At 43.3% G+C, this 108,103-nt stretch overlaps 5 protein-coding genes, 2 long non-coding RNA genes, 12 other non-coding genes and 1 pseudogene across 25 annotated transcripts; 16 read left to right on the forward strand and 4 right to left on the reverse strand.

Annotated features, from left to right (window-relative positions):
• Window positions 1-227: 227 nt before the first annotated feature.
• On the forward strand, window positions 228-8,511 carry BTN3A3 (butyrophilin subfamily 3 member A3). Its single transcript, XM_055570842.1, is given in 11 exon segments — window positions 228-665; window positions 900-1,076; window positions 1,079-1,197; window positions 1,199-1,244; window positions 2,662-2,943; window positions 3,939-4,139; window positions 4,327-4,347; window positions 4,431-4,457; window positions 4,839-4,865; window positions 5,341-5,367; window positions 7,590-8,511. Coding segments are annotated over 11 exon segments (1,716 nt in total). The 5' UTR covers window positions 228-580; the 3' UTR covers window positions 8,294-8,511.
• Window positions 8,512-12,986: 4,475 nt separating this feature from the next.
• Window positions 12,987-25,042, forward strand: LOC129645548 (butyrophilin subfamily 2 member A2-like). 2 transcript variants are annotated; one of them, XM_055570840.1, is made up of 8 exons: window positions 12,987-13,201; window positions 13,661-13,788; window positions 14,574-14,921; window positions 17,907-18,188; window positions 19,465-19,686; window positions 20,088-20,108; window positions 20,208-20,234; window positions 22,287-25,042. In XM_055570840.1, exons 2-8 carry the CDS (start codon window positions 13,698-13,700, stop codon window positions 22,901-22,903), a joined length of 1,608 nt encoding a protein of 535 aa, XP_055426815.1. In that variant the 5' UTR covers window positions 12,987-13,201; window positions 13,661-13,697; the 3' UTR covers window positions 22,904-25,042. The 2 variants fall into 2 exon arrangements, with proteins under 2 accessions (XP_055426815.1, XP_055426816.1); XM_055570841.1 differs by having other exon boundaries at window positions 19,465-19,632.
• Window positions 25,043-34,320: 9,278 nt separating this feature from the next.
• Window positions 34,321-55,777, reverse strand: LOC129645623 (uncharacterized). Of its 2 annotated transcripts, XR_008711455.1 has the most exons (4): window positions 54,450-55,777; window positions 52,541-52,600; window positions 49,411-49,522; window positions 34,321-34,450 (listed from the first exon to the last, which is right to left on the reverse strand). It is a non-coding gene; the product is annotated as an uncharacterized LOC129645623 (long non-coding RNA). The 2 variants fall into 2 exon arrangements; XR_008711456.1 differs by lacking the exons at window positions 34,321-34,450; window positions 49,411-49,522 and adding an exon at window positions 52,249-52,377 and having other exon boundaries at window positions 54,445-55,777.
• Window positions 38,587-43,775, forward strand: BTN1A1 (butyrophilin subfamily 1 member A1). Its single transcript, XM_055570843.1, has 7 exons — window positions 38,587-38,665; window positions 39,045-39,392; window positions 40,762-41,043; window positions 41,883-42,032; window positions 42,544-42,564; window positions 42,671-42,697; window positions 43,102-43,775. Exons 1-7 carry the CDS (start codon window positions 38,587-38,589, stop codon window positions 43,773-43,775), a joined length of 1,581 nt encoding a protein of 526 aa, XP_055426818.1.
• Window positions 47,290-47,372, forward strand: TRNAL-CAG (transfer RNA leucine (anticodon CAG)). Its single transcript has one exon. It is a non-coding gene; the product is annotated as a tRNA-Leu (tRNA).
• Window positions 51,976-52,049, reverse strand: TRNAT-AGU (transfer RNA threonine (anticodon AGU)). Its single transcript has one exon. It is a non-coding gene; the product is annotated as a tRNA-Thr (tRNA).
• TRNAR-ACG (transfer RNA arginine (anticodon ACG)) lies at window positions 55,626-55,698 on the forward strand. Its single transcript has one exon. It is a non-coding gene; the product is annotated as a tRNA-Arg (tRNA).
• Window positions 55,778-56,504: 727 nt separating the features above from the next.
• On the forward strand, window positions 56,505-56,577 carry TRNAV-CAC (transfer RNA valine (anticodon CAC)). Its single transcript has one exon. It is a non-coding gene; the product is annotated as a tRNA-Val (tRNA).
• On the forward strand, window positions 56,558-64,345 carry HMGN4 (high mobility group nucleosomal binding domain 4). 2 transcript variants are annotated; one of them, XM_055570913.1, is made up of 2 exons: window positions 56,558-56,957; window positions 62,598-64,345. In XM_055570913.1, the coding sequence occupies exon 2, from the start codon at window positions 62,665-62,667 to the stop codon at window positions 62,935-62,937; it is 273 nt and encodes a 90-aa protein (XP_055426888.1). In that variant the 5' UTR covers window positions 56,558-56,957; window positions 62,598-62,664; the 3' UTR covers window positions 62,938-64,345. The 2 variants fall into 2 exon arrangements, with proteins under 2 accessions (XP_055426888.1, XP_055426889.1); XM_055570914.1 differs by lacking the exon at window positions 56,558-56,957 and adding an exon at window positions 57,156-57,179.
• Window positions 64,346-72,930: 8,585 nt separating this feature from the next.
• On the reverse strand, window positions 72,931-73,003 carry TRNAK-UUU (transfer RNA lysine (anticodon UUU)). Its single transcript has one exon. It is a non-coding gene; the product is annotated as a tRNA-Lys (tRNA).
• Window positions 73,004-73,827: 824 nt separating this feature from the next.
• On the forward strand, window positions 73,828-73,899 carry TRNAA-CGC (transfer RNA alanine (anticodon CGC)). Its single transcript has one exon. It is a non-coding gene; the product is annotated as a tRNA-Ala (tRNA).
• Window positions 73,900-74,374: 475 nt separating this feature from the next.
• On the forward strand, window positions 74,375-74,448 carry TRNAI-AAU (transfer RNA isoleucine (anticodon AAU)). The gene has a single exon. It is a non-coding gene; the product is annotated as a tRNA-Ile (tRNA).
• Window positions 74,449-75,565: 1,117 nt separating this feature from the next.
• Window positions 75,566-75,637, forward strand: TRNAP-AGG (transfer RNA proline (anticodon AGG)). Its single transcript has one exon. It is a non-coding gene; the product is annotated as a tRNA-Pro (tRNA).
• Window positions 75,638-76,883: 1,246 nt separating this feature from the next.
• TRNAK-CUU (transfer RNA lysine (anticodon CUU)) lies at window positions 76,884-76,956 on the forward strand. The gene has a single exon. It is a non-coding gene; the product is annotated as a tRNA-Lys (tRNA).
• A 1,961-nt stretch (window positions 76,957-78,917) lies between these two features.
• LOC129645615 (uncharacterized) lies at window positions 78,918-82,441 on the reverse strand. Its single transcript, XR_008711442.1, has 2 exons — window positions 81,950-82,441; window positions 78,918-79,696 (listed from the first exon to the last, which is right to left on the reverse strand). It is a non-coding gene; the product is annotated as an uncharacterized LOC129645615 (long non-coding RNA).
• A 4,924-nt stretch (window positions 82,442-87,365) lies between these two features.
• On the forward strand, window positions 87,366-87,455 carry TRNAY-GUA (transfer RNA tyrosine (anticodon GUA)). The gene is given in 2 exon segments: window positions 87,366-87,402; window positions 87,420-87,455. It is a non-coding gene; the product is annotated as a tRNA-Tyr (tRNA).
• Window positions 87,456-88,317: 862 nt separating this feature from the next.
• Window positions 88,318-89,785, forward strand: LOC129645553 (heterogeneous nuclear ribonucleoprotein A3-like; annotated as a pseudogene).
• Window positions 89,786-94,966: 5,181 nt separating this feature from the next.
• Window positions 94,967-95,056, forward strand: TRNAY-GUA (transfer RNA tyrosine (anticodon GUA)). Its single transcript is given in 2 exon segments — window positions 94,967-95,003; window positions 95,021-95,056. It is a non-coding gene; the product is annotated as a tRNA-Tyr (tRNA).
• Window positions 95,057-95,373: 317 nt separating this feature from the next.
• TRNAY-GUA (transfer RNA tyrosine (anticodon GUA)) lies at window positions 95,374-95,463 on the forward strand. Its single transcript is given in 2 exon segments — window positions 95,374-95,410; window positions 95,428-95,463. It is a non-coding gene; the product is annotated as a tRNA-Tyr (tRNA).
• A 555-nt stretch (window positions 95,464-96,018) lies between these two features.
• LOC129645560 (uncharacterized) lies at window positions 96,019-101,128 on the forward strand. 4 transcript variants are annotated; one of them, XR_008711435.1, is made up of 3 exons: window positions 98,227-98,415; window positions 98,606-98,803; window positions 99,161-101,128. XR_008711435.1 is itself a non-coding variant. In XM_055570854.1 (2 exons), exon 2 carries the CDS (start codon window positions 99,421-99,423, stop codon window positions 100,234-100,236), a length of 816 nt encoding a protein of 271 aa, XP_055426829.1. In that variant the 5' UTR covers window positions 96,019-98,415; window positions 99,046-99,420; the 3' UTR covers window positions 100,237-101,128. The 4 variants fall into 4 exon arrangements, 2 of the variants coding, with proteins under 2 accessions (XP_055426829.1, XP_055426828.1); XM_055570854.1 differs by lacking the exon at window positions 98,606-98,803 and having other exon boundaries at window positions 96,019-98,415; window positions 99,046-101,128; XR_008711436.1 differs by lacking the exon at window positions 98,227-98,415 and having other exon boundaries at window positions 98,422-98,803; window positions 99,046-99,171.
• The last annotated feature ends 6,975 nt before the right edge of the window (window positions 101,129-108,103 follow it).

Below are 108,103 nucleotides of genomic sequence, written 5' to 3' on the forward strand. Positions count from 1 at the left end.
GTAGGAAGGACAGTGTGCCTGGAGATGAAGTGAAGCATGCAGCTCCAGGAGGGCCATGCCAGCCATTGGAAGGACTTCAGCATCTACTCAGAATGAAATGGGAGCCCACAGAAGGTGCTGAACAGAGGAGTGACAGGATGTGACTCCAGGAATGTTCTGGATGTTATATTGAGACTGTAGGAAACACAAGCGGAATTGGAGGATCCAGAAAGGAGAGTCCTATATTAATCAGGGTGTGATGGTGGAGGCTTGGACCTGACATAGCTGGGGAAGTGTGGGCGAGTGTAGAGATTCTGAACATACTCAGTAGAGCCAAGGATGTCTTGATGGGTTAGGGTTACTGACTGTACACTTAACATACATATTTTTACGGGAGGTTTTCCATGTGGGAACTCAAAAGTGAAGAGACTCCCAAGCAGACATTTTGGCAGAGGAGGATCATGAGTCCTTACACTACTTATCCTGTGTTTCTCCCTGAGTCGGCCCTGGGGAGGCAGAGGTTCCTACACAGAATTCTCCATCTTCTTCCAGGTGGTATTTCTGCCTGACTCTTTCTGCTATCTCTCTGTTTGCAGCACTGATGAAAATGGCTTGGTCCCTAGACTTCCTTCCATTTCACCTCCTCATCTGCCTCATCTCTGACCAACTGCTCACTCCTTGCTCAGGTAGGGAACAATGCTGCTGTTTTGTATTGGAAGCAGATAATTACCTGTTTGCACCCAGTCAGAACCTTTGATCCCCTCATTCCTGGAAGTCCTGTTGCAAACTGAAGGCTCACATGCCATTAAGACAAATGTCCTTCTGTCAGGATCCTATTCCTCTCTAGGCTTTTCTAAGCCTGAGACAACCCCTTCCCATCATGTCCTCATGGAATTCCCCACCCCCACTTTTCTGACCAGCTCAGTTTGCTGTGATTGGACCCCCTGGCCACATCCTTGTTATGGTGGGTGAAGACGCCAAGCTGCCCTGTCACCTGTCCCCAAAGATGAGCGTGGAGACCATGGAACTGAAGTGGGTGCGATCCAGCCTCAGGCAGGTTGTTTTCATGTATGCTCATGGCGAGGAAGTGGAAGACAGAAGGCAGAGTACCAAGGGAGAACTGAGATTTTAAGAGATGGCATCACTGCAGGGAAAGCTGGTCTCCGAATACACAACGTTAGAGCCTCTGACAGTGGAAACTACCTGTGCTATTTTCTAAGATGGCAACTTCTGTGAGAAAGCCTTATTGGAGCTGAAGCTTGCAGGTGAGCCTTCAGGTTCTGTTCTGAATGTATTCCTCTTGGGACCTAGGAGCAGACGCAGAGTTTCTGCTCCAAATCCACCTCTCAAAGCTCTTGGCTGATCATCAGGAACTGCCTCCTCTGTCTTCTGACTTTGTTTCTCTGAGACCCTCAGGAAAGAAGCAGGTCTTCCTCCAGGAAGATCCCCCTCCTCTACGCTATCTTGTCAAGTAAAGAGCTCCCTCCTGCCAACTGCCAGGGTCTAAGCTAGGAATTGGAAGGTCAGGATGGGAAGGATAGGAAAACATCTCTTTGGAGATGGCGCATGGGTGTCTGGGTTCAGTTGCCTTCCAGGTGGCTCCTGGGGGCCCCTCCAGGTACTCGCCGCCATGAGCCCTGGGAGGCTGACCTGTATGGGCAGCATCTGTGCTGTCACTGTTCTCCAAACCACACCCCCTCAGAGCACACCTGCAATTGGACCATTTGACTTCAATCCTTGTCACAGGAGGAGCAGTGCATGCCCTGTGGGAGCATAGGGGTCTCAGGAAGAGGGTGATAGAGGAGACTTGGTATAGACTCTGGGCTTCTGTTAGGAGATTTAGGGCAAGCTTTATGGAAATGGGCTTTGCTCTGGATGGGATGCTGTCAGAGAGGAGGAGGTATATTTCTGTGGGTGGATAACTTCATAAATCTTATCCAGGAGGAAGACTAGAGTGAGGCTAATCTGGGACTGGTAAAGGAGTGGCGTCACTCAGCCAGGATAGGGGAATGTTTGGTCAAGGTTATGTTTGGGACAGTGCTCGTATTTTTCTCTATCTTCAAACATGATTGTTATTGGTCTTGTGTCTTCACCTGTCATAGTGACAAAGGGCCCTTTGATGCTGATATTCCATGAAATTGCTTGTGTTCCACAGGAGAACACCAAGACTAGACTCATATTCCATGTCAAGCATTGCATATCTCTTTCTCAGGGCATATCTCTTTCTCAGGACGTATCTCTTTCTCCTGCCATGTGGCTTCTGGCTGGGTTTGGTCCATGGGGAGCCATAGCAGAAGGTAGAAGGAGGAAGAGAGAGGGGTCAGGGTACTTATGCCCCTGGCTTATTCACTACAGGGCCACCTCTAGCTGGCTACATGCCCTTCCAGGAGATGACAGCTCCTCTTATGAAAGCTCTCCCTACATGACTCTCCCACTTTAAGTCTTCAAAACAGCTCCCTCTTCACTCTCCTTTGGGTTTAGGGGTGGGTGGTAACACTCCATTGTTCCTGGCCCTGGAGTACTACTCTATTCCACGTAGTTTTCTCCTCATTATGACCACCCTTTTGCAAACAGTTTCTTAGAAAACTCGAGTTTAATTATCTGAGTGTGCCATACAATTCCTGTTGAGACCCTCACCACAGGACACTCCCAAGAACTGAGGCTCATTCATCCTTTCCACAGCACTGGGCTCTGACCTTCACATTCAAGTGATGGGCCATGAGAATGGAGAGATCCACCAGGGGTGCAAGTCCACCAGCTGGTATCCCCAGCCCCAGATTCAGTGGAGAGATGCCGAGGGCCGGAACGTGCCAGCTGTGACAGCACCTCCGGCTGCAGATGGAGCGGGCCTGTACGCAGTCACATCATCTCTAATCGTGAAAGGCGGCTCTGGGGAAGGGGTGTCCTGTATCACCAGAAATCCCCTCCTCAACCAGGAAAAGACAGCCCGGATTTCCATTGCAAGTGAGTACCCTGCTTAGGTGCAGGTGTACTGTGAGGAGCCATGGCTGTTGGAAGAAGAAGGATGTGAACACCTGGAACTAATATAATATAAGGAAGTCAATTATACTTCAGTTTAAAAAAAGTCCTTAAAAGAGACATATGTAAATTTTAATCTATAGAAAATTAGACAAAATGACAATGTAAACATTAACCAATTGAAATCTAGTATAGCCATATTAAAAAAGAGAAAAGTATAGAAACAAAAAAAATTTAATAAATTTTAAAAAAAGAAGAGAAACGAAAGGGGGATGTGTGCTTCTCTGTGGTATACAGTGAAAGTGAGTCACTGAGCTAAGTTCCAGAACCTTTAATGGAACTAGGTTTTTTTTTTTGTTTTCTCCTGTTTATGTCACAAGTATTTACTGAGCATTTCCTATGTGCCAGGAATGGTGACAGGCAATGGGAACTGGAGAGAAGTGGCGAAGATCGGATCCTTAAGCAAAGACGAATGACAAAGTTGGGGGCAGGTGGGTCCATGTACAACTCATAATTTAGAGTAAATGCTAATCCCATTAAAATATAGTACAAACCAGTAGAAAAAAGAGCAAAGGATGAATTATTAGTTCACAGAAAAGGAATAACACATGAAAGAGTGTCCAGCCTCACTCACTAGAGAAATGTGTATTAAAACTTGTGTGAGTGGACAGGAGACTCGGATAATATTTTATGTGCTTTTATTTGATAGTGGAACCATGTGGATGTAACCTATTATAAATTTTTAGAAGAAAAAAACTTGATTATGATGCTTACATAACAGATTTACATGTGAGAGACAGACATTTCAAGACAAGTTCTGGTATTATGTTATTATTGTATCTATAAAACCTTTGCGGGGCTTCCCAAAGTCTTACCTAAAGGTCTCTGAGAACTTAGGAAGAGAAAGATTTTAACATCAGGAGATGAATGCCATGAACCCTGTCCTGAGGGTGAGAAGCTAAGACTGGATCCCATTGCAGACCCCTTCTTCAGCAGGGCCCAGCGCTGGATCGCTGCCTTTGCAGGGACCCTGAGGGTCTGTCTGCTGCTTCTCGCTGGAGCTGGTTACTTCCTGTGGCTACAGAGGAAGGAAAAAGAGACTCTATTCATGGAGAAAGAAAGAGCGAAAAAGGAAAAAGAAACAGCTTGGGCAGAAAAGGAGCAAGAACAAAGAATAAAAGGTATCTGACCTGGAGAGGGAGTCTAAGGCCCATGCTTTGCAAGAGGGAGCTGGATCACCTCACCCCATCCCCACCTCTCGCACCCAACCCAGCACTTGGTCATCTTTAAGATTTATCTTCTAGAGGTCCTCCTCCTTCCACCCCAATAACAGTACTTTTTTTTTTTTTTCCCCTGCTTCTTTTCCAGAGATGCTCCAGTATGAGCTCGGTAAGTTCTGATTCCCCCAGGGACCTATGCTCATCTTCCTATGACTTACAACTTAATGACTCACCATTTTTCTTCCATTTCAGAGTGGAGAAAGGTCCAGTACATAACTTGTAAGTGGCTCTGACATTTTCTCTGAATTCACATATAAGACTGTCTCTGCCCATATATTTTCCAGCCGGTTCCTCAGCCCCTAACTCTGCCCTGGGATAAAGGAATGTTCTGGATCCTTTTTCCCAGGAGAAGAAATATGGGTGACTGGAGAGGGGGAAGTATTTGGTAGGGAGAATAGAGAGTGTTTTCTTTTTTAATAGAGAAAGGGGCCTTCAATCTCCTTCCCTAAAGAAGAAAGGGGAGGTGAGAGTTGAACAGGTAGAGGCAGAAGGTAGGAAGGGTGGAGTGGTCAAAAAGAAGGTGAGATGAGGCAAAAGTAAAAAGAAAGGACTCAGAAATGACAGAGTTCAGGTAATGTCTCTACCTTTCTTCCGTTGTAGGTGGGGAGAAGTCTCAAACCTATCCAGGTGAGTGACCTGGATGTTCTCTGAGTTTCCTGGCACAGGTAGATAAACATTTAAACCTTTTCCCTGCTGTGTGACCCACTGGCATTTGCAGTAGGAATATTCAGATCTAACCCAGAGGCTCATTTTCTGTGGGGACTACCATCCCTGCTTTTCTACAGTCTCAGAGAGGACCTTCAGATATAGTGTCTGGGCAGTTTAACCACTCCCTGCCCTGCAGACACACACACACACATACATACCCACCCCACCCCCGCCCCCACACACACACAGCCTAGTATAGCCTGGCCATGTCACCTGCAGCCCCAGCAATAGAGTGAAGAAAATCCACCATTTTTGAGAGGTTTTATATCTGATTTACCCAAGCTGTAGATGAAGGAAGAGACTGAAGAAAGGGACACAGAAAAGGCTCAGTGAGAATGGGTGAGGGAAAGATCAGAATTAATGAGCATTCCTTTTTGTGTCTCCTTTCTTTCAGAGCGGAAGAAGGCCCTCTTCCAAGCTGGTGAGTGAATCACTGTACATCCCCCAGGACGAACACCCGAGGGACCATATTCCCTTTTTCTTTTCCACGTCTTGAGATTCTGGGACAGCAAGTTCCTGTGACTGGGAGAGTTCTGATTGGAGATCTCAGTCTCCAGCAGCCTTCCACTGAGTGCCCAGAGAACTGGTAAGAATTGGTCTCCTGGGCTTCCACAGATCTTTATGGGAAGGAAGAGGCATCAGCGGTGGAGGTGAGGGGAAGGACAGGCAGGGTGAAATAATATTGCAGCGAGAGTGCAGATGAATGTGACCAAGGAGAGAAAGCAATGCTCAAAGGCCATGTCCTTTCCCAAGGTCCATATGCCACCTCTTGCCACTGTGTGTCCTCAAGTTATTTGATGCTTTGAGCTTCAGTCTCCTTGCTTGTAGACGATGACTGTAGTTCCTATTTATGTGAGAGTTGAGGTAAAGACTAAATGAGTTAATGAACGTGTACTTGGTCAAAAAGCCAGCAAAAAAGAGACAGTATATTCAAAATGGGTGGTTGAAGAGGGCTTAAAGAATAAACTATTTACAAAGGGAAGAAAGAGAGCAAAGGGAAACCAACAAAGGACTATTCAGTCCCCAAGGGTTCACAACAGTTGGGTGCTGTCACCATGCTGGGCCTGAAGAGATGGGCAGGAGAGTGTTCAGCCCACAGGAAGCTGTAGCTCACAGAGAGGGCAGCCTGAGATGAGTCATCCCCTTGGTCAAGCATCACTCCCTGAAGCTGGCAGGGAAGAAGTGGAGGAGGAAATAAATGCCATGCCTCTCTTCTTGCTCCTTCCAATCTTCAGCTAGTGCCTCCCACTGACCAAACCCAACAGGTAACCAGAGGCAAGGGAGCCCAGTGTCACTGTCCAAAGAGGACAGATTCCGGGGTCCAGAAAAGGGTTGAAGAACATGGAGAGTGGGCCTGGGAGCACATGAAGCCCTCAACATAATGCCCCTTAGCACAGAAAAGGACTGGCAGCTATTAAAACATCAGGGACTTCCTCTATGCCTGGCCCTAAACCAAATACACAATGTGTGTTATCTTCTACCCTAAAGATTAGTATTTTTTAGCCCCATTTTTCAGATAAGAAAATTGAGGCTTAAAATATTATACAGCTTGGGTCAATGGAAAAAAGAGAAAAGACATTCACTTCATGAGTGGTAGCACAAGGATTGAAATTTAAACCCATATGCCTATGGAGCACGAGCTTCCCAGGTGGCACTAGTAGTAAAGAACCCACCTGCTAATACAGGAGATGTAAGAGATGAGGGTTTGATCCCTGAGTCAGGAAGATCCCCAGCAAGAGGGTATGGAAAACCACTCCAGTATTCTTACCTGGAGAATCCCATGGACAGGGGAGCCTGGCAGGTACAGTCCACTGGGTTACAAGGAGTTGGACACTACTGAAGGTCCGTCTAGTCAAGACTATGGTTGTTCCTGTGGTCATGTATGGATGTGAGAGTTGGACTGTGAAGAAGGCTGAGCACCAAAGAATTGATGCTTTTGAACTGTGGTGTTGGAGAAGACTCTTGAGAGTCCCTTGGACTGCAAGGAGATCCAACCAGTCCATTCTGAAGGAGATCAGCCCTGGATATTCTTTGGAAGGAATGATGCTAAAGCTGTAACTCCAGTACTTTGGCCACCTCATGCGAAGAGTTGACTCATTGGAAAAGACTCTGATGCTGGGAGGGATTGGAGGCAGGAGGAAAAGGGGACGACAGAGGATGAGATGGCTGGATGGCATCACTGACTTGATGGACATGAGTCTGAGTGAACTCCGGGAGATGGTGATGGACAGGGAGGCCTGGCGTGCTGCGATTCATGGGGTCGCAAAGAGTTGGACACGACTGAACGACTGAACTGAACTGAACTGAACTGAAACGACTTAGCAAGCATCTATGCCTATGAAATACAGGTGGGCAGAGTCACTTCAGGGAGAGAAACGGGAAAAACGTAGCTGGAAGGAGCCAGCTCTAGATGTTGGTTAAGCAGACCCTGATGCTCATCACTTTCCCCTTTCCTACTGAACACTAGCCCCTTAGGGCTTTCCTCTGGTGTTGCTGAGAGGGTCACATTCAGGGCAGTCTATGGGCACCCAGCCCTGGACTTGGGCTTCCTCAACCAGACCCAGGGCTTAAGGGCTGAGGCTCTGAGATCTAGGGACAATGGTTCACCCATGATCCCGCCCCCCCCCCCCAGAATTTCTGCAGAGGATGTGATTTTGGATCTCAACACAGTTAACCCCATCCTGCTCGTGTCTGATGACCAGAGGAGCCTGCAACGGGCAGAGGAACGCTGAAATCTGCCAGACAACCCCGAGTGATTTGATTGGTACTACTGTGTGCTTGGCTGCAAGAGCTTCACGTCAGGGAGACATTACTGGGAGGTGGAGGTGGACAGGAAAGAGTGGCATGTGGGAGTGTACAGGTAGGACGTGAAGAGAAAATGCTGGATTAAAATGAGCCGGGAGAATGACTTCTGGACTATAGGGCTGTCTGATGAGAATGACTACCAGACTCTCACTGAGCCCCGGACCAAACTGACTGTTGCCAGCCCTCCTGAAAAAGTGGGGGTTTTCCTGGACTATGAGACTGGTGAAGTCTCCTTCTACAACACTGTGGATGCATCTCATATCTACACCTTCCCGCACACCTCCCACTCCAGGCCTCTGTGGCCTGTTTTCAGGATTTTGACCTTGGAACCCACTGCCTTGACCATTTGCCCAGTGTCAACAAGAGCAGGGAGTCCTGGTGTTCCTGGCCTAGTACCTGACCTTTCCCTGGAAATCCCAGTGGTCCTAGGCTCAGCTGAAGAGAATGGAGAGCCTCAGGCTGAAGTCACGTCCTTGCTTCTCCCTGCCCAGCCTGCAGCTGAGGGTCTCTTCCCTAACAGCAGCAACAAATCACAACCATAAAATGTTAAAGGCACACACAGTGTGAAGCACTCTACTAATATTAATACAGTTATTTATTCCATATGGACAGTTGAGTTTGATACTGCTTTATTGTCTCACTTCCTAGAAGTCACTCAGCTAGTAAATGATGGCTGGGCATTGAATAATAAAACAGTTACAGATGATTTACAATGTACTGGGTGTTGTGCTAAAAGCTTTAAATGTTTCACTCCTCATAGCAACCCTATGTCACAGCCTCATTTCAAGAGTGTGGAAACTGAGGCAGGGCCAAGTTAAGCAAGTTATATAATTCATCAAAGAGTCAGTGCTGTTGGGGCTCCTGTCCCCCACCCACCCACCCTCTACCCCTAGCTTTTTTCCCAGCCCCATTGCCTCTGAGAGGGAGGGACCATGTGCAGCCCTGAGCATTTCTTCCCAGGGCACCCCAGGTTAAGGATCACTGCAGGTGCCTATGGAAGCCACACCCAACTTGGTTCCTTCAGGGTTGATTGTCACAGCTATAGGTCCAGCACTTCATTGGGTTGGCTCAGCAGGGTGACTTGGTCCAGAGAATGAATACACAGAAGTGCAAAAGGACTAAAGGCCAAAGTCTTAACTACTAAAGAGCATGTGTGCCCTGCTTCTCTCCTCCCCCTGTCAATGTGATGTGCAATCCTGGAGCCAGAACCAATCCTCCTATGTTCAAGATGTCTAGAAACCCTAACTTAATACCTAAAGATTGTCTGTAGAACAAGAATTTGGGAGGAATGAAACCAGATGAACTGTTCAGTTCAGTTCAGTTCAGTCGCTCAGTCGTGTCCGACTCTTTGTGACCCCATGAATCGCAGCACGCCAGGCCTCCCTGTCCATCACCATCTCCCGGAGTTCACTCAAATTCACGCCCATCAAGTCGGTGATGCCATCCAGTGATCTCATCCTCTGTCGTCCCCTCTTCCTCCTGCCTCCAATCCCTCCCAGCATCAGAGTCTTTTCCATGAGTCAAATCTTTGCATGAGGTGGCCAAAGTACTGGAGTTTCAGCTTTAGCATCATTCCTTCCAAAGAATATCCAGGGCTGATCTCCTTTAGAATGGACTGGTTGGATCTCCTTGCAATCCAAGGAACTCTCAAGAGTCTTCTCCAACACCACAGTTCAAAAGCATCAATTCTTCGGCACTCAGCTTTCTTCACAATCCAAATCTCACATCCATACATGACCACTGGAAAAACCATAGCCTTGACTAAACGAACCTTTGTTGGCAAAGTAATGTCTCTGCTTTTCAATATGCTATCTAAGTTGGTCATAACTTCTCTCCCAAGGAGTAAGTGTCTTTTAATTTCATGGCTGCAGTCACCATCTGCAGTGATTTTGGAGCCCAAAAAAATAAAGTCTGCCACTGTTTCCACTGTTTCCCCATCTATTTCCCATGAAGTAATGGGACCAGATGCCATGATCTTAGTTTTCTGGATGTTGAGCTTTAAGCCAACTTTTTCACTCTCCTGTTTCACTCTCATCAAGAGTCTTTTTAGTTCTTCTTCACTTTCTGCCATAAGGGTGGTGTCATCTACATATCTGAGGTTATTGATATTTCTCCCAGCAATCTTGATTCCAGCTTGTGCTTGTTCCAGCCCAGTGTTTCTCATGATGTACTCTGCATATAAGTTAAATAAGCAGGGTGAACTGTAATGGTATTTTTAATCACACAGCAGAGTCCATTTCTAGCAAAGGGATATTTCCACGCCTGATCAGTTATTGATATTAATGGATGTTCCTTTCAGCTGACGGGTACCAGGCAGAAATTACTCTTCATCATCATCACTATTTTGTTCACCAATGTATCCCCTCTATCTGACATGTGGTTGTCAAGTTATATTTGTTAAATAAATGTGTTAATAATCCTCACTCTTTAACTGAATCTTTTCTAGGTTTTAAGCCCCTACAGTTTACTCACCACAAGTTTTACAATTCATCTCATAATATTTTCACAAAATTCTCCTTGTATTAGTTTTCTATTGTTGCTGTAATAAATTGCCACAAATTTTGTGACCTAAAACAAAAATAAATTTATTATCTCATATTTTTGTAGGCCAGAAGACCATCATGGGTCTCATTGGGCTAAAATCAAGGTGACTGCAGACTGTATGCCTTTCTGGAGGCGCTAGCAAAGAATCTGTTTCCTTGCTCATTCAAATTGTTGGCAGAATTTAGTTTCTTGCAGTTGTAAGACTGAGGTGGTCATTTCTTGCTGGCTGTCAGCCTAGGGCTCTTTCCTGCTTCTGGAGGCTCCCACATTCCCTACCTCCTGGACCTCTTCCTCCATCTTCAAAGAAGTAATGGCAGATTGAATCCCTCTCCATCTTGGAATCCACCCTGGGTCTTCTTCCACTGAATCTCTTTGACTCTCCTGCTTCTTCCCATTTTTAAAGAATTTATGTAATTAGATTGTGTCCATCCAGATAATCCAAGATAATCTTCCTATGAATCCAGGATAATCTCTCTACTTTAAGATCCGTAACTTTAATTCCAACCTGTAAGGTCTCTTTGCCAACAAAGGTCCGTCTAGTCAAGGCTATGGTTTTTCCAGTGGTCATGTATAGATGTGAGAGTTGGTTTGTGAAGAAAGCTGAGCGCCGAAGAATTGATGCTTTTGAACTGTGGTGTTGGAGAAGGCTCTTGAGAGTCCCTTGGACTGCAAGGAGATCCAACCAGTCCATTCTAAAGAAGATCAGCCCTGGGTGTTCTTTGGAAGGAATGATGCTAAAGCTGAAACTCCAATACTTTGGCCACCTCACGCAAAGAGTTGACTTATGGAAAAGACTCTGATGCTGGGAGGGATTGGAGGCAGGAGGAAGAAGGGACGACAGAGGATGAGATCACTGGATGGCATCACCGACTTGATGGGCGTGAATTTGAGTGAACTCCGGGAGATGGTGATGGACAGGGAGGCCTGGCGTGCTGCAATTCATGGGGTCACAAAGAGTTGGACACAACTGAGCAACTGAACTGAAGGTCTCTTTTTGCCATGTAATGTGTCATAATCAGAGGCTATTAAGATTATGGTGTGAACTCTTCAGCCTAGCACACATAGCCATGGCCTCGCTCACTCTTAAGGAGGCCTCTGTTCTGTATATGCTAAGGGCCTCCATGATTGGAGATTCATTCCTGTGACTCTCAACGAGAGTGACTCTTTTTGGAAATTTAATCTGTAGTTCTTCATTCAATTACTAAACTCAGGTATATATGTAAGTATCCCTTTGCAGAAAAGATGATTTTCCCTGTTGATGATATCTGGTGAAATTTCTACTGATCTCATCTCTTAGGTCAGTTCAGTTCAGTTCAGTCACTCAGTCGTGTCCGACTCTTTGCGACTCCATGAATTGCAGCATGCCAGGCCTCCCTGTCCATCACCAACTCCTGGAGTTCACTCAGACTCACGTCCATCAAGTCAGTGATGCCATCCAGCCATCTCATCCTCTGTCATCCCCTTCTCCTCCTGTCCCCAATCCCTCCCAGCATCAGAGTCTTTTCCAATGAGTCAACTCTTTGCATGAGGTGGCCAACGTACTGGAGTTTCAGCTTTAGCATCATTCCTTCCAAAGAAACCCCAGGGCTGATCTCCTTCAGAATGGACTGGTTGGATCTCCTTGCAGTCCAAGGGACTCTCAAGAGTCTTCTCCAACACTTCTTTTGAATTGATGTTCAAAAGCATCAATTCTTTGGTGCTCAGCCTTCTTCACAGTCCAACTCTCACATCCATACATGACCACAGGAAAAACCATAGCCTTGACTAGACGTACCTTTGTTGGCAAAGTAATGTCTCTGCTTTTGAATATGCTATCTAGGTGGGTCATAACTTTCCTTCCAAGGAGTAAGCGTCTTTTAATTTCATGGCTGCAGTCACCATTGGTTCCCCAAAAGCTGACTCTGAGTCAAGGACTTTGTGTCAGGTTGTCTGTTTGAGATGTAATCCCAAGAAACTGCAAGTTTGAAAATAAATAAGAAGAGAAAGCCAACTAAAAGAAAAATGACATAAAGGCGACATTAATCAGTTGGTGGTCATGTGGCAACGGGGCTCCATCCCATCTATCCAGCACTGCTGTTAAGTCACTTCAGTCGTGTCCAACTCTGCGTGACCCCATAGACGTCAGCCCGGCAGGCTCTCCTGCCCCTGGGATTCTCCAGGCAAGAAAACTGGAGTGGGTTGCCATTTCCTTCTCCAATGCATGAAAGTGAAAAAGTGAAAGTGAAGTTGCTCAGTCCTGTCCTACTCTTAGCGACCCCATGGACTGCAGCCCACCAGGCTTCTCCATCCATGGGGTTTTCCAGGCAAGAGTACTGGAGTGGGGTGCCATTGCCTTCTCTGATCCAGCACTAAGAAATATGTGAAATTGAGATGTGCTATGCTGACATCATCACCTGCCCACACCCCAACCACTAAACACACACACATACATACACACATAAATGGGGAGGGCTCTCCTGGTGATTACAAGCAACGCCAAAATCCTTGGGGAAGTATCAAGGCTTCAAAAGAAAAAGAAAAGTATCACGCTTCTGAAAAAAAAGAAAAAGAAATTATTAAAAGGCTCTGCACAGCTGTAAGATTTCAATTCCTGTACTGTTTCTGTGTGTTCTGCCCAGTAACTAGTGAGAAAGCAAACTCAGGGATGCCATTGGCTGGCTGACCCACAACCGGCTCTGAATCATTCATTGAAAATATTGTGACTTTGTGATCACCAGGTGGACCGGGCCCCGGGGCCCGCAAGCCGCACGCCGCCACTAACAGGAGGTGAAGAAAAGTTTTTTTCTCCGCTTTCCGAAGGGTGGTGAATATGCCCCTGGGCGGGTTTAGGGGGAAGAGGGACAGCCAGAAAATCATTATTTGAGCGGAGGGAGGAGAAAAGAAAACGCAGACGTTCATTCTAGAAGGTAAGAAGGGGAGGGGATGTGCGACCGTTCGGGGTGAGGCAAAGGGTGGGAGGCGGTAGATGGGAGGAACAAAACCCAATAAGGGGAAAGGCGAGGACCCGGGGAAGGGAGGCTTCCGGAGGCGAGGGTGGACTTATCTTGGCGTCTAGCCTGAATCGCTGGGAGAAAAGGGAGGGAGAGTTTGGAAGAGTATCAGGTGACGTCTGAAGAAACTCAACTCTGGCTGGAAAAGTGAGCCGAGGAGAGGGGAAAACTGCCTTCCAGATCGCTGTATTGTTGACATTCCATGCAGTGTTTAAAGGATCCATCTATCGGGAAATACCTAAACCGGGAGTCGAAGGGGGCGGCCCAAGAGAGAAGCTGGGGCGCTGATGATACCAACATGGGTTACAGGAAAGTATGACCTAGATCAGAACTATGGTGCCAAGTCTCCTTGGCTGATTCTCCACGTCTCTCTAGGTCTCCCGTCGCTGCCTCTCCGGGTGACTCCTCTTGGATGCTTATGGAGCCAGTTGCTTCTCTGTATTTTTCCCTGCCAGGCTTCCTTCTCTTCTTCCACCTCCTCAGCTCGTTTGCACCGGTCTCAGGTAGGGGGGTACGCCACTGACTCCTATCAACTTCTCAGAAAGGAAAACCAACACTTAAGTCTGCAAAGGGTAAAGAAGGGCTGCAGTTGTGCTCACTCACCCTTTCATTCTGCACACAGTCATCACATGGATCACAGCATCAGATGGATCCCAGGCGCACTCCAGTAGCAATCCAGTGAGAGCCAGAAAGCCAAGCTGTATATGTAACTTAAAAATCCTTAGTAGCTGCATGTTAAAAAGGAAAAGGAAACCAACCGATGAAACAGACTTTCATAAAACATTTTAACTTCAAATAACCAAAGTATTATTATTTAAAATTTTAATTAATGTAAAATATGAACATAATGTAAATTATGAAATTTATTCTAAATTTTCAAAATTGTGTGTCTTTTACATTACAGCACATGTCAATCGGGACTAGCTAGTGGCGATCACACTGGACAGCTAGAGTTTATATCCTGTACCGCAGGCACCGCACTGGTTTGGGAAACAGAAGAAAACCCCTGTGAGCTCAGGGTGCATGAGGGGTGATCAGCGTAGGCTTCTCAATGTGTTGTTCATGAAGCATTAGCACCCCCCGCTAGACAGCCCTACTAGGTGTTTTTTGTTTTGTTTTGTTTTTTACTACCGACCAGCCATATCCCTTCGCCCCCAGAATCCTCAGCCCAGGAAGCCCCTAAGGCCTTAGAGAGAACATGTCTGTCCCCTGGAACACCCAGTTCCTTTGCTGTCTCAGAGAGTTGATGGCTGCTGCCCTTGTCTGAGTCTACCGCTTTGTGTAACAGTCCAGTTTACTGTCCTGGGACCAGCTTATCCAATCCTGGCCGTGGTGGGAGAAGACGCCACGTTACGCTGCCACCTGTCACCTGAGAAAAACGCTGAGGATATGGAGGTGCGGTGGTTTCGGACGCAGTTTTCCCCTGCTGTGTTCGTGTACAAGGGCAGGAGGGAGAGAACAGACGAGCAGATGGAGCAATACCGCGGAAGAACAACTTTTGTGAGCGAAGCCATCAGCGAGGGGAGCGTGGGGCTGATCATACACAACGTCACCACCCACGAAAACGGCATCTACTGCTGTTATTTTCAAGAAGGCAGATCTTACGATGAGGCCATCATGCACCTGACAGTGACAGGTGCGTGCTTTCGTTTTGTGAGGTTGCTTTTTCACAGTCTGACTCTTGGGGAAAGTTTTTCTCCTCACTCCAGGCCCGCTGCAGATCAGGGGAGTTTGTGCCTAGAATTCCCAGTAAACAGGGAGGGTGGCTTTTCCCTCCTCAAGGACTCACTGAATGGGTTTGCTCTGCTACTGTGGGTATCGGCTCTTGAGACACACACAGCTGTCATCTTGAGCAAGGGCGAATGCTTAGTCCCTACAGATTATCCTTATGCCTACTTCTGAGAAATCTCTAAGCATATTTCTCAGTAACATGTTTTAGAATTAGACATTTTTATTGTTAAATAGAATTTGTTGTTGTTTAGTCCCTGTGTTGTGTCCAACTCCTTGTGACCCCATGAACTGTATCCTGCCAGGCTTCTCTGTCCATGGGATTTCCAAGGCAAGAATACTGGAGTGGGTTGTGATTTCCTTCTCCAGGGGACCTTCCCAACCCAGGGATCAAACCTGCGTCTCCTGAATTGCAGATAGATTCTTTATCACTGAACCACCTGGGAAGGCCCATTAAACAGTACTCGTGCAGAAAAACTAGTAGAACATTAATGTACAGATTACTGAATTATTATGAGCTTCAACCACTCCTCATATCAACAGATAGGATGCTGCCTTCTACTGACAGTGTCAGTTTGCTTGGGCTGCCATGACAAAAGGCCACGGACTCTGTGGCTTAAATAACAGAAATGTGTTTGCTCGTAGTTCTGGAGGTTGTTAAGTCCAAGATCAAGCTGTCAGCAGGTTTGGTTTCTCCTGCAGCCTCTCTCCTTGGCCTGCAGGTGGCTACCCTGGTCTTCCGTCTGGGTCCTAATGTGGCCTTTGCTCTATGGGTGTGCATTTCTTGTATCTCTGTGTGTCCTAATCTCTTTTTATAAGGACTCCAGCAGATTGGATCAGGGCCCACCCTAACAGCCTCACATTGACTTAATTACATCTTTAAAAGCCCTGTCTCCAAATACAGTCACGTTCTAAGGGACTGGAGATTAGGGATTCAGCATAAAAATTTTGCAGGGACAAAGTTCAATCCATAACATGCCGTTTCTCAAAATCCCCAGCTGAGACAGGTTCCTAGGAGTAAAATGAGAAATAATGAGAAAACATTTAAATATTTTGAGAATATTAAATATTTAATATTAAAAATATAATGAGAAATATTTATTTTCATCCTTAATAGATACTACACATTTGTTTTGCAAAGTGTTTGTACCAATATACACTCTCACCGATCATATAGGATGCTCCACACCTTTTTCATTAAGTCCAAAGAGAAGTTTTTCACATGTGACTTCAATCTATTTTTTTTCCTTTCTAGTAAGTTATTTTCCATGACTGTGAGGATCAAACACCATTCTTGACGCTTTTCACTTCCTCTCCCTTCCCTGCTTTTTTCCTTGGGACATATCACCATCTTACAGAGTATGCATTTTACTTATTTATCCAGATTATTGTGTCTCTTCCACTAAAATGTAGTTTTCATAAAGGGTTGTTTTCTCTTTTGTTCTTGCTGTATTCACATCTTTAGAACTGAACCTGGAGCATAACAGATGCTCAGTAAATATTATCGACGGAATAAATGAATCTGCTCCGTAAAGCTGTAAGTGGTCATCACATCATACCTGAGCTATCTCTATTCTAAGCCTGAGATCTATTTTATTTTTCACCTTTCCCCATGAGCCTCTTACCAGTCCATGCTTTTAATCATCTTTGACATGTGCTTTAGTCAGGATTGTTGAGTTTATGCTCTGGTCTAAGCAGCCCTCAAATCCTAGTAGGAAAAAAAAAAAATCCTAGTAGGTTAAATCAACAAAAATCTATTTCTGACACAGGAAGTATATCCTTCATGAGTCCCGTGGGGCTCTACTTCATACAGACCTGCCTGGAACTTTATGGTTCACCTTGGCAGAGGGAAAGAGAGCTTGGCAAATTATGGTAAACATGAACCTGGCCTGGCCGATCCCACTCTGAATTGAGTCATACAATTTTTTGTTTGTTTTACTGTTTTTTTGGTTTGGTTAATTGGCTGGCTGGTTTTGTCCTTAGACCTGTTGTCTCATACTTGCCTTTACTGAATCCCCCTGAAATGTTTTGTAGGATTTCAGAGTTTCCATGCCAGCCTTTCAATCCGCAACTAGTTGTTTTTTTTCTTTTCCATCTTGAAAAGATCAAATTGAGGAAGAATCAGTAAGACTTAAGTGAGGTTTAATTTTGTCTTTGGTATAATTTGTGGAAGGTAAATATCTCTGAATTGGGGCGTAAGGCCTGGCTCTGCACGCTAGCTCTGTCAATTCTCCTAAAAACCAACACCTCCTTTTGATTATCAGATAGCTGTGGCGATGTGAAGCCCTAAACCAGGAGAAGGGAGACAGTGCCTTGAAGTCAAAAAGTTTCTTAAAATTCTGCCAGCCTGGCAGGTTTCTGTCCTTATTATATTGCACTTAAAACTTCAAGAAGCCAGAGCTGCCGAGAAGTCCTCTCAGGGCAGAAAGTGAAAGCCTAGACCTGTTTGTTTCTGATCAGAGTGGACACACCCATCCAGAAGTGAGAAAATTAAAATCTCTAGCTGAATGAATCAGTCAACAAACATTTATTAGGAGGCAGATAGATGCTTGCTCCTGTGATGGAGTCCGTAGGGAGAGCCCAAAGAAGAGTGCAATGTAAGCATTTCCCCTCTTAGAGATCTCACTTTTTTTTTTCAACATGTTGGCCTCCTGGTATTCTCCAAAATCAAGGTTTTCTTCCTTCCTTTTCTCCTTACTGTCTTCTTCCTTCCTTCTTCCATCCCTCCCTCTTTCTCCCTTCACAGAAGAGAGTGCATGGAATGTGCCTAATAGTTTTTTCTGGACATCAGCCTCTTGCTTTCTTGCCTCTTCGTCACTAAGAGCTGCTTTCCTAAGACACTTTGGCTAAGACACCATTACCTCTGTTACAGAGCCCTGGTCTCTCTCCCCAGGCCTGGGCTCTAAACCCGTTATTGAAATGAAGAGCCCCGAGGATGGAGGCATCCGGCTGGAGTGTACCTCTGCAGGGTGGTACCCAAAGCCCCAGGCTGTGTGGAGGGGCCCTCATGGTGAGACCATGCTCCCCCTGGAAGAGGCTTACACTGTGAGTGCAGATGGGCTCTTCCTGGTCACCATGGCTGTGATCATCAGGGACCATTCGGTGAGGAACATGTCCTGCTCTGTCAGCAACACCCTGCTCGACCAGGAGAAGGAAACTGTGATTTTCATTCCAGGTTAGTTCCCTGCTCTCTGGAGGCTCATTTCTTTCTTTCTTTCTTTTTTTTCTTCCTGGAGGCTCAATTCATGGAGGCAGGATGCTCAGCAGACAGATTGGAGCCCAGCAGGGGGATGGGGAGGTAGGGCCATGGGGTAGAAGGATCCTGAGCCCTGAAGAGCTGGAAGCTACAGCTGAGCTGAGGCCTCTCCTTGTCATAAGAGGAAAATCAAATTGTCTCAAAACACAGGGGTAGAAAGCCTCCTTAAGGGTAAATCTGATAGTTGTTTGATCATGGTTCTTATCCTGCAGCAATTTGCAAACATTTAGAACAGTCCTAAAACAATGGACGGTGGTGTGGGTGGGTGTTGTCTGCTGAAGCCCTCCCTTCCTCCCCATGATATTTCCCAAGGGACAGTGCTGAAGAAAGTCTGTCTATAGACATTCATAAATGCATTAAAGAAGTACTAAACAAGTATCTCATATGCTCAAGGTACTGTTCTCGAAATCAAAGATAAATCAGTGAACAAAATACAAGAAGATGCCTGCCCTCGTGGGTCTCACATTCTAAAACAGCAGAGGACAATAAGTGAAATCATTAATTAAAACAAGGAGTGAAGTAATTAAACTGTGGACTGTATCAGATAGTGATAAGTATTGTAGAAAAATATTATATTTAAACTCCTGAGGCAGTTTATCTGGCAGTTTTCAAAGACCCCTTAAGATGCAGATATGATTGGAATGAATTGAGGCCAGGGAGAGTTGGAGGAGACGAATCCAGAGAGGCCATGGGTCTGGATCGTATGGGGCAGTGTAGGCCACAAATGAACTTTGGCTTTTAATCTCAGTAAGATAGGAAACATTGTAAGGTTTTGAACAAAGAAATAACATGATCTCACTTAGGCTGCTGTGCTGAGGACAGACAGCAGAAGGGCAGAAGGTATGGACAGAAGCAGGGAGGAGGGTATTGTAATGTTCCAGGCAAGAAGGGATGGTGGCTTATATCACACGGTGTCTGTGCTGATTCTATATGGCTGGTTAGCTTTTAGTCAGCCTTGTCCCACCCATGGTGACTCAAGGTGTTACTTGCTTTTTTGTCTGCTGAGCCCCCGATCCTGGCAATCACTGTGGGGTAAGCCAGTGCAAAGTCGAAGTTTCTTTCCCTAGCTGGGGTTTCTCAGAGAGAAGCTGGTGGAGCAGGGACCTGAGAGAGCTCTTCAGATCTGTGCCCTGAGGGGCTCTCATTCTGGAGCTCCTTTTTCTCACTAAATAGGATTTTGGGGCTCCCTTTTCAGAATCCTTTATTCCCAGAACATCTCCCTGGATGGTGGCCCTGGCGGTCATCCTGCCCTCTCTGCTTCTCCTCATTGCTGGGAGCATCTATCTCATCAAGAAACTCCATCTGGGAAAAAAGATTCTGTCCATGCAAAAAGAGGCTGAAAATGAAGAGAAAGAAATTGCACGTAAGGAACTGGGGAAAGAACATGTGGAAAAAGAGAAAGAATGCCAAACAAAAGGTAAAAGAGTAGGAGGACAGTTCACTGTCACGCAACTCGGCCAGCTAAAAGCCTGGGAAACAGAGAGGGCATGAATAAAAGCAGCAGCAAAGGGCTTGGAACTCTCACATCCTAGTAATGAATCCCTCAGACCTGACTTTCTTCCACTCTGCAAATGCTGCATCCATTCACCTGGCTACGTGTAGCCCTATGTTGTTGGACAAAAGCAAATCTAAATAAGTACTGATAGTATCTAGCCACCTGATCATATATCATTTCTGGTATCTTGACAGTTCCCTAGGCAGTGTGGGAGGAGGGTGGTGGTATTCACAGAAAAGATCAACTTTTCATTATTTAAGACAAACTCAGACTTTCTTAGTTCTTCTCTTAAAGACATTCATTTGTTTCTATTTCCTTTTCAGAGCAACTTCATGAAGAATTGCGTAAGTTTAACATTTCTTAAACTATTCCCTGCATGATTTGTATTCTCCTCTCTTAGCCATTATCTCATGAAGCTCATCTCTCTGCCTGTCCCATTGCAGGATGGAGAAGAAGCCTCTTACATGCGGGTGAGCGCCTCTAACATTCCCTGAGATCCTGAGCTTTCTCCCCACCAGGCAGCCAACACGACACATTAGAGGAGCAAGGGGGCCCAAGGCTGGCTGGGGAAGCAGGAGCCTGGCTTAGTGCACTAGCAGGATCCCACCCAGTGCTGGATTCTACCTCTGCTGTCAGAGACACTCCACAGGTCTTAACCAATTCTATAGTTACTTCTGGCCATCCTTTCTTTTTCAGAATAATTTCATCCATGATCCGGAGAAGGCAATGGCACTCCACTCCAGTACCCTTGCCTGGACAATCCCATGGACAGAGGAGCCTGGTGGGCTCCAGTCCATGGGGTCGCTATGAGTCAGACACGACTGAGCGACTTCACTTTCACTTTTCACTTTCATGCACAGGAGAAGGAAATGGCAACCCACTCCAGTGTTCTTGCCTGGAGAATTCCAGGGACAGGGGAGCCTAGTGGGCTGCCGTCTATGGGGTTGCACAGAGTCGGACACGACTGAAGCAACTTAGCAGCAGCAGCAGCATCCATGATCACCAAAGGTCTACCATACATAGTGAGTGAGGGAAGTCACTCAGTTGTGTCTGACTCTTTGTGATCCCATGGGCATAGCCTGCCAGGCTCCTCTGTCCATGGAATTTTCCAGGCAAGAATACTGGAGTGCGTTGCCATTTCCTACTCCAGGGGATCTTCCCGACCCAGAGATCGAACCCGGGTCTCCTGCGATGCGGGCAGATTCTTTACTGTCTGGGCCACCAGAGAAGCATAAACACTCAGGCTGCCAAAACCCAGGAAACCACACATAGTAGAGCCCCCACAAAGTTACATTTTAGTAGCCGTTGTTCTTTGAGTCCTGATTAATTTGAAAGAAGACGATACTGGCTTAGCTGTCTTTAAAGTGGGAGATGGTATATAGACTACACAGTGGAAGAGCCGTGTGTGGGAAAGGCAATGAAGTTCCCAGGCCTGGCTCAGGGGTGTATAGAGGCCAGAAATGCCTTCCTGCTCCAAGAGAGCACTGATATTCTGCGTATAGGGGAGGGGATGTGGGCAAGAGGGAAAGTACAGGGTGCAATGACCTGGTCCTAGTAAGCACCTTTGAGTTTTATGATTTGTCACCTTCTGCTCAAGAGCATCAAAGAATCCAGCCTTTGCTGGATCCCACAGCACTCAGACGTTTCCTCTTTCAAATTTCAAAATTATCACCGTTAGACATATAAATTTGGAGAAAGAAGAAAATCATTTTAACACAGTTGTTTTGTATTAGATGTAGACTTGACTAATAGTAACTGCCAAAAAGTAACTGCAGAGATGGCTGCAGAATGTCAGGGGTCTGAACCATTTCTTATATCCGGACAAGTCATAACTGTAGTCATCACACTCATGTTATTAAAGCAAAATGGATGGATCTCGTTTTCCCTACCTTTTGCCATACTTACCCCTCAGGCAGCAGGATGACTTTGGGGGACATTATCTTCCTTTTTTTAGCTTCTGAAGGGTGCTCTTGTTAGTCATTTAAATCAGTTGTCAGCAGGTTAAACCAGTAGGACACAGAGGACCATGTAGGGACCCTTTATCACCCTTATCTGTATAGGGAAAAATCGGCCTTACTTGCTTAATTGAGGGAGGGGAAGAGGATGGATTCTCTTTGCTAGTTTAAGCCAAGTGGGAAACTTTATTCTAACTTGATCCCCAGAGATCATATATCTTGAATAGAAAAGCTGACAGATCCGAGAACTTTGAGAGAAAGTGGGAGCCATTCATTTCAGCTCATTGGCTGAACTTTCTGTATTTCTTAGAGCCCCAGTCCTCCTCTACCCGTGGCAGCGCTCCTGCCACTCAAGAGAGAGAAGTGCAGACTCAGTAATTCAATTCTATCTGTGAGCTGCCTGGGATCTGGGATCAAGGGGCTTTCATGGAAAAGACTGTTTCCCAGGGGATTCTCCCCATGCTTTCTGGGATCTCTCAGGGGCCAGGAGTCAGGTCCTGGTCTCAGGATCTCAGGATCTCACAGTCTTGTGAGATCCCAGGCCTAACCCTGAGATTTCCTCTGCAGCTGATGTGGTCCTGGACCCAGACACTGCTCATCCTGAGCTCTTCCTGTCAGAGGACCGGAGAAGTGTGAGAAGGGGCCCTTCCAGGCAGAGCGTGCCTGACAACCCGGAGAGATTCGACTGTCGGCCTTGTGTCCTGGGCCTGGAGAGCTACTCCTTAGGGAGACATTACTGGGAGGTGGAAGTCAAAAACGTGATGGTGTGGGCTGTGGGGGTTTGTAGAGACAATGTTGAGAGGAAAGGGGAGGCCCTCCTGGTTCCTCAGAACGGCTTCTGGACCCTGGATATGTTTGAGAACCAATACCGCGCCCTCTCCTCCCCAGAGAAGATTCTCCCCCTGAAAGAGCGCCTTCACCGGGTGGGCGTCTTCCTGGACTATGAAGCTGGAGATGTGTCCTTCTATAACATGAAGGACAGGTCACACGTCTACACATGTCCCCGTTCACGCTTCTCTGGGCCCCTGAGGCCCTTCTTCAGGCTGGGGTCCGATGACAGCCCCCTCTGTATCTGTCCATCGTTTAGAGGGGCCCAGGGGGTCACAGTGCCTGAGGGGGGCCTGGTCCTTCACAGAACAGAGACCCACCACAACCACCAATTCCCTGGTCTCAGAGCCAGGTAGGGAAACCCAGGCCACCTCTACTACAGCACCGCCTGGAGGAATACTACCCTCCTTCCTTCTGGTCACAGGAGAATCTCCCCTGGGGTTCCCCTGGACATGTCTTCAAGCCCCAGAGCATGTGTCTCCCTCATTAGGCTATTGCTTTAGTAACTTGTTGCATGTAACCATGGGGCAGGGGCCAATCTCAGGAACACTAAGTGCTGCCACATGGCTCCCAACCAACAAGTAAGTGTAAGAAAGTGACAGGCAGAGAACCAGCTGCTTTAACATCAGATGATGCATTCAGCCCGAGACTGGAATTGACATCAGATACTGTGGATCTGGGGATTCCCTAATAGCTCAGTTGGTAAAGAATCCACCTGCAATCTGCTGGAGAAGGGATAGGCTACCCACTCCAGTATTCTTTGGCTTCCCTTGTGGATCAGCTGGTAAAGAATCCACCTGCAATGCGGGAGACCTGGGTTTGATCCTGGGGTTGGGAAAATCCCCTGGAGAAGGGAAAGGCTCCCCACTCCAGTATTCTGGCCTGGAGAATTCCGTGGACTGTAAAGTCCATGGGGTCACAAAGAATCGGACACAGCTGAGCGACTTGCACTTGCACTTTCACTGTGGATCTGGGGCAAGGACAACGGGACATACTGGGGTGTAAGAGGGGCAGGGAGCCAGAAATGGAGGTCAGAGATGGAGGAAGTAAGACAGAAGGTCCATTTCTAACCCACCCCCAGGATTTCCAGAGCATGCAATAAAGCTCCACAGGCCTAGATTCAGGATGATCTAGGATGAAGGAGGATGAAGGACAAGGATGCATTTGGGCCTGGCCTGGCCTGGCTCAGGTGTCCCTACAATAAACAAGGCATCAGTACTTTGTTATTGGTTGTGGCCTAAGGTTTAAGGTCCCAGATGAGCAGATAAGCATTGGACCAAGTGGATCTCAAAGTTCAGGTTCAGTGAGGAGAGCAGTGCTTTCCAACTTTTTGGCCTCAGGATGCATTTAGACACGTAAAAATTATTGAGGACAGAAAAGTGCTTTTGCTCATTTGGGTTATATCTATCAATATGTGTGACATTAGAGATTAAACTGAGAAATTTTTTAATGTATTTATTAACTTATATTAAAAAAGGAACAAGGTTAATATGAAAAACATGTTTCAGGAATGATCACTATCTGCCGGGAGCTGGCATATTGCATACTGAGTGCATATTGCATATTGAGTGCAGCACTTTCCACAGCATCATCTTTCAGGATCTGGAATAGCTCAACTGGAAGTCTATCACTTCCAGTTGGCCAGGAGCCAGCGTGAGGAGCTCCACCCATGGCAAAGGTCATGAGGAAGGAGGCTCGGCATACGCAAAGGCGGGATCAAGCCTCAGGAGTCCCCCTGGAAATTCTCGAGCATCTACCCCCAAAACCAGAGTCTGCCTACTTTCTGCTTTGTGCTCTCACCTACACCTCTGACTTTACGGGGAGCTGTCCCCCACTACCTCTCTCTGAAAAAAGAGTTAGCTTACAGCTCCAGTTAATAATTCCTGGGTGTGACAGTGTTTAACCTACAAACTCCTTTGGAAATCCTCTAGCCTGCCTGAATAGGTTTTTCCGGCCACATGTGATTGTTCAGAGCCTCCCAACTGTAAGAGGCAGGAGATGTTCTAAACTGTCTAAACACAGATTCCTTTGAGTAGTTAAAAGATTGATTGGAAATTGTATTGGTGAAGGGTTTTTCACTTATTGGGCCAATGTTTGCTGCTAAGTCTCCATACTCCTTACCTACTGTGTCCTTGGCAGTGTATTGACTGATATAATGGGTGTATAGAAATGTAAGTAGTAGCCTCAATGTTTGTAACCTTGGACCCTTGAGTTAATTCTTTTCTTGATTGAGCCCACCTCACCTTTGCCTTAGGAATGCAGCTTTGTCCAATGCTTTTTTGGAGGCTGGTGCCTGACTTTGGAATAATCACCTTCAGAGAAAAATAAGTTTCTTAAGATGTTAACAGGCCTCCTGGCCAGAAGATGATGTAAATCACCTGAACTTTTGCATATTATAAGCCTGGCTTCGATTAGAACCAGGAACTGCTGTCCTTGCATGACTCCACCTCTTCCCCCATTATCCTCTATGCATAACTTAAGGTATAAAAACTACTTTGGAAAATAAAGTGCGGGCCTTGTTCACCGAAACTTGGTCTCCCCATGTCGTTCTTTCTCTTATCTTCTGGCTGAATTATTCAGCCTCTTTTCTTCACTGAATTTTCCTACTGAGCTATCCTTATTTCAGCCTCTTTTCTCCACTGAATTTTCCTACTGAGCTATCCTCATTCTATTACTCTTTACACCTCTAATTAATATCTAATTGAAGCTATTGTATCCTGATCCTCGCCGATGCCGTCCCGGCTTCGAATACCCTGGATCAGCCGGGGCTGGACCCTGGCAACTATCTGTTGTTTTCAATGTAAAATAAAGTTTATTGAGAAGTGTGGTATTTTTTAATGTTTTTGAAAATCTAATGTCTGGCTCCTAGAAGGTAGCTAGATCCTCACCATCTGCCTCTGTATTCAGTGCTGGAATCACAGGTCATGGAGGCTCTAGAAAGCATTATCTACACTACTGAGAGAATGAGAGGAAAAATGACAAATAATATCTTATTATTATTATGGAACAATATTAACTTTGTAGACTCAAAATGTAACAGAGATTGCCCCCCCCCCCCAAAAAAAAAGTCTGTAAAACATCCTTTGAGAAGCAGGATAAAGGATCCTGGAATTGAGTCAGGTATTTAAAATTATGGCATAAATGGTAGTATTGGACTTTATGTAATTCGGCCATCCAGTTGTAAAACTTGGCTGAAAAGTTTAAAAGATAGTTAAAAAGTTCAAAATTGTATTACTGCAGTTCCTACAGTAAACAAGGTGTCACGATGGACACGTTCTAGAAAATATCTGAAACACTGAATTTGGTGATTTGTTGAGATGGAAAACTGGTTTATTAATGTGCATGTGTTTTATTTTTGGTGCTGTTGACATGATAACATTTGAGCAGTTTTAACTAAAAGCACCAGACCGCGAGTCAGGAAACAAGTGCTACTAAATACCTGCCTGTATTAATCTTAGAAAAATTACAGCTTTTCAGTGTTTTGGATTCCATAAAATAAGACTTTGCGTGGGTTTGCATATCTTTTATTATAGTTTGTAAAACACTTTTATTTATTCAGTATCCTTGCTTTCTCATAAGAAATATACTAATCCCCATTTCACAGTGAAATAGTGTGGTCTAGCAAGTTAAAGTGATTTTTGTTGTTATTTAAGGAAAATAGAGTTTTCATTCTTACTTTTTTAAAAAATTGTCTCATCTTTCAGGCAGCTTCTAAACATAAAATTTAGATGTTTTAAGTATTTATTGAAACTAAGCATGAACCCAGTGCTCTGCTAATCACTGTATAAAATAGCATAGAATTCAGCTCCCAGCTTCCTTTACTCAATCTTTCATTCATATATTTATTTATTCATTCATTCTCAAGAAATTTATCACCTTTAATGTATTGATCTTGTGCAGTCTGTTGTGCCATGAAAGAAATAAACAGGATGATATTATAGAGAGGAATGGGTGGGAGCTAAGGAGGGCTACTTTAGGTAGAAAATTAGATGGTAAAGTTAAGGAGGGCTTCCTGGAGGAAGTGATGGGTCTTCTGAGACTTGAGGACTAAGAAAGATTCCCAAGCGGCAGGACTCTTGTGCCTACAAGCCCCAAAGCAGAAGTAAACTAACTAGTTAAAGGACATAACCCCCTACTGTCAGAGCAAAGACTGAGAATGGGACCAACAAGTAGAAAGAAGACAGACTCTCTGGGGCCTCATAGCAAAGTGCTGAGAATCAAACTGAAGCAGAATCTTACGGAAAACCAAAGCTCAAGTGAACAGAAAATGTCTGGAGTCACCCGAGTGTTATTATTTCCTCTTCCTAAAAGGATTACTTTTTTTTTCTTTTGGCCACACTGCACAGGTTGCAAAGCACAGAGTCCTAACCTCTGGACCACCAGGGAGGTCCCAGATTACTAATTCTTAACAGCATGGGGAATTAAATTTTCCAGAATTTCCTTCTTTCTGGATTTGGGGCCTGGGAGGGAGGTGGAGTAGAGTATGAAGAAAAGGGGAATGGCCTCCAGGGACTTTTCCCCTTCGTTGAGTGTCACGAGTCGGGCCCGTATAATGATTCCAGCACCCTCAGGGGCTGAGAGCCACAGTGTCTGTGACTCCCATCTGCCCTCTTGGCTCTGACTGAGACTTGGATTCAATCCCAAAATGTCAGGTGACTCCAGACATTTTCTGTTCAACTTCAAAGAATTCTGAATCAAGACCTTCTAGTGGAAGTTTTTCAGATTTTTGGCATCTTAGTTTAATTAAAGAGAGACTTTGAAAAAAATTAATACTGGATTAATAGTTGATTAACAATGCTGTGACAGTTTCAGGTGTACAGCAAAGTGACTCCATTATACATATCAAAGAGGGACTTTAATCTTTTACCTCGGATGGACTGGGAGTTATCATCAGTGATTATTGGGTAATAGTTTCTTCAGTGGTTAATCTTATTCCCCTTTGATCCCCGTGTTGGAGAGAGTGGGCTGGGCCAAGGAGGGAGGTGTGGTGGGGAGATTGGAAGTTAGGTCTTCTTGGCACATCCTACCATTATTGGAAGTTTTCTCAGCTTCAGGGAAAGTGAAACTTACGTATCTCTGGACTCATGGAGAGCTTTCCTTAATCACATAACTATTTACACAGGCTCGACGGGAAACAGCCAGGCACATTGCTGCCAGGCTGGTTCACAGGATCATTCTTTTTTTCCCCAGTCTCCCTGATGCTTGGCTCTAAATCAACCCTTTCATACCATAAAATGCAAGGTACATGTATAATTATCCCAGACCTTTTAATTACAGTTACTATTAATGATCAAGCTTAGAGGACTTTGATATTAGCGACATAAGTAATCTGACACAGATAAGGTATATGTACAATTATCAGTAAATAAGCTAACATTTATAATCCAAGCAGTCTCTTGGGATTATGAATCAGCACACATGCAGCTTATTTTTACATCCATCTAACAATCATTGACTGTTGGCCATGAGCCAACCACTGTCTAGGCTTTGATGAAAAATAACAGTAATCAAGACAGGTGTCATGCATGGAGTACTGTCAACCAGGGAGCACACCCAAGTTTCAATGGCCATACTTTCTACTGAGCTTTCATTATGTAGCCTTGACTGATCGAATCATGGACCACATAGTGATTGAACTCCTTCTCCAGCCCCTCTCTCTTCCTGAGTCAAGCTGACCACAAAAAGCTCAAATCCTCAATCCCCTTGGCACATGATTGGACTTTATGTTTTGCTGACTCACCATCTCATTAGAATAAACTATCAGGTTCAGTCCAGTGAGCTCACCAGGAATAATACAACACTCTTAATACTCAGGAAATTCCAAGGGTTTAGTTTATTTCCCAGGAGACTAGACAAAGGCCAGACCCCTCACTATACAGTTTGAAAAACAATATCAAGGGGAAAGGACTAGGGTGCAGTTGGATTTGGGCTACTACCAGAATAGAAAGATCAGAGCGCCAAAGGATGGTAGGGAAAAGTGTGGACAGGCCAGAGAAATAGGGAGAGCAAATGCAGTGTGGACTCTTGAGGTAGCAAAAGGAGTTTGTGTTTTCTTTTAACTATAATTGGAAACTATTATTGTAAACAAGGAAGTAACAGAACAATTTCTGGTAATTCCCTGGTGGCCCAGTGGTTAGGTTTCTGCATTTTCACTGCTGAGGATGAGTTCAATTCGAGGTGGGCAAAATAAGATAATGCAGGGTGAGGCAAAAAAAAAAAGAAAGAATTTCCTTTTAAAAGAGAAAAATAGAAAACTTTGAAGATGTTATACTAATGAACTTGATGTTAGAGAAATGGGTAGCCTCTAGAAGCTAGTGTTGGGCACACTATTCCAAAACATAGCACCTTGGCATATAGAATATCTTAAAGCTCAACATTCAGAAAACGAAGATCATGGCATCCGGTCCCATCACTTCATGGGAAATAGATGGGGAAACAGTGGCAGACTTTATTTTTTGGGGCTCCAAAATCACTGCAGATGGTGACTGCAGCCATGAAATTAAAAGATGCTTACTCCTTCGAAGGAAAGTTATGACCAACCTAGATAGCATATTGAAAAGCAGAGACATTACTTTGCCAACAAAGGTCCATCTAGTCAAGGCTATGGTTTTTCCAGTAGTCATGTATGGATGTGAGAGTTGGACTATAAAGAAAGCTAAGCATCAAAGAATTGATGCTTTTGAACTGTGGTGTTGGAGAAGACTCCCTTGGACTGCAAGGACATCCAACCAGTCCATTCTGAAGGAGATCAGCCCTGGGATTTCTTTGGAAGGAATGATGCTAAAGCTGAAACTCCAGTACTTTGGCCACTCATGCAAAGAGTTGACTCATTGGAAAAGACTCTGATGGTGGGAGGGATTGGGGGCAGGAGGAGAAGGGGACGACAGAGGATGAGATGGCTGGATGGCATCACTGACTCAATGGACATGAGTCTGGGTGAACTCCGGGAGTTGGTGATAGACAGGGAGGCCTGGCATGCTTCGATTCATGGGGTCGCAAATAGTCGGACACGACTGAGCGACTGAACTGACCTGAACTAAAGATAAAGGAGTCTAAGAAAATTGCAGGAGAAAGGCATCTGCCTCTCACCCTTTTTTCCCTGAAAGCAGAAATATAAATCCCACATATGAAAGGTAACTTCCCTGTACCAGGTAGCAAGAAGATATCTTTATCACCAAGGGGAAGGCTATATAAACAAACCTGTTATTTCTTCACAATTTACTTCACAATTTACCTTTACCCTGAGCCCCTTTGCCTCATCAATTCCTCACAAATTTGTTTCTTTGCCTAAAATGGATTGAAACTTCCTGCTAGGACCACTTCTTCAGGTCTTCAATCTCTTGTGAGGTCTCTCAAGTAACACATGTAAAAAATTCAATAAATTTGTATGCTTTTCTCCTGTTAATTTGTCTTTGTCAGTTTAATTTTCACAACCAGAGATCCTAAGAGAGTTGATTTTTATTTTTTATTAAAAATTTTTTTATTGATGTGTATTTGCTGTACAATATTACATAAGTTATAGGTGTACAATATAGTAAGTCACAATTTGTAAAGGTTGTAGTCTATTTAGTTATTGTAAACTACCATATCTTTGTAGTTTATCTTACACCTAATAGTATTCCCCTACCCCTGTATTGCCCCTCCTTGAAGGTTGTTTTTTAATATGATACCACTGCACTTCTAGGAACAAGTTTCTAACTGGGTACTTGTTGCTAAGTAACGAATCACCCTAAAAGTTACTGGCTTAAAATAACACTCAGTTGTTATTATTCCTATGTCGAGGTGTCAGCTGAGTGTGGCTAATCTAGTCCTCAACTCAGCTGGGCTTTTCTGCTTCAAGCTGCAGTGGCTAAGTAGCTCAGCTTCTCATGACAAGTCTATGAGTTGGCTGGGGCAACTATTCCACTTGTCTCCTATCCTAAGACTAAATGACTGATCAAAGCAGTTTCTTCTTATGACAGTCAGTTCCTTATGGTGTTCAAGAGTGAATGGTGGGGACTTCCCTGGAGGTCCAGTGGTTAAGACTCTGCACTGTCAACGCAGTTCAATCCTTGGTTGGGGAACTAAGATTACACATGCCGTGGCCAAAAAATAAAAGAAAAAAAAAGGTGAATGGAAACAGGCAAGGCATCTCAAGAGGTCTTGGAATAGAAATATTGTCAATTTCTACATGCCACTGGTTAAAGCAAATCACGTGGCCAAATGCAAAGTTACGAGGTGGGGAAATATACTTTGCCATGATGAGACCATATCAAAGATGAGGATTCTGGGAGGATTGAAGGACTGGGGTTAGTAATTCAATCTTTCACACCATTGTTCAAGATCCACCAAATTTCTATGTCTTACTCAAAACCTTCTAGTAGTATTTCCATCCCTAGCACTCCTCCTATCTCTAGACATGTGCTGGGATTTCATACCCTTTTGGATAACTTCCACTCAAAGGTCATCCTAGTCTAGAAATTTAGGAATATGATTCTAGATTTTTCAAAGTTGAAAGGGACTCTAAAGGTTATAATGCCCCCAATATGTTTAGATCTGAAGGAAAATGCAGACTCCAATTGAGGAAGAAAGAAAGAAACAAGCCTAGCAGCGGCTATAGTGTTCTTCACTTAAACATCTCACAGACACCAACATCAGACAAGACTATTCTGTGCTTGTGATGGAGAGAGGCAAAAACAAATCCACTCTACGATCTTATCAGCACAGGAAAAAACAAAACAAGAACACAAAGCAAGCCACAAAATTGACCATACACTTCCCTCTCTTGGCTAACTGCAGTAATTACTACATCTTTACCAATTGCAATTTATTTAATTTTGGCCCCACTGCCAGGCTTGTGGGATCCTGGTTTGCCAACCAGGGATGAAACCTGGGCGCCTGCAATGGAAGCTCAGAGTCCTAATCACTAGACCACCAGGAAATTCCCACCAACTGCAATTTTAGCCCACTCTGTTCTTTACTTTCTAATAAAAATTATTGGAATATTCACTCCTACAACAGCCCACTGCTTTCTGACAGCATTCATCCAGAACAAACCCTTCTTTCTTTGAACCTCACCCAAATCACCCAACACAGTCCTAAATCCTGTAATATTTAGTGCGCCTGCTGTCACTGATGCACTCCTCCCCTCCCAGCCCCACATGGTGTGTGGAATCCACACTACTGTAACAAGTACCAACAAATCCAATTTCATTCAACTACAGGTGGGCTTTGGCTGCTGGCCTTCAACATGGTCACAGGCAAGCCAGACCCCACTATCAGCCTCCAGCACTCACTCCCATCCACATGAAATTTGGCCCCAGACTTTCAGTTCCTCAGATACAGCAAAATCTCTCAGTATCTAAAGCCAAGAGGAACTTCCCACAGATTTCTCAGAACAAAAATTGAAACAAAAAGTATTCTTTGTTCATGATGTATCTATAATTTTTCAGTAATCAAGTATTCACAGAAGGGAACAGTCACTCCATTGTGCATTTCATGCTCACATTCCATCCTCCTTCCTACATCTTTAACTCAAATCTTAATGGGTAATTTTCCAAAGAAACTCATACAAGAACTTGGAGAATTCTGGTGTTTCCTCCATTGTTCTATAAACAAGGCTTTGTATTTCTCCCCCTCCCCCTACCAGCTCTCTTTTCATAAGAGAGTAGCATGGAAGGCCTTGTATTTCTTATAAAACCTCTCTGTGAAAACCTCAAAGAAAAATCAGACCAATAATGAACTCATGATTGTTGGCTGGTTGCTTAGTCGCTAAGTCGTGTCCAACTCTCTACAACTCTATGGACTGTAGCCCACCAGGCTTCTCTGTCCATGGGATTTCCCAGGCAAGAATACTGGAGTGAGTTGCCATTTCCTTCTCTAGGGGATCTTCCCGAACCAGCAATTGAACCCATGCCTCCTGTATCAGCAGGTGGATGTGGATCCTTTGCTGCTGAGCCACAAGGAAAGCCTTGATGAATTCATAGCCTGCTTCTAACATTCTTTCATGTTTTCTATAGCCTGTCCTCCAGAGGGTGAATGGAGCCCTTTTTTGGAGGACCTCATCCCACCAAGTAACAGAAAGAGAGGGTCAGTGGGGGGGATTCTGGGAACTACTCAGAGTGGCTCATGTAACCCCAACTCCTTCCTTTTATCCTTTTATTTATCCCTTGCACAATCCAACCTCACTTTATTGGCTCCCATATATTCCCTTCCTGAGTCTCTTTGTTCTAGGAACTCTCTGTTTCAAAAGTATTTCCAGGAATATGACTCAGAGATGTCACCCCTCAACCAGTCCTCAGACTCTTGCTGCAGAGGGACACATTTAACCTTACTCCACCCCCAGGAATGCTGCCCTTCTACACAAAAATCCATCACATCTTCCTCGGGCTTCTTCAGTTCCTTTCTACTCACCCTTTACATACACAAATCAGTTGAACTATAATGCACATAATTTTTTTCTTCTAGTTTTATTGAGATCTAATTCACGTAGAGCACTGTATATGTTTTAGGTGTACAGCATAATGATTTGACTTAAATACATCAGGAAATGATCACCAAGATAAATTTAGTGAACATCCATCATCTCATACAAATACAAAATAAACGAAAAAGGGAAAAAGGTTTCTTTCCTTGTGGTGAAAACTGTTAAGACTGACTTTATTTACAACTTTCATATGCAACATACAGCAGTATTAATTATATTTATCATGTTGTACATTATATCCCTAGTGCTTATTTATCTTAAAACTGGAAGTTTGTACCTTTTGATCACCTTCATTCAATTCCCCCTTCGCCCTACCCCTCCACTTCCGGTAACCACAAATCTATCTCTTTTTCTATGAGTTGGTTCATTTGTTTGTTTTGAAGCATAACTGACCTACAACCTAACAAGCATGTTAGTCCATGCTGCATAGCATAGTGATTCAATATTTCTGTACATTACAAAGTGATCACTGCACAATGCACATGAACTTAATACAGGCTTAATAAATGGGGGAATTGTGTCAGCATCATAATGTCAACATATCACTAGATCACATCTAATTATTACCAGCATGCCAATAGTGTGTGCCCTGAGAAAAAGCGGCTGGCCACAAAGTTCATGACAAGCCACAGGATATGGTGCTATGCATCATGTGCCTGTGTTCCCCCAGCCCTCTGTCTTAGCTCAGTTTAGCCACATGCGAAAGACATAAGCCCAAGACCCTGAGCCAGAACCATCACACAGGGCATCTCCACAATTCGCGCAGAGCCAGCAGCTGCCTCTCCACCTGTAGCATCCATGTAAAGAACAGGATACAGCGCCTGTGGACCAGCAGCAGCCAGCATGGAGAAATCTGGTCCCTGTCCAGATCTAAATCAGAATCTGTTTTTAATAACACCCTCCAGTGAAGCATATGCTCACTTAAGTTAGAGAAGCACTGCTTTGGGAGGGATGGGAATGGGGAGGGGTTGTAATAGCATTAATAAATCATGTGAGATGTTTGACTATGCAAACTGTACTTAGAGGCTGTTAAAGGGGTGGGGAGAATCTGTGATGGGAACACAGAAAACCAAACAAAGGAAATAAGATCAATCATTTAACTCCCTCCCTTCCCCATCTCCCTCAAACACACACAAAAGAAGTTGTACAGGAAAATAAAAGTAATTACATACAAAACTTGGTTTCATAAAAATATAGTCACATAACCATGGTATAGGAAACATTGAACAAAAATGGCATACTTCTATTGGTGATATAAAAGAATGGTGTTAGTCAGGGTTCTCCAGAGAAACAGGACCAATAGGATATATATTTAAGAAGGTTTATTAAGAAGGATAAGCTCATGTAATTATAAAAGCAAAGAAGTCCCACAATCTTCCCTTTGTAACCTGGAGATCCAGAAAAGCTGGTGGTGTAGTTCTGGTCCAAACATGCAGACCTGAGAAGCAGGGGAGACAGTGATGTAAGTCCAGGCAGAATCCAAATGCCAGAGAACCAGAAGTGCCAACATCTGAGGGCAGGACATGGAAGTTTCAGACCAGACAAAGAACAAATTCGCCCTTTCTGCATCTTTTTGTTCTATTCAGGCCCTCAAAGGACTGGATGATACCCACCTGCATTAGTGAGGGCAATTTCCTCACTTACTAATGCAAATACTTATCTCTTCTGGCAACATCCTCACAAACACAGCCAAAAATAACATTTTACCAGTTACCTGGTAGTCCTTAGCCCAATCAAGCTGACACATGAAATCAACCATCACAAGAACTAAATCATCCCTGACCATACTAGAGCATCAAAAAGTAATATCTAAAAATTAATTCATCAAGAAATAGCAACATAAATTGTTCCTCTTGAGAATACTTAGATAAATACCAGATAAAGCAACAAAGCATTTGAAGAGGCTATTTCTAGGGAATGAGAACACATAGGGTGAGACTGGTGCTATTCTTATAAGCTCTTTATACTATTTTTTTTTTTTTAAAGCTTTATATGGACGACCTTGACAGAATAGAAACTGACTGTTTTTTTGTTTGTTTGTTTGTTTTTTTAATGCTAGTGGTTACCTCAGTAAAATGCAGTTGGAGGTCAAGTAAGACAAGGGTGAGAGTAATCATTGGCTCTGACTAGTTTATAATACCGGGAAATTTGAATGGCATGTGATGAAAAGTGGAGTGGGGTGGGGAGAAGCCCTTATATTTTTGCATTCAATTTGGTCTTATACAGAGCACATCACATTCTTCAGCCCAAATGATTTCATGTCTAAAAAAAAAGTTTATGCGTCTAGTCTCCAGAACAGCAGGAAATTGCTCATAGCAGCCCCACATCACAAAGGTACCCCACAAACAATGGGAGTCATGACAGGTGGGGGCATCTAGAATCTCTGTTCACTGATGGAGCCTGGAAAATTCAGAGATCCTGTCCAGTGCTGTTGGTTTCTGTCGAAATGACTCAGATATTATCCAACCAGAACCTTGGCTGCCACATAATAGTTTGAGTTCTATGTACCATTTGCTGTCTATTTCCTGGCTCCTTTCCTTCAGTCTAGCTCTCTTAGGTGAAAATAAAAGTTCTTCCCCCTCCCCTCTTCCCAAATTATCATTAGATATTTTGACAATGCAGAGCAAGGGAGAGAAGTCTAATCAGAATGAATTAAGGAGAAGAAACTCATTATCAGTGATATTTGTGAAAGTTAAGCACAAACGAAAGCTGAAAATGAGGCAGATACATCTCAAACTAGGAAAGCCAAGGACTGGTTGGTGTGATTTAAGCTGCAAATTCTACTTCCGTCTATGTGCTGATAAGAGGTCAGAGAGTATGAACTCAAAGAGCTCAGTTTAGGAGAGGAAGAGAGACTTGAAAACAAAAGACAAAAATAAATGCATGTGTGTCTCAGAGTAGACTTCAGGTCCCGTTCCTGACAGCAAAGAGGGACCAGGAAGTTGTCCATGTCACAGGATAAATCTGGCGCATCTTCCTGGAGAGTCGATTTCAGTTGGAGGGGGTAAAGTCTAGTCAGGGTCACATTTCTTTTGAAATTTCACATTTAATGCAGTAAAATGTTTTAATTTACCTTAAATGTTATAGATAAGACTGAAGACTTTAGAAGTGTTTCTCACGTGAGTTAGCCAGTGCTGGGAGACTAGGGAGAAAAGGCAAAGAGAAAGGAAGCAGGAAGGCCACTAGATCTTACAGCATTTTCTTGACCAGATTAAGGTGCTTGAACTGGATGCTGGGGTCATTAAGCAGTCATGTAGACATTTTTAAGCAAAAAGTGACAAGATCAGATTTGTATTTGAGAAAATTCATTCTCCTGGCAGTTGGGCATATCCACTGAAGCAAATATCTTTTTCTTTTATCTTTTTTAAGCACTTCTCTTTTGTTGGTCTTGATCACAGTCTCAATTAAAAGGCAAAGAACAAAGGAGTGGTGAAGGGTTTTTGCCACAAATATAATACAGAGCTGATGTTTTCAATTTTTAAAAAATTCACACATACTGATTTTTTTAAAAAAGCACCAGACTCTGTCAAAAAAGGCACTTACTTGAAAAGTTTACTTCCAGAATATATTAAAATATATAAATATGAAAAATGACCAACCTAACTATCATATAAATGCATAATAAAGTAATAATTTGGTCAGTTTCATCCAGCCCATTAGTGATGATAAGGAAGAATAGATCTCAGTGCTGGTGAAAAGGACATTTCCACTAATGGTGTGATTGGATTGACATTTCAGGAAGAAGCTTTGACAATATGTTCATACCCTTTGGCCTAATGACGGTATTTCTGGGAATTCAGCAGAAAGTGTATCAGTAAGTTAACAAAAATGTGGACAAAGACTTGTGTATAAACTGCACTATTTATAATAGGCAAAAACCCCAAGATGTGCCATGATCTCAGGAATTATAGGAACCTTCAATATGGTATAATATAGCTATTAACAATGCTTCAAATTACATAAAAGCGTTAGTCGCTCAGTCATGTCTGACTCTTTGTGAACCAATGGACTGTAGCCTGCCAGGCTCCTCTGTCCATGTGATTCTCCAGGCAAGAATACTAGAGTGGGTAGCCATTCCCTTTTCCAAGGGATCTTCCCAACCCAGGGAATGAACCCTGATCTCTTGCATTGCAAGCAAATTCTTTATGGTCTGAGCCACCAGGGAAGCCCAAATTATATAAAAGTATATCAAATTATATAAATCATCAGTTCTATTACTGGAGGCTATCATTACTTGCTGACATTATGAGTGATTTCTACCTTAAAAAATACATATCTTTAAAATGTTTTCTATAACAGTAAGGGGTTTAACCCAAAACAGAGAGTTGTAGGCCTCATAAATTGCTTTTGGGAGGTAGCTTTGCAGAGAGGCAACTCTGGGCCCTGAAAACTGAATCATACCCATGCATTCTCAGCCTATCTTTAGTGTTCTGCTCATATAAATAATAATAGAATAACAACTTCCCCTCTTCTAAATCCCTATTATATGCTAAGCACATAACATGCTTAATCTCATTTAACCCTTGCACCACTACTCCAAAGAAGGTATTATTAACAATATTTCCATTTTAGAGATGTAACAAGTGAGGCTTGGAGATGGCCCAAGGCTTTGCCTCTTATTTTAGTGTTTTCTTAAATCCTCTTTCTTTTTTGCTCTGTCCCCTTCTGTAAACAGGTCATCAATGCATAGCATAATTTCTAAGTTGAAGACCACAAATCCACAGACCCTTCTCCTCTCTGGAACTTTTTTTTCCCCCAAAGTAAATACATCAGGGATGAGGAGGGAATGTGTTGGGGTGGAAGGGTGGGGGGAGGCAGGCTTTCCTGAGAGTACTTCCCCCTTCCTTCTCCTTTAACTTTTGCCAATGGGGCCACAACCAGCTTTCTCATTTGGTAGCAGAAGCTTGTTGGTGCCTTTTCCTCCAACATCAGAGGTCAGTATCTGGGACTGTTCTCACCCCTGAGAGAGCCAGCAGCCAGAGTCATTTTCTCTTTCCCGGGCTCCTTCCTCCCTAGTCCCAGGTCCTCTACTCTTCAAGCCCTTTAGCTCTCTTCAGCTCCCCTTTCCTGTTCTGTCTCCTCCAGCTTTTCTTCTTTCCTGCTCCTGCTTATTTCCCTGGTCTCCATCTCTGCCTCCATCACTGTATCTTTATTATCATTGCTAAAAGCAGATGTCAAATTATTGTATTTGAAAGAAGAGATTTTTTTTGACACAGTAGTTTCAAGACTTGTCTATTCATAATACATGAAACCCGTTAATGGGTACTATGCATCACAATTGCCTTCTCCTAAGACTCTCTTGGGGGTTTAGGGCCCATTTTCTGTTTTGTACAGACAAGATTGACTAACCTTGGATGTGTGCTGACGGCCGGGACTGAAAATCTACACTTGGCAGAAGGCAAGGAGGAAGCTTAAGGTGCAAATGATGCTTTCCAAGCTGAAAAGAATTGCTGGGAGGGCACAGGAGCACGGTGTCTCAACAACTCCTAGTTATTGCCTATTCTTTCATCTCTCCTAGGCTGAAGTTCCCGACAAACGAGCCCACCAGCATCTTGCTGCCCAGAAAGGTTGGAGATGACAGTCTTTCCAAACTCCTGCCTCCCGGGGTGTCTGCTCATTTTCATTCTCCTCCAGCTACCCAAGCTGGATTCTGGTAGGTCCGGAAACCATCAGACTTGTTCCCCAAAACCCTTTTAGGCTGGAAGGGGTTGGCAGGCCTACACTAGGAAATAAGTAGGAAGAGGGTTTGAGCTGAGTAGAGAAGGAGCTGAGAATTATCTTTCTGGGTGGAACTTTGTTTCAATGATGTCCCGCCTTTTTCTCTCAATTATAGGATAATTTCTAGCCTACAAGCTTGAAATTTCTCAGTAATTGTAAGCAATCCCATTTGGTTGTCCTTAGCGATTTCCCCAAGGGCCCAGATGGATTCCCTGGAGCTGTAGTGGGAAAGTGCCCTTCAGTGGGATCCTCATCTGTATCAGTCCTCGACTCCCACCTCCACATTCCGTCCGACCCTCTTGGTGTTCTGGCAGCTCCCTTTGACGTGATCGGACCCCCGGAGCCCATCCTGGCGGTGGTGGGTGAAGATGCAGAGCTGCCCTGTCGTCTCTCCCCCAACGTGAGCGCCGAGGGCATGGAGCTGCGCTGGTTCCGGGAGAAGGTCTCGCCTGCGGTGTTCGTGAGCCGCGAAGGGCGAGAGCAGGAGGGCGAGGAGATAGCTGAATACCGGGGAAGAGTGTCGCTGGTGGAGGACCACATCGCCGAGGGCAGGGTCGCTGTGAGGATACAGGAGGTCAAAGCCTCTGATGATGGGGAGTACCGATGCTTTTTCAGGCAGGACGAAAACTACGAAGAGGCCATCGTGCATCTGAAGGTGGCTGGTGAGTGGACGGGTTTTGACTTTCTCCGGTGACTCCATGCGAGATAATATTTTCCTGTGGCTGTTACTTTGGAAACCATCAAACCTGTTCCCCAAATCCCTTTCAGGCTGGAAGGGATTGGCAGGACTAGAGTAGGAGATAAGTAGGAAGAGGGTTTGAGCTGAGTAGACAGGGAGCAGCGAATGATCTTTCTCCTTGGAACTTTGTTTCCATGATGTCCTGCTTTTTTCTCTCAATTATAGGATAATCATTTCCCCATGTTAATAATTAAATAAGTGTAAGATGTAATGACTGTATAACATTCTCTTCTATTAGTGCATCATAATTTGCTTGGTCAAAGCCCAGAATTGAGCATTTAAGTTGTCACCATTTATAGTAAGGCTATAGTGAGCAATCCCAGTGCTTACTTTGTGGATTAGTACCCAAAGACTGATTTTGTGAGATTGTAGAGCATGGTGGCTTGTTAAGGGTCTTGACCTACCTAGAAAAGTTTTGGTTTTGTTTCTGTTTTTGCTTCAAGCCAGAATTCAGAGTGAAACTATAAGGAAATGGTACACACTGAGGAACAAAGTATATTTTGAGGTCTGCCTTTCCCACCTGGCACCAAGCAAATTTCTTTCTGAGCTACATTTCCTACTGTAAAACTGGGGGAGCACCTGCCGAGCAAGATTTTGCAAGAATGAGATTTAAAAAAAAAAAAAAATCAATATAGGAATTCCCTGGTGGTTCAGCGCTTCCAATGCAGGGGCATTGATCAGGGAACTATGATCCCCCTCATGCTTGGAATCTGAGAAACTGCTGTGTCAATTCTAAAAGCATTATATACTTGTAGAATATTGCTGTGCAATATATATTTCTTTTTATGCATATATTCAAATAAAGATGAAGTTTGAAAAATACATGGCTGAAATGTGGGTCCCTGTTTCATAACAGGATGTCCCACATGGTAGTATCATATATAACTCAACTTTCCTTTTTAAGGAAGTGTCTTAAAGACTGGTTAAAGTGTCTTAAAGACTGTCTTAAAGCCCTAGAGATTTGAGAGCATAAAGCTGTCAATGTTACCTTTTATGAATGATAGACACCTTTGAGAATCTGCTGAAAATGATGGCCCTTTTCGTGAAAAGAATACACATTCTCACATATATACACAACTTGGAATATGACTTTAAGCCAATAGTTGTTTCATCTCTGATAAGATGTCTTCTTTTATGGATACCTCAGTTCCTTTGTGTAGTAAAACATGGAGATGGGTCCCTCTCATTCCCAATTCCTCTGGGCTTCTCTTTCTCAAACTATATAGCCCTATGGTTATAAGGCTCCCAGAAGAGTGTCCACTAAAGGAGTAAGGCACCTTCTTTCTCCACAGCTCTGGGCTCTGATCCTCACATCAGTATGAAAGTTCAAGAGAGTGGAGAGATCCAGCTGGAGTGTACCTCAGTGGGATGGTACCCAGAGCCCCAAGTACAGTGGCGAACTCACAGGGGAGAAGAGTTTCCATCCATGTCAGAGTCCAGGAATCCTGATGAAGAAGGTTTATTTACTGTGAGAGCTTCAGTGATCATCAGGGACACTTCTATGAAGAATGTGTCCTGCTGCATCCGGAACCTCCTTCTTGGCCAGGAGAAAGAAGTAGAGGTTTCCATACCAGGTCAGTAAAACAGGTGCTGGGTTCCTTTTTGACACAGTTTCAAGGCAACATCACATGGGACATCTGCCCAGCTACAACCTCCTGGCAGACTTGTCTATTTTTCTCATCTTAAACTTTCCCCACCTAAACTCCTGCCCGCTGAGCCCCACCAACTTCACTAGAGATTCTGAAGGCATAAGTTTTATACCTAGATCTCACAGACATTCCAGATTTTCCATCTTAGAAGATATATCTTAGATAGGGAAGTCTTCCAGATTTTCTTAGGAGATATATCTTGGAAAAGCTTTGTCTCTGAAGGGTGTGGTCTTCCTGATTCAGAGCCTTCTGGATCTAGCTAAATCAGTTCTCTTTCCACCCTTACCTCCCCCTCCTCCCTATCCCATGCTAGAGCTCCAAGTTTCCAGAGTCTTCACACTCTACCTCTGGTTCAGCAAGGAACTTTTCCTTATTCTTGGGTCATTGAATACCCTTCTGTTGCACATAGAAGTGATATTTCCCCTTCCTTATTTACTTCCCTCATCCCCTTGGCTCCCATCCTGCATTGATGGCTAAGGAGAAATTTCCATGATAACATGAATCGGTCCATTATATTCTTTATTCCACAGGTCCTGTCCCCAAATGACTCTTCTTCATCTTCATTCCTCTCTTTCTCTGCTCTCTCTTACCTAAGACCAAAATTTATCTGAAAACCTCAGAGTGGTATTGGAGGGACTCTTTTGCCATGGGAGGAATGTGAGAGGTCCAGGTCATCCTCTCTCTAGCCCCCTTTGGAATCAAGAGAGGAGCTAGATTTGCTCTGAGTTTCTCAACAAATGTCCTTCTTGGGGATTTTGTTCTAGCCTCCTTATTCCCAAGGCTGACTCCCTGGATGGTGGCTGTGACTGTCATCTTGGTGGTCCTAGGACTTCTCACAATTGGGTCCATATTTTTTACTTGGAGACTATACACGGAAAGATCCAGACAGAGGAGGAATGAATTCAGCTCTAAAGGTAAGTCATAGAATCCCAGTCTACCTGTCAGGAGTGCTTCCACATGAGTTTGAACCCAGGTCCTTTAGGATGACTGCCAATGGGAGTCAAACTGCCAATCAATTATCTACTTGATTCTAGAATTCTAAAAATCAGAAGGGATTATAAAGCTCCTGAATTCAGTGGCACCCAATATGAAGAATAACAGAGTTTGGGTATAAGATGAGTCAAAAGCAATTCTAATTGAGATAATAGACCTGATGTTTATTCATTGTTAACCTTCAGACTCTATCCTTACTTTTAACTTGGTTTCTCAGTAATGATTAAATTTCTGATACCAAGTGAGTAGGAACTTCCTGCATATTTCTTAGAAAACAAAACAAAATCCTTGTTCTTCATTTGTTGATAATGCCTCAATAATCAGGTAGTCATGAATTAAATAGTTTCTCCTTTATATGTTTCTCACACTGTTTTGTTCCCTCCCTCACACCCAGGCTAGAAGGTCATTAAGGTATTTCTGTTTGTTTTCCAGAGAAACTCCTGGAAGAGCTCAGTAAGTTCTATGTCCTTTGTCTTTTTTCATCCACCGAGTTGTCTCTCTCTTACTATAAAACATGTCAATAACACTCTTTCCCTCTCCTCACCCTCTCTCACTACAGAATGGAAAAAGGCTACATTGCATGCAGGTCAGTGACTTTGAATATCTTAAGGGCTTTGAGGTGCTACCCTGCAGGTATTGAAAGTCCTCCAATACTTGGAAATAAAAACCACTAATATATAGAGGGGAAAGATGATGGCAAATCGCCTCAACATTATCCTTGAGGCACATAAAGGGCCCTTGGAAGATGGCTAGAAGGCAAGCCCCCTCTGACAGGGTCCCATGGGGTACTGGGGACAGTCAGTTGATACATCACCCTATGGCTGTGGATGGAAGAGGGGAAAAGAGACAGCTGAGCAGGCCAAGCAGTTCCCTTCCTGAGGAGATCTGTCAACTGCTAGAGCAGGTCTCCACTTCTTCAGAGAAGAAAGGATGGTTCTTTCAACCTGTGACATTCACTGATAATCAGACTCACTTTCTCTCTGTCTCTAGTGGATGTGACTCTGGATCCAGATACTGCCCACCCCCACCTCTTTCTGTATGAAGATTCAAAATCTGTCCGACTGGAAGATTCACGTCAGAAACTTCCTGAGAAACCAGAGAGATTTGACTCCTGGCCCTGTGTGATGGGTCGTGAGGCCTTCACCTCGGGGAGACATTACTGGGAGGTGGAGGTGGGAGACAGGACAGACTGGGCAATTGGGGTGTGTAGGGAGAATGTGATGAAGAAAGGATTTGACCCCATGACACCCGAGAATGGGTTCTGGGCTGTGGAGCTCTATGGAAATGGGTACTGGGCTCTCACACCACTGCGGACCCCTCTCCCACTGGCTGGACCCCCCCGCCGGGTTGGGGTCTTCCTTGACTATGAATCAGGAGACATCTTCTTCTACAACATGACTGATGGATCCCATATCTATACTTTCTCCAAGGCCTCTTTCTCTGGCCCCCTCCGGCCCTTCTTCTGCTTGTGGTCCTGTGGTAAAAAGCCCCTGACTATCTGCCCAATCGCTGATGGGCTTGAGGGAGTCATGGTAGTTGCTGATGCCAAGAACATTTCAAAGGAGATCCCACTGTCCCCCATGGGGGAGGACTCTGCCTCCGGGGATATAGAAACCCTCCATTCTAAACTAATCCCTCTCCAGCCCAGCCAAGGGGTGCCTTAAGAAATACTCCAGCTCAGCTCTTTCCCTCTACTCTAACCCCCTCTTCCACCACTCCCAGGGCTTCATCTGCCAGCTTTACTCAGCCCCTGTTTCTTCCTGTTGGGTAGGGATTAATTAATCTTGAGAAGGTTGTGTTGCTGCTGATAGAGTGTGAGGAATAGGCCCTTCCTAATCTGTTTCTGTAACAATAGTCAAGGGGCAGGGAGGTGACTCAGACTGCTTCTTGTGGTCTCCCATCCCAGAGGCCAAATCCTCTAGGGAGGGAATTGCAGTTTGGGGATCAAGATGGAGTTAGGTCGGCATGGAGTTATGACAGAAACATCTTGGTGTCCAGGATAGGGGTATATAGAGGAACAGGTTTTAAGTAAGCAGAAAACCCAAAGGGTTCTGGGAAGGGAAAACCGGTGGCTGAAATCCCATAAAGGAACTTGGAGGGCACATCAGGATAGAGGAAAATGAGGTGAACTCAGGCAGTGATAAACATCTGACTTGTCCCTAGAGCTTTAGGGCCCGTATCTCAGATTTTCTAAGTCATTCCTACAGGGTGGATCTGAGCAGTTGGTAAGAGGAGTAAAGAAGGTGAGGAGGTCAGATAGAATGAAAGAGGAGAGAATGTTAAACAAAATGCAAAGGGCTCTTTCCAACCTCACTTTGTTGATCCCATAAGTTGCTGGTTCTCTTCTTTCTTTTATCTAGAATCTCTTCACTTTAGAGGCATTTTCAGGCATCATCTTTCAGTGATATCACCACTTCATTGGCCATTGTCTCATGGCCAATGGCCACGTCTCACCAACATATGGTTTAAAACTGCTCAACCACACCTATAATTAGCTTTAACCACCATCCACTTCCATACTGAGCCACGAATCACTCTCTCTCCACCCAGTTTCCCTACGTGCTACTTCTCCTCAGGGTCCCCTGAAAGCTGCGTCATTGTGCTCAGCACAGCTAGATTGATTGCACTTGTTTGTATTTGCATTTTCCTGTATATGTTTGTCTTGTCCAGGCTCCCACCTTCCATTTCCATTGGGTTTTCCAGGGTCAATGTTGCCCATGGTCTTAACCTAATAAATAAGTCTGTCTGATTGTTGAAAACAGCTTCTGCACCTCCCTTTCTTTATCCAACAAATGGAACTGACACAAAAACAGAGACAAGAAACCTGCATGGGAACTCAGTGGGTCAAAGCACTGTGGTTCTGTTTATCCAAGACCCATCCCCAGATCTGATGGCAGTAGGCTCACCAGGGCAGGCAGCACAGGGCCTCCTGTCCCAAGAAGAGCCAGCTACTTACAAAAAGGCCACAGTGCCAGTGGCTACCCACCCGTAGCCTCTGGAGGAAATATTTGGTGATGCCTCATAATTGGATAAACAAACAAACTTGGGTGATCCTCCTTTCCTTGCCCCTTCCTCAAGCTGTATTCAGCCTACCCTACATTGGGCTCCTGAGAGAAGACCACCATTTACCTCTGCTTTCAAAGTATTCATTTATGTTCAAATTGTACTTTTAGAAAGTAAAAGATTTTTTTTTAAAGTCCAAGCTTCTTTAAAAAATACTTGAGAATCTTAAGTAGTTGTTTTGCCAGTTTAATGTACTATGCGTATCCTGAAATGTATATATAAAATCTTACCCTAAATAAATGGGGCTGCCACCAGAACCCCTCTCTGAGAGTAGAAAGAGAATTAGTCAGAGGTTTCAATTAGCTCTGCGACTGCCCTCACCTTCCTATTTCCTCATGATCTTCAAGGAAAATGGTTACCAAACACAGTATTGAGCTGGCAGTAGATTCTGAACTTATGTGATAAGCCTTGCAGCTCCCTTTCCACCGCAGTTCCCTTTCCATCTGGCACCAGATACCAGTGCCTGAAGGAGGAAATTAACAGTCTTGGTATCTCTGGCTTTATTTTCAAATCTTCCGAAAGAGAAGAAAGGTGGCCTTGCTGATGCTTCGTCAAAGCCTGTCTTAATGACCTGAAGCAGAATCAGTGATACTATGGTTTCAGAAGGTCCAGAAAGGCCTCTCCCACCAGTGCAAATAATTAACTGCAGTATTTCCAAGGCCTGACTTCCTTTTTAAACCAGAAACTAAAACCTTTCACCCACAGCTAAAGACCAGCCTTAAAAATGCAAATGCTCCTGAAATAATAGTAACAGGACTTCATTTCACATACCAAAAGCTAACTCTGGTCATCACATGTTTGAAAGGGTCTGCCTCTCTTTAAAAGAGACTCAGACATTCACATTAAGAGAAAAATAACTGTGCAACTCCTATCATCACTAATCAACAACAGCTTTTCCGTGCCATCTCTCTGCATATCCCTATTCATCTGCTCCTTCTGCCTCCAAAGAACACTCAGGTCTCCTCAAATCGCCCTCTGGAAAACTCCGAATCGACTCTCAACTATACGCGCCTTTACTCTTGCCACTCACTTTAAAATTTAAAATAGAAATAGTCTTTTTCCTTGAATACATATGAAAGTTAATTTTAAAAAGTAAAAATGATCCCAAATCTCACTCAAATATAACCGATTAAAGCATCTCTGCCTGCAGTGCGGGAGACCTGGGTTCAATCCCTGGGTTGGAAAGATCCCCTAGAGAAGGAAATGGCAACCCACTCCAGTATTCTTGCCTGGAAAATCCCATGGACAGAGGAGCCTGGTGGGCTACAGTCCACGGGGTAGCAAAGAGTCGGACACGACTGAGCGACTTCACTTTCACTTTCACTTCTCCTTTAAAAAATAAAAAGAATCTGTATTGTTTAGTTCAAAGGACATAAACTAAATACTTTTTGAGGAGTGTTTCAAACTAGTTGGAAAGTCTTTGAGGTACAGCTTTGCTGGGCATAAACACAGATGTACGAAAACCTTACGAATTAAGGGACGATAGAGTGACATACTTGTAGAAAGAGAAAGGCAGAACTGGTTTTAGTTTGATGGCTCCTTTTTGAGCGCAGCATAACATCCATTCAGAAAAGTCCACAAATCCTCAGGTACAGCTAGAAAATTCAGATCAAGAAGCAAGACACTGGGACCCCCTCCCATGGGTCTCGAGGGTCTAGCGGACAGAAAGGAAAGGAGGGAGGACTTAATGAGCACCCGAGGGCTGGGCCCCAGCAAGCACCAGACTGAATAGCGTTAAGACTTCCCAGGAGCAGGTGTCAGTTTAAGTAAGGCAATTTCAGCAATATGGGTGCCATTATACAAACAATAATTCTGTCGAGAGCGGAAAGAAATTTCCCTTACTCTTGGCTACCCAGCCGAGCGCCGCCCAGCCGGCTGCAGCCTGTAATCGAATCTGCGTTCATTGAGAAGACACTGCCTAGCGGCCCCCGCAACCCGACACTTGACTCCGCGTTTCCACTCGGGGTCGGTGTCAGGGCCGTACGTAAACTGGTGGTTGCCTTTTTTAATTGAAAAATTTCCGCATTCTCAGAAAAAGAGAAAAAGGGGAAAAAAGGGGACTTATCGTTCATGTAGACACTGAAATAAAATTTGAGGGCAATTATTCCACAGCAGGTCAGGATGGCCGAGCGGTCTAAGGCGCTGCGTTCAGGTCGCAGTCTCCCCTGGAGGCGTGGGTTCGAATCCCACTCCTGACATTGCCTACGTTTTTGAATCAGTCTAACGGTTGTGTGTATCATCAGCTTTCCCCCACGTTTCCCCTGTGGTTTAATCTGTTTTTCCTCTTTTCCTAAATAAATTATTCAAAATAAAAAAAATTTTAAATATTAAAGAAAAGAAATCAGCCAAGTTCTAAAATGAAAGCACTCTGTACCCAGAAGAGTACCCACAAGTTAAGATCTAGTCCTTTTAATCCTCTTTCCCTGTCTCTAGCTGTCTGTCCCTCTCTCTCCTTTACATTCAAGGAGTTGAATAAAAGTTACTCCTTTCACTGAGGTCTACATGGCCATTCTTTTGTTTTATTTATTTATAGATTCCCTTTTAATTGCCTTTCTTCAATTTTATTTCTCATGTCCCACTCCCCCTTAAGAAATCATCGGAAAGATCATCCTTTTCTTTCTTGCTGTGTGTTTTTGTAGAACACATTTTTGGTTTCTCTATATACATTTTTAATTTACGTAAATGCCGCTGTGTCATATATCTCATTCTATTTTTACTTTGTCCCTTTTGGCCACAGTTTTTTTAGCAGATGTTGTGCATACACCTAGACCATATCTAGAACAATTACTTTCAATTACTGCGGGGAAGACCAGGGTTTGATCCTTTAGTGGGAAGGATCTGACCCCATAGAGATCCTCAGCAGCCCAGCTAGAGGCCCTATACTCAATCCATAACTTTTAAATTCAAGTTCTACCCATACTGCTTTGGTAACTTATGATCTTCTAAAAAGAAAGTATGAAACAGTTGAGCTGTATCAGCTGTCAAGTCAAGTCCACCTGTGGTTTTCATGATGCCATAAATACATGCCTACCTGCCTACGGTCGTCTCCAGACAAAGAAGAATTTCAGGATCTGCACACTCTGTTCTCTTACTGCTTCCACTTCCCCAAACTGAGCATCCTCGTCCTCACCACACCCTGTCCCCTTTGCCTGGAGCACCTCTTCTACTTCTCTGTTTGAGAAGGTAACAGGCAGGAAGGCCGGGGGTCTCCAAAAGGAGGAAATAGGCTGCAAGTGTCAATTTTTTTTTCTATTAAAATTCTGTGCTGCCTTGACAACACTGGTTCCACCTGAACTTAACTTTTCTCAAACCTTGAGTTAACCAATGTGTTTTTCTTATGGAAATGTTTTTCTTAAGCTATGTTAATGAAACTATGTATTTGCTTTGGAATTTACCTTTCTTTAAAGTGGTTCCACCTCAGACTAACTTTTTTTTTTCTTTTCCCAAACCTTGGGCTGATAATAGCTCAACAAACCAGTATTCATATCAATTGTTTTATGGCTGCGGGATGACACACCTCGTGCCATCCTATCTCAAAAATGCATATTGTGGGAGAGGGGCCTGGTGAAACTCGGTCAGCCCTGAGGTGTCTCTCTTATCTTATTAATAGCTTTCTAACAGACCTAAAGCATGCCGCTATAGACTAGCAGGGTACTCTTTCTGCCCCCTTCTGATGTCTATGTCAGAAGCTTTCTCTACCTCTTTTATACTTTAATAAAGCTTTATTACACAAAAGCTCTGCGCAATTAAGCCTCATCACTGGCTCCAGATTGAATTCCTCTCCTCTGGAGGCCAAGAATCCCAACGTCTTTCACGGCTCAACAACAACCTTTCATCTCCAGCCCACTTTCTTGTCTGGATCTCGCCTACATCTCCTCCATGCTCAGTCTGGCTATCACTCCTTCCAGGAAGTCTTCCCCCACCGTCTATCTCCACTCAGTCTGAGCTGAGTATCAAAGTGTGGTCTACTGTACCCTCCACTCCAATGGGGTTATAGCTCACTATACTGTAATTGCCATTGAACTGTTTGATTCACCCTTCCATCAGCCTCTTTAGGACAAAACTCATGACCGAAGTAAGACTAGCATGGTGCCTGCCACATGATAAGCACTGGGTAGATAAACAAGTATTTAACTGTAAACCATTTTCACTTGTATATGTAAATCACTTTCACAATGGATACATGGAGAGTTAGGAAGATTTTTAGACTTTAGGAGAGATCATTAAATTCTTCACCTGGAATATTCCATAGCTTCCATAGCCAGTAACAGTATCTCAATGGTACAGATCAGGCAATCTATTGAGGGCCACTTGGCTGGAAGCATCCTCGTAAAGGTATTCCTGGAGCCTGATGGAGCAGAAGGGTGAAGGTTAAGGTAGATTTGGTAACAGAATTAAGGAGTGATCTAGTGTTGACATCTCTACAATGACCCAGCTGGCCTTACCATTTGAGGTCTGTAATCTGGGCCTGGGAAAAAGGCTTTGTTGTGCAGAATATAGAAGCATATGAAAAAGACAGTCTGTCTCTTGATGAAATAAAATTTGTATATTAAAGTAGGACAGAAAAATTAAACATAAAATTCTTCTTGTGTGTTTGTTTGGACCTCCTCCCTCCTTAATGTGCAGTGTGCACATTAACCAGAGCACCTCAAAGATAGAAGTGACTGCTCCACCATAAAGATCATTTTTTCCCTCTTTCCTTTTCTTAAAAGAATAGCATTCTTTACCAATTTTGTAGGGAGTATGGTAACTGTATGCTTGCTTTGTATGTGCTTCTATGGACTAGGTGTAACCTTGGTGAACTTCACATAAAATATCAGCATGTCATGTTGATGTACTATCTTGTTGATGTACTATCCTTTGTCTCGAAAATGCAAATGACTGTTCCTTCAACTTCTAACAAGTAGAACAGTTGTCAGAGTTTTCTGAGGATCTGTCTCCTGGTTACAATCCTCAGTTTAGCTCAAATAAAATTCCCTTTTTTTCCTTCTTAAGTTGATTATTTATTGAATTTTCATTGACACTTCCATTGCTCTGCGATGTCTATAAGGAAAAGTGGGGAATTAAGCTGCAGAGTGAGTGGAGAAAGTCTCCATAGAAGTAGAATTGTTTTCTGAACTGTTTTTCGAAGTGTTGGGACATTTTGTTTCTGCAGATAGAACAGAAGATCATATTTCAACTGTTGACCATCTACACAAAATCATGTGCTCTGAAGGTAAAAGTCAGGTTGGTAAGACTTTCTGGGCCAGTTGGTAGAGGGGTTGGTCTTGGGAGATGAGCAAGTGGGTAACAGTTACAATGAACTTTGTTTCCCTGACCTTGAGTTTCTATATAAAGGGGCCAAATTATGAGCAAAACTCTAGACTTCTTTTCCACTTCTCATATTTCCTTCCTCTCTCTTATAGAGTTTGGAAGAAGGCACCCTAGACCCTCCTGGACTGCTTCTTCAAGTCAGCCTGGATGCTAACAGCTTCAGGTGAGTCTGTTCTAGTGGGATGTCCACCCTGTGGGTATACAATCAAAAGGATGCTTCTCCTGATAACTTCTTTCTGAAATCACTGTGAGGAGTATGTTCCTCTTTGATTTTCCTTTCCAAAAAAACTCTGAGCACAAGTCCACCTTTTAAAATAGCCATTTACAACTCATGTTATATGGTTGGATTTTAGTGGTTGGTATGAATTGAGATGCTGCAGCATTCTCTAAGGTTAAAGAAAAATAAGATCATGGCATCTGGTCTCATCACTTCTTGGCAAATAGAAGGGGGGAAAGTGGAAGGAGTGACATATTTTATTTTCTTGGGCTCCAAAATCACTGCAGATGGTGACTACAGTCATGAAATTAAAAGACACTTGTTCCTTGGAAGGAAGGCTATGACAAACCTAGACAGTGTATTAAAAAGCAGAGACATCACTTCACTGACAATGGTTCATAAGGTCAAAACTATAATTTTTTCAGTAATCAAGTACAGACTTGATAGTTGGACCATGAAGAAGGCTCAGCGCAAAAGAATTGATTCTTTCAAATGGTGGTGCTGGAGAAGACTCTTGAGAGTCCCTTGGACAGCAGAGATCAAACCAGTCAGTCCTAAAGGAAATCAACCATGAATATTCATTGGAAGTACTGCTGCTGAAGCTGAAGCTTCAATACTTTGGCCACCTGATGCCAAGAGCCAACTTACTGGAAAAGACCCTGATGCTGGGAAAGACTGAAGGCAAAAGGAGGGGACGGCAGAGGATGAGATGGTTACATAGCATCACTAACCCAATGGACATGAATTTGAGCAAATTTGAGATAGTGAAAGACAGAAAAGCCCGGCGGGCGACAGCCCATGGACTCGAGTCGAGTCAGACACGACTTACCGACTGAAAAACAACAAGCCTTCTTAATACATTTATCAATCATTCCAGAGGCTGATCTTGATTAAAATATTGCCTGTAGGTTGTGAAAGTAGATTATGAAATCCCAATTATTTGAGATTTCACCAGGGAAAAGAATAGAATGACTAGAGATTATTATGCCGCTTGTAGTTTAAATCTGGTTCCTTTGCCTTAGGCTTTCCCTGTCTCCTTTGGTACTTGCTGAAAAAAATATTACATGAAAACTTAAGAAAGGTAGAAATTTTCCTGAAAGAAAAACAAATTTATCTTGGTCTCTTCTTTTTCTTTTTTTGTAAACAATAAAACCGTCCCCACTCTCAGGTACACATTAAGCACTTTCGTGAAACCCCATAGGGAAAATTTACACTTTAAGTTGATTGAGTTTTTCATCTCTCCGTATCTTTTGCGGGCAGAAAACCACAAAAGGCCCCGCTGGGATTCGAACCCAGGATCTCCTGTTTACTAGACAGGCGCTTTAACCAGCTAAGCCACGGAGCCAACACGCTTGCCAGCTTCCAAATCAACAGAGAAAAGGAATGATCTTGGCTTTCCCCCGCCCCCTGTATGTATTTCCTTGTATTGACGCTCGGGCGAGCTCCCCGGACGATCTCTCAAATCCTAAAGATGAACCCCTGCTTCTCCCCCAAAGACCTAAAAGACCGCGCTGCCATAGGAAAACTGAGACGCTCCGTGCAGGAGTGAGGTAAGGGAAACTCGGGAGCGAGCCTGAAGCTCTGGGCTGCGCCAGAGAAGTCTCCGGAAACTGCCAGGAAGGGCAAGAGTTCAGCAGCTCAGGCTTCCTTGGGTGAAGTATGACCTGGGACCCCTGGAGGAAAGGAAATTAGCCACATTTACACGAGAATACCCCTCCGAGTCGTGTAACACATTTGCACCAGAACCCTTTCTGCACCAAGAACTAGTCCCTGCAGAAAGAACGCCCTGTGTTCTTTATTTCATGGATTTTAATTAAAATTCGAGCTCTTCCTTACCCCATTTCTTTCCGTAAAATTGGCTCCCACCTGCCTGCTTCTTGCTTGACTACGTCGTATCTTTAAAAAATTCAAGATTTCATTATTAAAACCTAGTCTTGAAAAGAGATAAAGGAGCAATCTCCTCTCCTCTGCAGCTAGAGGAAGAGAAGCTTTCTTGTTCGATAACTTACCCAAAGGATCTACTTGATAAAACTGTTAAATTGAGAGCATCCACAAGAAGTACTATATTTTCATAGGTGCTTGTGTATTTGTAACTGTTCCAAATTCATTCTATTCTATGAAATAGATATGTCCTTAGACAAAGGACTTTAATGGAACTAGCAAGAGTTTTACAAATTGTTGTCATAGCTGTGAAAGTAACTTCCCAAATGAAACCTGTAATTATAATGGGCTGCGTGTTTGAAATCTGTGACCATTCTGAAAATGTTGAAATTAACATGCCGGTATTTTTAAACTGTATCAATGATGAAGGGTATCTCTGTCTCACTCTAAACCAGCCATTGGCATTAATCTCTGCCTGCAAACATGATGTGAGGGAGAGGTTAAAAAGCCCTGACTCTGCTAGATTTCTTTTTCATAAAACAATTGAGTCTATGAACTTGACGCACGGTCTGATTGATTCCATGAAATAAGTAAGCACTGATTTCTTTAATAATATAAGATTAACCATCGTTTTATCAATGTGCTTGGACCCAGAAAGAAAGTGAAGTTGCTCAGTCATGTCCGACTCTTTGCGACCCCATGGAAGTCTACTAGGCAGTAACAGTCTACCAGGCTCCTCAGCCCATGGAATTTTCCAAGATAATCATAAACAGCACAGTCACACCTAACATGACTGTCCAAGCTGGAGTGGACATTTAGAAAGACAGCAGAGCCAGTAATATTGGGTTTGGGTTTTTCCTTTGGCACGTGTTCAAAATTTGCACAGAAATTCTGAGAAGTCAAAGGAGTTTTTAACAAGCCAGAGACAAGTCTTGGGAGAAAATGTGAGACTAAGAGCAATCATTTTCAGAAATGTGGATGTGATCTGCAAAGACCATGGACAGGCCCCTGACATTGGCTCTGTTCCACACAACTGAAATTGGAGAAGGTGTAGATCTCTGTGTCATAGACTTCTGAGAGTGGAAATAGCTGGCAGTGCTACTATTTCCCAAATACTTGGGAGAGAACTGGAAGAATAGTGCACTGTGACCCAGGGAGGAGGAGACTCCACCACAGGGATGATTGATTTTACATGTCAACTTGGCTAGTCTACAGAGCCCAGTTATTCAATTAAACACTAATGTACATGTTGCAGTTCTTTAAACACTAATGTACATCATGTATGGATGTGAGAGTCGGAAAGGGAAGCCTTTCCGACTGACATACTGCAATTCATGGGATTGCAAAGAGTTGGACATGAATGAGCAAATGAACTGTACTGTACATGTTGCTATGAAGGTATTTTATAAATGTGGTTAACATCTACAATTAGTTGACTATAAGTAAAAGAGATTATCCTCAGTAATGTGCATGGCCCTTATCTAACAAGTTGAAAGACTTAAGAGCAAAATGGAGGTTTTCCTAAGGAAGAAGAAACTGTCTCAAGACTAAGCTCCTGGCTGAGATTTTTCTAGACTGCCATCCAGCAATACAGATTTCAGACTTATCAGTCACCACAATCACATAAGCCAATTTCTAGAAATGCATGTATATTTTCCTACTGGTTATGTTTTTTCTGGACTCTCTGTTTCTCTTTTTCTAGCTGGGACAAGCCCTGAAGAAAAGACTGGAAACTGGAACCCTTAGAAAAGACCCAGCAGAAGATCTCTAAAAACAAAATGAAAGCAGGCCTCAGCTCATGTCAGAACACCAGAGAAATCTGAGGAAGTCAAAAAAAGAAGAGAAAAAAAAGAAAACACCTTACAAAATCTTCAAAACGAAGGGAGGTCTTTGCAGATATTATGTGGAGCAGAGGGATCCTAGGCATGGAGGGAGGCCTTTTTGTCCCCCATTTCTTGTAAGTAAGACCCCAGCCTCCATGACCCTGAGTTCCAAAGAGCAGATTCGAACAGCGTTAATCAAAGGAGGGGCAGCCGGGAGACCACCTGAAGCAAGATTAAAGGGACCAGAGAGGCTCATCAGAATTAGGAAACCGGATCACACCCTAATCTTGTCAGCAACCCCACCCTTTTGAAACTTGGCAGAAGAAGAATGCTAGACTGTTACTGCCTTGATCTTTATCATACACCTCTGCCTGACTGTGTAACTTCTCCCTAGTCACCACGGAAGGAGGGGCGGGGCACAGTTCTTGAGGTCCTAGCCTACTGTGTTCCCCCTTTGCCTGGCAAAGAAGTGAAGCCACTCTTTCCTTCTCCTCCATGACTGCCTCCGTATTTCTGTTCAGCATGGGTGCACAGAGAGCCAAGATTTTGGCATTATAAAGGCTTCCAGTTTCCTAGGGAGTAACAGCCAAAGTCCAAACAAGGGGGTACAAGGCCCGAGGTTATCTCCCCGAGGTCTCCTACCCCTCTCTGCCCAGCACTGGCCTCCTCGACATTGCTGAAACGCCCCAAGCACGCTCCCACCTCCAGGATTTTGCCCTGGAGATTTCCACAGTTCCAGATGGCTCTTTTCCTAGATACCCGTATTTATCTTCATCCCTTTGCCTGATGGACTTTTAAATTCTTTTTCCCGTTTCTCTTTTTACCTCTAAGTGCTTATCACGGTTATTTCATTTGTTGGGTGTTTTAATACCGTCTTAGCTACGTTCATGCAATCTTCTTGAGGTGAAAGATCACAACTTGTTTCCTTCAGTCGTCTTTCCAGTGTCTTGAATGGTAATATTGGTTGAATGAATGAATGAATGGAGAGGTGATTTGGGGACAGAGCGGGTGCAGGGGTCGGTACAGACATCCTGAGAAAGGAGGAAGACTCTGGGGCGCCTGCAAACGAAATGGCCGCCAGAGAGTTCACGCTCTGCAGTCTGAACTAGCCAAGAAAACGCGGCGTTCAGGCCCAGGAGCAGACTCCAAAAAGTGGACGTGTGCCGCCGTCTAGTTTCTGATGAAGGCAGGTTCGCCTCCCAGCCACCCACGTGCGAGGGCCAGTGGCGCAATGGATAACGCGTCTGACTACGGATCAGAAGATTCCAGGTTCGACTCCTGGCTGGCTCGTAGTGCGCATCCTCACTTTTCCTTCCTTACCTCTGCTGACCACTGAGGAACTGAGTGGAGTTAGAAAATCCACTGCAAAAAAAAAAAGAAAAGAAAATCCACTGCAAGGTGAAGTTTCAAGTTCCTCTGCCTGTAAGTCTCAGGAACGAGAAGGAACCGCTTTTGACCACAACTGGGGTCAAAACTCCTTTGCAGAGCAAGTTCCGCGTCCGACCATGCGGTGGCGCTAGCAAAAGCCGAACAGAGAACTGTGCCTGGGCTCGGTGACACGCCCAGCCCAGCCAGTCCATTTTGACTGAAAGATTGGTTTAAGGTAACCTAGTAAGGCAAGAAGGAAATGGCAACCCACTCCAATGTTCTTGCCTGGAGAATCCCAGGGATGGGGGAGCCTGGTGGGCTGCCGTCTATGGGGTCACACAGAGTCAGACATGACTGAAGTGACTTAGCAGCAGCAGCAGCAGTAAGGCAAGAGAAAGAAATTAAAATCCAAAAGTTCAGATTGAAAAGTAATAGTGAGGGGGGTGGGGAGAAAAATAAGAGTGAAGGGGTTGAAGTCTCTTTTTCTCCCCCATCCGGTCATTTCCAGAATAAGAATGTATTAAGAATTTGGCTTCAGATCTGTATGCTGCAAGGGCTTTGTTTGCATATCTAATTGGCCTCTTATTTGGGAGAGAAGTAGAAGAACCACTCGCGTATTAACAACGCACAATTGCAAGGATAAAGATGAGAAATCGGAAGAGGAGGAGGAAATGGGAGGAGTTTGTTTTTAGCAGAAAGGATCTGCGGAGAGAGCTTATTTCTAAGACGTTTCCGTAGTGTAGTGGTTATCACGTTCGCCTCACACGCGAAAGGTCCCCGGTTCGAAACCGGGCGGAAACAAGTATTTTCTTTGGCGAACCTGGCTCGCCTTTATAATTTAAGGTAGTCAAAAATCTTGACACCTCCTTTTCTTATTTCTCTCGCCCCAGGCCGTGGTGCCGAGGCCACGCTGCTCAGGGTGGATCGGGAGCCGCCGGAAGCGGACGCACGCTTTGCGCGGGGGAGAGCCGGCCGGTCCCCGGCTCGGCGAGGCTGCTCGAAGCCCGCAGCCCCGGAAGCGCATCCTTGCCTTGACTTGCCTTCCTGTTCCCGGCAGCGCCCAGCTCCGGGCGTCTTTTCGCCAGCCTGCGGTCCGTGACGGCCTTGCCTCAGCCCCGGGCACCGGCGCTGCAGGCCGGCAGCTGGGAGTCCCGCGCCCCTCGGACGGCCGCGAGACTCGGGTGAGTACCCGGGGAGCCTGAGCCTGCGTCTCCGGGAAAACCGGGGTAATCCCGCTGCCCTCCATAGATTGGCGACCCTTCTGCAATCTGGCCGTTGTCGTGATTAGGTGACCCCGGGCCCCCGACAGCCCCACCTTGCCTTCCACTCTCCAGAACAGCTGCCGTGGCTCTCCTGGGCTTCGAGTGTGAATCTTTGGGAAAAGCGGAATCCGGGAGGTGAAGGTTAGAGAGATCTCAGGCCCTTCAGGGATGAGAAGTCCCTTCACGGAGACGCTAGGGCAGAAAAAAAGGGAGGCGAGGAGGGGATTTAAAAACCTTGGGCCAGCAGGGCTGTGGGCTGGGCTGCCCTGGCCTGGACTCTTTCTCACCGCCCTTCCCCAGCTTACGAGGCCTCACCACTGAAAACCCCCTCCTAAAGGAGACACCGAAGGGCTGAGTCTGCCTCCACTTTGGCCTTTCCCTGTCAACAAGAAAAAAGACCCCAAAGTTAAGAAATGGGCCAGCTGTGGATATTCTGTATTGCTTTGAAGCTTGAGAAGTCACTGGCAGCACTTGTTTAAAACCAGGATTTGTGGCCTGGCTTCTTAACTCTGTTTGTGACATGACCTGCTTCCATGTTAAGTGAATCAATCAAACGCTTTTCTGGGAAAGAAGTCTTGCTATAATACCAAACAGCCTTGGGTATATCCTCAGGATCTTCTTCTTAGATGAATTAATATTATTGTTGTTACTGTTTCTAACAGTTAGCCAAACCTAGTCTCTCAGATCACATTGCTCCAGGTTCCCTCAAATGACTAATATGAATGTGATGTTGTTATGGCCTTAAGACAAGAAAGGACAATCCTTATCTAATGAACTGTTGTGAACTGTTTTTTGTTTTGTTTTGTTTTGTTTTTTCCCTTCCTTCCGTTTTTTAACAGGCAATGTGTATAGGCATCCCTTCCCCAGCCCTGCTACTCCTCCATTTTCATACCTTCTCTGGAAGACCCATGCTTTTATCATCTTGTAATAGTTTCGCTTGTTAACAAGACAGTAAGTTTGGCAAGTGCTCAATACAAACTTATCTAAGACATTTTCACTTAAAATCCCCTCTATACTACTCAGAAATGCAGGTGAGTTAATGTGGTGCCTTGAGAGGAACAAGGGCTTCAGGGGCCCAGAAGGTGATGAGGATTCATCCTCTCCATCTTTCCCTGGTGCCGAGGAGCAGGAGTCCTTTAGCAGGGAAGCTGAGTGTGCCCCAAGCCAACGTGCTGCAGATGGGTCACAGTTTGTCTGGAAGCTTATGGCTCTCTCATTCTGTTCAAATCAGGTGTGTTCTGACAAGACGCAGACGTAGCCCTACCCTTTTAAACACTCTGCCCTTTCTTACCTTCACCTACTAACCCTCCCTTCCTCCCCCAGTCTCTCTCTTAACCTCATATGGAAGCTCAGTCTACCCACCTTGGAATGTGGAGAACAAATAGGCCTTGGAGAGTGACACTGTGTGACCTCTTGCTCCTGTAGTGTACTGCACGTTGAATAGGATCTTTTATTTATTTATACTATATTCTTTATTGTCTCCTTCCTAAGCTTGGTGTTGTAACCATTTTCCAGGTCTTCCCTCCAACGCCAAGGCACTATCTTGCTATAAGTAAGAGGCGGAGAGAAGAGGGTGGCTTTCTAACTTTGGGATGTGATTGAAACCAGAACCCAAGTTAGAACAAACTTCCTAGAACCCAGTTCAGTAACAATCAAAGAAGCAAAAGGCTGCTGCTAAAATGTGCCTTTGCTGGGGATGGTGTGGGGTGCGTATGGGATGAGGTGGGATTTGGTCCTCGGATAGTAGAGACAGGCTCATGATGAAAGAGAAAAAAAAAGCATGGAAAAAAGATTTTGAGAGCTGGGCAAAACATCAGAATTAATCTAATACAAGATATATCATAAATCACTGAGGCCTTTACACTCTTTCCTCCTGTACTTGTTTGTTAGGACTGCCATAACAAAACATCACAGACTGAATATCTTGAACCACAGATATTTATTTTCTCACAGTCCTGGAAGCTGGAAGTCCAAGATCAAGGTGGTGGCAGGTTCAGCTTTTTCTGAGACCTCTCTCTTTGACTTGCAGATGGCATCTTCTTGCTGTATCCTCACGTGATCCTCTCTGTTTGTATTATCTGTGTCCTAATATCCAATATGACAGCCATTGGATTAAGACCCACCCATATAAATTCATTTTACTTGTTCATCTCTTTAAAGGCCCCATCTCCCAATACAGTCACAATCTGAGGTACTGAGGGTTAAGACTTCAACCTATGAATTTGGTTTTGGGGGTGGACAAATTCAGCCCACTTCTGGGGACAGAGATTGATGTATTTTATATGTTATTGACACAGTTTGGGGAATTCCCAGAAGTTAACTTTGCAGAAGATTTTAATACACCTGCATCTCCTCATCTTACTAACCATTTGTATATTTTTATTGCAGAAGAAAAACATCATTTGCTTTTTATTTCTCTATTAGTCTTTTTTTTTTAAAGCTGTTTCTGTCAGTATATTTAAACATCATAGGTCTTTCTCTAATATAAAAAAAAAACACACAAATCTTCATAGCTAAGAAAAGGATTTTAAATAAAGGATATTCCCTCCCCCCTTAAGGCTACTAAGAGAGATACCTTTCCACATCATAAAACAAGCAATTTGGTTAAATGAAGGGTTAAATTGAGATTTTTTTCAAGAATTTCACTCCAGTTCTTTACAATATGAATTCCAATGATTCAGAACTTTCACAAACTTGTTCTATTGTCTGTTAATAAAATTTTGCCATAAGAAGTGTTATTTTAACAAAAGGGAATTGTTAGATTCCTAAAGCTTTTAAAATTGTTGCCATGTCTTGGGGAAAAAACCTCAGTTTCTGTCTTGATAATTTCTTGCCTTGTTGATACCATTGAAAGTCCTATCTCTGTATTCCCAAAAGTTATATTACTTTAAAAATTTATCTGCCACACTTGAAGCTAAAATCATATTGTACATCAACTATATTTCAGTTAAAATTTTTTTAAGTAAAAAAAAAATCTTAGAAAAGATTTATCTGCCAATTAATAATTTTTATTTTCATTCACATGCATGTTGGAATATTTATAGTCCTGTGACTTACATATTTTATCACCTAGCAAATTCTTTCTTTCTTTTTTAATTCTTAAAATGTTTTTGTTTAACTTTACCTGGTAGACTTTATTTCTTTAGAACAGTTTTAGGTTTAGCAGAAAGAGAGTGCCCATATATTTCTTCTCTCTCTACCTCCATTATTAACAACTTGCATTGGTGTGGTATGTTTGTTACAATGGATGAGCCAATATTTATACATTATATTAACTAATTATTATAATTATTGTTTACATTAAGGTTCATGCTTTGTATGTACTTCTGTGGGTTTTCTCTGATGTATAATGTCATTATCCAACATTACAGTTAGTAGCATGCGGAATAGTTTCATTGCCCTAAAAAAATTCCCTGTACTCTACCTCAAGTAATTTATTTTATATTAATATATGCGGCGAGAGCCTTTTCCTCCCCAACCTCCTTGGCCTTCATGAAAATGACATAATGTTTATCCTGCCAGCTTTTTCATTATTTGTGCATTTATCTCCTATATTTGTAAGGTCAGTCACCTGTTCTCCTAATAAACTTCCTAAGTGTGAGTTTCAAGGATGTAATCCATATTCATATACTCAGATCCAGAATCCAGCTTGTGGCCTGTTTTTCTTGAATTTATCTTTGTTGTCACTTGCTGTGTTTGGGCCTTTGACATGTGGTGATCCTGGTTCCTCTGCTTGGGATGGATTTCAAGGTATCTAACATGAAGACTGAGCCTAGGAAAGACTGTGAGCATTCCCAGGACAGGACATGGGCTAAGAAACAAACTGGAGTGAGATGGAAGGAGAATGACTTGCCATACCTCATGGACCATATCCTGCCAGGCTCCTCTGTCCTGGAATTTCCCAGGCAATGATACTGGAGTGGGTTGCCATTTCCTTCTCCAGGGGATCTTCCTGACCCAGAGATCGAACTGGCATCTCCTTCATTGTAAGCAGATCTTTACCACTGAGCCTCTTTATTTTAATTCATTTCTCTCTCTGTTCCACAAGAAGGAAGGAAAACTACAAAATTTCCAGAAATTCTAGTCATAGTGAAAAAATAGTAATTTGATGTTTTAGCACCATTTACAGGTGGTCACTTGCCTTTGTTAGCCAAGAAATATAGAAATCAAATCTAAGTTTGCTCAAAAAAAAATCTGAGTTTACTCAAAGTCCAAGTTTGCCCACTCTGTCTAGATGGTGAGATCCAGCAAAAGTACCAAACAAAACTCTGGAGCAATTTACATAAAAGATAATATTTTTTTTCTTAAAATAAAATATTATGGAGTAAGGCAGAGCATAGGGTTACAGAATTCCCCAGGTAACATTTTCAGGGATGGGACATAAGGATGAGTAGCTAATCTTGGCCTAAAGCTTTAAAAAATTTCCATAGTGTTTGAATACCAGCCATGGTCCCAAGTCCTAATTATCAAGACTCAAATCATTTCTATTCTGTAAGACCTTGAATCTGTGCTCTGGGCTACCCACCTTTTTTAAGTGGCTTTTATTCTTGAGCAGACACATAAAATTACTCTCTGTAACATATAGAGAATAATGGTGTATTACTCATGTTTCATTCCCCACCCTCTTCTAGTTTAAGGGAAAGAACTCCCCACCCCCTCTTATTTCTGGATGAACACCATCCTTTTCTCAGCTCCCTTTGAGGTGACTACTGTTTTGATTTTTATATGTATCCCTTGCTCTTTTCAGTTTTACTGCATAAAAAAAGTCATTTAGTTTTACACTTAGAAATGGATCTATACTGTAGATCCATTTTGCAACTCTGTTTTTTTGCCCAACATTGTGTTCTTGAGCTTCATCTGTGTTTTTGCATGTAGCTGTAGTCTATTCATTTCTACTGCTGAATAGTATTCCCTTGTTCAGATACTACCAAAATTTATTTATTCTATTGAAGGACACTGGGTGCTTTCTAGGTTCTTTAAATTACAGAATTGCTATAAACATTCTTGTAGGGTTCTCCTATGCACACCTCCAAGAATTCCTCCAAGTAAACACCTAGAGGTGAAATTGCTTTAAATAATACCACACACTAATTTACACACATATGAACACACACCCTAGAAGTGTATGCATTTTAATTGTTCCACATCTGCTGAGCCCTTAATATTGTCAGACAGTTTACCAATTTGATGGATATGAAATGTTATATCCTTTGATTTTTGTATTCACTCCCATATTACTAATGAAGTTGACCTTTTTATTTGCTTATTCACCATTCATGCTTTTTCTAAGAAGTACTTATTAATACTTTTGCCCATTGTTTTTAAATTTTCCTTTCATCCTTTTCTCATGGATCTGTAGGAATTCTTTACATAGTCTGGACTCTAATCCTTTGTCAGTTATATGTATTATGAAGATCTTTCCCCAGCTTGTAACTTAACTTTTTTACACATCTTTTTGCTATATAAATTACAAATTTTAATATAGTTAAACGTGAATTTTAATGTAGTTAAATTTGTCAGTCTTTTTCTTTATGACTTACACTTTTTGTGTCTTGTCAGAGAAATCTTTCTAGGAACAGTGAGAAAGACAGAAGAACCCCGTGGGCTGCCGAGCGCTGCTGCCACCATGCCCAAGAGAAAGGCAAAAGGAGATGCTAAAGGTGACAAAGGGAAGGTGAAGGATGAGCCACAGAGGAGATCAGCACGGTTGTCTGCTAAACCTGCCCTTCCAAAACCGGAGCCCAGGCCAAAAAAGGCCCCTGCAAAGAAGGGAGAGAAGCTGGCCAAAGGGAGAAAGGGGAAAGCAGAAGTCAGCAAGGATGGGAACAACCCTGCGAAAAACCGAGATGCCTCTACAGTCCAGTCACAGAAAGCAGAAGGCACTGGGGATGCCAAATGAAGTGTACCTTTTTGATAGCTCTGTACTTCTAGTGACTCTACTGTTTGAAATACTATTTTTAAATCAAATTTTATAAAAATGTAGATTTTTTTTTTTAAGTTATGTTGTTAGCACACGAGATACTTCATTGTTGTCTTGTGTGGAAAGGGCAAATAACCACTGGTAGAATGTTTCAGAAGCTAGATTGAAATGGGGGGAAATAGAAGTATCTGTCCTCGTATTTGAAGATTATTTTTGGTTCCCGGAAGAGATTCTCTAACATTCACGCATGTCAGCCACTATGGCTCAGAAGCCTTACTGTGTGGAGAAAAAATACTTCATGTCTTCTCCTTTCTTGATGTCATCAGCACATTCTTGACTTCCTGAAACCAGGAGTCATGATATGGCCTTGACACCCCTAGAATCAGCTGCATCAGGTAACAATACTCAGGCTTTCTGGTGATGACATCAAGATGGTGTTGCTCAGAAGAACCAGGATTCCTGTTTGTAGTTTGTGGATCATCTCATTAATAATCCTGGAGTTTTTGGTTCCTTTCCTCCATGTCAGAGTTGACCTGTGAAAATCTCTTCAATGCCTCATGTAAAATAATCACCCTTTTTGAAAATTTTTCCTGTTGATTGCAGCAACAGACTTTGTCTTTGGACTTTTTGGAGAGGGGAGTTTGAAAGTTGTAAGATGCTATGGAATGTCACCCATGTCCTGCTGGAAATAACTATTTTTGGAAAGTCTCTTATAAAGCTGGATACAAGTTAGCTTCATGGTAGGGGAGTGATCATTTCCTAATCAAAAGTCATAAAGCTACTCTTTACTGCCTTTAAAAAGTTTTATAGTTTGCTTTTCACATTTGTCTTTAGTCCTCTCAGAACTGATTTTTACAAAAACATGAGATAGTAATTCAGTATGTTTTTTTCCATATGGTAAGTGGTTGTTCCAACACCATTTTCTGAAAAGTTCATTCTTTCCCCAATGATCTATAACACTGACTCTTTTCATAAATCAACTTTCTTTGTGTGGAGGGGTGGGGGAGTCTGTTGATGGTTTCTGTTCTGACTCACTGGTCAATTTGTCTAACCTTGTGGCAGTACTGTACAATCCTGAGTACTACCACTTTAGAAAAAGGTCTTGATATCTTAGGACAATTCCACCTCCACCTTCAACATCAACAAACTTTTCTTCCTTGGAGTATCTTGGCTATTCTTAGCCAATTACTTTTCTATACAACTTCTAGAATTAGATTGACAAGTTCCAAATCAAACAGATGAAAAGTTGAAATTTTTATTGGATTTGTATTGAATTTATAAATTAATTATAATGTTGAGTCTTCCAATTCATGAACATGGTATAATTTTCCATTATTTAGGCTTTTAAAATATCTTTCAATAAAGTTTTATTATTTTCTCCATTAAATGTTTTCTTTTGTTAATATTTCTTAGAGACAGTACACGGATGCTACCTTTATACAATATATTTTTAGTTACTACATTTTCTGTTTTCAGCTGAAGTTGATTCATCGTCCTTTCTAAATTCATTCTTATATCTGTATACTCTTTTGGGCTTTCTACATAGATAACCATACATTCTTTTTGTTTTGTTTCTTTACAGTCGTTAAGTCTTTCCTTTTTCTAGTTTTAGGCATTGTTCAAGTGCTGGGAGTACAGCAGTGAACAAAACAAAGTCTCTGCTTTCACCAGGCTGATATTCTAGTGGGGGAGGGTGTAGAAAATACACAAATTTATGTGATGGAGTGCTTTAAATAAACAAGTGTTCAGTTCAGTTCAGTTCAGTCGTGTCCAACTCTTTGCGACCCCATGAATCGCAGCACACCAGGCCTCCCTGTCCATCACCAACTCCCGGAGTTCACCCAAACTCATGTGCATCGAGTCAGTGATGCTATTCAGCCATCTCATCCTCTGTCGTCCCCTTCTCTTCCTGTCCCCAATCCCTCCCAGCATCAGGGTCTTTTCCAGTAAGTCAACTCTTCGCATGAGGTGGCCAAAGTATTGGAATTTCAGCCTCAGCATCAGTCCTTTCAGTGAACACCTAGGACTGATGTCCTTTAGGATGGACTGGTTGGATCTTCTTGCAGTCCAAGGGACTCGAAAGAGTCTTGTCCAGCACCACAGTTCAAAGGCATCAATTTTTCGGTGCTCAGCTTTCTTTACAGTCCAGCTCTCACATCTATACATGACCAGTGGAAAAACCATAGCCTTGACTAGACGGACCTTTGTGGGCCAAGTAATATCTCTCCTTTTTAATATGCTATCTAGGTTGGTCATAACTTTCCTTCTGAGGAGCAAGCGTCTTAATTTCACGGCTGCAATCACCATCTGCAGTGATTTTGGAGCTCAAAAAAATAAAGTCTGACACTGTTTCCCCATCTATTTGCCATGAAGTGATGGGACCAGATGCCATGATCTCAGTTTTCTGAATGTTGAGCTTTAAGCCAACTTTTTCACTGTCTTTCACTTTCATCAAGAGTAAGTGGGTGCTATTTAGATAGGGTGGTTGGAGAAATCCTCTCTGATCAGATGACATTTGAGCAGAGCTTCTAATGAAGTAAAGGAATAAGAGATGTGTCTCCGAGGGGAAAGCATTCCAGCAGGGGGAATATCAAATGCAGAGATGAGATGAAAATGTGTTTGGTGTGCCAAGGAAGAACAAGGAGGCAGAAGTGACTGAACTGGAGTGAGGGTGGATAAGAGTGATAGTTGATACGATTGCAGAGATAGTGCGAGGCCAGAAAATGGAAGACTCTCCACATTGTCATTTTTCTCTGAAAATGATGGAATGCCATTAAATTTCTGAATAGGGAATCTACACAATCTAAGTTATCTCTGTTTGTGTGTGTGTGTGTGTATGTGTGTGTGTGTGACTGATGCATGGGCAGTAGGGTGTAAGGAGTTGAAGGAGGAAACCAGTTAGATGGCTGTCCCAACTGAATTGCTGGAAATTCTACTCTATCATGCTGTATTACTATCCTGTCTCTGTTCAACTATTCCCACCCCATTTTATTTGGTATATTACAAATATGTGTGTTTTCTCTTTGCCAAACCACAGAACAGTATCAAAGATCAATATTCCCTGTTGTCAAGAATCCAAAATCAAACTCAAGAAAGTCATCACTGTGTGTTTGTTGTGATAATCCCACAGAAGGAAGGCCCTGACCCTTGTTGCCAGAGCATGAAAGAGTACACTTTCTGAGGCATTTTGACACCTAAGCAGTGAGATGAAAACAGAAGTTAGTCAACAGTAATAAGATATTTCTCATTAAGTGCTTATTGTTTTCTAGACACTGTTCTGCTCAGTGATTTACATGTATAATTTTATTTCCATGACTGTATGAGTTGAATCATATTACTATCCTCATTTTAGTATTTAGTGAGACTGAGGCAAACAGAAATTAAATAATTTTCCCTGAGGTCATACAGTAAATAAAATCCAGATTAAGACCCAGGTGTATAACTCCAGGATCTAGAAGGCTTCTCTTTGTTAAGATCACTGGTAACCCAACCTCAAAGGTAATCCATCCAAAAGAATAATTTGGTGTTTCTGATTAAGGAATTTCCCCAGATACCATCAGGAAAAAAATCAATTGTTAAGTAACAATATTCTACAAGCTAAACAGCTGTAATTTCCAGTGAAGAAGATTAGTAATGCAAGGACAATTTGAAAGGGGGAAAGTGGTTATAGGAATTTAGAATTTTAGTGTATCTCTAGCAACATAAAGCTAGAAGGGATACTATTTCTGTACAAGGAGGAGAATTTTTTAGACAAATATTTCTGGAGAAGAGCAAATTTGGAAATTACAAAGTAGCCTTTAAACCTCTCTTGCCCACACTCCTGATCCACTTAGCATTTACATTCTTATCTGTAAATTCATAAATTAACATCCTGGTTTATTAATACTTCGAGAATTTGGGTGTCTGACACGAAACAGACTGAGGATCCAGCGTTTTCAATAATAAAATTTCTGACCTCAAAACTGAGGCATTGGTCCTGGAAGAGTTGGAAAGAAGAGGGAGGGAAACTTACTTTCCGGGTCTGCTCTTGTTCTCTCAACACAGTCATAGTGCTCCTTGGAAAATGTACGTCATTCCTCTCCAGGCCCCGCTGCGCCTTCCACCCAGGGTCATACAAGCATGGTACTTTAACTGCCCCAAGACGAGGACACGAACCCTGATGTCCTCGCCTCTTCACCTCTTCTTGAGGCCGCAAAGCGCTGGGACACACCTCTAAGCAAACCTAGGCCGCTCGGAGGTCCCCGCTGCTCGGTCGCCTCGCTCAGACCCCGCTGGAGTGCATCCTGATTCCCCAGGCGGATGGGGGAGGCCAAAACCGTGAAGTTTTTGCCCCTGGATTGCTCCTTACACTCTTCGCAGACCTTCGGGCTTCCGGTCCCGAGCTTCAACCTCGAGTTCCCTTCAGTGAAGTCTGGGCCAAGGGCATTGCCAGCACTAGGAAGTCGCCGCTGGTGCAGGGCTTTCAAGGTGCCTGGGAGCCCTCAGGCCTCCTGCTGAAACCAACGAAGCCCTTCTCAAATTACATTTTTAAAAGCATTGAAATAGGATAACAAAGAAAAGCAGTTATACTACAGAAAAAGCTATCAAACAAAATAATTTGCGGTATATCAATGTGTACTTTTTCGGTTCAGTTCAGTTCAGTCGCTCAGTCGTGTCCAACTCTTTGTGACCCTATGGACTGCAGCACGCCAGGCTTCCCTGTCCATCCCTAATTCCCGGAGCTTGCTCAAACTCATGTCCATCGAGTCGGTGATGCCATCCAACCATCTCATCCTCTGTCATCCCCTTCTCCTCCCGCCTTCAGTCATTCCCAGCATCAGGGTCTTTTCTAACCAGTCAGTTCTTCGCATCAGGTGGCCAAAGTATTGGAACTTCAGCTTCAGCATCAGTCCTTCCAATGAATATTCAGACTGATTTCTTTTAGGATTGACTGGTTGGATCTCCTTGTTCAAAACCATCAATTCTTCGGCCATCAGCTTCCTTTGTAGTCCAACTCTCACATCCATACAAGACTACTGGAAAAACCATAGATTTGACTAGACAAATCTTTGTTGGCAAAGTAATGTCTCTGCTTTTTAATACGCTGTCTGGGTTGGTCATAGCTTTTCTTCCAAGGAACAAGCGTCTTTTAATTTCATGGCTGTGGTCATCATCTGCAGTGATTTTGGAGCCCAAGAAAATAAAAAGTCTGTCACTGTTTCCACTGTTTCCCTATTTGCCATGAATTGATGGGACCAGATGCCATGATCTTCATTTTTTTTGAATGTTGAGTTTTAAGCAGCTTTTTCACTCTCCTCTTTCACTTTCATCAAGAGGCTCTTCAGTTTCTCTTCACTTTCTGCCATAAGGGTGGTGTCATCTGCATATCTGAGGTTATTGATATTTCTCCCAGCAATCTTGAGTCCAGCTATTAAATATTAAACATCAAGACCCATCTTATGACTACTGTAATTTTGAAACAGTTAAGTATGACATATCTGTAACATACTTTGTATCTCAAGTATGGGATATGGAAATGTAACAGTTCTTCTGCTCTACAGTTCTGACTGTAATTCATTGCCTACATTCATCCATGAAGGATATGCAAAATTTCAGTTAGAGGTTAGGGGTTTTAAAGATGTAATTTTTTTTTCCCTATCCAAGTTCACCAGTCCCCAAGTTAAGAAACCCAGCAAAAATGCTTAACACGGTACCTGGCACATTGAAAGTCCCATCACACATGTAGATATTAGTACTTTTATTATTACTTTTGTCACATCTGTTCAAATTTCTTTTAGGTGACCATGATGAAGTATATGAAATCTTGAAACAGCACCAAGATAAATGTTCAAGCCACTAATTTAGTCATTAAAATTTTTTTTGAGGTATAACAGACATACAGTATGGTATTTGTTTTAGATGTACAACGTAATGATTCACTATTTGTATACATTGTGAAATGATCACTACAATAAGCTTAGTTAGCATCCATCACCTAACAGTTACAATTTTTTTTTCTTATGACACTTTTGAGATTTACTTTCTCAGCAACTTTCAAATATATAAGGCAGTGTTATTAACTAAATTGATTTTATTTAATAATATATTCCCTTCTCCAGGAGATCTTCCCAACCCAGGCATGGAACCCATGTCTTCCACATTGCAGGTGGATTCTTTACTGCTGAGCAACTGGGAAAATCAATAACTAAATATATAACATACTTAGCTATATATATATATATATTCATTTAGATATGAGTGCTAAAAAGTGCTGTTTGCACACTCTAACCGAATGTGGTATAAAGGAAAGGAAAACTTGAATTTGGTGCTTGTAAGGAATGTAGGGTTGGCAAAGTGAAAAGAAAGAGAAGACAATATGCTTTTAAGGATTAAATTTCTTGATTTATCCAGCAATATTTTTAGAGCTTTGATTATGTGCCAAGGCTAAAAGACAGACCTAAGGGCCTTGCCTTCACCAGAGAATGATGGTATTCAGCTTCCAGAGACAGAGAAAAAGCTCACCTATCTGAAAAGAAGAGTAGAAAAAAAGCAAAAGTGAAAAGTTCCAAAGTTTGATTCCTTAGTTTCTAAACCATTCATCTTTGCAAGGAAAAACTCAAAGGCTGCTTTGCACAAAGGATTTAGCTCTAAGCATGACCTTTGGTGAAAAGACCTAGAGAGTGCCCATGTCTTTACACAACCCTGCAGCCACAAGTTGAGACTAGATGAAGCATAAGAGTAAAGAAACAGGTTGGAGAGAAATTCAGTTAGTGCCTACACATGAACAAGCTTGGTTCTGAGAGCGTATTTGTTAAGTCTAGTTTGTTAAGTCCAACAAAGTTAGCCTAGGTACCCAGCTAATACAAACAGCTACATAGTACTGTACTGTAATAGGTTTATAACACTTTTCACACAAAAAATAAAACATTTTTAATCTTATAGTACAGTACCTTAACCAGTGGAACTACCTCAAGGTACCTAGGCTTTATGAGCGGAGGATGCATGTTTTGACTGGTAAAGCAAATGATTAGAATTACTTTTTTTTAATATATTTTTAAATTGAAGTCTCCATGGCTGAGCGATAAAGAATCTGCCTGCAGTGTGAGAAATGCTCATCTGATCCCTGGGCTGGGAAGATCCCCTGGAGAAGGGAATGTCAACCCACCTCAATATTCTTGCCTGGAAAATACCACGGACAGAGAAGCCTGATGGGTTACAGTCCGTAGGATCACAAAGAGTCAGATGTGACTGAACACACACACATATCGTTAATTTACAATAGTATAGAAGTTTCAGGTATACAACATGCTGCTGCTGCTGCTGCTGCTAAGTCGCTTCAGTCTGTCCGACTCTATGTGACCCCATAGACGGCAGCCCACCAGGCTCCCCCGTCCCTGGGATTCTCCAGGCAAGAACACTGGAGTGGGTTGCCATTGCCTTCTCCAATGCATGAAAGTGAAAAGTGAAAGTGAAGTTGCTCAGTCGTGTCCGACTTAGCGACCCCATGGACTGCAGCCTACCAGGCTCCTCTGTCCATGGGGTTTTCCAGGCAAGAGTACTGGAGTGGGGTGCCATTGCCTTCTCCGGGTATACAACATAGTGATTCAGAATTTTTAAGGATAATACTCTATAGTTATCATAAAACATTGACTATATCTTCTGTGCTGTACAGTATATCTTTGTGGCTTATTTATTTTATACATAGTATAAAATAATCCTCTACCTAGAAGTCATTTGATTTTAAGTGCTTGAAGATATACAGGCTAATAGGGACAGGTTTAGAGATCAAGAGACTAGTATAGAATGGAGATATAATTTGTCTGTATATAATTTAATACAGTGTCATTTTATAACTAACATATAAACTGCTCACCTCCTGGAACTGGAGTAACATTCTTGGCAAGTCTGTCAATTAGCCACATAGCCCTTTGTTGTAGCATCTGGATTAGCATCCAGGTAGACCTTTGTTGTTGGCACACACCTCAGCAGGATTGGTGTTTTAGCCCACTAAGATCCAAGCTGCAAAATGGAAAAGTTCAAGTGGTTCACTTCTCTGTCTATCTCAAACTTCCCCCAAAGGCTGCACGTAGAATCCTTGGACTCTCATCTAACTATACATACTGATATATTGGTAAGTCTTTCATCTTCTCAAGATGTGTAGCAGCTCAACATTTGAAAATATTCAATTTTGTGACCACCCCCCTCACCGCTTATCATGTTTAATTAAAGTTAGTTTCTTTTCTTTTGAAAAAAATTATAAGCATTATTAAAAAACAAAAATCTATGGGGTCACAGCCCAAATGCACTTTCTAAGAGACAGAAAAAGCTTTCATCTACAGTTGAGTGGCCTTATCAAAGTTTTAAGGTGGTAAGCGCTTAAAGGAGAAATTTTTTGTGTGACTCATTGCAATAATAATGATGATCAGATTGGGTTACTTCTTCTGCAGTATTTTTCTTGCTGCAAATGCTACACTCTCTGAGGAAGGCCCCAAGGTTCTCACATTATGAGACTGATATGCTGCTGACCATGCCAACAAGTCAACTGACAAGGAGTGATCTGTTATTCTTTTCTAGATGTTTTAGAAATTGTTTGATAACTGCAGTAGAAGCCTGGATTCTTAACCTCTGGACTGCCAGGGAAGTCCTTGATAATATTTAATAGCAAGGTAAAATCTTATTTGTCTGTTATTTGCTGGATGCAGTAGGATGAAATTTCCACTTTGGGGAATTACCAAAAGCCAAGTTATGCTTCTTCAGTAGTTCCTAACAGGGCAGAGATGGTGTTGGTGCCCCTGTGCTGAGGTGACCTGAGGCTTTGGAGTCTCTAGAGGAGAGAACTTGGATTTAGAGGAAAAGGCAGTGCAGGCAGATTACTCAGGGTGTAATAGGAAAGAATAAGTTACTTTCACCTTTGTATTCTGTTGCTTTTGCTACAAGTTAGTCACTAAAGGGATGTTGGCTATTAGCTTAAATTATAGGTAAGAGCTCATTTCTGGGAACCCTGCCTCCCATGTAATGAATGTTAAACTAAAATACCTTTGTTTAGTTCACAGGACACCTGACTAGGCCCACCTGTGAATGGTTGCAGGAAGGAAGAAATTAATATATCCCAAAACCAGGACTTTGCCCCCTCCCCTTCTTTAGTATAAAAGAAGCCTGATTTCTAACTGAGAAGATGGTTCTTTGGGACACTAGTCCACCATCTTCTCAGTCTGCTGACACTGAATAATGTTGCTATTCATTGCCCCAGAAACTAGCTTCTCAATTTATTGGTCTGTCATTCTGCAAGCAGTATGGGACTGGTCTCGGTAACAAGCATAGTACTTATTGTTCTGTACTGTATGTTAAATTTCATTTTTTTTTAATCACCCTACAGCCCAGTGATTCCAAATGAGGGTGATATAAAATGAATTTAAAGATGGGTATCACCCAGCATTTTTAGACAAACATAGAATCCAAAATAGAATAATACATGTGGTAAGTGGTAATTCAGGCAACTTTTTGTTCCTGTTACACGTGTGTGTAGGGGTTCAGATGTAAACTAAAGTACAAATTGATCGTGGCCAAAGAAGTTTGGAAAGCTCTGTCCCTGGGCCATGAGTTCTGAGTATGGTACCACCTCCTCTGTACAGTTTATCTGGACATCCTCAAAGCTTAGCGCTGAGCAGAGCTCGTCAGTGTAGGAAAGAGAGAGCAGTTCCGCACATTGGTTGCTTTTCAAGAAAGAGTTTGGCCTTTGATAAATTGTGACCAATGAAACTTTTAATTGTGTTCCAGAATCTAGGTGAAATGTTGTTTGCTCTGACTTCTGGCTAAAAGGCCCTTCTACAGTCTGAAAATATCCTGGGTTATGATAATTATGCCATGCTCATAATCCCTTCCTTTTGTGTGTGTGTGTGTGTGTGTGTGTGAAATCAGTCTATGATTTGACCTTACTTTCCTTTCCGTTACTATTTTGGGGGATAAACATGAGAAGAGGGAAGAAAACAAAGCCGCCCGAACAGGGACTTGAACCCTGGACCCTCAGATTAAAAGTCTGATGCTCTACCGACTGAGCTATCCGGGCTCACATAAATGACTACTAATACTTTGACTATAGTCAATTTATGTATACATTCAGACGGCCCATTTTAGACATTTCGACTGTGATTCCGAAGGTTCAAAGATGGCTATTTGGAAACTGCTTGACATAGAAACTCAGCCACAGTCTTCTTTTAGGCCGAGATATAACCACATTACATTAATTATAATGTCTCCCCAGTTCTTTCTCACTCTCTAGTATAGATAAACGCTGTATGCATAAATAAGCACTATATCTCTATGTTGCATATACATAGAGATATATACGATAGTGCTATACAGAATTCAGCGCAGTCAAAAACTGTAGAATGTTGGCCTTTAGTTTCTAAGTTTCCCAGAGAAATAAGTCAAATATTCTATATTTGGGCCCAAAATACTTTCAAAAGGAAGTCAACCCAAAGCTGATAATTTTAAGGGGTAATTAAATCATCTTACGGTCGCACTTTGGACACCTGAATGTCGGTCGAGGGACTGAGGGAGCGATATGATTTCGTACTGGGTCTCAGCTATCTTTGAAGAAGAAAAAAAGAAGCAGCAGCAGCAGCAGCTTTAAAAGGACAGTCCCACTCTTTTTTTTCCTCGTCAGATATCCTTCGGTCTCTATGTTAAGTGCTTGACAGGGGTGCAATTACTGTAAGGCTGTCTCCACTCGGGATGCCGATGAATGTTGCCCCATTAACCATTTCAAGAATCCACTGAAAACGCAAAGAATAATTTAACTTAAGGATTCAGAAAATCTGAACAGTTAGAGAGGAGGAAAAATCCAATTCAAAGCATTGGGAAGAACTGCAAACAGCTACTTTTGGGGTCGGGGATGTAGCTCAGTGGTAGAGCGCATGCTTCGCATGTATGAGGCCCCGGGTTCGATCCCCGGCATCTCCAGGTCCTTTTACGTGTGTGATCAGAAATCATACCTTAAAAAACATCTGTGAATACTTTGTATCCTAGTCTAATTTTCTATGGTTCCCTTTTAGCCACGAAGTATAGAACTGTATGTGTAGAGAGGGAAGCAGGGTAACCTTGAGGAATTTTAGGATATTTTTATCTAAAATGAATGAAATTGAAAACGCAGCAAAACACACCCAGCGTACATACGGCCGAAGAGGAACAACCTGGAAACTTGGAACGGTTACTGGTCCGGAAACACTGAAAGGGGCGTAGAGGCTATTGTTGCTGAGTCACGGTACTGAAAAAGTAGGACAAATGGGAAAAGAACGAAGGCTTCTTTGGTGTAGGTAAATCCAGTGGCTCAGATACATCATTCTATTCATAATAGCAAAACAAAACAAACAAACAAAAATAGCAAGAATCGAAATAGTTTCTTATTAAAGCTTGGAATACGCGTGAGGGGACAAGTGGCCGGTTAGCTCAGTTGGTTAGAGCGTGGTGCTAATAACGCCAAGGTCGCGGGTTCGATCCCCGTACGGGCCACAGTTTACTTTTCTGGGACTGACCCACGAGACAACCTGCTGCATGATTTTGCCACAGGACCAAACCATCCGAGGGAGTCCGGGCCACCTGTCTTCTGGGTAAGTCAGAGTGCTCGAAGTTTTGCCCTAGAGAAGCAGAAAAGCAGCAGGACACCGTGTATTCGTGTGTGTGGGTGTGGGTGTCGGGGGGTGGCGGTGGGGGTTAAAATTCCATGGACAGAAGAGCAGGACAGTTTAGGAATTATTAAATTCATTAGAAGGAAAAACTGTCACCAGCTTGTTTAGTGGCCAAACACTGTCCTCAAAATAGTCTGAAAACATACTGAGCTGCAGGGCAAGTGTGAATGATCTCTGATTGCTCAGTTGAGGATTCCTATTTGACTAGATCATCCCTCATCTGAAGGGAGGATTCTCACCTTGAGAGCAGTTTTCTTCCTACTTTGAATTTTGTCGTTTTTGTTTGTTTGTTTTTTAAGTAAGAAACGACTAAGCCCTTTTCCAGAATCTGCCTTGCCGTCTGTCACCAACCATTCGGTCCAGGTTGATCAACAGCAGTTGTCCCTCTGTTCCATCCACTCCTTGATGTTAACGCCTCCTGAATCAGTCTCGTTTTCCACTAAAATCGACTTTCAGGACCCTAATTATGTATCCCCTTGTTCCTTGAACAACGAATTTTCTTTCTTTTTTCACCACCTCAGAGCTTTATATCCCGTTGAGTGAATTTTCACTATTTTCGTCGAAAATACTAAGATATGTAAAGCTCGTCAAAAATGCAGCTTATTGGGCCTCACCCCGCAGGGACTTTGACTCAGTAGATTTGAAGAAGACTACAAGTTTCTGCATTTTAAGTAAACGTCACGGTTGTTTCTTACAAAGGATGGATCAGCGACTTTTGAGAAATAGGCTTTATACAAACCAAGCTTCGAAGAACTGGGCTGCGGGGAAATCCAGGGAAGTTCTGAGCCAAGTCGATCTGTTTTTGAAACTAGGAAGAGAGGGTAGAAGGGAAAGAGAAACAGTGGGGTAAATATAATTTATAGTTATATACATCTACAAATGAAACCGAACACAAATGAAGAGCGAGAAGTGAAATATTTAATTCTTCTTAAAGAGCTCATGGCTCGTTGGTCTAGGGGTATGATTCTCGCTTAGGGTGCGAGAGGTCCCGGGTTCAAATCCCGGACGAGCCCAGGTTTTGTCTGCTCACCCTGTCGAATTTTTTTAAGTCAAACTCACCTACAAGAAATTGGTACATTTGCTGTTAAGTTAAACTGTTGTATATTCATGTAGATGTAGGCTGTGTATGCACCTGATTCCAACAAATAACTTGATAATTTAATTAAGAGAGGCAAGTACTTTTCAGTTTTGGCTCTTATTCACTTTTCCAACAGCTATAAATTGACTCTTGCAAAGCCAAATATTTCTGGTTATTCTAGAAGTTCCAACTCCACGGTTGTGGCCATATGAAATGTATAGGAAGACTATGGTCACATCTAAATTCAATGTCATCCATCATTTATTCATCACATCAAAGAAATGGGTTCAAATGGAATAATCAAATATTTACCTATAGAGGTGTGAGGCTGGAAAATGTTGTACAAGTTTTTTTCGGCTTTCCTTGTTGCGTTTTCCTGTATTATTTAGGAATAGGGGCTCTGCTTGTTTATGGAGAAGGGGCACTTTTTCCGTACTGCTGGAACGTACTGTTGGTATTCTCTTTAAACAGATATTTGTTTAGCATATTACAATCAATGAACTTTTGCAGTCTGTGGTAAACAAAATACACAAAAATCATTGGATTCTATGTTACAGTGGTTGTCAAGCATTTTATGTTAAAATACAGTTGCAACACCCCTTCCCACCTCCCTTTTCTGTGTGTGTAAACTTTGATTACGGAGAAGGACAACAAATGAACGAGCATAAGGGGCCTGAAAAGGAAGGAGAAAACCGCAGGGAATTCCTTCAGGACCGCAGCTACACAGTGTGGCAAGAGGGGCCAAGGTTGACAGGTGATAGAAACAGGAGAGGAATGTCTTAGCGGGTTACGGAGAAGGCCTTGTGCAGTTCTAGGTTCGAGGACCTGAGCCCTTTGGGCTTGTAACCAACCACCTTGTCAACCAGGCCTGAAGCTCTAGGAGTACCAGAGTTGGGGGTCACTCTTAGGACGTTCAGATTACTACTCTTGGATTCCAGAAACAGTTTGTAGTCTATCAGTACAGGTTGGTAAGAATGAGAGGAAGACGGAAGAAGTTGTGAAAGTGATTGGAGTGCGCTCCAATAATTTCTAATAATGCTTACATTCTTTGCCGTTTCATATCATCTAGCTTAGATAACAAAAGCAGTCAAATAAAATCTAGAATCCTGTAATCACCGTCGGTCCAGGAAGTCTGTTCGAGATAGTCTCTTAATTCATTAAGGCAGGTTTTTAAGCCAACCGCCCGGCTAGCTCAGTCGGTAGAGCATGAGACTCTTAATCTCAGGGTCGTGGGTTCGAGCCCCACGTTGGGCGAGTGGTATGTTTTTCTCAGTCTTTTCTCTCTGCTAGATTTCCGCACCTTCCTAATCTCGGAAACGAAGTTCCCCACAGTTGCCACACATGAGAAACTTTATATTCCAAAACTGTCCAATACTGAATTACGGAATCCTGGTCACCTGCTACTGTTTACTGGCTGTTGAACTGTTCGGGCCAGCTTTCTGGCTCCGCGAAGTTAAGCCTCATCGCCCCCTGGCGGCAACGCTTTTTTTTCTGACCTTATTAGAGCTTTTATTTTGATAAGAGATACGAGGTCTCTGGTAGGGCATTGGCTTTGCTTATTTAAACTTCTGGGATGATTTCCCATCAAAAACGATTTAGGATGCAAGGATGTTGGGAAAGGTCAAGTGTAAGGGTGGAGAAGACAATCCAAACAAAAGAAACAGTTTTGGGTGCAGAGGCAGTGATGTTCATGGAATTTTGAGAATGGTGATTCTACTTTCGGGCTCAAGCAAGTGCCATTATGGAGTAACGAGAGAGATTTTCTATTACCACTATCCCATATACCCTTTCATCTCCTGATCACCCACACATAAACAGCACAATGGATCTCCTTATAGATGAGAATGGGGGCTTCCCTGGTGGCTCATGGTAAAGAAACCTGCCAATGCAGGAGATGTGGAATTGATCGCTGGATTGGTCAACCCCTGGAGAAGGAACTGGCGGGATCCATTCCATGGGGTCAAAAGAGGTGGACACGACTTAGCCACTAAACAACAACAACACAACATAGATGAAAATCCAACCCACAACAGGTTGAAACTGCCTAGAAAATAAAATCTAAAGATCTAAGCCTGGTTTTTAAAGTCCAAATTGCATTTCTGCCATTCTCTCTTGAATGGAAGTGTGGATAGTCAAGATGGCTACCCTGGGTCTTCGCTACTGTGCCCGGGCTTTCTCTTTGTGGAGAGCAGGGGCTGCTCTCTCAATGCCGCGTGCGGGCTCCTCTCTAAGCGGAGCACACGTTCCAAGGCTCGTGGGCTTCGTAATTGCAACCCTTGGGCTTTAGAGTGCCGTCTAAGTAGTTGTGGCGCTGGGCTCTGCGGAAAGTGGAATCTTCCCAGATCAGGGATCGAACCCTTGTTTCCTGCACTGGAAGGCAGATTCTTATCCATTTCACCACCCGGGAAATTTTCCTAGTGTTTTTGCTGCTGTTGCTGCTAAGTCACGTCAGTCGTGTCCGACTCTGTGTGACCCCAGAGACAGCGGCCCACCAGGCTCCCGACCCTGGGATTCTCCAGGCAAGCATACTAGAGTGGGTTGCCATTTCCTTCTGCTTTCAAGTTTCAGAAGGCAAAATTCGTGCGAAAGTTTGCTTAGTGTATATCAGAGCAAAAGGAGTTAGATGTTAACATTATGTCGTTTTGAAAACCTGACAATTTTAACTGTACCTATTAAGACCAAAAGCCCCAGAACTATTGATTATTGTATTGAAAGAGTGCCTACTTCTGAGCACGCTGGAGACATACTGTTTACCACTCTCCAACCTTCCCCATCCAGATCTTGCTTTTTTCTTTACTCAGGAACCTGAATATTGTTATTAAGATATCCAATGTTTAAAGTTCATATTTCACCTATTTAAATCAATAGCACCTATGGTTGGCCATATGGAATCACGTTTTAAAATAAGTTGACACCCTCCAATCTGGAAGTATTGTCAATATAAACAGTGAAACTGAGAATCAAGAGTCAACTGAAAATGGATGGACAAGCAGCAGCTTTCCTAGAAAGTAACTGTTTTCCAGTCTCTTTTAAAAACAAGAAGTCTTTCAAATCAATTGATGACCATATTTTTATTAAGCATCTTTTCCAAGTTGGATACTTATTACAAAATTAAGGTGGTTGGAGTGACTTTTAAAAAATAGGTGACAGCGACAGAAATAGAGTTAAGAGATTACCAGTATTTATCCACTAAAATCAAGGGAACCGAGATCCTGTTTCTGATTCATATGAACATTTTATTTACTAGAGAAAACACTCATTGAACATTTACAGACCACATGTTGTGGATATCACACCCTAAGTCTTATTATAAAGCCTGATTTCCCTTTGCTCACTCAGCAGCCTCTGCTTAATGTTTTGGTTTCCTGGTATGATAAAAACTATAAAGGGATGTCCTACACAGAGGAACATATATTACTGGTATTAATAAGTCATATGTCCTGTTGTCAATTACCTTAATGGATTTCTGGTATATAAACAGTTTTTTGTGTTTCTTAGAACAGATTGCCTTTTCTCAGTCTTATGGCCATTGGGCTATCTTGTTAAAATTGAGTTAACCTACTTAAAAAGGGAATTTGTGAACCCAAGACCCATGCAAACATCTCCAAGGCCAAGACCATCCCTGAGCTTGGTCCAGAACACAAGTTAACCTAACTCCTTAGACCTAACACTTCAACAGCAAAGGAAGGTGGTTAAAAAGAGCATAGGTTCCTGCTGGTTTCTTACTCTACTTGGGCTGCCAAAACAAAATACCACTGATTGGGTAGCTTAAACTGAAAAAATTTTGTTTTCTTGCAGTTCTGGAGGCTGAGAAGTATAAGATTAAGGCACTAGGTGATTCAGTTACTGGTGGGCACTCTCTTCTGGGCTTATAAAGGGCTGTCTTCTTGCTGTGTCCTCAAAGGCAGAAACAGGGAATGAGCTTCCCGGATATCTCTTCTTTCAAGAACACCAATCTAACTTTAATTACTTCCTTATTCCAAATACAGCCACACTGTGGGGTTACAAAAGAGAAAAAACACATTATGACATTTTGGAATTCAGGAATTTGATACATAGTAAGCTGTCACATATTTGTTGAAGAATAATTTAGTTGCCTCACCTTTGGAATACTTAACACAATTTTTTATACATATAACATTATTTAATAAATCCCACCTATCAAAATAACTAAAAAAAAAAAAAAAAAAAACGTAAATGGCTTTTTCTTAGGACAGATAATCTGAAAGCAGAGTCCAGACTTTCTGTTCATGACTACATTTTAACTGATCCTGGATTGAGCCAGATATCAAAGAACAGCCAGAGGTCAGTAATTTAAGAGGCTGCCTACAAGAACATGTTAGCCTACAGTTAGATCTGACCTTGGGAGGACAGTCTCTGGAAGAAAAGTGAAGTCAGGCACAATCACAATTTTGTGAATACATAGGTCTACAATTTTGTTCTTCTCCAGAGACTCCCATGAGCAAGATGAATCGAGATGGTTTTTGGTGCCACCTTGGTGTTTTCTACAGAGTATGTTGCACCTTCATGTATCAAAAGTCTATCAACTCATTCGCTAGTCAATTTTACTCAGGGTTCCTGTGGGGAAATTAGAATTGGGCCTCAAATCCAATGGAGCCCCTGGTCCTCTTCATTCATTAATATTACTCTCTTTCAACCATTAGAGTGGCTCCTATCTTTCTTTTATTGTTTTCCTTCTTATTTTTTAGCCTAGAGCAATCTTTTTTCCAATTCCTTTTCTCCTTATAGTAAGCGCATCGTTCCTCTTTCAATTGTGGCTTACCTCTCTTCTAGTTACTTGCCTTCCAGGAATCCAGGGCCCCTGCCAGCTGTTTTGCATCTTTTCTTCTCTGTCATTGTTCCCTGTTTTTGAAAACTTTAAAAGCCACATCTGCTAACTGAGAAGGGTTCATTCCAAATGCAGCATCTAACTTTTGTAACATTCTTCTTATATCTGGTACACTTTGCCCAATGAAGGTCGTGTTTACCATCATATTCTCAGGGGCCTTAGGGTCTCCATCAGTGTAGTGCCCATAAGCTTGATAAATTCTTTCTGGAAACTCTAACAGGATCTTCACTGAGCTTTTTTGGTATCTCCAGAATTTTGTTTAAGCTCTTTTGCTTAGCTACCTGCTAAGATACACTTTCTGTAATGCTCTAGATGTGGCATGTCTCCGTTTTTAGGATCCCAGTGAGGCTCACTGGTAGGAACTGCCTGATTTGCTTCTAGAGTTCCATCTAGGTCCACTAGATGAAGCTGGTGCACTTCCTCTCTAGCTTTGTCAATGACCATCCTTTTAATCTCAGTCACCATCAAATTCATAAGGGTGTGAATGTCCACCTGAGAGTGATGGTGAATGGCAAAGACAGAAGTGAAAAGTTGTCAGGCGGTGTGGGTCCTCTCAGGAAAGGGGGTTATGGTTTTTCCAGTTAAATCTGAAGTTGAGAATGGATTGTGCATCCATAGACATCCGGTTGGCCTTTTGCCTTAAAGCCTCCTACGGGATATCCGCTCAAGAGACTGCCCCATTTTGAAAGTGGCTCCCGATTCAAACTGAGTGCCCTGTGGTTGCTTAGATGGTGATATGAAACTAAGTGCCTGTGCCCCAGGGATTAACATAGAAACTTCTAATCGTTCCCCATAAGTAGGGAGAAGATGAACACGTGAAAGGAGTGAGCAGGTCCGCAGCATGGAAGCAATCTGAAGTTACCTGGTCAGGTTGGGGAGCCGTATTGGCCAGAGTGGGATTTAAGGTGTGACATAACATGCCCTCACTCTCATTTTCTCCCGCTCTCTTTCATACAACAGATTTTCTCTTGAGTTTCCTTTCAGACTGCTGCACTGTAGGCTGGCAGTCATCTGACTTCTTTTCCTCTTGATGTAATAGCATAAATGCTGTGCATAGGGAATCTCACCCTTTTCCTCTGCCCTTGCACAAAACAATTCCAATTGTAAGACTGTATAGTAACTAAGTGAGCCCTTCAGGTGTCATCGCTTTTCTGATCCTAATATATGTTGGAGCCACCCATTGTCATAATAGAATATCATCTCTTTCTTAGTCATAGGCTCACAGCTATATTTTGCCCACTTATTTAAGATAACCCCCCAAAAGGCTTTCCTAGGAGACAGATGGCGTATTTCCCATATTTAAAAGTTCAAGAACAACAAAGCACCAAAAGCACAAACAAATCCCAACACTAAAAGCACACATTCCAACAAGAATGAACAGAGTAGAAGGAAACAAACCAGTTTCCAAGTCGGGTAGAGTCCAACAAGTGCCCTCTCCAACAGCGTATCTCAGTCAAAGGCAAAACAAATTGGCTGGCCTGGTGGAGGAAAACCCCAACTGTGTGGGGGAGGGTGTTCCCTGTTGTCCACCAACAGCGACTCACACTACTGGATGGTCGAGTTCTTCAGTTCCTAGAAGTCTGTGCATTCCTTGCTGCAAGAGTCTGGTGCCGCTTCAGGGGACTTTGAAGGGGAAGATTTTCAGAACAAGTGGTTCCTGCAGCTCCTAGGGCCTTACCCTAAAATTATGTAACCCGCCCGCTGGCCTCTAGTAGCAAGGCCCTGACTGGCGTCGCTAAAGTTTGTGATCAAGTCCAAGCTCCTACTTCTAGTCCCACACAGGTCAATCCATAGAGAGATGAGGTGTTGGGGAAAGAAATAGCCACTTTATCCGCAAAGCCAACCAACTGCAGAAGATGGTGGTCAAATGGCCTCAAGAACCCTCTGGTCTGGCTTGGATGCTAGTGTCTTTTATGGAACAAAGAGGGGAAGGTGAGGCAATAAAGTTAAAACAAACAAACAAACAAAAAAACCCAGGAAGTTGTTGCAAATATTTCCTTGTTCTCACCAGACTTGGGCAGGGGTTGGGGGGTGGGGGGGGGGGACGGATATGATAATTTCTTCTTTCCAGCATCCATTCACAGTGGGGCTGGGTCAGGGTTTCTCTGGAAGCTAAACAAAGGTATTTTTCACCTTAAGCCCTCAGGCCTGGGAGGCACGGTTCCTGGAGAAAGGCTTTTATGTATATTTTAATCCTTAGGCAACATCCCTTTAGAGATAAATTTATAATGAAGCTAATAGAATGCAAAGGTTAAAGTGTTTAGTCACTAAGTCTTGTCTGAGTCTTTTGTGATCTCTTGGAATGTAACACTCCAGGCTCTTCTGTCCTTGAGATTTCCTAGGTAAGAACACTGGAGTGGGTTGCCGTTTCCTTCTCCAGGGCATTCTCACCATCCAGGGATTGAATTTGAGGTCTCCTGGTTTGGCCGGTGGGTTCTTTACCACTGAGGAATGTGGGTTCAAAGGTTAAAGTAAAAGAAATATGTTTAAAACGGAGTCAGATTTGTTCTTTCCGGTTATGGTAAGATTCAAAATTTGTCTCCCACCTGCATCTAAGAATACTTATGAAGGCGAAAAAGAAAGGAACTCCAAAACTTTCCTGCTTCTTAATACTTTCACATTGTTATACTTTATTGTGTAAATATATGGAAAAGAAGGCTAGGTTTGTTGCAGGGAAGAGCCAGTTCTGACTCTTTTTGGAACTGTTTCTTTGACTTGCTTTGTGTTGCTTTTGTTATTATAATCATATACAATGGTCTGCCTCAGAGAACCCTGCCCCTGTGCCTGACTGTCAAACTCAGGTGCCTTTCTTCAGCTCACAGAGAAATAATCTGACACTGCCTACTTGTGAATGGCTGCAAGAAAGAAGAAATGAACACATCCCTTCCACAAGGTGGCCATTCCTGGAGATGTTTTGCAAGACTGATGGCCCTTTTACTTTACTTCCTCAACATCCCCCAACTCTGTTCTAGGAAAGAATGTGGCATTCAGACCCAGATAAGATGGTTCTTTTGAAGTACTAATCTGCCACCTTCTCCGTCAGCTAGCTTTCAGAATAAAGTCCTATTCTTTGCCTCAACACATCGTCTCTCGGTTAATTGGTCTCTTGTGCAGGGAGTAGAGTGGGTTCGGACTCGGTAACATATGTCTTAATTACAAATTGGCACTTGCCATGGGTGCTTGCTGTCTAACTCTACAAGGATTAAATCATGTGCTGCTGCAGCTGCTGACCTTCAACACCCCCTGAAAGGAGTTCAGGGTGGAGTGCAGAAATGAGGCAGTCTGTGCTCCAGGAAAACTGGTAGGACAGGTCTTCCAACAGTTAGATATTATCAGGAGGTGATTTTATGAACCCAATTCTAGTATCTCCTCAAATCTAGAACAGCACTAAAATCTTTCACGGTGATGACTGCTCTTCATGACTAATAGAAGCTTCACAAGACTAACAGAAACTTTCTGTAAAAAGAGAATCTGAGCTTGATTGCATGTACTTCCCCATTACCAAAATCATATATATACTGATCTTCTCCCCTACCTCTTTGGAGCAGTTTCTCAGAGCTATCTCAGGCTGCAGTCCTCTTTTTGTGCCAAATAAAACAACTCGAAACTCTCGTGCATTTTTTCTAAGTCGACATATGGAAGAACCAGATGTGATTCTTGACCTACAAAAATTCAAGTTATTCACATATGTACACACACTCCTCAGAATCTCTCAAATCTACTACTTGTTCTTTCCTGAAAGCTCCTTAAGACCTGTCTTAACCGCCTGAATCTTCTGTATTGTAATATGGAGTGGTAGAAAAGGAAGGATGGATACTTTTTGTATATACTTATACAAAATGGATAGTACTAAGTATATCTATAAAATAGGATAACTTATTCAGTCAGTTGGGGTTGGGGAGGAGATAAAATTTCATATTTAAACCATTCAGACTAGCCCTTCTCAAAACAGATGTTTCAGTTTTATGAAGACTTGAGGGGGTAAATGACCAGATTAAGTAATTAGCAACTTGCTTTTAAATGTTTTGTGGAAAGTTTTACTTTCGCTTTAGGTTAGAAGGATTCATTAACAAAACAAACCATTTGTTACACACAAATAAACAATTTGAATTTATAACAGAGATCATTTGACTTAATTCTTAAAAGAAATAGAAACAATAGAGAGAAGTAACAGCATATATATCACCAAAAGTGGATGACCTACATCCACACTTGGACAGCACTGGGCAGTCCGAAATGACAGCAATCTGGAGTACAGTTGGGAAAGGGTCCCAGGTGATGCATCCATCTCACCCGTGAGACTTCAAATAGCAGCTCTGGAGGCTCCCACTTGCCAACAAAGGTCCATCTAGTCAAAGCCATGGTTTTTCCTGTAGTCATGTATGGATGTGAGAGCTGGACCATAAAGAAAGCTGAGCACGGAAGAATTGATGCTTTTGAACTATGGTGTTGGAGAAGACTCTTGAGAGTCCCCTGGACAGCAAGGAGATACAACCAGTCCATCCTAAAGGAAATCAGTCCTGAATATTCATTGCAAGGACTGATGCTGAAGTTGAAGCTCCAATACTTTGGCTACCTGATGCGAAGAACTGACTCATTGTGTCAGGGTAGTGTGTAATTTCCTTGGTTCTGTCTATCAGACAACAAAGATTTTACAGGGTGGACCAGTGTTTCAGCTCAATTACAACTAAGTTTTATTCAGGGAGCAAATTATAATACACTCTCGAGTGGTGACGGCGGGCCTACCCCAAAGGAGAGACCTCAATGCGTCTTGGCTTCCTCTTATTTTAAGTTTTTTGTCTCCTTCCCCCTGAGCCTGCCCTGTGTAAATTGGGCTAGCCTAGAGGGCTGTTTGTTTCACCAGAGGTTCTCACTCCGGTCCACAGATTTTTGTTTGATTTTCGCATGCGTTTTCCTTTGTCTTCTAGCCACCACCATTTTGGACTCCTTTTTCCTATTCTAACTACCTAACATTTGGAGAAGACCCTGATGCTGGGAAAGATAGAAAGTGAGAGGAGAAGGGGACGACAGAAGATGAGATGGTTGGATGGCATCACTATTCGATGGACATGAGTTTGAGGAAGTTCTGGGTGTTGGTGATGGACAGGCAAGCCTGGTGTCCCGGCTTCCGGGGTCTTCCAGTGTCTCCCGGGCTGCAGTCCGTGGGGTCGCAAAGAGTCGGACACGACTGAGCGACAGAACTGAACTGAACTTGTAATCCCAGGCTGCAAAAAAAGCAGCTCTGGTTTTACTTTTACATTATTACAATGCTTTTTGTTTTATCTTGCCAAAGGTTAAACCCCAGGCACGGTTGGCCAGACCTCCAGGAGCTCAAGCATTTCAAGACCTGCTCCCTTTCTTATCTAAAGTGCTCCCTGACTTGCTATGCTTGCAGGCAGGCTCGGAATCCTGGCAAAGTCCAGGCAGGTTAGAAACTGTTCAGAGGCCTGCTATCCTGCTTCTGAAGCTTGAGTAAGACTGTCTCTATTTAAATTTCCCTAACACCTATTCAGAAACAGATAAACAAAAAGCAAATATTTGTGCCATGGAAGAGTGAACGCTAGTCTCAGTGTTCTACTTGCACAAGGGGTTTGTTTGTCCAATGTGTATGGCTCCACCGTATTGTTGCAGGAAGGGGGATCCCTTCCAGGGCCCGAAATTGGGCTCTTGTCTTCTAACACTAGGAAATGAATTGTCCGAGGAGACACATGTGCTGACAAAGCAAGAGATTTTATTGGGAAAGTGCGCCCAGGCGCAGAGCATGAGAGTAAGTGAACCCAGGAGAACTTCTTGGTCACATGGCTTGCAGTCTCGGGTTTTATGGTGATGGGATTATTTTCCGGGTTGTCTCACCTTCCTAGTGGTGCACACCTTGTTCAGCATGGCAGAGAGGAGGGTTCCAGGAGGTGGTCGGATATGTGGTGTCTCCTTTTGACCTTTGCCGAACTCTTCCGGTTGGTGGAGGCTTATTAGTTGTGTTCCTTACCAGAACTTCCTGTCATAAAACAACACATGCAAATGGTTACTATGGTGCCTGGCCAGGGTGGGCGGTTTTAATTAGCGTGCTTCCCCTAACAGTACGACAATGTAATGATCTTTAGTGGAACGTTGAGACCAAAGCGGATTCTTCTTGTCGGCTCCCACCTCAAGTGGATTTCATTTAGGAGAGAGTAATAACCATTTTGAGGTTCAGACTGTCACAGAAAATTAGACTAGACTCACATTTTGCAAAATTAACTAGTATTTGAATGACAGGACTTTCTACCTTGAGTTAGCTTTAAAATATTATTTTAGCTCCCCATGGACAGATTGTTTTCTGAGTTTAGAATTAGTATGATAGTCTGATTTATCTACAGGGACTAATGTCAATTAAAGAAGTCTTAGTATGGTTTGCAGAGTTTAACTCGGTACTTGTTTTCTTCCTCCTTCTCCTCCTTCTATTAATTATCTGTTAAAATTGCAGATTAAAGTACTTCAAATTCTAAGACTAGTTATTTAAATTCATTCATCACAGTAAAAGACAATCGTTGCTAAATTTTTGTTAGTTCCTCATGCCTCGTTGTTTTATTTTCTTTTTGCAAACCAGTGGGTGCTACCGTTTTCATCTTGGCCCAGGGCAGTCGCCCTGTGAAGGAGTGCCGCTGCTGCTACAGCTGCTGCTGCTGCTAAGTCTAAATTATTTTTAAAAAGAAAGAAAACGTGGAGGCCACCAGAGCGTATTTATCAACAGCATGGGTGAACAAAACAAGTACCAATGGGCTTCCAGCCTTATGCAGCGATGGCATCCTCTGCGGGTCAGCTAGAGAACGTAATTCCTTCGATAGCTCAGTTGGTAGAGCGGAGGACTGTAGCATAAAACATCATAGTCATCCTTAGGTCGCTGGTTCGAATCCGGCTCGAAGGAGTTCATGTTTTGGGTGGTTTTAAATTAAATCCCCCACCTTAAGGCCTTTGTCAGTTACATAAATACCTGCTGTGCATCTGTTGAAGACTCAACTGTGTGCAGGGAATATGTTTCTTTAAACTATTGTTCTCCGTAACAACTTCTAACACGCATGATCACACTTCAGCACCATAATTCATTAAGGGCCGGTGCCGCAGAGAAGTCCGGAACCCCGACCAGGGGATCAGAGTTGGGCCCGTTTTCAGCAAAGGTGGTGGTGATCTAGTCGCTAAGTCACGTCCTACTCTTTTGAGACCCCAGGGACTGTGGACCGCCAGGCTCCTCTGTCCACGGGATTTCCTAGACAAGAATGCTGGAGTGGGTTGCCATTTCCTTCTCCAGGGGGTCTTCCCGACCCAAGAATCAAGGAATCAAGGGACAAGTCTTCGCCACACCCCTGTGGATCCGAAGACCGGGGCGGGAAGGACCCGGGAGGGGGAGGGGGCGGCCTGCTGGAACAACGCTCACCAATGGTTAGTAACTGGTGGAGCACGAGCGCCCCCTGGTGTTACTAGAGTCCTCAGTTCAATCGCTCAGTCGTGTCCAACTCTGCGACCCCTTGGACTGCGGCAAGCCAGGCTTCCCTGTCCATCACCAACTTCTGGGACTTGCTCTATTCTTTCCCGGTGGATGCTCTACTACTGGCAGCCACCTACAACCCCTGGAGGAGGGATAAAATTCTACCTCCCCTTCTAGGTTTAGTTATGCAAAGAAAGGTGATTCTCATTACTGGCTGGGAAACGTGGGTGGATGTCGGAATCACCTGCGAATATTTTACAAAGCGCCTATATTGTGCTACTTTGGCGGTGGGACCTAGACATCGGTAGTTGTAAAAGCTCCCAGGTATCTCTCGGTCCCATATTGAACTCGAGTTGGAAGAGGCGAGTCCGGTCTCAAAATGGAGGGTCATGATCCCAAGGAACCAGAGCAGTTGAGAAAGCTGTTTATTGGTGGTCTGAGCTTTGAAACTACAGATGATAGCTTAAGAGAACATTTTGAGAAATGGGGCACACTTACAGATTGTGTGGTGATGAGAGACCCTCAAACAAAACGTTCCAGGGGCTTTGGTTTTGTGACTTACTCTTGTGTTGAAGAAGTGGATGCAGGCAATGTGTGCTCGACCGCACAAGGTTGATGGGCGTGTAGTGGAACCAAAGAGAGCTGTTTCTAGAGAGGATTCTGTAAAGCCTGGTGCCCATCTAACAGTGAAGAAAATTTTTGTTGGTGGTATTAAAGAAGATACAGAAGAATATAATTTGAGAGACTACTTTGAAAAGTATGGCACAATTGAAACCATAGAAGTTATGGAAGACAGGCAGAGTGGGAAAAAGAGAGGATTTGCTTTTGTAACTTTTGATGATCATGATACAGTTGATAAAATTGTTGTTCAGAAATACCACACTATTAATGGGCATAATTGTGAAGTAAAAAAGGCCCTTTCTAAACAAGAGATGCAATCTGCTGGATCACAAAGAGGTCGTGGAGGTGGATCTGGCAACTTTATGGGTCGTGGAGGAAACTTTGGAGGTGGTGGAGGTAACTTTGGCCATGGTGGAAACTTTGGTGGAAGAGGAGGCTATGGTGGTGGAGGTGGTGGCAGCAGAGGGAGCTATGGAGGAGGCGATGGTGGATATAATGGATTTGGAGGGGATGGTGGCAACTATGGCGGTGGTCCTGGTTATAGTAGTAGAGGAGGTTACGGTGGTCGTGGACCAGGAGGCTATGGAAACCAAGGTGGTGGATATGGTGGCAGTGGTGGAGGATATGATGGTTACAATGAAGGAGGAAATTTTGGAGGTAACTATGGTGGTGGTGGAAACTATAATGATTTGGGAAATTATAATGGACAACAGCAGTCAAATTATGGACCCATGAAAGGGGGTAGTTTTGGTGGAAGAAGCTTGGGCAGTCCCTCTGGTGGTGGTTATGGATCTGGTGGTGGAAGTGGTGGATATGGTAGCAGAAGGTTCTAAAAACTCAGAAGAAAAGGACTACAGTTCTTAGCAGGAGAGAGAGCGAGGAGTTGTCAGGAAAGCTGCAGGTTACTTTGAGACAGTCGTCCCAAATGCATTAGAGGAACTGTAAATATCTGCCACAGAAGGAACGATGATCCATAGTCAGAAAAGTTACTGCAGCTTAAACAGGAAACCCTTCTTGTTCAGGACTGTCATAGCCACAGTTTGCAAAAAGTGCAGCTATTGATTAATGCAATGTAATGTCAATTAGATGTACATTCCTGAGGTCTTTTATCTGTTGTAGCTTTGTCTTTTTCTTTTCATTACATCAGGTATATTGCCTTGTAAATTGTGGTAGTGGTACCAGGAATAAAAAATTAAGGAATTTTTAACTTTTCAAAAATAAAAAATAAAATAAAAGCTCCCAGGTAATTTGAATGTGTTGCAAGATTTGAGAACCACTGCAGAATTGAAGTTTTTAGAAAATTAATAAACAAGGGTTAACAATAGAAAATAATTGTTAGTTTTATGTCAATTTCATTAAAATATGTTAACCACACTTCTACCCCGTCTGAAAAATGTGATTCCGAATACCTACAGAAGAGTTCCCAACTATAAAAGATATTAAGTAAGAAAGAGTTGTCTGAGGGTTTTGTGCCTGACCCTTTTGCATGTTCCTTCCCATGCTTCAGAACTTTTATTCTTTAAGTAAGCAATTCTCAAACTTTGGTGAGTGAACCACCTAGAGAGTTAATGTAGGACACAGAAGTCCAGGCTTAATGAACTAGGTTTGAGAGACACTGCCTATAACACATTGGCAACTACCAGTATTAACGGCTAGAACTGGTAGTATCCTTGCTCTTTGAAAGCGAATTGAGGGCAAAAGAGTAAACAAGAAAAATGGTCCAATTTTCTTTTCAAAGGTAACATGGGCCTTGGATGCACAGCTTATTAGATTGTCCTGGATTTTCTCACCGAGCTCTCACCAGAGCTTCCAATTCAAACAAGTTCTCCACTACGATTTCTCTCCCATGCTGTGCTTGCCTGCTTACTCGCTTCAGTCGTGTCCAACTCTTTGCAACCCTATGGACTGTAGCTCTCTAGGCTCTTCTGTCCAGGGGATTCTCCAGGCAAGAATAGGGAAGTGGGTTGCGTGCTGTCCTCCAGGGGGTCTTCCCAACCCAGGGATCGAACAGGCGTCTCTTAGTCTCCTGCACTGGCAGGTAGGTTCTTTATCACTAGCGCCACCTGGAAGCCCTTCCCTCCCATAATTAGGCCACATTCCGCAAGATTTCCAGTATTAGTGCCAGCAGCAGCCCCACCATCTCCGTAGAAACAGCCAGATGACTTCAGAAGAGAAAGAGTGAATGTAAAAAAAAAAAAAGCAAACCTCAAACATACCTACATATTCTTTAGCTCGTCACAATCGTATTAAGCAGTACATAAAGCAATCATCTCCCAAGTTTTAAAAAAAGGTGGAAATCATTTGTTTCAGTTGTAAGAATTTCAGGTTACCTTCAAGAGGTCAGACATGTGGGAAATTGATTCTGAGAATAAAAATGTAACATTAACGTATAAATAACTGGAATGTAGATGTGTAAATTCACCTGGTAGAGACAATCTTCAAAACCGGAGAGAAAACCCAAAGCACCCAAACTTGCCTACCTTATCATTGAAGATAAAGGTGAGGTCATCAATATTACTGAATTGCGTCTTTAAGTGGTAATGTTTAACCAAGGTGTTTATTATTTATAGAAAGCATGGGAATAAAGGCCAAAGCGTAAGTGGAACATAAAGCTGGAGAATGCGGGCATCGATCCAGCTACCTCTCGCATGCTAAGCGAGCGCTCTACCATTTGAGCTAATTCCCCACGTGGATAGGTAAACCGCTCTTCCTTTCTCGCTTTAAATCTGAAAGTAATTCAGAACTCGTGGCCACTGCGATTTGTACTTGTATTCGATATTGCGCAAGAGTTTCACTCTGGAATCATATCTACGGAAACCGGGGACAGGAAGGAAATTGCAGGTGCATCCAGAAGGGCAATTCAAGTTTCTCGACCAATGAGACTCGGCTTTTGGCCATCCCAACAGTTCCTGCCAATTCCCTCATTCCTAAATTTTCCACCAGTTGACTCAGCTAGCCCCAGAAACAGATTCTCCAGAGTTCGGACAAATGTCCCCTAAGATCTGCTTTCTGTCTGGCTTAAAAAAAAAATCTCCTTCGGTGGACACAAGGTCACGAGGGGATGTGCGTCCCAGTAAATTCCTCCCTTCATTCTGACTTCGTAGTGCCGATTTCGATCAAGGGTGTACAAGTTATTTTTCTAAGGGTAAATATTAATAGGAGAAGAGAATATAATCATGGTTACATGCTTAGATCTGGATTCTCTGCAAAACAAAAACAAAAGTAGTAGGTGCCACTTTTTATTCTGGGCCTGTGGAGTACCAGGTACCAAGTACTGTTTTAGGTGCTAGGTACTGTACAGAGTCAGTTCTGAAAAGAGAACTCTTGGGCATTTCAAGGACCATCACTTGCAGTAAAGTCATTTGAAGGTCCTTCTCCAACATCTAAATATCAACTACTTCTTTGTCTGAAATTCCATCATTAGAAACTTTTTGTTCTTATCGTCTAATTTTATTTTCTAGTCTCAATGAAATTGGGGCAAAGTGATAAAATTGAAATGGAGAAGATGGAGCATTTTACTCAAGAAAGTGACTCTATGTTCCTATGCTGTGTAGGCATGCTGTGCAGGCCTTTCCAGAACCCTTTTAATCCTCTTAAATGCTTGTGCTTCTCTTTTCTATTTCAGTGCAATCAAGGCTGATAAAAAAAAAAAGTGAATAACTTTCTGTGGGAAAAAGTCCTCCACCTTCCTGCACCCGCTCCATTTGAGACAAAAGAGTTCAAAACTCAGATATTCCAAGTGTATATAGAAACCCACCGTTTATCTCAAAATTCGGCTCAAGGTCAGCCTTGCCTTCTCTCCATCTACATGTTCTCACTTTACTCTTCCTTGGATAGAATTTACCCAGGTACAAAAGTCAGTTTGTCCTCCACTCATTTTTTTTTTTTAGCATTTATTTTCCATGATTATATTAGAGATGCAAATGTGGAACTGGAATGAAAAAAAGAAAAAAGTGGCCTAATTCCACAGTTCAGATCCATGGATTGAGCTTTGGGATGACTGATTATGAACTGGGACCAACTTCGGGATTTCAACCATGAGCTAGGAGTTCTAGTTTCCAATAGCATTGGATTAGGTATTAAATTTTGAACCTCTTAGCTTCCATTAGAAGTAAAATGAAGATCAAGAATACTGTCATAAAATTCACACGGACATTTTACCAGTTGTTAAACTATTGACTGAACTCTAAACTCACTGCTCTGGACTGAACTGTATTCTTCCCACATCCAAATGTGACTGTATTTGGAATTAGAAAGTGATTATGGTTAATGTAGTAGTTAGGGTGGGGCCCTGATCCTGTAGTATTACTATCCTCATAATGGGAGACATCAGAGTTCTCTCTGTCAAATCAGGAAGAGAGCTCTCACCTGGAACTGAATGGTTGTCATCTTGATCTCAGACATCCCAGCCTCCAGAACTGTGAGAAAATTAATTTCTGTTATTTAAACCACCCAGTCTATGGCATTTTGTCATAGCAGCTGGTGCAGACTAAGACACGCATCCTTTAATCTGCCTTGTGATAAAGGAGGTAGGACTCTCTAAACCACACTGCTGACTTACTACTAGGCTCTATATTCAGTTCAGTCACTCAGTCATGTCTGACTCTGCGACTCCAAGGACTGCAGCACAGCAGGCTTCCCTGCCCATCACCAACTCCCTGAGCTTACTCAAACTCATGTCCAACCAGTCGGTGATGCCATCCAACCATCTCATCCTCTGTCATCCCCTTCCTTTGCCAAAAAGGAATCTAGCGGGAGAATGCAAGGCTGGAGGAGGAAGAGGAAAGGTGGACTTGTCTTTTCAGTTTTCTTCCTGGGAGCTTCCTAAGCCTCTAAGTATCACCCCAGTAAACTTCTGCATCCCAAAAGACACAACAGTTCTGAAGCAGCAATTGAATCCAGCACCATGCTGAATTTTTCACACTTGGCATATCTGCTATTTTCCACCTTGTATTTGAAGCATGGATAGGACACTGGACAATGAATTAGAAACTTCACTTTCTAGGATCTCTCCCCTCCAGCTGGTAATTCTCTATTAGGTCAGGAACACTGAAAGTTGCTAGATATTTTCTTAATTTTTCACGGAAAGGGATTTAATTACTGAGTTCAATATTGACTACATGCTCTCAATATTCCTAAATAGAAGGCATTGGGAACTGCCATTTCAGGAAAATTTGGGAATATTTTTCAATAATATCATTTTGTATAAATAATATAGTTTTGCATAAATTTGTATAAATAAACACAGACATTTATAAAATATATTTTCCTTAAGTGTATTTCCAAAGAAAGCCTTTTCTCTCCACATAATTTAGTGTATTCCCCATTTATGTCTATTTCTGCTTTAGGCACAAGTCTAAGGCAATCTCTGTTGAACCTCAATGTTTGACGATTTATTCCGGAAAAACCATTTATTTATATTTGCATTTAAATTTCATAGGTGTTTTGGGTTCACTTTAATTGCACCACAGTAATCATTCAATATAATATGAACCACCCAAATTATTTATCCAACTAAAAAAATTGACACTCCACATATTTCATCATTAGATCTATGAACACACACAATTTCCCATTAGATTTTCAGAAAGAGAATCACAATGATACGAAAATGCACCAGATATTTCTCTGTTCACAACTTAGGGGTCCTCTTTAACCTAATTGTGTTTTCAGTAATTATATCATTTATTGAGCAAACCACTCCAGTACTCTTGCCTGGAAAATCCCATGGACGCAGGAGCCTGGTGAGCTGCAGTCCATAGGGTCGCTAAGAGTCGGACACGACTGAGTGACTTCACTTTCACTTTTCACTTTCATGCATTGGAGAAGGAAATGGCAACCCACTCCAGTGGAGAATCTCCAGTGGAGAAATTCTCTTGCCTGGAGAATCCCAGGGACGGGGAGCCTGGTGGGCTGCCGTCTCTGGGGTCGCTCAGAGTCGGACACGACTGAAGTGACTTGGCAGCAGCAGCAGACATTTTTTTCTAGAGAAAAAGGAAATGGTAATTAGAGGGGACAGCAGGAAATCGGGCGTAATGCAAGAAATTCACCCTAGGTATGTAAAACTTAGGGAGGAGGACGTGGGATACCGGTAGAACTTTTAAGATATACATAGAACAATATCCTAACGTCCTAGATGTACAACCCAATGGATTTTAGATGTTTATTAAATCCGTGAAAGCAATTACCCAGATCATGACATAGGACTTATTCAGCCTTTAAAAAGGCTGCTTAAAATGAATTATACTTTTAAAAATGAATGCGTATTATCAAAGCAGAAATCATCTGGATAGACATTAGAAAAGAGAGTCTAAAAAGTTCCCAGACGTGATCCTTCGATAGCTCAGTTGGTAGAGCGGAGGACTGTAGGTACTTGACTGATGGTCATCCTTAGGTCGCTGGTTCGAATCCGGCTCGAAGGAGGACACTTTTTGAAAAGTAACTCCGCTTCAAGATAACAAGTCTCTCTCCTACCCATTTAGGAAAACCGTATCACTCATGGCTCACTTTTGATTGAGAGAGGAGGAGCTAAAGCAGATAGAACAGGAGTAGCAAAGCAAAACTCTTTAGTGTTCAAGGGAATTAATTTTTAAAATACAATTACATAATCACTACCCATATTAATTTTAGAATATTTCTAGCACCTTTCATGTTTGCCTCTTTTTATTTTTAAATAGTCAAAATTACAATACTCAGGTAAAGATTATTTAAAGTATTCTAAGACAACTGCTCAGTAGCTCCTTCGATAGCTCAGTTGGTAGAGCGGAGGACTGTAGGAACTTGATTGATGGTCATCCTTAGGTCGCTGGTTCGAATCCGGCTCGAAGGAGGTCTCATTTTAGGAAAACCATTGCAAGCCTAACGGAGAAGGCAAAGGCACCCCACTCCAGTACTCTTGCCTGGAACATCCCATGGACTGAGGAGCCTGGAAGGCTGCAGTCGCTGAGGGTCGAACACGACTGAGCGACTTCACTTTCACTTTTCACTTTCCTGCATTGGAGAAGGAAATGGCAACCCACTCCAGTGTTTTTGCCTGGAGAATCCCAGGGATGGGGGAGCCTGATGGGCTGCCGTCTCTGGGGTCGCATAGAGTCGGACACGACTGAATTGACTTAGCAGCATTGCAAGCCTAAACACGATGACCTTGTAGGAATAGATAGATAAACAAACAAATGAACCTGAGGTAGGCACAGGAAGCTGTCAAAAAAGGTTTTTTTCATCTGGGTTGCTAAAGAATCTCCAGGAACTGATTTTTCAAGGAATTGAGAAGGGGTTTATGGCAAAGGGGTAGGTCACCCTATCACAATGTTTTCATTTTTCCTAAAGGTTCAAAGGCCTTTAAAGCTCTATGTTGAGACTTATGTGAATAAACTTTCTATCAATGACAATTTCAAATACACCCAAGGTAAAGAACACAGAATAATTTACCATTGTGGCCATCACAGTGGCAACGGACATCATCTACTCTTGCACAAGACCCACCTCCCTCATTCTTGTAGTCAATCCCCCAAAGTTTTCTCGTTTCACTCTCTGTGGCTCAGTATTTTGAAGACTTCGGTGTTAAGAGCTAAAAGCGAAACCTAGTTTGTTTCTCTCCCTATTCCAAAAAAGTAGGAGGCAACTAACAGAAAGTTCTGGTCCATAAATGAATGAAACAGGCATATGAGAACTAGAGAAACACAGTTTATTAGTCTTTAGAACCACTCCATCAAAGAGCACGTGACGAGTTAACTTTAGAAAATATACTTGGAGTCCTGTTCAGCAACGACTGTCATCTCGGATTATAACTGTGGGTAGATTTACTACTGCTTCCATCCTCTGGCTTTCTTGGTTCCCTGGTTCCACCGGGATGGGAAATCTTGAGCCACAAACTCGTCCACAGCCCCTTCCAGGAAGCCGGCCCAAGTATTTGTATGCATTCCAGGGCTCGGCGCCTTGAAGTCGACCCCAAGGCAGATGTGGGTCGGAGGAACCTTGGCGCCTTAAGGACACGGGTAGCGCGCACAAACGGACAAGTCCTCCGGCCACAAGATGAGGGGAGCGAGCCCGAAAGCGGCCTCTGGTTTGATGAAGGGACCGCGTTCAAGGCCTCGCCATAGTTGGGAACTGCCAGGGCCGAGTTCGTTCTAGCGGTTGTTCAGCTCATGGAGGTGAAAGAGGAAAGAAGCAGGTTGCTCTGCCTGGGCTGACTCCATTTTTAAAAGAAAAGGAACTCCATCTTACACCCTCGGCGAACTTTTGGACTGTATATCTGGGAGGCCATGGAGATAAAATATCAGCACACGAACGAAAACCCAGACCAGGCAGACGCCGTACCTAGACCTCCCGGAGCCAGAAGGAAAGCAATGTCCACTATCTAATCAATCACTATCTGTAATCTTAATAATACCTATTGATGTGGGCTAAACTGTATGTCCAGTTAGCTTTAGAATGTGAATTTACGGCTAAAACCTGATTGTATCTCTGACTAACGTTGTCCAGAGCCTGTTTTAAAGAATTTGGGGATGTGGGCTTGGGCACGTACATTTTGGGCATAATAGGTTGTCACAAAAATCGGTCGGGTCCCTGGCTAAAGAGGAAACTCTGTCTCGGACCCGCGGGTGTAATAAACTGCAATCCACTATTCACGCTATCCTTCTGAGTGAGTTTGCTTCCCGGAGCGTTTGGCTACATTTCGTGCTTTGGCCGGTGCCGGGAGCAGGCATATTGCATATTGAGTGCATATTGCATATTGAGTGCAGCACTTTCCACAGCATCATCTTTCAGGATTTGGAATAGCTCAACTGGAATTCTATCACTGCCGGGAGCCAGCGTGAGGCACTCCGCCCATGACAAAGGTCATGAGGAAGGAGGCTCGGCATACGCAAACGCGGGATCGAGCCTCAGGAGTCCCCCTGGAAATTCTGGAGCATCTACCCCCAAAACCAGAGTCTGCCTACTTTCTGCTTTGTGCTTTCACCTACACCTCTGACTTTACGGGGGGGCTGTCCCCCACTACCTCTCTCTGAAAAAAGAGTTAGCTTACAGCTCCAGTTAATAATTCCTGGTGTGACAGTGTTTCAACCTAAAAACTCCTTTGGAAATCCTCTAGCCTGCCTGAATAGGTTTTTCCGGCCACATGTGATTGTTCAGAGCCTCCCAACTGTGAGAGGCAGGAGATGTTCTAAACTGCCTAAACACAGATTCCTTTGAGTAGTTAAAAGATTGATTAGAAATTGTATTGGTGAAGGGTTTTTCACTTGTTGGGCCAATGTTTGCTGCTAAGTCTCCATACTCCTTACCTACTGTGTCCTTGGCAGTGTATTGATTGATATAATGGGTGTATAGAAATGTAAAATGCAGCTTTGTCCAATGCTTTTTTGGAGGCTGGTGCCTGACTTTGGAATAATCACCTTTAGAGAAAAATAAGTTTCTTAAAATGTTAACAGGCCTCCTGGCCAGAAGATGATGTCAATCACCTGAACTTTTGCATATGATAAGTTTGAAAGCCTGGCTTCAATTAGAACCAGGAACTGCTGTCCTTGCATGACTCCACCCCTTCCCCCATTATCCTCTATGCATAACTTAAGGTACAAAAACTACTTTGGAAAATAAAGTGCGGGCCTTGTTCACTGAAACTTGGTCTCCCCATGTCGCTCTCTCTTTCAACTTCTGGCTGAGTCTCCATCTGGAGCGCGGAACCCACCATGCTTGCTAATTATGCCTGGGCTTCTAAGATCCGACCGGGGAGGCCTCAGTGTCTCCTCTCCTTCGGGAGAACGGAAGGACGCCTGCGGCCTACGTAAGTGGTGCAAACTTCTTGTCTTGAAGGTTTATTGGTCTCCCGCCTAAACCAAGCTACTCAGCCTCTTTTCTCCACTGAATTTTCCTACTGAGCTATCCTCATTCTATTACTTTTAATTAACGTGTAATTAAGCAGTTGTTTCCTGACCCTCGCCTATGCCGTCTCTCCTTTGAATACCCTGGATCAGCTGGGGCTGGACCCCGGCAGGCCGGGAAACTCCTCTCTGTGAGAGACAAGTCCCATTTGGGGCTACTCGGAGGCTTCGCGGCTCGGATCTTCTAGACGGGGAAAGGCGCCTCGCCCTTCTGGAAAGATTTCACTTCTCCACGCAGGGATCTTTCACGTTAGTGGGTAGTGGACTGCGGCAGGGGAGTTAGGCGCTCAGGTAAGGAGGTTCCCACCCTGCGGGGTGGAAGAGGCGGCCTGATCAACCCCCTGGGAGGGAATAGGGGACACACACTGACAGTCAAAGTCACAAAGGAGGTGGTGTCCGCGTCGTCTTGGGGTAAATTATTACCAGGCGATTGCAAGAGAGTTTTGGGAGGAAGAAACTTGGTCTTTGTGTGCTTATATTCTGCCCTCCCCGAAGAGGTGTCCCATCTGCTGTGGAATTTTTGATCCCCTCAGGGTTATCAGGCTAAAGGGAGGAAAATACGCGAGTGAATAAAAATTGACCTTTTCGGAGACGGTCTGGGACGTGGGATATTTAATCCATCTATGTTTTCATCCTCACCCAATCAAGCCCACCAAGGCAGAACGGACTTTCAAAGTGAGAGGAGAAACAATCTTGGACCACTTGGTGTTCTGGTTGGGCCGTGCGGACCTCCAGGTGAAGACTCCCCGATCCCCCTTCTGGCATGAAGGCTCTCCTCACCCCAATTAAGGAGGCGGAATGGCAATTTAAGTGTTTCATTGAGTGGAAATATCAAGAAGTACTTAGGATACCGAGAACTTGTGGACAGAACGAAAAGGGAAGGAAGAAGGTTCAAGAAGGTAAGCGAGATGGGAGGAAGTGTATCTAAGGCAACTGTATTGGAGTGCGTGATTAAGAATTTTAAGAAGGGATTTGAAGACGACTATGGGGTGAACATGACGCCTAACCGACTCCGCATATTCTGTGAGGTTGAACGGCCCTCTCTGGGAATAGGATGGCCACCAGAGGGCACCATGGACTTAAAAACAATAAAAGCAGTCTCTGCAGTAGTAACAGGAACGCCGGAGCAGCCGGATCAATACCCATATATTGATTCATGGCTGTGGTTGGCTCGAGATCCTCCCCCTCGGGCAAGACTCTGCATTCAAAAAGAGAGAGGGAAAACATTAATGGCACAAAAATCGACTGATGACAAAAAAGAAATTCTGCAGGATCCGGACGGGAGCGATTTGCCCTCTCCCCCATACTGGATGACGCGTCGGCCACCTAATGCTCCACCAGGACCGGAGGCCGCCTTAATGACCACGGATCCAGGGCCTGCTGGGGCTCCACCAGTTGCTCCTGGGCCAATTACCCCGGAGATCGTAGAGCTGCCATCTCGGCAGGCTCCGATCCCGGCGGTAGGAACCTCTAGTCAACGTCCACAGGACTCAGCCTCAGCGGAACCTCCTAAGCAGTATCCGCCTCTCCCGGTGAGTACTGACGGAAGAGGGGAAGGAGACACAGGAATTCGACCGAGGCTGCGCTCCACCAAGGAGCCGGGGGAAAGCGTCCCGCAACAAGTGCCTCGCAGAGAGCTACAACAGCCTGTTCAGCAGACAGACACTACCACCAGCCTCCCCGCGCCTACTATTACCAACCATTTTCCTTTGTGGACCTACTAAATTGGCAGAAACTCACTCCACCGTACTCGGAGGAGCCACAACGCATGATTAGGCTGATGGAGACTATTTTTCGAATCTAACGTCTTACGTGGGACGACATAATCCAGTTGCTAGTCTCCCTCTTCAGCACTGAAGAAGACACAGGATCCATACTGAGGCTAGAAAATGGCTACAAGAAGTGGCCCCCGAGTGTACTGTAAACCCACAGCGGTAGGCAGAATTAGCCACCCCTGATGAAAGGCCGGGTTGGGACTATAACACAGAGGCAGAAGGGGCCACCTTGAGAGATATAGGGCGGCTATTTTACAAGGTCTCAAGAGGGCGTCCCGTAAGCCTATAAATAAGGCAAAACCTACCGAAGTAGTCCGAAAGGAAACTGAAACACCTACTGAGTTTTATGAAAGACTATGCAAGACCTATAGACTTTATACACCAATAGATCCAGAGGCATCGGAGAAGGCAATGGCACCCCACTCCAGTACTCTTGCCTGGTAAATCCCATGGACGGAGGAGCCTGGTAGGCTGCAGTCCATGGGGTCGCGAAGACTCGGACACGACTGAGAGACTTCACTTTCACTTTTCGCTTTCATGCATTGGAGAAGGAAATGGCAACCCACTCCAGTGTTCTTGCCTGGAGAATCCCAGGAACGGGGGAGCCTGGTGGGCTGCCGTCTATGGGGTCGCACAGAGTCGGACACGACTGAAGTGACTTAGCAGATCCAGAGGCAGCTTGGTCTCAAATTGTGATAAATACAGCCTTTGTATCTCAAGCCTACCCTGATATCAGACGCAAGCTCCAAAAGGTAGACGGAGTATTAGCCACGACCAGATGACAAATAATTGACATTGCTAATAAGGTGTTCAGAAACAGAGACATGGAGGCAAAAAAGAAGGCTGATAAAAAACGGAGAGAAGGATAACAAGAGAGCAGATCAGAGGATCGCGTTACTGGCTGAGGCCTTGGGAAGCCCCCTCCCTGGGCCTTCCCCAAAACCTCCACCCCCTCTAAATCAGAGTTGGTCTCCTGGCAAGCCTCCTACAAGGAAGCCCAGGACCGCCCTGCAACCAAATCAATGCACCTGATGCCGGGGCTTCGGCCATTGGAAAAATGAATGCCCCCAGAATAGCTGGGAAAAATAACTGGCATTGGCTGTTTTAGGGCTGGCTGAACTGGAGGCTGAATAGGGGTGCCAGGGCTCAAAGACACAAGGTCCCCAAGAGCCCATGGTAAAACTAAAAGTGGAGAAGCAAATTATTGACTTTATGGTGAATACTGGAGCAGAAATGCCAGTGGTGACCGAACCGCTGGCCCCCCAGAGAAGGTCACTGCTGTAGGAGTAACCAGGGAAAAGCTGATTAGGCCATTCTGTCTACCCAAAAAATGCCAGATAGGGGTGGGGGGCATCAAGTGACTTATGAATTCTTGTATATTCCTGAATGCCCAGTACCTCTGTTGTGGAGAGACTTGTCGTCTAAATTGGGGCCACAAGTGACCTTTCCCCCCAAGAAAGACCCACTCTCCAGTGGGCTTGACCACCTATTTACTCTCCCTCTCGGTAACCCCTCAAGATGAATGGAGGTTGCATGATCCTTCGGAAGGGAAGTCTGATGGGTTAAACAATCCAGAGAGAGAGCTAATCTACAATTCCTTGAGGTTTGGGCGAAAGATATCCACCCTCCCCCCACCCCCCACCCCCCTGCCCCTGCCCGGGCTCGCCAAACATTAAGCTCCGGTGGTAAGAGAACTCAAACCTGGTGCCATACCAGTCAGGAAATGTCAGTACCAGCTACCGCTGGAGGCCTAATTTGGTATCTTGCCACATATAAATACGCTACAGCAGGTGGGCATCATGATTGAATGCCAGTCAGCCTGGAACACACTGATCTTGCCAGTTAAGAAGGAAGGGGGACAGGACTACAGGCCTGTATAGGACCTCACACAGGTCAACCAAGCAGTGATAACTCTACACTCCACTGTTGCTAACCCATATACCTTACTCAGCCTCCTCCCACCAAGTGCTAAGATCTATACTTGCCTGTATCTAAAAGACACATTCTTTTGTATCCACATTGCTCCAGTACCTGAACCCATTTTTGTCTTTGATTGGGAAGATCCAGCAGGGAGCACCAAACAACAGCTCACTTGGACTTGCCTCCCACAAGGATTTAAGAATTCCTCGATCATTTTTGGGCAAGTCTTGGCTTCCGATCTGGATTCATTCCAGCCAGGAAGGTTTAGATACTGGTTGCTACAATACATGGATGATCTGCTGTTGGCTGAAGAGAATAAAGAACACTGCTGGGAAGGAACTAAGGCTTTGCTAGAACTGTTGATGGAGGCGGGCTACTGAGTTTCGAAGAAAAAGGCACAGATCTACAAGGAGGAGGTAAGATATTTGGGGTTTGTCCTGAGAGGGGGCAAAAGACTGTTGGACCAATCCAGAAACGAAGTAATCTTGAGAATCCCATGACCAAAAACCTGACAATAGGTCTGAGAATTTTGGGGAGCCACTGGGTTCTGTAGAATTTGGATCCCAGGATACTCTCAGATGGACTAGCCGTTATATGAACTCTTAACAGGGCCTGAAGGGAATTCACGAAATTGGACTGAGAGGCAGCAACAGGCCTTTGAAAAGTTAAAATTGGCAATTACATCAGCACCTGCATTGGGTCTGCCAGAACTTACTAAACCATTCACTCTTTATGTGACTGAAAAAGACAAAGTGGCTATGGGGGTATTAACCCAGGCTATGGGGGTATTAACCCAGGCTATGGGGACGTGGGATAGACCAATGGCCTATCTCTCAAAATGGCTGTACAACATTGCCACCGGGTGGCCCGGGTGCTTTCGAGTGATTGCCGTGGTTGCCTTACTGGTCCGAGAAGCAACCAAGCTAACTTTGGCCCAAAACTTAATTGTAAAGGTCCACCATGAGGTCAATGCTCTCCTATGAGGAGATCCCCACAAATGGTTGTCAACGTAGCAGATTACCCAATATCAGGGACTTTTATGTGGGAACCCCCATGTTACTATTGAGCTCTGTCAGACCTTAAATCCGGCTACATTCCTTCCTATGGGGGAAGGCGGACCCTCACATAATTGTGAAGAAATCCTGGAAGAAGTTTATGCTAGCAGACCTGACCTGAGAGACTAGCCAATCCTGGACCCACAGTGGGTCCTGTACACTGATGGCACCAGCCTGGTGAAACAAGGACAATGGCTGTCGGGGTATGCGGTAGTCACAGAAAAGAGCATCGTCGAGGCTGGTTCTCTGCCATCTCGCTGGTCTGCTCAACGGACTGAATTATGGGCTCTCATTCGGGCCCTCCAGATGTCAAAAGGTAAGAAGACCAACGTTTACACTCACTCCAGGTATGCTTTTGCTACTTTGCAATGTACATGGGGCCCTATACAAGGAGAGAGGGCTCTTAACAGCTAACGGTAAAGACATCAAAAACAAGGAAGAGATCTTGACCCTACTAGATGCTGTATGGGAACCTGAAAAAGTAGCAATAATATATTGCTGGGCTCACCAAAAAGAGGGCACCCTGCAGGCGTGGGGAAATCGACAGGCAGATGGAGCCACAAAATAAGCCGCTGAAGAATTTGGAGTCACTGGGGTGGGATTGTTAAGGCTTTTGTGCTCTTGAGAATGCCCGAGTTAACTTCAACTCTCCCACAGTACACCCCGGCCCAAGACCAGCTGTCTGAAATAGAAAGGGCCACCAAGAATGAAAAGGGCTGGTGGGAACTGCTGGATAGCAGGTTGCTAGTTCCCGAAATATTGGCCTCTTCATTAGTGTCTCGGTACCCCAGGCCACTCACTTGGGATGTGACAAAATGGAAGAATTAATTCGGAAATATTTTTTAATACCACGGCTTTCTTCCTTGTGTAAAATGGAATCCCAGAACTGTTCTGCTTGCTCAGAGGTCAATGCTACCCCCGGACATAAGCAGAAATCTCCGGGAATACAATTAAAGGGTACTCTGCCCTTTGAACATTTAGAAGTGGACTTTACTGAAATGAAACTCTACTGGTATTATCATTATTTACGAGTTGTGGTACGTACCTTTTCAGGTTGGGTAGAGGCGTTCCCCACCTGAACTGAAAAAGCAAATGAAGTGGCTCATTGTCTGATTCGAGAAATAATCCCCAGATTCGGGTTCTCAACCAGTATAGGATCAGACAATGGTCTTGCTTTTGTAGCCAATTTAATTCAACAACTATGTAAACCTCTAAATGTCAAATGGAAATTACATAAAGCATATAGACCCCAGAGTTCCAGAATGGTGGAAAGAACTAACCAAACCCTAAAAGATACACTTTCAAAATGGATCATAAAGACTGACAGTTCATGGATGGACTTACTTCCGGTGGCCTTGCTCAAATTAAGAATGACCCCGTGTTCCCATGGTTATTCTCCTTATGAAACTGTCTATGGAAGACCCCCTCCCATAGTAAGACAGGTGTTGGCAAATTTGCCATGTAAGAGGGGACTGGGATTTCACAGAGGATGGAAAAATTAGGTAAAGTGATAAACCAGGTAACTAAGTTTGTCCAAGAATGGGTGTCATTCCCCCTTGGGGAGCAGATTCATGAATTTGTGCCCGGTGATCACGTGTGGGTCAAGGACTGGAAGCATGACTCCTTGGCCCCACATTGGAAAGGTCCATATACTGTTGTACTAACTACACCTAAGGCAGTTAAAGTTGCAGGTGTCACTCCCTGGATCCATCACACGAGGGTGAAGAGGACATACCACAGACCTGGAGGATGCCGAGTGGACTATACAAAAGGACCTCGCTGATTTCCGTGAAACCAAGATCATCTTAAAAAGAAAAAATGAAGCTCCGCAATCAACTCCTACTACATGGACTTTCTGGTATCCTGGGACTAACCCTAATTTCAGCACAAGACAACGTTTTCATCTCATGGGGACATTCTTATGCTGACTTCCACAATAGATCTAACTGCTGGGTATGTGGAGCTATGCCCATGTCCATCATGGATGGACTCCCGTGGTGGGTGTCACCTCTACGAAGGGGTGACATGCCTAGTTTATGTGACTATTTTCTTCAGCTGAAACAACAAAAGTCGAATGTGGAAACTGTCATTACAGCAGCCACTACCCATTGGTTTGATAAAAAGGCTGATGATCTGACAAAAGGCCACGGGATACATTTTAATTGTATTCTTAGCTCAGAAAATGCTTATCAATATTATGTGATAGCCAATAAGTCCAAACAATTAAAAAAAAACAGGTATTTTGACCAATTTTACCAGATATGAAATGAATATATGTGGATTACTCCAGAAAAGGAACAACTTGTTATGATAGCTGACATTTGCTGGGAACAGGCTGTACACACTACTGGATATAATAACCAGACAATAGACAAAAAGGACTTGAAGCCAATGGGCTTTCCACAGACAGAACAGTGTTATAAGATCTATAAAATTACTTATGATCCCAATCAATCCACCCAATGGCCTGGGACGGACTAGGGAGTCAACCCCGGAATCAGGTGGATTGCCCCAAACAGCACTCATTGGTTATGCAGGACCAATCTGTGGCCATGGGTACCTAAGGGTGGGTAGGAAGATGTACTTTAGGTCTAGCCTTGGCCCATGGGAACATTAGGCCAACAATACAGGATCCCTTAAATGTACCCTCCCTACGGGCCAGATGGTCACGATCAGTTTTCCATTGGTATGATTATTTGACTGCTACATTTGTTCCTTCATTGGGCACTACAGGTACAATGATTAGAGTTGAAGCCCTAACTAATTTCACCCAAAGGGCCCTAAATGACAGCCTGAAGGCAATTCAAGCATTAAATACTGAACAAATACAAATGAGAAAGGCAGTAATTCAAAATAGAATGACTTTGGACATCTTGACCGCTGCTCAAAGGAGAGACTTGTGCCATAATAAAGGTTGAGTGCTGTGTGTATATCCCAGTCTTGTCTGGAAACGTTACTGAAGCTCTGAGAGATACACAAGCTCATGTAAAACAAATGTCAGATGACTCAGTACCTTTTTGGACTTCTGTTTTTTCATGGATAAAGGGCGATTGGTGAACTGTCAATTGTTGTTACAGTTGCTCTGTTAATTTTGTTATGTGGACCTTGTTTTCTCCAGTATATTGTCCAATTTGTGTCGCTGATATTGACTACATTTACCCAAGTACATGCCAAAAGACCTATTGTGCAGTATGTCCCTATAAGTGATATTCACATTAGAAGCTGAGAGCATCAAGAGGGGGGAATGAAAGACGAAAGGAGCAGGTTGCCTTGACTGGACTGACTTCATTTTTAAAAGAAAAGGAACTCCATCTTACACTCTCAGCAAACTTTTGGACTGTATATCTGGGAGGCCATGGAGATAAAATACCAGCGGCTGAACAGGTCTCCGGGATGGATAAAAACCAGACCAGGCAGACCCCGTACCTAGACCTCCCGGAGCCAGAAGGAATGCAATGCCCACTATGTAATCAATCACTATCTTCTGAATCTTAATAATACCTATTGATGTGGGGTAAACTGTATGTCCAGATAGCTTTAGAATGTGAATTTATGGCTAAAACCTGATTGTATCTCTTACTAACATTGTCCAGAGTGGGTTTTAAAGAATTTGCAGATGTGGGCTTGGGCACGTACACTTTGGGCATAAAAGGTTGTCAACAAAAATTGGTTGGTAACCCTGGCTAAAGAGGAAACTCTGCCTCAGACCCGCTGGTATAATAAACTGCACTCCACTCCTTCATGCTGTCCTTCTGAGTGAGTTTGCTTTCTGGAGTGTTTGGCTACAACAGAGGGGAAAATTAGTTTGTGATCTAACAGCAAATCTGTTGTTGGGGAGGGGGAAATTTCCCCTTCTCCTCTTGAGTACCTGTGGTTGCAAGATGTTAACAGGAGAAAAAGAAAGAAATTTTAATTCATGAACATGGAGGTCCCATGGAAATGGGACCTAAGAAGTGGCCAAATCAGGCAGCTTTGATACTTTTTAGACAAAGAAACTTAGGTTCTGGGTACCCAGCTACTGAAGAATCTAAATAGAGTTTAGGCTTGAGGTAGTAAATTAAAGAAGTAAGGTTTGTTTATATAACCTTAACTTAGAATATCTTTGGTGCTAATGGTATCTTTCCACCAAATGCATGGAGTACACCTTTCACAAGAGAGATTTCTTGCTTTTAGGGAGACAGAAGAGTCTAACAGCAGTTCTTGTAGTGGTACCAGATTCTTCAGTAACTTTATTTCAACATAATCAGTATGCCACTGAGGCACATTTTGGGTACCCTGGACCCCAACACTGTGAAAACACAAATCCCAGGGAGAATAAAGCTCCCTGTCCTAGCGGTGGCTTAAATCAAGGCTAAGTATACATTTGCCAGTAGATGTTTGAAACAGAAGTATAAATACAAATCATGCATTAACACAAATGTAAAACAGGCGCCAAATTTTAAAATAAAAGAAATTGCGGCAAGTTAAAACTTTTAGACGATTTATTCACAAAATCAAATTTTAAATTAATATTTTAAAGTAAAAAAGATTTTAACTAAATGAAAAGGTCACAAGTGAAATTTTCAAACATTAAGTCTGACTAAATTTCTAAAACTTTTATTTGCAAAGGTAAATTACATTCTCAAAACTTAAATTTTAAAAACTCAAATCTCTAAATTAAATTTGGAAAATTAGTTAACACTCAAACTTAATTAATTAAAAACCTGAAATTTCAGTAAACTTCAAAAGTTGAGCCATCCCTCAACTGGAGTCTCACCCGAGTCCTTTGGGTAAAATGCTACTTTGACCGCTAGAATACAAAGAAACCTCCCCTCACTTCCAAAATAGTTCTCCAAAATTTC

This window comes from Bubalus kerabau, chromosome 3, assembly GCF_029407905.1.
Source record: "Bubalus kerabau isolate K-KA32 ecotype Philippines breed swamp buffalo chromosome 3, PCC_UOA_SB_1v2, whole genome shotgun sequence".
Taxonomy (NCBI): domain Eukaryota; kingdom Metazoa; phylum Chordata; class Mammalia; order Artiodactyla; family Bovidae; genus Bubalus; species Bubalus kerabau.

Bases quoted from the DNA above. Each gene is read 5' to 3' on its own strand.
- HMGN4 (XM_055570913.1), top strand. From the start codon at position 62,665: ATGCCCAAGAGAAAGGCAAAAGGAGATGCTAAAGGTGACAAAGGGAAG.
- LOC129645560 (XM_055570854.1), top strand. From the start codon at position 99,421: ATGGGAGGAAGTGTATCTAAGGCAACTGTATTGGAGTGCGTGATTAAG.
- BTN1A1 (XM_055570843.1), top strand. From the start codon at position 38,587: ATGACAGTCTTTCCAAACTCCTGCCTCCCGGGGTGTCTGCTCATTTTC. The intron at 39,393-40,761 runs GTGAGTGGACGG...CTTTCTCCACAG, and splicing joins CGTGCATCTGAAGGTGGCTG to CTCTGGGCTCTGATCCTCAC. The intron at 42,033-42,543 runs GTAAGTCATAGA...TTTGTTTTCCAG, and splicing joins GAATGAATTCAGCTCTAAAG to AGAAACTCCTGGAAGAGCTC.
- LOC129645548 (XM_055570840.1), top strand. From the start codon at position 13,698: ATGCTTATGGAGCCAGTTGCTTCTCTGTATTTTTCCCTGCCAGGCTTC. The intron at 14,922-17,906 runs GTGCGTGCTTTC...CTCTCTCCCCAG, and splicing joins CATGCACCTGACAGTGACAG to GCCTGGGCTCTAAACCCGTT. The intron at 18,189-19,464 runs GTTAGTTCCCTG...CTCCCTTTTCAG, and splicing joins AACTGTGATTTTCATTCCAG to AATCCTTTATTCCCAGAACA.